We start from the raw sequence: 104,994 nt of genomic DNA, 5'->3' as shown, positions 1-104,994 counted from the left end.
ATAGTTCTCGTCTTTCTCTTTGGCTCAGCACGCCCCCACCATGAGGGCAGAGACAATTAATCAATGTCAAATCAAACAAGGAGGAGAGTCATGTGCCTGCTGACCTGCCTCAAGTCCCTTCCAGAGGCTCAGGCCACAGTGGTCAATCTGTCAAAGGTACAGGTGAATAGTTGCTTTTTTTCCCTGATGCTACAATGCTACTAAGTTTGTTCCCTCACAATTCATGGTCCTGATCAGCTTGCTTGTTTTTCAGGAGGAACAGTAATCTTACCTGATTCTGCTGCGTGCAGTGGTCCAGAAGAATGTTCTCCGTAAGGTGTCCTCCCTGCCGCAGCAGTGTCATGTATAGGAGAGAATTCAGGTGAGTTTGAATACATAGTACTCTCAGAGTGATATGCAAATCTTAACACTCCTGCCAATCCGTCACATGGTCCTTAACTCTGATATGGTATTCAGGGACTAGAAAGAGAGAGTGTCTGTGACAGCGAGAGCAAATGAGAGAGACCAACACCACTCCAACTCATCCCACAGGTACTGGATGGAGCTCCATCACTCCAGAGATCACCATTCCTATGCCCCACAGCCCAATGTTCCAATGTATAACCCTTAGCCAGTACTTCATTTACAATCTTTGGACAATGTGATATAAAAAGTTAAGTGAAGTAAAGGCCATGTTCATGATTGTAATAATAAAAACACTTTTCCTAAACTTCAGGAGGATGTTTCCTCACCACCAAGTTACACTTACACTTCAGCCACCAATGAGATACAGTCGCTTTTTACCCAACAACACTTTTCCACATTAAAAGTTGCAGTGCTTCTAAACGTAAACAAACCTCGCGGATGTTCCCTTTAAGAGTGATAGGCATAAAAACTTGCAAAACATATAGGTTTATTGATCGCCACTTATTATTTTTGGCCACATTGCATCTCGTTATATAATAACGGCTTGTGACCTTTGACTGAAATGACCATAATCTTCTCTACCACACAGTGACCAAAGCTGGACAGACTTGATTTTGAGGAACGTGGCCTGACATTCACCACAGAGCCCGTTGTTATGTGATGAAGAGAGTCTTCAAAGTGAATCTGTAGATCCATAATAAAGGAGTTACTTATATACTCTGAAGGCCAGGGTTAAATTAGAGGAAAGAAAATGTGTGACTGCCAGCCAAAATGTAGGGTTGATGCTTTTATCCCAATGTAGATCTACATTGGAGATTGTGTGCCTTGTGAAATCACAACTATGGACCATGCTAATATTATATGAATGTCATATATAGGATGATTAATGTCAGTTCTGTAGAAATAAGGCACAGTGATGAACAAATGACACAGTGGCACATCATTAGCGCTTGAGTGTGTTATTAATTTCCTGAAGCACAACAAAAGAAGCACAACTGCTTCTTTGACTTATTAATAAACATGTCTGAACCTTGAAACTTTAATTTTAGAAGCAGTGCAGCAAAGAAGTCTGTCTCTTGGAAGAGCAGTAGAAATGTGTGGTAAGACCGGAAGGAATGATTCATTATGCCGTTATATCTTGGAGCCTCAGTGGAATGCTTACATTGATGTGAATAAATTGAGATTCCAAGCAGCGCATACAGATGTAGATTTAGGCCTCAGGACAAACAGTGACTCTCGTTTCTGAGCTTAAATGGTCCCTTCTCCTCGTTCCTGGTGGGATCTTCAGTCACAACAATTTTCTTGAAGTTGTCAGACAACAAATTATGAGGGAAGTCTTGTTATGTCCTACTTATGTGGCTTTAAATTCAGCAGAGTGGCACTTCAGGGGGTGTTTTCTCTGAGTGCTGCCATTTCCACAGTCTAAAAAACCCATGTTGGTGAGTGGTTCAGCTATGCAGTAGTGTCAATAGGTGTGAGTGAATGAGTGAGTGTGTGAGAGACTGGGTGGAAATATGGATGAGACATTACGAACAGTCGGAATGGAGACATTTCCACCTTAAGTCATTCTAAACAGCAAATATAAGTCAACATTACCCACCTAGACCAGCCTACAGACTAAGCCAGTTTGTTTTTTCATTCTTTTAATAACATTAACAACAGCAAAATCCTCTTCACCGTGGTCGACAGACTTAATAACTCACCCACACAAACGGCCCCTGAATTATTAACCACTGAAAGATGTAATGAGTTTGCAGTATTTTTAACATTAAAATCAAGAATATCAGACGAGCGATTAGTACATCTATATCCAACAATGAGTCTGTACCCTCTCCATCACCTCATAAAAACTCCTTAGTTAAAATGTCAGAGTTCAGTACTGTTAATAATGAAATTTTAATTGACACAGTTAATCATCTCAAACCATCCACTTGCAGTCTCCACACGCTACCAACCACATTTTTAAAGAGTGTGTTTCACACTATAGCACCAGACATACTCCACATTGTAAACACCTCACTCATGTCGGGGGGTTTTGTCCGAGCTCCTCACTAAAAACTGCAGTTGTAAAGCCTCTTCTAAAAAAGAAAAATTTAGAATCATCTCAGATAAGTAACTACAGACCAATTTCTAATTTACCGTTCATTGCCAAATCATTGAGAAAATAGTTTCAGGCAAATCACTAATTTCTTGTCCATAAACAGTAGCCTAGACAAATTCCAGTCTGGGTTCCAGTCTAATCACAGCACCGAGACTGCCCTAATCAAGGTCATTATTAACATTCGCATAATTAAAAGGCTGGAAATGGCTTAAATATTTAATGGCTTAAATATGGAGGCTGTAAAGGTATCTCTTCTGTTCTGGATGGGACACAACTTTCTACAGCTAAATACGCTGAGATTATTATATTTGGGAACAGCAATGAGAGATAAAGAATGGCTGCGTATCTGGACTCGAGGGCCCTCAAATCTAAAGAACTGGCTCGCAGCCTTGGTGTATTAATGGACTCAGATCAGTTTTAGTCTCATATTAAAGTGGTTACTAGAGCATTTTACCATCTTAAGAACATCAGTAAGATCAGAGATTTTTAAACTAAACCAGACCTGGAGAATGCAGCTGCGAGAGTTCTCACTCACGGCAAAAGAAGAGATCACACCCGCCCCCCACCCTCATCCTCAGATCCTTCCCCTGGAGACCAGTCTGTTACAGAATAGACTTTAAGGTGTTATTACTGCTCTATAAATGTCTAAATGGGGTAGGACCAGTGTATTTATCAGATCTGCTACAGAGATATGAGCCGTGCAGAGCTCTCAGATCGTTAGGAACTGGTCAGTTAGTCCTGCCTCAGGTCAAAACTAAACATGGAGAGGCAGCGTTTAGCTCCAACTCCGCTCTTAAATGGAACCAGCCGAATGAGAATATTAGAAGATCCCAGACATTAGACACTTTTAAATCAAGGCTTAAAACATTCCTGTTTGAGCAGCTTACAGCTCAGTTTAAAATATTCTGCACTTTTATTCAGTAACAGCATTTTAGTTCTGTTCTTTTATTGTATCATTTTTAATAATTTAATCGTTTTACTCTTTTTATGTTATTTTTTATTGGAATTTTATTACTTTACTCTGGCTTTCAATTTTACTGTTTTTTTCTGTAAAGCACTTTGAATTGCTTCTGTATGAAAGGTGCTCTATAAATAAACTTGCCTTGCCTTGCCTTTCCTTTTACAGAAAATGGGGCTTTGGGAACACAGAGCACTTTAGAGCACAGACTGGAGAGTGAGGAATCGTGATTACAATCGTGAACTTTGCCATTAAATCCTTAATATATTGAATCAAATCAAATCTTATAATATCTGAGGAAGCTAAAAAAAAACACCAGAATTCATGTCTGTCACATTGCAATTGATTGGAAGTAACCTGGGATCCAAAAATAAGCCTGAACTGTACCAAAGACTGAGTTTTAAACAGAGGTGATTGCTCTAAGACTGCAAGGGAAGCTCAGCTTCCCCTAAAATGCCAAAAAATAAGTGATCAAATATATACTGTTGTGTGTACATGTCATTGAATAAATATGCACTACAACGCACTCAACTTTTGTTCAGAATCAGCTTCTTATCACTGGTCGCGGCTTTCCTCTCAATCATTCCTGCAGTTTCACGGTCCTTTAAACAGTGAGGACGCTGAGCATCCACAGAGTTCAATAGCGAAGCAGCGAAGTGCAGTGAAACGAGACGAGTCATTGGATAAATGCTGGGCTTTGTCCCGCCCATCGGACGCTCAGCGTCTCTGGGGGTCTATGGGGCAATGGGCTGGCCTCGGCTGGCCCGGACGCTCAGCTTCTGCATGATGATTGGATGATCTGTCTGAGGCTGAATCCCTTTTTGATTGACAGCGAAATGAGCGAATCAGCGATCTTTTGGTGTGAAGATCCGTGGGAGCATTACATTTTCATTCTGTTCTGAGTTGAACTGAAGACTTTGTTAAAAACGACTAGTGACAAATCGAGTTTCTATTTCTGGTGTGGTTTTTTGTAGCTGCTTGTGTTTGGAGACTGACTTCTATCACTCTTTCTGACTTCTATCGCAGTTTCTGTCCAGCGGGTGCTGCTGAGCCCCTCCACCATCACAAAGCACTCACAGGCGGACACACTTCACATGGGCCAAGGCCGTTTAAGCAGCCTAGCTCTGCTGGCCACTGAGAGGACACTAGTCAAGTCCCTGGAAAAGACGCCTTGTTGGTACGACAGGGTCACAGATCATTTTCTTGAAAAGGAACAGAGGGTAGAATTTACATATAAATAAACCAACACATTTTATGATGTAGGCCAAAATTGAGCTTCCCCTCCTTGAAAGACTAGCATCCGCCACTGGTTTTAAAGGGTTAAAGTGCACAGATACTGTGTACTACCAAACAAAAGAAACTGGATCACACACCTGAGGATGATCAAAAAATGCAGCTGCCTGGTAACTACTAGCAACACAGGAGGTGAGCTATCATGTGTGAATAGTAAAACTCCAGGACTTGAGCAAACAGAGATAAGAACATGGTGTAATTGCTTCGACAGTGCTACATCACTGTGGAGAACTCAGCTGCATTCATGGCGTGATGAAGCCGTGTTGGCTTCAAATGTTGTTTTTTGTTTTGGCCCCTAATCCCACTATCTTCAGGGGGGCTGCAAGGCTGCCGGATCATCTCAGTGGAAATCCATGTGAAGGTTTATTCTGGAATCAATGGCATTGGCTTAATTTGGAGCACATAAGCAACAACTTGGAGCATGTATGTAAATGCCATGCAGACAGATGTATCTACATTGCTGTGTTCAGAGACGTGCCAGTTTACTGGGCTTACCAGATCCACCACGAAGAGACCACTGTTCTGTTGGACAAAGACTTCATCAAGAACTTCTGGACTTGGTATATACCACCAAAGGTAAGGTCATCCAGTATTGTGAGGTGTTAACCTGTCAGGCTTTATTTTTGATTTTGTTAAGCTTGGCCCAATTTGAAATTGAGAACAAGGTGGAGTGTTTGATAAACCAACAAAACACACCTTAAATTTTTAACATCATGTCAAGTTACAATATGAATGAGGCAGATCCTAGTGGGTGGTAATTCTTCTCAAAGTTCAAAAGTGTTTGAATGCAAAGAAAGTAAGTTGATGCCATGAATAAGAATGTGTGCCTTTGTAAAATACTCACCTAAACGCTTGGCCAATTATTCTGCCTGACGTTCAGGACTAGCTGGAATAAAGCTCAAGCGTTGGTACCTGCTTTGAAATTCCCTTGATCTCCTGAAGGCACAGTGGGGCACAACCCAACCTCCAAAATCAAAGGATGTCTGTTTCTTAGAAACACAAACTTCAACTCAGCTTTCGTAAAGCAATGGAACTTGAGAGATAGTTTTAGTGTAGGTTGTCTGAGGTACTCACATGAAATTTTGGTCTCAACCCAAATACAGCCGACAGCTGTCCATCTAAGCCACAGCAGAGTGTTTAGAAACTGAACATGACCCAAGCCTAGCCCTGACACCACCTCATTATTCGGTACAGAGTTCAAACCAAAACCAAGCTGAACCAGATTTTGTCCGAATCAAACAACAACCAAGCCAACCCATATGCTACAGGTTTAAAGGGGAATTATTTTATGAGAAAATCCCTTATTCGATGGTCCTCAGAAGTGCACCTAAACCAAAACGATGACTTTCTTGAGCTGTTTGTTGCTAAATGACTTCATTATATTAATAAAATGACTGGTGACAAATATGGCTTTTGTGCAGTTTTATTAATCTCTGTCACACTTGGTTTGAAAATTACAATGTTGAGGTCTTGACACTCACAAAATAGTATTAATACAGCAGTGCAGCTGTTCAACACAAACTGCACAACAATCAACATAAACCGTCACTGTCATAAAGTCCAGAAATGTATTAAAGTTTTGTAGGGAGTCCTATACAGTCTTCGTCTTGTTTGTGTCAGGGAACAGATGGTGATGCCACTCAAGAATTTGCGGCAGGTATTGGCTTTGCTGTTCGTCCTTTGACAGGACTTGATTGTTCTTTGATTGTAGACAGTGGAGATTCCATGCAGGATTTGCTGTGATGACTGGAATAACAGGTTGTCCGCCCACTCACCAGGGTCATTTTTCTAGGATGTCAGTAGGGACTTTGAATGCAGATAAAATCTGTAGTGAGGCAGAAATAGAGAAATCTGCTACAGTCTGTTCAGTAGTGATAGGTTCTCCACCTGTGCCTCTGGTTGATGATTCTCTTCTATGTTTTATGTTAATAGATATTACTAATAATATAAAAATGTTGGTTGGTATTTACTAAACATCTAAAATGACCAAAAGGCAAGTAATTAAAACCCAAAATAAACTCGCTCATTATTCACATTATAGGTTTGGGTAACCTGAATCACCTAATGATGTAAACCTGAGTATTGCATCATGTAAAATGTATGGGTGGACTGAGTGGTGTATATTTTTACTTTGCAGAAATAAGGGCCACCACATTATGCAAGGGATTCCAGCAGAAACAGTGCTGTGTGACAGTGCTAAAATTTTTAAAAATTAATTTCAATATATTTTCACCAAAAGTGGAATAAAATAATTAAAATTCACTTTGAAGCCTTTTGGTCTTTGAAGGATGTAGTTTCCATTTGAGAATCACGCTAATACACATTCATGTGGTAATCTGGAGCCCACCAACTGACAAATCGGTGGACAAACACAAATAGTGCAGAGAAGTAAGAACGCTGAGTGAGTAAAAAACAAAAAAACAAAAAAAAAGATGCTGAAACCGGCTGTTCTGAACAGGGCTGTTTAGACAGGGGGATAACTAACTGTGGGAGTGGATCCTTGTGGTTTTTTGACGAAAGCAGGTCTCAGACCTTTCATTAATACTCAGAAAGGAATAGGCATAAAATATAGCCCCAGCCAAGCACTAACTTGAGCTCAAGGATATCATGTCCAAAATTCACCTTAACTGTCCTGTCATTACCCAAAGTGTTAAATAAAGACTGATAAGATGGTGTTCAACTGAAATGTAATTAATGCCTGCTGTAACTGTAGCTCTAATATGAGCATGGGTAAATAGTAGCTTAATTGTTCTCTTGATGTTTTTCTGCTCTCCACACAGGTTATTGGAAAAATTCTTCAGCAAAAAACATCTGGTTCTCAGGGAAACGTTGTGAGTTCATCCCTTTCCATTACACACATTGTGAGTGGTGTGATACCTTCTAAGAAGAAAAACAGAATCCATAACAACAACTGGCCCAAAGATGACAGCATCCACTGGATGGTCTATAACCACACAGGTGTTGTTGGTGTTAGCTTTGATGGAGCTGCTATACGAAACAAATATCAGTGGAAGCAAGTGTCTGGTGTTCAGGTTGCAAACATGCTCTCTAAGATTTACTCAGCTGCCAGACTTTTTAGAAGACTCCCTGGTTTCCAGAAACCTCCCAAGATTGGCTTGGAGATTGCCCCAAAAGAACCTACATTTATTGACCACAAAATGGCATCTGGAGGAAAAACCTTGCATGATCAAGAAGAGAAAATTGTCAAGGGGTCTACACATTCAAATTTGGAATTTGCTCTGGAAATATATGACAGAGAATTACAGCAATCAGATCAGGTACTTGTGGCACTTAAAGACACTCAGGTTGAGCAAGACAGTGTGGAAAGATCAGAACAGGGTTCAGACATTAAAGTTAAATTAATTGGAGATACGCTGGACATCTCACAGGATGCAGCATTCCCTGAAGAGTCTTGGATAGACATTAAAAAGTCACAGGACTCTTCAAAGCATGACAGAATTTATGGAAAGCATGATGTTCAAGCATCCATGACAGACTTTGAGAATGGTAGAGAACAAGGCCATCAGTTTCTGGAAATATCTGGGGAGAGCATACGTTTGGAGAAAATCAGGCCACAGATGAAACTTTTTCCAGCATCATTCACAGCAGTTCCAGAGGAAATGACCACAGAAGTGACCACAGTGGCTCCAGAAACTGAATACACTCAACATACTATTACTCATAATCCTACATCAGAATATCTGACCACAACAGAAATGCCATTCACAAAGAATCAAATGGTATCTCCACAAGAGTCCCCACAGGAACCTGGAACTACCTTTCCAACAACTGCTCCACACATAAAACATACTGAAGCAGTTTCAACAAGTTATATAACAAATGAAGCAACTAATCATAGTGAAACAACAAGAGACAATACCTTGATAACCACAACTGAGGTCCTAGAAACAGAGTGTACGTTGGAACCTAATATTCCAGGAACACAAAAAACTGCCACATCTGTTCAGGCAAGCACCAATCATGAAAGACCACTCACCTCAGTAATCTCAGAAGAAACTCTACCATTTACAGAAGGTACTAAAACCACCAAACAAGAGACTACTTTTACGACAATGGAGGAACAAAGGACCACTGAAGAATTACAGGTTACAGAGTACCTTAAAAAAGGTTTTAGTGAAGAAACAGAAACCACAACCATGACAAGTCAAGGTGCAACAAAAAAGGCCACATCTGTGGGCCTTGAGGCCAAATTTACAGAGGAAATGACACTTTCATCAACAACTGGTAAGACTGACAACCACAGAGAGACCACAGTAGGACCCAAGACAGCTTATGTTCTGGAGACAGACTGCACAGAAGAGACCATACCTATATCATCTTTAACACCAGAACCTACACAAATGTTTGACATGGTAGTCACAACTACAGGTATACCTGAGGTAACATCTACTGGAAGTTTAGATACAGAATGTACAGAAGAAACACAAACCCCACCAAAGGTCACAAGCAAGAAAGAAACCTACACTGAGCCTACATTGTTACCTGAACCAGAAAAAACAACTGGTGTTCTGGAGCAGAAGTGGGACAGCACTGGAAAGTCAACTACAGTTAGCCTTGAGACAGAATGCACAGAGGTACCTATGCCCTCAACAGTTAGAGAAACATCAGAGTACCCCACTAAGACCACAGCAGAAACCAAGATGGTGGACAACACTATGACTACAGAAGAACATGAGATGGTGGACCACAATGAAACAACAGTAGAGGCCAAGACAAAGGACCACAGTGACACCACAGTGGCACCACCAACAACAAAGACACCTGAGGTTCTGGAGTCAGAGTACACAGACGATACAGAACCAACACCATCCTTACCACTAGAACCTACACAAACATTTGATGTGGTAATCACAACTACTGGTGCACCTGAAGTAACATCTACTGAAAATATAGATACAGAATGTACAGAAGAATCACAAACACCATCAAAGTCCACAAGCAAGAAAGAAACTTACACTGAGCCTACAGTGTTACCTGAACCAGAAAAAACAGCTGGTGTTCTGGAGCAGAAGTGGAACAGCACTGGAAAGTCAACTACAGTTAGCCTTGAGACAGAATGCACAGAGGTACCTATGCCCTCAACAGTTAGAGAAACATCAGAGTACCCCACTAAGACCACAGCAGAAACCAAGATGGTGGACAACACTATGACCACAGAAGAACATGAGATGGTGGACCACAATGAAACAACAGTAGAGGCCAAGACAAAGGACCACAGTGACACCACAGTGGCACCACCAACAACAAAGACACCTGAGGTTCTGGAGTCAGAGTACACAGACGATACAGAACCAACACCATCCTTACCACTAGAACCTACACAAACATTTGATGTGGTAATCACAACTACTGGTGCACCTGAAGTAACATCTACTGAAAATATAGATACAGAATGTACAGAAGAATCACAAACACCATCAAAGTCCACAAGCAAGAAAGAAACTTACACTGAGCCTACAGTGTTACCTGAACCAGAAAAAACAGCTGGTGTTCTGGAGCAGAAGTGGAACAGCACTGGAAAGTCAACTACAGTTAGCCTTGAGACAGAATGCACAGAGGTACCTATGCCCTCAACAGTTAGAGAAACATCAGAGTACCCCACTAAGACCACAGCAGAAACCAAGATGGTGGACCACACTATGACCACAGAAGAACATGAGATGGTGGATCACAATGAAACAACAGTAGAGGCCAAGACAAAGGACCACAGTGACACTGAGTCTGCAGTCACTTCGACTGAGTCACTTCTACCAGAAAAGACTACTGTACTGCAGACAAGAGCTTCAGAAGAACCATCCCTGACAATACCTCCTACACAGGCAACAACAAATTTACCAGTTACAACCAAAGGTTTGGAAACAGAACATACAGAGATGAGCGAGAGGCAATCAAGCACAAGTAGAACATCTAAAGATCTGAGCAGATGCCTCTGCTATGGACTCATTCACCGCACAACTACTGCCTTCAAAAGATGTCTGGAGAAAAAATTAGCATTCCTGAAACTACAAAAAACCACTCCCTGGTCCTCTACACTCAACCCAGAACTTTCAACCACACGTTCAAACTTTAGGACCCAGAAACAACAATCGATTAATACTACAAAACGCAGAAAATACCTTTTAAAAAAGACCAGTCATCAAAGCAAGCAGAAAGATGAAGACAATAAACATTTCTACTATTTTGATGGCAAGATTAAGAGAAAAGCCTAAGCCTTAAGTTAAGTGTGTGATTTGAGAATTTGTTTTTATGAGAAAATGTAAAGGTTTAACTCACCCCCTTGTGGTTAAATGCAATTAGCTGACCTAACATTTGTGACCTATGTAATTATATATTTGCATATGTATTAAGAGTAGTTAACTTTGTAAGAAAGGGGGAAAGACTTTTGGGGCAAGACATCTTACCAAACAAGGGACAAAAGGCCCCTCTGGACAAACTGCACCCAACTATTTTTAGTTAGTTAGTTAGATTGCCATGACAAAGCCTTAAAATTCTTCACTGGATTATCACTGGTTATTTAGAGTTGCAGACACATGGTTCCAGGTGCCTGGGGTCCTGGGTTCAATCCACTCCTTGGATGCCTGTCCGTGAGGAATGAGGTGTGTTCTCCCTGTGTGTGCGTGGCTTTCCGATGGGTACTCCCAAAGTAGCAAACCTCCAAAAACACATTTTGGTAGACGTATTGGCTCTGTGAAATCATTTGCAGATGTGAGAGTGATAGGGAGAGTGTGTGAAGCTGTCTACAAGTGAGTGTGTCTGTGATGCTCTGTGATGCACCGCTTTGAGCCCAGTAATTCTGATCACAGAGACCCTGATCAGGCTCAAGCTGTTGTAGAAATGGATGGAGGAATAAACAACAAAAACATAGCCAATAAAATATTGCATTGTTTGGCAAATATTTGATGCATCATTTCTAATAGTTTTTTTAATGTATTATTAATTTGAATTAGGGATAATGAAGGGGGAAAATGAAAACTGTAAATAAATCTGAAAGCAGGGACTTGTTAAGTGCTACACTACAATACTTATTTAAACCTTTCTGTCTCAGCCTATTTATATATGATATGTAGACAATCACCCTGAATTTTTCTACATGAGATCTACATGTTCAGTGCTGACACAGGGATTGTAGCCATTATAGTACACATCAAACGAATGAATAAACAAATGAAGGAAGCTGATGTGGCATGAACAGTGCTCAAACAGCAGGTGCTGAAAAGAAACAGAGGGTGTGTAAAATGGCAGGAGGCTACAGCAGGGTGAGGTGCACATCACTAACATAGAGTGTAGTGCTCAGCACCAAAAGTTCAAACTCTGTTTTCCGAAACTTTCTAATAATACCATTTGGGTTTAATGCAATGGGATGAATTACCTCTATTGTATTATGCTCAGTAACACATAGAGATCAATTATATTATAAGCAGTGGTCTGCAATTATAGAAAGTGTTTAAGTATGGCCTCCTGAAGCTTCTCATTATGGAACACACATGTTGCCAGCAAAACTAAATAGCAAGGCCTGGTTATATATAAGGCCTCTTCCTTCACCCCAACCGCAATTCCGAGTTTTCCTTCCGGCCACAAGACCAGCTCTTTAAATTTTACACTACAGATGCCCCCTTAGACCACAGCTGCCCCACTGAATTCTGCTAGTATAAGGTGCATCAATCACTGACAAAATAACATGTGTAAGCTAAATGTATAATATGTATAAACCCGAGTGCATGGCTTTTAGGAGCAGAAGCTCTGGTTTAACCATTTTCACATGGATCTCTTTCTTCTCCGTTCTCATATTCTCCATTTTTACTCATGTTGTGTATGTTTTGCAGCATTTAACATCGTCGATGTGCTCTCACGTAAATGCAGGTCCAGCCCAGTGATTAAAGAGACACAGACAAGGGGGTGGGGTAATACTAAAGTCTCTGGCATCTATGTATGAAGCAGCAAAGGAGCAAGGTTTTATCATGTTTTGTGACTTAGGAACCCACGGAAAACTGACTGGGTTGGTAGGGGCCCTAGAAAAACACATTAATGTGCACACACACTGTAATGTCCCCTTTTAGTAGCTGAATGAAGTCGTAAGTGTGTATTCAAACCTTGCTCTCAGATCTAGAGAATCATGAATGTCATTGTATAAAAGGTGTTTTGACCATATAAAGGCAACCAGGTTCATTTGTGTCCAGGTTCTAGGAATTGCTTTTGACGAGCATCAACCTGGAAACATCTCCAGCTGTCAGTGAATGTATGAAGGAGCTTGGCCATTATAGTCAGGCACACCTGGAGGCTTCTTAATTAAGTGCAGTCTTTTCATCCTATTAACCACAAGCATGTGTACCAAGATCTATTAAAAACCCTGATGTTTTCAGAGAGCTCTCAATCCCCTCGCTGCTTGCTGTGCACTTTATTTTTTATTTCAGTGGTAATACCTTTCTGGTATCAGCTCCTAATCTCTTGGGTTAAACCTAATATAGTCTTAATCTTTATCTGTAGAGGTCCATTATATTTCATGTCATTTCACATTAAAGTTTAGACCATTAGTAATGTGTCTGTCTTTTTTCCAGCTAGGGGCTATTTTTAGGCCATGGTATCCTCCATCCATTCTCCAATAAATATACTGGCATGTCCAAAGGTTTCTAGACACCCCTTCATCCATGTTATACGCCCACTGTGCATGCAGATTTTTTATAGTCTTTATGGGAAATAGGCCTCACTAGAGCACTAGAAAAGCATAAATCCAATGAGCACTGGTCTGTGGGGCAGGTGACTTAAGGGAGCTATATCTGATAACTTTTCATTAAGTTGGACTGTTGATTATGATCAATCCATCACTAGTGACATCACTAATGTCCTTATAGCTGAATGCCTTTAACCTCACAACAAATGTTCCAACTATTGGGGCAAAGGTTTAGGTAAAGTCATGAATATGCAAGGAATTAAATTGTACACAGGAATTAAACACATGGTTTTGTTTTTGAGTACATGACAGCACCACTATTGGCACTTTTTCTTTACATGGTCCTTACTCTGCTCAACTCGATCCTGCTTTTCTGGATTTCCATCTGGTAAATTTGGACCTGGTTCGTGGAACCGATTTTTTTAAAGTTCCACTAAACCATGGTATGTAAACCTTGCAGAGCACTGATTGTCCAGAGAGAGACAACACTCTACACCACACCATGCAGACATCCAGCACTAACCCTAACCCAGCTACAGCAGACATCACCTTTGTTTTTATCCAACACACAATGTTCAATGCTCATAAAGATATGTTTTGAAGAGGTTCAAACGCTCCTTGGATCGGTGGCCAACGAAAGAATCCAGCGAGAGCTGGACGCTGCAACAAGGAAGGAACAAACTCTACTGATCTGTCTGAACTGATGACAGGGCTGTGTTCAGTCCCAAACAACATGCCAATACACGATGAGTAAACAACGCTTAACCTAACCGCTGCCTTTGTTTTGGTTTTCAAAGCCAGCTGTTCCCAACAGAGACAGGGCTTTAAGACGTCAAAAGCCTCATAGGGAGGGGGAGATGTGGTTGGAAAACCAACCCGGCACCTGGGACCAAACAGTATGTATAGTCCAGTAGAGTTGAGCAGAGTAGGTGCCATGTAGTTTCAAACCACCATGTTGTGTGTTCCTTACACTCCAGTGAGAAGGATGGATCACATTTGGAAACTACCTGTGTGTAACCCACAGTGATGTAACCCGGTGTGACAAGCACAACCAAGTGGTGCTTGTATATATGATGTGCCCTAATGAGCATTCATACACACCTTAATTTCCAGCATCTCCCTGAGTTTCCTTTTTGAAGAAGCTGTCAACCTCCATTTCTGTTCTGTTCTCCATTTCAAATTCGGCCTTGAACTCTGACCCATATTTCATTTAATAAATGTCAAAAGTTCAAAGGATTAAAGGTAGCACTTATAATGAATGATTTTAGTGACAAAGAAAGCACACAATCAAATGTGACAGTCTGGAGCAGCTGCACATGATCCCAATGTAACTATGTACACTAAGCTGATCAACAGAGGGCTATCAAGCTTCCCAGCACTGGGAAGAACTGTGTTCTTTGAAGACTTACAGCATTAGTACCTGACCTCACTATTGTTTATGTGACTCATTGTCACCAGATCCTTACAGTAATGTTACATTTTTTATGTAATTTCTTGTCATAAGAGGAGGAGCTGTTTAAGCAGAAAAATGTTGGACAAAGTATGTATAAAAACCCTTCATTTGTTTGATGTGAAGCTACGGAGTTTCATGACATTCATAAAATGGCTGTATTATACTTTCCTGTAGTTTCCTGTAACTCTTTTTAATGTTTGTAGTTCTGACGCTAAAGAACACAGTCACTGAGAAGTTCTTATTGCTCTGATGAACTGTGGGTAGTGTTCATGTGTGAATAGCAAAACTCCAGAGCTCTTAAGTAAACAGAGATAAGAGTCCACATGGAAGTGTCTTACTCTCATTGTACCTCACTTGTGCAGCTATGCGGCTGGTGTCTACTGTGTGATGAAGCTATGGTGGTTATTACTGCCTCTGTTTTCTACCGTACCTGTGACCACATGTCCGAGGAGGACGCTCCAGCTTCCAGAGAACCTCGAAGGTAATCCGTGTGAAGGAATCTTCTGGAAGGGATGGCCCCATCTGGGACTGTATTTGAGGAAACATTCTCTGGACCATGTATGTAGATGCCACCAAGACAAGTGCATCTACATAGCTGTATATCACAGACACCAACATGTACCAGTTTATTGGGCATATGGAGTCAATCACAAAGGTCCCCAAGTCCTGTCTCAGAGAGACCTCAGGAGCAATGCCAGCGCATGGTTCATACCCTCAAAGGTAAGAAGAAATGCACCTTGTTCCTATGAAAAAACAGAATTAACAATATATTAATTACATTCAATTATTAATTCTCTTCAGCTTTGAATGGTGTGTTCTCTCTGGGTCTGTGTGTGTTTACTCCCATGGTCCAAACACATATGTTGGTAGGTGGACTATACATAAATGTGTGAAATTATCCACAGGTGTGAGGGTGTGAGTGTGTGAAATTATCCACAGGTGTGAGTGTGTGAAATTATCCACAGGTTTGAGGGCGTGAGTGTGTGAAATTATCCACAGGTGTGAGGTCCGAATGTGTAAAATTATCCACAGGTGTGAGGTCTGAGTGTGTGAAATTATCCACAGGTGTGAGGTGTGAGTGTGTGAAATTATCCACAGGTGTGAGGTCCGAGTGACTGGGTGAGTGTGTCAATTAAAAAGTGAGGGTGTGATGTCCTGTGATGGATTGTTCCTGCCTTGTGCCCAATGATGCTGTGTGGGCTCTTGACACACCGCATCCTTGATCAGGATGAAGCAGCTACAGAAAATATTCATTATGAAATTTGTGTCCATATATTTTGAGACTTTTTCCAATTCAACAATTTATAAACTGTTAAATCAGAGGATCCCAAATTAGACCTCAATCTACGCTGGGCGTAAATTGTCATTGGTGGAAAATAGGAAAAATGTTATGTGGCCACTTGCGTGCATGAAATCAGGAATGATATATGAAAAACGTAAGGCCAAACTTATTTAAATGTTATTAAAAGGTGTATGGTAGAAAAACATTTGTGAAATCCACTTGGAACCATTAGGAAGAAAGCTACGCCACTCATATTTACCAGAATGTAATGCAATGACACCCGAGTGACCAAGGTCATGTAATAGACAAGTTCTATAAACTATAAAAGAAAACATATCATACATGGAATGATTGATTTTACAGTGGTTTCAGGAACTAAAAGAACTCATATAATACATTCACAGTACAACTGAGCTGAATGAATTGTAAATTAAGCTGAATAAGTGTATTGTCAGCAGTGTAACTAGATTTGTATATGCAAACTATATTCAAAATGGCTTGAATTACAACTTGCTTCACATCACACTTGCAGTAGCAGCAGATTCTGCTTGTCTAGCTGTACCAGAATATATAACCTATACAGTTTCTTCTATAGTATTTCCAGTCACACATATAAGAAGAACATGTAAGTATGAGTTCCCTACAACATGCTAATAGAAATACTGCTGCATACACAGTTTATATGTAAATGCTGGTTGTAAAAGAAGCAGCTGATATGAGGAGACGGCACTGCCAAACAATTTGACTATAGAATCACACATGGATTCTTTTTTTTTTGGCTTCTCTCTCTAAGATAAAACAACTTTATTGATCCCAAAGGAAACTGCAGCAATTTGTGAGCAATTTACAAAAGTGTAGAATATCATTGATGAAAGATACATTCTCACACATCATTCTAATATTTGAGCCACAGATTGTCCTTCAAACACTTGTGATATCCTGATGAGCTTATTTCAGTATCCAGAAAAGAGCTGCTGCTTGTTTATGTGCAATTTTATAGTCAAATATTGTTCCCCATTAACATTCATTGTTAGACTTTAAAGTAAATATTTTACAAAAGGATTTGTTGTAACACAATGTTTTGATACAGCTATTTTGGATAATTGTTAGCTTTATGCTAACAAATTACAGGATATCACACAGATGCAATTGTAATTGTGGTGGTAATTTGGTGAGCAATAAGGTATTAAATTCATATGTATGGATAAAGCTTTTCTAATGCTATATTATTATTTTAGCATAGTACTTTTTTTAAAACAACCATGAAACAACCTTTGGTATAATATGATTGTTAATTGAATGTCATTCAACAATCAGTGGTTGCATATTTTGATTGTGGTTATTAACAATTCAATTTTTTTGTGTAATTTTTTCATTACATTTATGTTGTTGCCATATGCATTTTACTCTTATTCTTATTCCTGACACTTACCCATATATCCCAGTAATGAGCAGATATATTCTTGACTTTCTAACAGGTTATTAGGAGAGTTCTCCAGGGAAAGATGCAATTTGCTTCTCCTGGGACCATTTCAAGGTCATCTCCTCCCCTCACTCTCATTGTCAGTGGTGAGGTTACAATGAAGAAGGAAAAAGTCACCAAAGCAGGAGCAAGACGGAAAAGAAGCCGAATTCGCTGGATGGCTTACCATCACACTAACATTACAGGAAGCAGTTTTAAAGGTGTTGTGCTCCAAAATGGTTGCAACAGATATCACTGGGAAAACATGTCAGCCAAGAAGTTAGCGAAGTTACTCTCCAAAAGTCACCTAGCAGCTCAGCAGGGGGTGGAGTTTCAAAAATATGAAAAATTATTAAATGATCCAGTAGTAGAAGGGAATTTTCAAGCAGGCAGAGATGCCAGCCATATAACATCACTTTCATCCACGTCTGGATTAGGCACACAAGAAGTATTTAACTCAACTGAGAAGTGGAAAGGCTCCAAGAGGATGCCAAACCAAGATGTACCAATGAGTGAACATCGGTTAGCAATTTTGCAGAAGGATCCCATTCCAAGAAGATTACAACAAACGCTTACTGTCACTGCTAAAACATTAGACAACCAATTTGCCCATCATGGCATGTGGAAAACAGATAAGGACTTGTCAAATAATAAATCTAAATCTTCACATAACAATTATTTCAAAAAAGAAAGTTTCCCAAAACCGAGGCACCGTCGTGAGGTTGAATCATCTGCTGAGATCCAAGAAGGAACAGCAATAACAAAACCCAACACAGAAACTGAGAATCCTATTACACCACAAGCAGAATTTACAACAGAAAATACAATCCCACAACCTACAGAGACCTGGGAAACGGTATGCACAGAAGAAACAACTTCAAAACACAAAGTGTCTTTAAATTCTGCACTGTTTACAACAACAGAAACAACAAAAGGAAGTTCAAAGAAATCAGAACTTAAAGGCGCTTCACCTTCCACTACTTTCACAAGACCAACAACAAGAGAAAAAAAAGGATCCTCAGAAATCAAATATGACAAGGTAACTCAGTTGAGCGAAAATACAGAACTACCACTATCCATTAGTAGTGAAAATTCTTCAACATTGGTTATGTCCACAGCACAACCATCAACAAGTAAAAATAAAGGAAAATCAGATTCTACGACAGCAGAGAGTATTATTTCACAAACTACTGGGACAGAGGAAACTGAATGCTCAGAAATAACAGAAACTTCTGCCAATACTTACCCTACAGTGTCTTCACCCTCCACCATTATAGCAACAAATCCAACAGACACACAAAACTCAGAAAAATCCTCAACAATCAAATATGAGACCTTAACACATATGACAGGAAACACTGTTGCAACAGAAAGAGGAAAAACAGACTTTGTTGCAACTACAGAAAGAAAAGATGAGACCACCACAGGAATATCACCAGTTTCTCTGATTAATAGTCAAAGTTCACCTTCTGTAATGTCCACATCTCAGCCATCAGCAACTACAAATAAAGAAGTAACAGTTAGTACAGCAACTGAAAATGCAGTTTCGCAAACTACTGAGAGCTGGGAAACTGAATGTACTGAAATAAAGGAAAGTATACCAACTTTAGAAAACATAGTTTCAGAAAAAACAAAAACAGAATTTACTGCAACTACAGAAATGAAAGAAAAGGCAGCCACGGAAGTGTCACCAATTACACCATTGATTAGTAGTAAACCTTCACCTGCTGTAATGTCAACTTCTCAGCCTTCAAAAACAAATAATTCGGAAGGCACTGTTAGTACAGCGACTGACAGTGTAGTTTCACAAACCCCTGAGATCTGGGAAACTGAATGCACTGAAGTCACAGAAATTTCACCCAATACATATCCTACAGTTTCTTCACCCCCCATCACTATCACAACACATTCAACAGACACAAGAAACACAGAGACATCCTCAACAACCAAATTTGTGACAGTAACACAAATGACAGGAAATATCATTGCAACAGGAACAGGAAAAACAGAATTTCCTTCAACTGCAGAAATGAAAGAAAGAATGACCAGAGAAGAGTCACCAGTTTCTCCATCGATTAGTAGTAAACCTTTCTCACTTTCGGTAATGTCCACATCTCAGCCATCAACTACAAAAAATAAGGAAGTAACAGTTAGTACAGCCACTGAAAATACTGTTGCACAAACTACTGAGAGCTGGGAAACTGAATGTACTGAAGTAACAGAAAGTATTTCAACTTTAGAAAACATAGTTTCTTCTCCTTCAGACATTTCCACTACAAGAGAACCAACAACAGAGAGTACAATGTCTGATTTTACAGAATCTTCACATTCAGCCATTTCCACAAGTTCAACAATAACAGTAAACACAGAGAAATCCTCAACAACAAAATTTAAGACGGTAACAGAAATGACAGGAAACACTGCTACAACAGAGAAAAGTAAATCAGACCTTATTTCAACTACACAAAAGAAAGAAAAGACGACCACAGAAGAGTCACCAGTTCCTCCATCGATTAGTATTGTTATATCTTCACCTTCTACATTTTCTCAAACACAACAATCAACAACTAAAAATAGAGGAGAATCAGTTTATACGACAACAGAGAGTATTATCTCACAAACTACGGAGTCTGAGGAAACAGAAGGTACTGAAGTCACAGAAATTTCAGCCAATACTTACCCTACAGTTTCTTCACACTCCATTATTATCACAACAAATCCAAGAAACACAGAGGAATCTTCAACAACCAAATTTGAGGCAGTAACACAAATGACAGGAAACACTGTTGCAACAGAAACAGGAAAAACAGAATTTACTTCAACTACTGAAATGAAAGAAAAGATTACCACTGAAGAGTCAGTAGTCCTTTCATCAGTTAGTAGTAAATATTCACCTTCTTTAATGACCACATCTGAGCCATTAACAACAAACAATAAAGAAGGAACAGTTAGTACAGCAACCAAAAATGCAGTTTCACAAACTACTGAGAGCTGGGAAACTGAATGCACTGAAGTTACAGAGAGTTTATTAACTTCAGTCAACACAGTCGTTTCACCTCCAGCCATTTCCACTACAACAGAACCAAAAACAGAAAGGCCAACCACATCTGAACATACAGTTTCTTTGTCTTCAAGTACATTCACAGCTCCAACAATAACAGAGAATACTGTGACAACAGAAAAAACAAAAACAGAATTTACTGCAACTACAGAAATGAAAGAAAAAACGACCACAGAAGTGTCACCGATTACACCATTGATTAGTAGTAAACCTTCCTCACCTGCTGTAATGTCCACTTCTCAGTCTTCAACAACAAAGAATTTGGAAAGAACTGTTAGTACAGCGACTGACAGTGTAGTTTCACAAACCCCTGAGACCTGGGAAACTGAATGCACTGAAGTCACAGAAATTGCACCAAATACATATCCTACAGTTTCTTCACCCTCCATCACTATCACAACACATCCAACAGACACAAGAAACACAGAGACATCCTCAACAACCAAATCTGAGACAGTAACACAAATGACAGGAAATATCATTGCAACAGAAACGGGAAAAACAGAACTTCCTTCAACTGCAGAAATGAAAGAAAAGACGACTAGAGAAGAGTCACCAATTTCTCCATCGATTAGTAGTAAACCTTTCTCACTTTCGGTAATGTCCACATCTCAGCTATCAACTACAAAAAATGAAGAAGGAACAGTTAGTACAATCACAGAAAATACAGTTTCACAAACTAATGAGAGCTGGGAAACTGAATGCACTGAAGAAACAGAAAGTTTGTCAACTTTAGAAACCATAGTTTCTTCTCCTTCAGCCATTTCCACTACGAGAGAACCAACAACAGAGAGTCAAATGTCTGATTTTACAGATTCTTCACCCTCTATCATTTCCACAAGTCCAACAATAACAGTAAACACAGAGAAATCTTCAACAACCAAATCTGAGACAGTAACTCAAATGACAGGAAACACTGTTTCAACAGAAACAGGAAAAACTGAATTATCTTCAACCGCAGAACCTAAAGGAAAGACGACCACAGAAATGTCACCAATTCCTCCATCGATTAGTATTGTTACATCTTCACCTTCTACTTTCTCCCAAACACAACAACCAACAACTAAAAATAAAGGAGAACCAGTTTCTACAACAGCAGAGAGTAATATCTCAGAAACTACTGAGACTGGGGAAACTGAATGCACTGACGTAACAGAAATATCAGCCAATACTTACCCTACAGTGTCTGCACCCTCCACCATTATAATAATAAATCCAACAGGCACAAGAAACACAGGGAAATCCTCAACAACCACATCTGAGAAGTTAACACAAATGACAGGAAACACGGTTGCAACAGAAACAGGAAAAACAGAATTTTCTTTAACTGCAAAAACGAAAGAAAAAACAACCAAGGAAATGTCACAAATTACTCCATTGATTAGTAGTAAATCTTCACCTTTTTTAATGACCACAACTGAGCCATTAACAGCAAAAAACGAAGAAGTAACAGTTAGTACAGCAACTCAAAATGCAGTTTCACAACCTACTGAGAGCTGGGAAACTGAATGCACTGAAGTTACAGAGAGTGTATTAACTTCAGTCAATACAGTCGTTTCACCTCCAGCCATTTCCACCACAGCAGAACCAAAAACAGAAAGGCCAACCATGTCTGAACATACAGTTTCTTCATCTTCAACTACATTTACATCTCCAACAATAACAGAGAATACTGTGGCAACAGAAAAAACAAATACAGAATTTACTGCAACTACAGAAATGAAAGAAAAAACGACCACAGAAGTATCACCAATTACACCATTGATTAGTAGTAAACATTCCTCACCTGCTGTAATGTCCACTTCTCAGCCTTCAACAACAAATAATTCGGAAGGCACTGTTAGTACAGCGACTGACAGTGTAGTTTCACAAACCCCTGAGACCTGGGAAACTGAATGCACTGAAGTCACAGAGATTTCACCCAGTACATATCCTACAGTTTCTTCACCCTCCATCACTATCACAACAAATCCAACAGACACAAGAAACACAGAGACATCCTCAACAACCAAATTTGAGACAGTAACACAAATGACAGGAAATATCATTGCAACAGGAACAGGAAAAACAGAATTTCCTTCAACTGCAGAAATGAAAGAAAGAACGACCACAGAAGAGTCACCAATTCTTCCATCAATTAGTAGTAAACCTTTCTCAGTTTCGGTAATGTCCACATCTCAGCCATCAACTACAAAAAATGAAGAAGGAACAGTTAGTACATTCACAGAAAATACAGTTTCACAAACTAATGAGAGCTGGGAAACTGAATGCACTGAAGAAACAGAAAGTTCAACAAATTTAGAAAATATAGTTTCTTCTCCTTCAGCTATTTCCACTACGAGAGAACCAACAACAGAGAGTCTAAGGTCTGATTTTACAGATTCTTCACATACAGCCATCTCTACAAGTCCAACAATAAAAGTAAACACAGATATATATTCAACAACTAAATATGAGACAGTAACACAAATGACAAGAAATACTTTTGCAACAGAAACAGAAAAAACAGAACTTTATTCAACTACAGAAATGAAAGAAAAGACAACCGCAAAAGAGTCACCAATTCCTCCATCAATTAGTACTGTTACATCTTCACCTTCTACTTTTTCCGAAACACAACAACGAACAACTAAAAATAAAGGAGAACCAGTTTCTACAACAACAGAAAGTAATATCTCAGAAACTACTGACACAGAAGAAACTGAATGCACTGAAGTCACAGAAATTTCAGCCAATACTTACCCTACAGTTTCCTTACTCTCAATCATTATCACAACAAATCTAACAAACACAAGAAACACAGAAAAATCTTCAACCAAATTTGAGACAGCAACAAAAATGACAGGGAGTACTGTTCCAACAGAAACTGGAAAAACTGAATTTTCTTCAACTGCAAACACGAAAGAAAAGACAACCAAGGAAATGTCACAAATTACTCTATTGATTAGTAGTAAATCTTCACCTTCTTTAATGACCACATCTGAGCCATTAACAACAAAATACAAAGAAGGAACAGTTAGTACAGCAACTGAAAATGCAGTTTCACAACCTACTGAGAGCTGGGAAACTGAATGCACTGAAGTTACAGAGAGTTTAATAACTTCAGTCAACACAGTCGTTTCACCTCCAGCCATTTCCACTACAACAGAACCAAAAACAGAAAGAACAACCACATCTGAACATACAGTTTCTTCATCTTCAACTACATTTACATCTCCAACAATAACAGAGAATACTGTGACAACAGAAAAAAGAAATACAGAATTTACTGCAACTACAGAAATGAAAGAAAAAACGACCACAGAAGTGTCAACAATTACACCATTGATTAGTAGTAAACTTTCCACACCTGCTGTAATGTCCACTTGTCAGCCTTCAACAACAAATAATTTGGAAGGAACAGTTAGTACAGCGACTGACAGTGTAGTTTCACAAACCCCTGAGACCTGGGAAACTGAATGCACTGAAGCCACAGAGATTTCACCCAATACATATCCTACAGTTTCTTCACCCTCCATCATTATCACAACACATTCAACAGACACAAGAAACACAGAGACATCCTCAACAACCAAATTTGAGACAGTAACACAAATGACAGGAAATATCATTGCAACAGAAACAGGAAAAACAGAACTTTCTTTAACTACAGAACTGAAAGGAAAGACAACCAGAGAAGAGTCACCAATTCCTCCATCAATTAGTACTGTTACATCTTCACCTTCTACTTTTTCCCAAATGACAACTAAAAATAGAGTAGAACCAGTTTCTACAACAGCAAGGAGAATTATCACACAAACTACTGAGTCAGAAGAAAGTGAATGCACTGAAGTCACAGAGATTTCTCCCAATTCATATCCTACAGTTTCTTCACCCTCCATCACTATCACAACACGTCCAACAGACACAAAAAAAGCAGAGACATCCTCAACAACCAAATTTGAGACAGTAACACAAATGACAGGAAATATCATTGCAACAGGAACAGGAAAAACAGAATTTGCTTCAACTGCAGAAATGAATGCTAAAACTACAACAGAAATTACTCCACTTATTAGTAGTCAGCCTTCACCTTCTGTATTGTCTGCATCTCAGTCATCTACAACAAAAAATAAGGAAGTAACAGTTAGTACAGCCACTGAAAATGCAGATGCACAAAGTATTGAGAGCTGGGAAACTGAATGCACTGAAGTGACAGAAAGTATATCAACTTCAGAAAACATAGTTTCTTCTCCTTCAGCCATTTCCACTACAAGAGAACCAACAACAGAGAGTCCAATGTCTGATTTTACAGAATCTTCACATTCAGCCATTTCCACAAGTTCAACAATAACAGTAAACACAGAGAAATCCTCAACAATGAAATTTAAGACGGTAACAGAAATGACAGGAAACACTGCTGCAACAGAAACAAGTAAATCAGACCTTATTTCAACTACACAAAAGAAAGAAAAGACGACCACAGAAGAGTCACCTGTTCCTCCATCGATTAGTATTGTTACATCTTCACCTACTACATTTTCTCAAACACAACAATCAACAACTAAAAATAAAGGAGAATCAGTTTATATGACAACAGAGAGTATTATCTCACAAACTACTGAGTCTGAGGAAACGGAATGCACTGAAGTCACAGAAATGTCAGCCAATACTTACCCTACAGTTTCTTCACACTCCATTATTATCACAACAAATCCAAGAAACACAGAGGAATCTTCAACAACCAAATTTGAGGCAGTAACCCAAATAACAGGAAATACTGTTGCAACAGAAAAAGGAGAAACAGAATTTATTCCAACTGCTGAAACAAAAGAAAAGACAACCACAGAAATGTCATCAATTACTCCATCAATTAGTAGTAAACCTTTCTTACTTTCGGTAATGTCCACATCTCAGGCTTCAACAACAAACAATAAAGAAGGAACAGTTAGTACAGCAACTGAAAATGCAATTTCACAAACTACTGAGAGCTGGGAAACTGAATGCACTGAAGTTACAGAGAGTTTATTAACTTCAGTCAACACAGTCGTTTCACCTCCAGCCATTTCCACTACAACAGAACCAAAAACAGAAAGAACAACCACATCTGAACATACAGTTTCTTCATCTTCAACTACATTTACATCTCCAACAATAACAGAGAATACTGTGGCGACGGAAAAAAGAAATACAGAATTTACTGCAACTACAGAAATGAAAGAAAAAACGACCACAGAAGTGTCAACAATTACACCATTGATTAGTAGTAAACCATCCTCACCTGCTGTAATGTCCACTTCTCAGCCTTCAACAACAAATAATTCGGAAGGAACAGTTAGTACAGCGACTGACAGTATAGTTTCACAAACCCCTGAGACCTGGGAAACTGAATGCACTGAAGTCACAGAGATTTCACCCAATACATATCCTACAGTTTCTTCACCCTCCATCACTATCACAACACATCCAACAGACACAAGAAACACAGAGACATCCTCAACAACCAAATTTGAGACAGTATCACAAATGACAGGAAATATCATTGCAACAGAAACAGGAAAAACAGAACTTTCTTCAACTACAGAACTGAAAGAAAAGACAACCACAGAAGAGTCACCAATTCTTCCATCAATTAGTACTGTTACATCTTCACCTTCTACTTTTTCTGAAACAGCAACAAAAAATAGAGTAGAACCAGTTTCTATGACAGCAGAGAGTATTATCTCACAAACTACTGACACAGAAGAAACTGAATGCACTGAAATCACAGAAATTCCAGGTAATTCTTACCCTACAGTTTCTTTACTCTCAATCATTATCACAACACATCCAACAGACACAAGAAACACAGAGAAATCTTCAACAACCAAATTTGAGACAGCAACAAAAAAGACAGGAAGCACTGTTCCAACAGAAACTGGAAAAGCTGAATTTTCTTCAAGTGCAAAAATTAAAGAAAAGACAAACACAGAAATGTCATCAATTACTCCATCAATTAGTAGTAAACCTTTCTCACTTTCGGTAATGTCCACATCTCAGCCTTCAACAACAAACAATAAAGTAGCAACAGCTAGTACAGCAACTGAAAATGCAGTTTCACAAACTACTGAGAGCTGGGAAACAGAATGCACTGAAGTTACAGAGAGTTTATTAACTTCAGTCAACACAGTCCTTTCACCTGCAGCCATTTCCACTACAACAGAACCAAAAACAGAAAGACCAACCACGTCTGAACATACAGTTTCTTTGTCTTCAAGTAGATTCACAGTTCCAACAATAACTGAGAATTCTGTGGCAACAGAAAAAACAAAAACAGAATTTACTGCAACTACAGAAATGAAAGAAAAAACAACCACAAAAGTGTCACCGATTACACCATTGATTAGTAGTAAACCTTCCTCACCTGCTGTAATGTCGACTTCTCAGCCTTCAACAACAAATACTTTAGAAGGAACAGTTAGTACAGCGACTGACAGTGTGGTTTCACAAACAAAAGAGACCAGGGAAACTGAATGTACTGAAGTGACAGAAAGTATATCAACTTTAGAAAACATAGTTTCTTCTCCTTCAGCCATTTCCACTACGAGAGAACCAACAACAGAGAGTCCAATGTCTGATTTTACAGATTCTTCACATTCAGCCATTTCCACAAGTTCAACAATAACAGTAAACACAGAGAAATCTTCAACAACAAAATTTAAGACAGTAACAGAAATGACAGGAAACACTGCTACAAGAGAAACAAGTAAATCAGACCTTATTTCAACTACACAAAAGAAAGAAAAGACGACCACAGAAGAGTCACCTGTTCCTCCATCGATTAGTATTGTTATATCTTCACCTTCTACTTTTTCTCAAACACAACAATCAACAACTAAATATAAAGGAGAATCAGTTTATACGACAACAGAGAGTATTATCTCACAAACTACTGAGTCTGAGGAAACGGAATGCACTGAAGTCACAGAAATTTCAGCCAATACTTACCCCACAGTTTCTTCACACTCCATTATTATCACAACAAATCCAAGAAGCACAGGGGAATCTTCAACAACCAAATATGAGGCAGTAACACGAATGACAAGAAACAATGTTGCAACAGAAACAGGAAAAACAGAATTTACTTCAACTACTGAAATGAAAGAAAAGATTACCACTGAAGAGTCAGCAATCCTTTCATCAGTTAGTAGTAAATCTTCACCTTCTTTAATGATCACATCTGAGCCATTAACAACAAACAATAAAGAAGCAACAGTTAGTACAGCAACTGAAAATGCAGTTTCACAAACTACTGAGAGCTCGGAAACTGAATGCACGGAAGTTACAAAGAGTTTATTAACTTCAGTCAACACAGTCATTTCACCTCCAGCCATTTCCACTACAACAGAACCAAAAACAGAAAGACCAACCACATCTGAACATACAGTTTCTTTGTCTTCAAGTACATTCACAGTTCCAACAATAACAGAGAATACTGTGGCAACAGAAAAAGCAAAAACAGAATTTACTGCAACTACAGAAATGAAAGAAAAAATGACCACAGAAGTGTCACCGATTACACCATTGATTAGTAGTCAACCTTCCTCACCTGCTGTAATGTCCACTTCTCAGCCTTCAACAAAAAATAATTCGGAAGGAACAGTTAGTACAGCGACTGACAGTGTAGTTTCACGAACCCCTGAGACCTGGGAAACTGAATGCACTGAAGTCACAGAGATTTCACCCAATACATATCCTACAGTTTCTTCACCCTCCATCATTATCACAACACATCCAACAGACACAGGAAACACAGAGCCATCCTCAACAACCAAATTTGAGACATTAACACAAATGACAGGAAATATCATTGCAACAGAAACAGGAAAAACAGAATTTCCTTCAACTGCAGAAATTAATGCTAAAACTACAACAGAAATTACTCCGCTTATTAGCAGTCAGTCTTCACCTTCTGTAATTTCTGCATCTCAGTCATCTACAACTAAAAATAAGGAAGTAACAGTTAGTACAGCCACTGAAAATACAGGTGCACAAATTACTGAGAGCTGGGAAACTGAATGTACTGAAGTGACAGAAAGTATATCAACTTTAGAAAACATAGTTTCTTCTCCCTCAGCCATTTCCACTACGAGAGAACCAACAACAGAGAGTCCAATGTCTGATTTTACAGATTCTTCACATTCAGCCATCTCTACAAGTCAAACAGAAACAGTAAACACAGATATATATTCAACAACTAAATATGAGACAGTAACACAAATGACAGGGAGCACTGTTGTAACAGAAACCGGAAAAACAGAATTTTCTTCAACTGCAAACATGAAAGAAAAAACAACCACAGAAATGTCTCCAATTACTCCATCGATTAGTAGTAAATCTTCACCTTCTTTAATGACCACAACTGAGCCATTAACAGCAAAATATAAAGAAGGAACAGTTAGTACAGCAACTGAAAATGTAGTTTCACAACCTACTGAGAGCTGGGAAACTGAATGCACTGAAGTTACAGAGAGTTTATTAACTTCAGTCAATACAGTCGTTTCCCCTTCAGCCATTTCCACTACAACAGAACCAAAAACAGAAAGAACAACCACATCTGAACATACAGTTTCTTCATCTTCAACTACATTTACATCTCCAACAATAACAGAGAATACTATGGCAACAGAAAAAACAAAAACAGAATTTACTGCAACTACAGAAATGAAAGAAAAAACGACCACAGAAGTGTCAACAATTACACCATTGATTAGTAGTAAACCTTCCTCACCTGCTGTAATGTCCACTTCTCAGTCTTCAACAACAAATAATTCAGAAGGAACAGTTAGTACAGCAACTGACAGTGTAGTTTCACAAACCCCTGAGACCTGGGAAACTGAATGCACTGAAGTCACAGAGATTTCACCCAATGCATATCCTACAGTTTATTCACCCTCCATCACTATCACAACACATCCAACAGACACAAGAAACACAGAGACATCCTCAACAACGAAATTTGAGACAGTAACACAAATGACAGGAAATATCATTGCAACAGGAACAGGAAAAACAGAATTTGCTTCAGCTGCAGAAAGGAATGCTAAAACTACAACAGAAATCACTCCACTTATTAGTAGTCAGCCTTCACCTTCTGTAATTTCTGCATCTCAGTCATCTACAACTAAAAGTAAGGAAGTAACAGTTAGTACAGCCACTGAAAATACAGGTGCACAAACTACTGAGAGCTGGGAAACTGAATGTACTGAAGTAACAGAAAGTATATCAACTTTAGAAAACATAGTTTCTTCTCCTTCAGCCATTTCCACTACAAGAGAACCAACAACAGAGAGTCCAATATCTGATTTTACAGAATCTTCACATTCAGCCATTTCCACAAGTTCAACAATAACAGTAAACACAGAGAAATCCTCAACAATGAAATTTAAGACGGTAACAGAAATGACAGGAAACACTGCTGCAACAGAAACAAGTAAATCAGACCTTATTTCAACTACACAAAAGAAAGAAAAGACGACCACAGAAGAGTCACCAGTTCCTCCATCGATTAGTATTGTTACATCTTCACCTTCTACGTTTTCTCAAACACAACAATCAACAACTAAAAATAGAGGCGAATCAGTTTATACGACAACAGAGAGTTTTATCTCACAAACTACTGAGTCTGAGGAAACGGAATGCACTGAAGTCACAGAAATTTCAGCCAACACTTACCCTACAGTTTCTTCACACTCCATTATTATCACAACAAATCCAAGAAACACAGAGAAATCTTCAACAACCAAATTTGAGGCAGTAACACGAATGACAAGAAACACTGTTGCAACAGAAACAGGAAAAACAGAATTTACTTCAACTACAGAAATGAAAGAAAAAACTACCACAGAAATGTCACCAATTACACCATTGATTAGTAGTAAACCTTCCTCACCTGCTGTAATGTCCACTTCTCAGCCTTCAACAACAAATAATTCAAAAGGAACAGTTAGTACAGCGACTGACAGTGTAGTTTCACAAACCAAAGAGACCTGGGAAACTGAATGCACTGAAGTCACAGAGATTTCACCCAATACATATCCTACAGTTTCTTCACCCTCCATCACTATCACAACACATCCAACAGACACAAGAAACACAGAGACATCCTCAACAACGAAATTTGAGACAGTAACACAAATGACAGGAAATATCATTGCAACAGAAACAGGAAAAACAGAATTTCCTTCAACTGCAGAAATGAATGCTAAAACTACAACAGAAATTATTCCACTTATTAGTAGTCAGTCTTCACCTTCTGTAATTTCTGCATCTCAGTCATCTACAACTAAAAATAAGGAAGTAACAGTTAGTACAGCCACTGAAAATACAGTTGCACAAACTACTGAGAGCTGGGAAACAGAATGCACTGAAGTAACAGAAATTTCAACAACTTTAGGAAACATAGTTTCTTCTCCTTCAGCCATTTCCACTCCGAGAGAACCAACAACAGAGAGTCTAAGGTCTGATTTTACAGATTCTTCACATTCAGCCATTTCTACAAGTCCAACAGTAACAGTAAACACAGATATATATTCAACAACTAAATATGAGACAGTAACACAAATGACAGAGAGCACTGTTGCAACAGAAACAAGGAAATCAGACCTTATTTCAACTACAGAAATGAAAGAAAAGACAACCACAGGACAGTCACCAATTCCTTTATTGATTAGTATTGTTACATCTTCACATTTAACTTTTTCCAAAACACAACCACAAACAACTAAAAATAAAGGGGAATCAGTTTCTATGACAACAGAGTGTATTATCTCACAAACTACTGGGACTGAGGAAACTGAATGCACTGAAGTCACAGAAATTTCAGCCAATACTTACCCTACAGTTTCTTTACCCTCCATCATTATCACAACAAATCCAACAAGCACAAGAAACACAGAGAAATACTCAACAGCCAAATATGAGACGGTGACAGAAATGTCACCTGCAAGACGTTGCTTTGGCCTTTTACATAGGACCAGTGAAGCCTTGAAGCGATGCCATCATAGACCAACTCCATCTCCCACTCAAACAACCAAGAGCCTGGATACTACACAGAATACAGAGAGCTTTGAGACAGAATGTACAGAGGTAACAGAGACTATAACACCTGATCAGTTCCAGGAACACAGCAAGACAACCAGGGAACCTTTGAAAGAAACAACACCTGAAAATCCATCAGATGAAACAACAAAATTACGTGAAGGTACTACGGAAAGCTGGGAAACAGAGTGCACTGAGGTAACAGAGGACATGCCACAACCTGAAAGACCCGCAAGACCTTGCTTTGGCCTGATACATAGAACTAGTGAGGGCTTGAAGCGATGCCTTGAAAAGATGAAGCCTATCGGTAACCCCAATGGCACTCACAGCACATCTCCATCTGCCAGTCCAGCAACCAGGAGCCAGGATACTACCCAGACTACAGAAAGCTTTGAAACAGAATGCACAGAGGTAACAGAGACTCTAACACCTGATCAGTTTGAGGAACCCAGCAAAACAACCAGGGAACCTTTGAAAGAAGCAACAACACCTGAAAATTCGTCACATGAAACTACAAAATTACTTGTAGGTACTACAGAAAGCTGGGAAACAGAGTGCACTGAGGTAACAGAGGACATCCCACAGCCTGAAAGCCCTGCAAGACCTTGCTTTGGCCTGGTACATAGGACCAGCGAGGGATTGAAGCGATGCCTTGAAAAGGTTAAACCTATCAGTGATCGAAATGGCACTCACAGCCCAACTCCACCTCCCAGTGGAACAACCAACAATCTGGACACTACCCAGACTACAGAGAGCTTTGAAACAGAATGCACAGAGGTAACAGAGACTCTAACACCAGACCAACATGAAGAGCCCAGCAAAACAACCAGGGAACCTTTGAAAGAAACAACAACACCTGAAAATCTGTCAGATGAAACAACAAAATTACTTGAAAGTACCACAGAAAGCTGGGAAACAGAGTGCACTGAGGTAACAGAAGACATGCCACGGCCTGAAAGCCCTGCAAGACCTTGCTTTGGCCTGGTACATAGGACCAGTGAGGGATTGAAGCGATGCCTTGAAAAGGTTAAACCTATCAGTGATCGAAATGGCACTCACAGCCCAACTCCACCTCCCAGTGGAACAACCAACAGTCTGGACACTACCCAGACTACAGAGAGCTTTGAAACAGAATGCACAGAGGTAACAGAGACTCTAACACCAGACCAACATGAGGAGCCCAGCAAAACAACCAGGGAACCTTTGAAAGAAACAAAAACACCTGAAAATCTGTCAGATGAAACAACAAAATTACTTGAAAGTACCACGGAAAGCTGGGAAACAGAGTGCACTGAGGTAACAGAAGACATGCCACAGCCTGAAAGCCCTGCAAGACCTTGCTTTGGCCTGGTACATAGGACCAGCGAGGGATTGAAACGATGCCTTGAAAAGGTTAAACCTATCAGTGATCGAAATGGCACTCACAGCCCAACTCCACCTCCCACTGGAACAACCAACAGTCTGGACACTACCCAGACTACAGATAGCTTTGAAACAGAATGCACAGAGGTAACAGAGACTCTAACACCAGACCAACATGAGGAGCCCAGAAAAACAACCAGGGAACCTTTGAAAGAAACAAAAACACCTGAAAATCTGTCAGATGAAACAACAAAATTACTTGAAAGTACCACGGAAAGCTGGGAAACAGAGTGCACTGAGGTAACAGAAGACATGCCACAGCCTGAAAGCCCTGCAAGACCTTGCTTTGGCCTGGTACATAGGACCAGTGAGGGATTGAAGCGATGCCTTGAAAAGATGAAGCATAACAGTGCACAGAACATTACTCCAGGACCAACTTCAACCCATACTGTAAATAAGAAGAATCCACATACAATAACTCCTCCTAAACCCATAACAAATGCTATACCACATAGAGTAAGCACATCTGTTGGCAAAACCATCAACCTGGATATATTCCAGACAACAGGAGATTTTGAAACAGAATGTACAGAGGTGACAGTGACTCAAACTCCTGATCAGAATAAGGAACACAGCAGGACAACTATGTCGGGACCAAAAACACAGTCACCTGAAGCTAAGGCTCCAACAGCTGATCAGAAACCAGAACACAGCAAAACAACTGAAAGTTTACAAACAGTGCATACAACAACCAGTGAAGCAAATTCCAGACCTAAAAGACCTTGTTTTGGACTGCTGCATCGGACCAGTGCTACCTTGAAAAAATGTACTGATAAGATGAATGATATCACTGACCACACTCCCAGTCCACCTTTATCTCCCTTTCAATCAACAGAGTCCCCTACTAAGGAAATATCACTAGTTACACCACATAGAGCAAGTGGACCAACCAAGAACTTGGACATATCACAGGCTACAGAGAGCTTTGAAACAGAATGCACAGAGGTAACAGAGACTGCTGCACCTGATCAGAAAGTAGAACATAGTCAGACTGCAACAGCAGTTTCTAATGTGAAGACAACATCTGGCATTCCAGATAAAACCACAAATCATAGCTGGGAAACAAAAAATACAAAAGACACTGAGAAATCTGTTCCAGGAAAGAACAAGTATTTAGATATTACGACAGCTGTACCTACAGATCTTCCAGAAGATACAACTGAGAATTTGGAAACTGAATGTACAAAAGTAACAGACATCACAGAAGTATCTCAGAGTCCAACAACACCTGGAATGGAAAAGGAAAGTCAGACCTTTGAATATTTGATATCAAAGAAAACCAACAAAGTCCAATCAGAAGCAACTACATTGTTGTCTGTTAAAACTGAGAGTTTAGCAACAAGACTTACAGAAGAAACAAAGATTACAGAAGCACTGAGTTTTACAAGACGTTGCTTTGGGCTGGTACATCGGACCAGTGCAGCCTTAAAAAGTTGCCTTAAGAAAATACACAGTTTTAACATACAAAAGGCAACTGACAGAATGCTTTCATTCTCCAGTGAGAAGAGCATGACACCCCAGGACTTTTCTCAGCCAACCACATTGTTTCAATACACAATGGAAAGGAAAAAAACAACAGATAAGGCAGGTAATAAATATAAAGGTCACTTTTATTACTTTAACGGCAAAGTGAAAAAAGTAATTAATTATGAATTGCAATCTGAGACCAAACTTTCAGTTACAGCTATGGAGAAGATGTATCCCAATTCTAAGTCACAGAACATATTTAAACCAACTCAGCCTATGAATATCCGGAAAAAAACTCCAAACAAAACAGTCATTGGGGAAGACCAACATTTTTACTTATTCAATGGCAGGCTGAAGGATGTCAGCAACTATGGACGCAAATCTGAGAGTGAACCTACAGTCAAAGTTGCAAACCTAAGGACTAATAAAAGACATAAACCTGAGAAAACCCCAAGACCAACAATTATGGATAATCCAAATCGTTCAAAAGCTGACAAATTGCCAAAATTGGAACCACAATATATGAAAGACACTGGGACAACATCCATACCTGCAAAATCAGCTGACTATAATGACCACTTTTACTATTTCAACGGCAAGTTACAGAAAATAAATAACTATGCATCAGGCTGAGACTATTTGAAAAACCTTAAGACCCTATGTAATCTTTTCTAACTTATAAATATTATTCTTCACCATTAATGTGAAGCTCCTTCATGTTACTTTTCCAATATCTGTTCATCATTTTAAAACAGAATTTACTCAGAACCAAGCTTACATTCTCCTACCTCTGAGAGTTATAATTTCTCCTCTCCAAGTTGTTTTAAACATAATGCAAACTACAAATATATCTTATGTAACGATAATCTTAACAAGCTGTTTGTAAAGAGGAAATCTTTGCAGAAATCCTCTAGTATGTTAACTGAATAAAAAGTCAATCAAATCTGCAAATTTGGCAGTTTGAAAATGTAGCAAGTTAGCATACAAATGATTGATCAGAATATCAACAAATACACAATGCTGCTTTGGACACATCTGGTTAATTAAATCTGTAAAATAAAAATTGAAATGTATGTTTGGATAACTATTAGTGAATGTTGGTTATCTATAAGAATTATGCTTAAGTCAAGCATTTTTGTTTATACAAAAATTGGTTGTAAATAAATAATTTACTTTTTTTTCAGAAGGTGATATCATGACTTAAACCTCCATCCATATGTCACATGTCTGTAATAAACAATCCTAATAAATATGTCCGATATATTTATCTGATGTTTCCTCTGTGTTGTTTTCTCACATGTGGAGCTGTGTTTATTTCAGCCCTGTCATTTACAAGCCATGGTGTTACTAGTATTTCCTTTTAGGGTCAGTGATCTGGTTAAAGGTTGATTAGGCTAGATTGGGAGCACTATATATAAAAATAGCTCAGTAAATTATAGCTAAATCATTGGGAATATTTTATTAAAAAGATTGCCCAGATAACATTGGGAATGTGGCACATGTGCAGTTCTCTTATGGCTTATCATTTGACCTGAAATGATGCCATTGACTTAGGGTGAGTCTGGCTGCCTCGACTCATCTACAGCTGCACCTTGTATGTGCCAGATGTTGAAGTTAGGTGATATTTGCCCCATGTTTACCTCACCCAACTATCACTAGAGCCAAACCAGAGCTGCAAGTGCCCAAAGTACACAAATTATGATTAGAATGACTTTATTGGCCTCTGTGCTTGCACACAGAGTATGTATTCTCCGCAATTAACCCAATCCGTGCAGTGAAACACATCTAGAAACACTGAGGGAACACAGCCATATTAAGACTGAAACACTGGGCTTTTAAGCCCATTAACTGGGTCCATTAACTGAATCAGAAACAATTATGAGGTCTGTCACGTGACTGCTGATACATTCCTTATGGGTCTGAGTGTTATTCTAGCAGGATACACAAGGAGCAGAGGGGAGGAGAAAAAGACCAAAATAAACATATAAACTAAACAAGTAAAATAAGCAAAACCTCCAAATTCAGTGGTGCCATCCAATCACAAAGCAGCACAGTAAGTAAACACAATCAGTATAAACACAGAAAGAGAACCAGATGTCAAATATAAACACATGAAATGTTGATTTAATAGTTATTCGGTTACTTTTTACTCTACAAAGAAGAAACGTACACGTGATGAACATACGTTTTGTTGATGTTCACTGTGCCAATAAGCTCACACCAATGAATGTAAATTGAAGTAATTTGCATATGTCCTGAATAGTTGCATCTTATCATATGTGTTTGGGTTATGCAGTTACGTCAGACTATTATTGCTCCTCACAATCTTAGCACATTCTTTCAAGCCCATGACACGTCACCAGCTTTTCAGGCATCTGCGGGTTAATACTACGGCAGAATAAGGCATTTTATGCCCTTTTTACAGATGCATCAGTGACCAAAACGATGTGACAGGCTGCAGACTAATCTGAAGGTTTCACACTCCCAGACTGAAGGTTAATTCTCATGAGAAGGAGACAGATTTGTCAAAAATCTAATGAGATCTGCTCCTAGTTGTTTTCTGCACACTACAGCTACTCTGAGCTGTCAATGATTATTAAAGTAATTATGAAGATGATCAAAACTGACTTGATTTTATAGAATCAAAAGGCTATTTAAATATGATTATTTATTTATTATTTATCACATCAACAGTTTGCTGCTTTTGGGACAAATATATATTGAGAATATATAATAATATATTGTCATTTTATTTTTTAGCTTTTCATGAAATTGCCATGGTAACACAGTCTAAAAATTACTAGTAATGTAATAGTATGTGAATCAGAACGATAGATGTTTTTGGTGTAGATCATAAACCTGAAATCCTTGTGATCCTCATACGCCAGAAAATGATGATGTGCCTTGCATTCAGTACAACTCTATAAAGGACAACACAGCCTTTTAACGAGCTCTTCTCTCTCTGTATGATGATGTAACATGTCCTTTCCTCTCCTGCCTGACGCCACATGTTGACTGTCTACAACCTTTTCACTAGAACTTTTAAGAATCTAGTCTGTGCTAACACAGGAACACAGGGGTTCCCAATATCTGGCTCAGATTTGCTCTTCTTCACGGGTCCAGGCATATAATTTTTGAGGTACACTGCTAAGCAATACTGTAATGTTTTATTTTTCATATCTATTTGTTTATGAATCATTTGCATGTCCTTTCTGTTGTTGCACTACCTTCATTTCTATTGTTTTAAATTCCTGTTTACTGTTCCTTCTGTATATGGAAATCATTTTAAAGTGACATTGACATTGTGTATTAAAGGTGATCTATAAATGAACTGTTCTTGCCTTGCCTATACATCATCCCCAAACAAATACATACACATATGAGGCTTAGCGTTGATGTTAATGAATGTTGTTCCCCTATCATCCTTACATTAGTCAGACATATATATATATATATATATATATATATATATACCAGGCATTATTTCCTGTCCCTCTCATTCACCACTCACCACCATCCAATTTCCCCTGCATCTGTAACACCAGCTCTTGGAAAGTCTCTTTTAAACCAGTCCCCCACCTCTCCACATCCGTATCCCACACTTAGCTGCTCTCTGAGCCACAAAGTTAGCTCAGATCTCTATGCTAATGCCATTACTAACATTTTAGTGGCTCCCAGTGGATCATTAATGTCTGCGCCCTCACTAGTGTTGCAGTTTTCTGGGCCCGAGAAGTTAAAGCTGACCTGGTAATTCAACATGTTTTTTTAGGGAAGCACAGTGACGCATCCACCTACCTCTGTCAGCTAGCTTCCAATTTGAAATGTCGTTACTCATTTCAGAGTCTATTTTTTTTGGCACTGTGTTTGCTGTCAGTATTTGACAGGTTTGTTGCTTATTTTTTTATTTATTTCGAATACTTTCTTTGTTGCTGTCAATTTGAAAACCCACTTTTTATTTACTGGTTATTTTTTAAATTATTTACTTATTTTATTTATTTAATATTTTTACAGGTTTACTGTAAAAATACTGGCATATATATGTGGGAATGTTTCAATCAATCAATGTCAAACTTGTTTAAAATAAACAAACATAAATAAATAGGGAATGAGTAAATTACAATTACAAATATTTAATACTTTTACATAAAGCAGTATTAAATACGCAAATGTTATATGAGCAATGTATATATAGAAGACATCCTCCAGGGAAAATCACGTGTGTCACCTTGTTAGCATGTGTGCAGTAGAAATATCCTGAGTGAAAGTGTCATGGCTGAGCCGTGCAGTGTTTATCAAACCTGATCCTGTCCTGTACAATTTGTTTAGTGCTCTCCCAGCTTTAACACATCCACTGCCACTCTGACAGGACCTGTTCATTAACTGACTAGTGAATCAAGTACTGAAAGAAGGAAAGGTAATAAATGTGCTGGGACGGGTGCCTCCAGGACCAGGACTGAGAAACACTGCTGTGTTCCAACAACAGATTTACACAGCCAGGGTTTCTTATGTCATAAATGTAAGGAAGCATTGCTGCCAGTTTGCACGGTGGGTCTTTAAGCTACAGACGGGGAAGGGGCAGGAAGAGACAGTGCATTATAATAGGTCTGGGTGTACTGAGTTAATGTAATATACTTTGAAGGTATTTGAGGGACTTACATTCACAAAATCAACTCTCAAAATAACCTCATGAGTTTTATCAATGTCACGTAATTAAATTGACTGAAAATAACAGTAACAGCAAGTAACAGATTGATGAACACAGGTCTACAACAACTAAATAAAGTCATAGTCCTTATATAACTGGAGCGCAATTAAGGCATAAACCCGCCCATTATTGATTGTCTTCGTCATGGTTACAGCTGGCTCCTCCCCCCCCACCCCGTGTGTGTGCTGCTCTAAAGGCAGATTTCTCTCGCGCAGCAGTGAGTTCTCCTCAGAGAAGAGGGAGAGCAGAGCAGAGCTTTAGAAATCGTGAGGATTTTGTGTTTTTAATCTCTTCAAAAAGGAATTATTGTGTACTATTTGTTTTTTTTTTCTCCGAGAGTGAATGGAAAGGAAGTCGTTTTCTAACAGTTACTAAAAGTAAGCTTCTTTTTTTTTGTACATTTCATTAGTATCCGAGTCATTTGTCTCTTAATTACTCGAGTGTAAAATGAAATTGAAATGTCTGAACAACTTCCGGGTTAAAGGTAGTTAGTTCTTCGTCCTTCAACAACGCTTCAGTTCAGTTAAATATCACATAGTGATACCTCCATTTGTGATAAACTCACCAAATAAACAAATAACGGCAGCAGAATAACTGGAAATAGTGTAAGTTTATGAGTGTGTTTGTTTATGTGTGTGTACATATATATATAACTATTTTTCCAACAAAATCTACATTCCATCCATCCATCCATTATCTGTAACCGCTTATCCAATTTAGGGTCGCGGGGGGTCCAGAGCCTACCTGGAATCATCGGGTGCAAGGCGGGAATACACCCTGGAGGGGACGCCAGTCCTTCACAGGGCAACACACACTCACACATTCACTCACACCTATGGACACTTTCGAGTCGCCAATCCACCTGCAACGTGTGTTTTTGGACTGTGGGAGGAAACCGGAGCACCCGGAGGAAACCCACGCGGACACGGGGAGAACACACCAACTCCTCACAGACAGTCACCCGGAGCGGGACTCGAACCCACAACCTCCAGGCCCCTGGAGCTGTGTACATTCTATCCTATTATTTAAATGCATTAACTAAATATAATACACGAAATAGCCTTTTATTAATGATACTTATTAACATTAAACTCTGCAAATAAATTAACTGTGCTTTAATTTTACTTTAATTAAATTTAAACTTACACGTTGGACTTTAAATAGTGGACGACACCTTAAAACCACTGTGACACACTTGTACCAGCACAGCACTATAATAACACACCAGTGTCATGTCAGTGTCTCCACAGGGCTAAGGGTGATCCAGCGTCCAAACAATGCCTGCTCAGTGGAGCTTATTTAGGGGACATGGCTGTAACTAGGGGCTAAAGAAGCAGATGGACAAGGCTCTGTACCTGCAGAGCTACAAAATGCATGGCTATTGTAAGTGGAGCTGGTCAAATCAACAGTGAGTGGAAAGGCTGTGTTCATTTATTGTTATATAAAAAACGTAGGGAGCCCCTGCTTAAAGAGAAATGTTACTGATGTTTTTACAAAGAAAATGATCAAAAATTAACACATCCCTTACAGAGAAAAGACTTTTGCCCACTTTAAAAAATGATGTGTTCTGTTTTCATTGAAGTCAGATGCAGTGTATAAAACTTAATAGTGATGGAATATGTAAGAATCTATTATTTAAACAAAATAAAAAGGTGGAGTTATTACATTTGATTGGCATTATGCCTCTCGTTCGTTTACCTTGCTGCCCTCTCCCTAAGGAGCATGCCCCAAACTTTGAGAACCACTTGATTAAACTAAGAATATATGTGAAAAATAATTCTAAATCCCTTTCAAATATTGTAATGTGGTGCGATACCGAAGTGTTTAAATACTTTTCAGAGTTCCCCCCCCCCCCCCCCTTCAATATATAAACAATAATACTGATTGCAATATTGGAATGGAGTAATGACACTTAAAAGGGAAGCCAGTTCATTTGGTTGGATCAATATCTACGCCTGACTTCTCAGCACACAAACTCCCACCACCCCTTAACACTTAACTCAAATTGTCTACACACATTCTCTGCCTCGCCACTGTGTTTCCTAAACAGCAGTCTGAAATTATAGGCATCACGGAGCGAGTCCGTCAGCGCTGTTTTCATTAGGGAAGGAACATTCAATCAACCAACACAGGAAGTGGGTGAGTTTCAGCCACAATATAAGCTACTGTTTATTAACGTCAGTCAAACAGTGACCAGAATGTGATTTTTACATTTTTTTTACTGACAGGAAACGTAAACCAAGACGCAGCAAAGTTCAGAAATAATGCTGTGAGGGAAGCTGTAGCCAACACTGACCTGACCAAGAGTTCATCCTCCGGAGTGCAGAGAGGATCAGAAGCAAACAGAGCTGGCAAAGATGGTTATTCTGTGGTGTGAGATCAAATTATTATACACGATCTAAACCTCATCATGATTGCGCTGGGGTGAGATGATCGGAAATGTAACCAAGTGCATGTTTCAAGGAAAATATTTGGATACACGTGGACCCACCCAATTCACAGTCCATAAGAAGTCATTATTTTCTAAATAAAGGCCTTCTTACTAATCCAACCGTGACCAAATGAGGTGCTAGAAAGAGCCAGAATCTTTCAGCAGGTTGGTTTTGTCTAGGGCTTCTATTGTATTATTGTATACGGTAGGTATTATTAAATAAGTCAGTGTTGAGGTTGATGTGCAACAGCCCAGGAAAGCTCCAGAGAATTCAGCTCCCTGTGCCTCACACAGAGCACATGGCATGAGTCACGAATCAATGCAGACATGTAGAACCTCTGGCTCCATAATGAGTCCAAAGGAGCCAGTAGGGTATCGCCGTAAGACCTTTAAGCCATTTTGTTATATCCACAGGTGCCTGAAAGCCACTGGCTTTTATGTGAGCTTCTTAGTTAGCATGGGAGAGGGGTGCAGACTCATTAAAGCAAACAGAGGGATTTGTTTCTCCAAGTTTGCCTTCAGTTTCCATGTGGTTGGTCTGCTTTTGGAGATGAGCTCGTTCTCGCTTGTCGCTGCTTACGGTCACAGCTCTGGGAGGTGTTTTCAGGCGAGCTTAGTCACATCTGTGGGTTTTGCAAATTCATGCAAATGGGAATATAATGGCCATTAAGCAAATGTCTATATACAAGGACATAATTATTTAGCTTTTCTAACAGACTGTCGGGTGAAATTTGGAGCCAATTTGCTTTCAGTCCACAAATGTGGACCTTTTCTGACGCACCTAGTTTTATCTAATGGCAGCATTATTTAGTAAATAATCATAATGTAAATTTGGCATCATTACACTAATGAGCTCTGTACTGACCTGGAACAAGTGACGGCTGTATCCAGAGCTCAAACCAATTTGTAATTAATTAATTTGTATAAATAATAATGTGGGCGGCACAGTGGTGCAGCAGGTAGTGTCGCAGTCACACAGCTCCAGGGACCTTTGGTGTGTTCTCCCTGTGTCTGCGTGGGTTTCCTTCGGGTGACTGTCTGTGGGGAGTGTGGTGTGTTCTCCCAATGTTTGCGTGGTTTCCTCTGGGTGACTGTCTGTGGGGAGTGTGGTGTGTTCTCCCTGTGTCTGTGTGGGTTTCCTTCGGGTGACTGTCTGTGGGGAGTGTGGTGTGTTCTCTCTGTATCTGTGTGGGTTTCCTTCGGGTGACTGTCTGTGAGGAGTGTGGTGTGTTCTCCCTGTGTCCGCGTGGGTTTCCTCCAGGTGACTGTCTGTGAGGAGTGTGGTGTGTTCTCCCTGTGTTTGCGTGGTTTCCTCCGGGTGACTGTCCTCACACAGTCCAAAAACACACGTTGGTAGGTGGATTGGCGACTCAAAAAAAAAAAGTGTCCGTAGGTGTGAATGTGTGTGTGTGTTGCCCTGTGAAGGACTAGCGCCCCCTCCAGGGTGTATTCCTGCCTTGTGCCCAATGATTCCAGGTAGGCTCTGGGCCCACCGTGACCCTGAACTGGATAAGGGTTACAGATAATGAATGAATGAATGAATGAAAATAATAATGTTCTTGAAGGTTTTTCTTTCAGACAGTAATGGCAATACACGACAAGAGCAGCAAATTCAGTTAATATGGTATACCTACTCTTAGCTGAGCCCGTCTAACTGATTGTTACCTTTCTGTGACCAGTTCAGTTCACTGGAATAGTCATTCTCAATCCTGGTCCGGGAGTACCATACCTCCGCATATTTTAGTGAATACCTTGCTTCAAACCCAGCTGAGGCAAGTCATGAACTAATTATAAAACCCTTCCGGAGTTTTAGAGCAGGGAGAAAACTACAACATTCAGGTCAGTGGTACTTCAGAACTATGACTGACAAACACTGCACTAGAGAAAGCAAGAGGGATGTGAGAGCGAGCGGAGTGTGTCCTACTCCAGAATACAGAGAAGCTGAAGGAGAACAGCTGGCTGTGATCATTCTGCCTGAGGCCGGTTCTGATCCAGTGGGTCTTGGAGGGTCAGAAAGAGCTGTTAATTAAGAGCAGCAATGCAAACCCAGACTTTTGATGTAGACCTTTATTAGGAGAAGGTTTTAGCAACTGGAATTTTATTTAAGTTTTAGCAACTGGAATTTTATTTAAGTTTAATTGACTATTGGATCATGATGTGCTTCAAGACTTGTGTGTTTACTTGTTTCCTTCATTTTGTATTCTGTCTCCATGTAAGAAAAACATGTTTCTCCATGTTTGAACACCTTATCTGAACACCACAGCTGTCCTTCACACTGTGTGAAAAGTTAATGATGAATGGACTAATTAAAATGCTCCAAAATCACTTGGAATACATTTTTTATATTGACTTGCAGGTGTTCTTTATTGAAGATGAACACCCCCAAGCTCTTCAACATCACTGCTTTCCAAATTCACCTGGACTTGGAATAAATAAGGGTCCCCTATACCTCTTCTCCTAGAGTGCTGTGAGCCCCTGCCATGATGAACCTCTCCTCTCACCTGCTGGACCTGATGCTGGAGGCTTCTAACCTCTCTCGGTGGCAATTTATACAAGAGTACTCAATTCCTCCTCTGGTGGCAGTTCCCAGGCTGCCAGGACCCATGCTGCCAGTATTTGGCCTGCTCTACGTGCTCATCTTCGTCCTCGCTGTGGTGGGAAATGGGGCCGTGCTAGTTCTGTTGTGCCGTAAGAAGGCTTTTCAATCACCCAGCACGTTCTTCATCTGCTCCCTGGCACTGAGCGACCTCCTCATTGGCATCGTGTGTGTTCCTGCTTCTCTGCTTCAGCACTTCTTCACCAACTGGCTGGCAGGTGAGCTGAGCGTCCGTCACGTAGGCCTGAATCACATGGGGGATTATATGTACAGTATTGTGATTGCAATTTTATTTAACGTAAACTGATACAGTGCATCATCCATCCATCCATCCATTATCTGTAACCGCTTATCCAATTCAGTGTCATGGTGGGTCTAGAGCCTACCTGGAATCATTGGGCGCAAGGCGGGAATACACCCTGGAGGGGGCGCCAGTCCTTCCCAGGGCAAAACACACACTCACACATTCTACATTCATTCATTCATTCATTATCTGTAACTGCTTATCCAGTTCAGGGTCGCGGTGGGTCCAGATCCTACCTGGAATCATTGGGCGCAAGGGGAGAATACACCCTGGAGGGGGCGCCAGTCCTTCCCAGGGCAACACACACTCTCACATTCTACAGTGCATCAAATATCTGAATTTTCATATGAAGATATGTGAAATTTGGCTTTTTTCTTTCCCTGTTATATAGCATGTGCATTTTGTAAATTAAGAATGATTCAATTCAACTGATTCAACTGAACTGATTCAACTGACAACAGTCATTATTAATTATAATAGATTTTATGGTAATAATATATCTGAAGAACACACAAAAACAACAACAGTATGATAACAAAGCAGTGCAGAAAAAAATCTAAGAGTTACATTAAAAATGGCATAACTCTGATAAAGCAGTGAGGCTGTAAGACTACAGATAAGGAAAAGCAGAGATGAAAGGGGATTGAGTTCCACAACTGTGTCCACAGAGGAGTAATCACAAGACAGACCATCTAAAGATGTAAAAACCATGAGTAAGGTTTTATGTCATATGTGATAATGTACTGGGAGTTTGTGTAGGTTGTTTAACAAGTTTCTGTAACTGTATTTCTGGATGCTGCTATTGGATTCTTGAGCTATTTCCACAAATGCAGTCCTGGAGAGTTTCCAAGTCAGACACTTATTCACAGCTGGAGATGTTCTGCATGCTTTAGGCATGGGGCTTTGCCTGTGCAGCATGAACATTAGCAGCTCTAATTACACATGCACTTACTCTGGGGGCCAACAGGATATAGTCCGGGACAAATGTTACGAACATATGCATTCACACATAGAACTCCTCCAGGTAAAAGTCCAGAAAAGTTCTGGCTTACTGTGAATGTGTGAAAGGCCTCTGGAGTGGCTCTTTGAGAAGTCTCCGCACATCTAAATTGGGATTGAAAAACACAGATAATGGACAGGACAAAGAAAATTACTCATTGCTGTAATCGCCCATCAGAGTCTCATTGTGCTGCTTACTCACGTTTTGTGTCTTTGTCAATGTGCTGCCGTGTTTCCTTCATCTGTAATACAACCTATTTTCCAACATTATGTTGTTGCTCTTTTGGTGTCATCATCCATAATGATGCTAGATTCGCAACCTTTCTTGTTTACATTCCTTCAAACTGGAATTACCTCTTTTCAAATGTATGAGGGCGAAGGTGACAATTGTTTAAAGATGTAAAAAAGGTTCTTCCATGTACAAGATGAATATGAAATAAACACAAAATAAAGGACCCTGCGTTATTCAATAAGGTTCAAACTGAATAAGTGCAGAAAGATGTATGGCAGCACTGTTCTGAAAGGCATTGGTCATGTTGCACACTCATTAGTTTCTGGCTGCTGCATACTTCTCCAACTGAAGTTTTGTTTTTTGAGCACACAACTGGGTGTGTATGTTTGTGTTATTGGTTTGGTTGCTTTGATTTAGCGTTTTTCACTTACACATTTTCCCATAATTACACGGGGTATACAAGTAAGTAAAATCTATTTATTAATTGCTTAAAACATGCAATTTTTCTTATAATTTCATTTTAAATGAAGGAATTGGAGAGTAGGAAAACATTAAATCATACTTGACATCTGTACTGAAGAAGTTATAATCTCAGTCTTCTTGTTACAAGCAGTTGACAGATCACATGATACTCTCTTACGGTTATTTTCAAGTTGAAGTTCACCCTAATGGCTTTGTAGTGGACAACCATTGTAGCATACGTACCCGTGACCAAACTGTGTGTAGAATAGAGAGCAGAATGGAGTAGAGTAGATACCATGCAGTAGAAAAGCTAGATCCTTTTTGGTTTCAGTGCTTAAAAGTGCACTATGCAATTTCACTGGATTGTCTCTCTAGGTTCTTTAATATGCACCTACCTGCTAGACCTCTATCCTTACCAACAGACTTAATAGTCAAAGCAACCTCCAGAGGTCAAGCAGGTGAACCACAACAACCAAACACAGCCGTTCTGTCCTGGAGTGCAGTTTGTGTTTTTCTCAGTTGCAGAATTAACTGCTGATGCCATTGCTTTTTCACATGCTGCAGTTTTTTTTCCTTGTCTGTGAAGTCGCAGCACGGGCCTGCTTTGTGAATTCATATATAATTTCACTTCGTCAAATAAATGAGTCTCCTAACACTCCTGTGTGCTCAGACACTACCTCAGTGAGACATGGTACTGATAAATCAAGCTGTGTCCCAATTACACCATTAGCACTATTATCAGGATGACAAAGCTTTCTAGAGGCAGCCAGCAGGAATCGCAGAGTGAATGGTATTTCAAAATTCATTCATTCATTTGATTTGACATTTGAAAGGTCATCTGACCTTTCCCTGTTATGACCCAGTGTGAATCAGACACACAATTATTGCTTCATTTACATCAGGAAGAGAAGTCTGCCCTCCCTGAAAAGCACTAAAGCACTGTAGTGTCCATGAGTGATGGATGTTATGAATCACTGGGCTGGAAATGAGAGATTATGTATGTATAAGATAGTTCAGAGTATGCCTGTGTGTGTGTCTGTTATTGTTATAAAATCTTCATTTCTTTCATTCATTCATTATCTGTAACCGGTTATCCAATTAAGGGTCGCGGTGGGTCCAGAGCCTACCTGGAATCATTGGGTGCAAGGCGGGAACACACCCTGGAGGGGGCCAAGTCCTTCACAGGGTAGTGTAGATAGCTGCTGACAATCCAGAGCCGGGACCAGGCCGCAGACAGACAGGCTAAACCGACCGTCTGCGAACTGTCTTGAGACGTCACCCAGGTTCAACTGTATTGAGACTGTGTCTTTCCCCCGAACTAAATGTAAAAGTAGAAAAACAAAATCAGCCTGTTTCAGCAACCTAATCAATATTAAATCATACACAACACCTAGCAGCAACACCTCAGAACTAAAATTTGGGTTACTCAACATAAGATCACTAAACTCAAAAGCACTCATCGTAAATGATATTATAAGTGATCATAAATTCAATGTTTTCTGTCTCACGGAAACGTGGGTTAAACCAAATGAATATTTAGCACTAAATGAAGCCACCCCCCTAGGCTATAATTATGCACATAGCCCAAGAATATCAGGCAAAGGAGGTGGAGTATGTGTAATTTACCAAAATACCCTAGAAATTAGTCTTAAACAATGTGACACCTTCTCTTCTTTTGAGGTTCTCTCCACTATTATTACAAATCCGGTCACAAAAAAGGACGCATTTTTATTATGCAACATTTACAGACCACCAGGGCCTTACTTAGAATTTCTGAAAGAATTCAGCGATTTTGCTACAAACCTAGCGGTGTGCAATCATAAAGTTATAATTGTAGGAGATTTCAATATCCATTTTGAGAAGGAAAGTGACCCACTAAAAAAGGCATTTACCTCAATCTTAGACTCTATTGGTATTACTCAAAATGTAACAGGGCCTACACACTACTGCAGCCACACTTTAGACTTAGTTCTGACACTAGGTCTTAACATTGACAAAATTAATATCTTACCGCAATCCTCAGCAATCTCCGATCATTACTTAATTTCATATGAGCTACGTTTTATCCATAATATATGTAAGAACCCTCGCTATTCTACAAGGCGTATAATAAAACCATCTACCGCCCTACAATTTATAGAAAACCTACCAGAACTATCGACCCCAGTTCCAACTCCATCAGACCAAATGGACCTAGATGTACTAACTGATTACCTAGAAAATACCTGTCGATCTACTTTAGAAAAGGTAGCACCACTTAAACATAAAAGTATAAGACAGAAAAAGCTCGCACCATGGTATAACGATAAGACCCGTACTTTAAAACAAACATTACGAAAACTAGAGCGGAAATGGCGATCAACCAAGCTTGAAGTGTTCCATTCTGCCTGGAAGGACAGCCTTATAGAGTATAGAAATGCCCTCACTAAAGCTCGCTCAGCATATCTGGCCTCGCTGATCTCCCATAATAAAAATAATCCGAGAGCACTGTTTAGTGTGTTTTCTAGAATTACAAAAAATCAAGCAGGTTCTGAACAACTAATTCCAGCAACTCTCACCAGTAAAGATTTTATGGACTTTTTTAATAATAAAATTGAGAATATTAGACAACAAACTCTAGCCACAGGATCAAATCCATCCTGGCTGCCACCTGATGTGAATGAAATAAAACATAATATAACTGTAAAAGAAAGACTTGAAACCTTTTGCCCACTCCCACAATTAGAACTAGAGAAGATTATCACCTCCGCAAACTGTACAACTTGCACACTTGATGCAATTCCCACAAAGTTGCTCAAAGAAGTACTACCAGCTATTATTGATCCTCTTTTAACTATAGTAAACTCATCGCTTAGTCTGGGCCATGTACCCAAAGCTTTTAAACTAGCAGTTATTAAACCTATGATCAAGAAACCAAATCTTGATGCTAGTACACTGTCTAATTACAGGCCTATTTCTAATTTGCCATTTCTGTCTAAGATCTTAGAAAAAGCTGTGGCCCAACAACTTAGTTCATATCTACATAAGAATCATATATATGAAAAATTCCAATCTGGATTCAGGCAACATCATAGTACAGAGACAGCTCTAGTCAAGATAACAAATGATCTTCTTCTTGCCTCTGATCAAGGCCACGTATCCCTGTTGGTGCTTCTTGACCTAAGCGCAGCCTTCGATACAATAGACCACAATATTCTCATAGAAAGGTTAGAAAACATGGTTGGAATCACAGGGACAGCCCTATTATGGTTTAAATCTTACTTAACGGAACGTTATCAATTCGTAAAAGTAAACAATCTAAATTCAAATTATTCTAAAGTAAGATTTGGAATTCCACAAGGCTCTATTTTAGGACCATTATTATTTACATTATACATGTTACCGCTAGGCACAGTTATAAGAAACCATGACATTAACTTTCACTGTTACGCAGACGACACACAATTGTATATTTCAGCCAAGCCCGATGACAAACACAGATTAAAGAAAATAGAGGACTGTGTAAAAGACGTGAAAGGCTGGATGTTGCGTAATTTCCTCCTCCTAAACAGCAACAAAACAGAGGTCCTGCTTTTGGGTCCAAAAGTGACAAGAAATAAATTATCAGACTTAATTTTAAATCTAGCTAACTTTCCAGTTAAACCTGGTTCAGCAGCAAAAAATCTTGGTGTCATAATTGACCCGGATTTATCATTTGATCAACACATAGGTAGTATCACTAGGACAGCTTTTTTACATCTTCGCAATATTGCTAAGATTAGAAATGCCTTATCCCTCCAGGACGCAGAAACATTAGTACATGCCTTTATTACTTCAAGGCTTGACTACTGTAACGCACTACTGTCAGGATGCACCAGCAGCAATTTAAGAAAACTTCAACTAGTTCAAAATGCTGCAGCTAGGGTCCTCACTAAAACTAGAAAATTTGAACATATCAGCCCAGTTTTATCATCACTTCATTGGCTGCCTGTTAAATTCCGCATTGACTACAAAATTTTGTTATTAACATATAAAGCCCTACATGGGCTTGCTCCTGAATATCTTCAAGATACAATTTCCTATTATGAGCCCCCACGTTCACTCAGATCACAGAATACTGGATTTTTAAATGTTCCCAGAATTCAGAAGGCCTCAGCTGGGGGAAGAGCCTTTTCTTATAAAGCCCCCCAACTCTGGAATGATCTTCCAGAAAATGTTCGGGACTCAGACACAGTCGCAATCTTCAAATGTAGGCTAAAAACTCATTTGTTTAGTTTATCATTTGGTAGCTAATGCTCCCCCATAGATAAAGGCGGCAGATCCGGGGGGTCCATGGACACAGGGAATTATAGTAAACTGAGATGCTGGTGCTGTCGTCCCGCCGTTTCTCGCGATCACTCAGGTTTGTTGACGGTGGAGCGGAGGGATGCCAGTGTTTCAGGATGCTCCCGTGTCTGTGTGTCCTCCTGGTTCTCTCCTTTTAGTTAATGCTGTCATAGTCAGATCTGCCGGAGTCATTAGCCACACTCTGGAAATTTTCATATTTTCTACTTTACAAACACAAAACAGTTCAAAACTAATTCCATCCCTTTACATCTTTCCGAGTAAACGACTGCCCACCTGTCTGTCTGGACACTGATGGATGACTGTCGAGATCCTCCTCCACGCTTCAGACCAGCTGCCCACGCTCCAGCAACCACCAAGTGCCTCGAAGCTGTCCCTACACTGAAGTTCTCATGGACTACTAACTATCATCACCAGTAGATTGACCAGAGGAGGATGGGTCACCCCTTGTGAGCCTTGGTTCCTCCCAAGGTTTCTTCCTCAGCTGGGGGAGTTTTTCCTTGCCACTGTCGCCCCTGGCTTGCTCACTTGAGGGTTTTACATTTGTCTTTACATTTCATGTCAAATCTTGTCTTACTGGAATTCTGTGAAGCTGCTTTGTGACAACATCAGTTGTGAAAAGCGCTATATAAATAAATTTGATTTGAAATTTGATTTGAACACACACACACTCACACACATGGACACACAGACGGCAATACTTTAAAAAAAATTTTTTTTTTTTTTTTTTATTTTAAAAAATGTGCTTGAATCATGATTTAATCATTTCAGAATTCCAGGCTTACTTTGAAAAGCTCCTTCTTTTTCTATAAATAAAATTCAAACTGCTTTGAGAAAAGACTTACGATTGATGCGCTTCGATATCAAAGCTCACAATTATTGTTTTAAAAAGATGATTACAGGGTTGTGCTTTAATTAAACGATTAAAAGGATGTCGGGAATACCACGGAGAACCGTCCATATTATTCATACAGCTAATTAATTTTCACAAGCAGTGTTCTCACCCAACTCTTTAGAATAGTTTTTACACTGTTTTAATGAGAAGGAATTGAAGTTAAGTCAAGTACAATTGTGGAGGCTTGGCTAATCGTGACACACTTTCTCTTCTGCAGGAGACTTTCTGTGCAAACTGGTGCCTTTCCTCCAAGTGACTGCCATAGCAACCAGCATCCTCACCATGACTTGCATCGCCGTGGAGCGTTTCCAGGGCATCCTGTATCCCCTGCATGTGCGCAACAAATACGTCCTCCACAGCTCCATCAGGATGCTCGGTGAGAGAGTGGGGAAAAAAAGCAGCACTCCTAACTCTGTGCCATGCTTCAACACAAGTGAGCAGCAATGAGTGTCCTGTAGATCTCTGTGTGTGAGGTAGCAGTGTTGGGCCAAAGCTCAGACAAGTAGTGCAGTCCACAGATCAGCAACCAGGAGTGGTCTAGAGAACTTGCAAGGCCATTAAAGGAATACTATTATCCCCTACATGCAAGTTAGCATTGTTGCATGCTTGACTGATTAGTCTTTGGCAGTTTGGCCTACAGTTTAAGGGACTGGTGTTGATTTATGGTGATGCTCTAGTTTAAGAGTAGATTTACAATGATGTGACATCATTTCAGAGGGTGTTAGTTTTCCTGTAGCATGGATGCAGAATGTAGTTTACCAGGAACCAATGGCTTTGCTCATATGGGCATGACTCCATCTACAGAACAACTAGTACTCATCTAATGTTTGTCGTTGTGAGGAGATTTGTTGTCATTTAGCCTCAAGAACATTAGTGAGCTCAGGTACAGGTGTTGGATGACTAGCTTTAAGTCTAGAAAGTAAAAAAATCCTTCCCAGAATTTAGGTCCAAACTGACTTGGTGCACACCAACAACCAAATAAAACCACAAGTTAGCTTTCTGTGCACTCTCCGAGTCAAGAACATCGAGTACAGAGACTTCAAAATTGCCCTGCCCCCTTGTCTGAGTCTGTCCAATCACAGCGCGGGACCTGAGTGCATGTGAAAGATAAGAGCACTGAGTAAAAACAGAGAAAATGAGAACGGAGAATAAAGAGAACAGAGCAAAAACGCCTAAAAACCTCACTCCTCACTGCTGTGCACTCGAGGTAGGGGTGAACCACGAGTGGCTCATTACCATTTAAAGGAACAGGCACTGAAAGGCATTCTGAACAGAGCTGTTTAGACAAAGGAAGAACTCTGCTGCGTGGCTTGACTGACTACACTGTAAAAAATGTGACCCATTAGTTACTTAAAAAAATTATGGCAACAAAGTGACACGTAATATTATTGAGTAGATTCTAATTTTCCAACTTTTAAGTAACATTTATTGAGTAAATTAACTAAATTTAAGCAAGAAAATTGTGTAAATGTTAATAAAATGTGTTGGATTTAGTAATAACATGCCTAAATATGAATTAATATAGCTCAAAAATATTGAGTAAGTACAACTTAATTTCACAAGGAAAGGACTATTTATCTGAGTAAACTTAATTAATATTTACTAAATATCTTGCAAGTATTGATTTACATTTACTAAATATCTGGCAAAAATTGAGTATCATGTACTAGGTTTCTGGAGAAAGCTTGTTTCTATTTACTAATTATAGTAACTTTACATCTATTCAATAATATCACGTGTCACTTTGTTGCCATATTTTTTCATGTTAAATCTACTTAATATGTCCTTTTTGTGCCATGTTCGAGTCAACAGGTCAATATGCATAAAAATAAATACCAGGTAAACATTTATTCAACTCTCGCAACATTTATTCACACACAAATTGAAAATTGATACAACTACATCAAGGATCACAGGTAGAATATTTTTTGGGGATGTGATGCAAGATCAAAACTTGTTGGTGCACTTAAATCACAACAATGTTTTCAGACTGCACTCATCTTACACCAGATCAATTTAATTAGGATTCAGCAGGCACCTGCAAATAGATGAATATTAGTTTTAACTTCATAAGCAAGTGTAATGTTTTAGTGTTGGTCTTTTCTATTCATCTATTTTCAGGTGCATCCTGAGTTCTAATTAGATTGACTGGGTATAATTGTTTACAAAATATGATCTCTTGTATTTGAAATACACTATGTACATGAAATATAAACAGACATAACCTTGCTGTACAGTCAAATCATTTAAACCAGAGACTCAGCGTCCTGTCATGGCTTCATTACACCGTCAACAGACACATGAAACGACATGCAAACTACAGAAAGCACAACAGCTTCTTAAAACCGTAATTCAGGATTGTAATCACAAAAACACTTTGTTTTTTAATCAAACGTTGTTCCTCACCCTCAGCTAATTCTCCAGTCTGTGCTCGAAACCGGTCTTTACGAAGCACCGGTGTTTGTAAATAAACCGCCTCAGTTACCTGCTAGGTCTCTCTCTCTCCCTGCTCATAGCAGAGGCGTCTGGTGTTGTTTTAGACAGAGAAAAGAACGTTGAAAACAACGAACAGAAATGAGGATTACTCTAGTTCTGCTCCATGGTTTTGCGGTTTCGGATCTCTTAAGGTGGAAATGCCTCCAAACTCCGGAGACGGCTGACTGCATTAGCGACAGTGCTACAAACTAAACACCTCGAGTTACACATGAGTGTCTCTGGGAATTCAATCAGTGAATTAAAAACTTACAGACGAGTTAAACTTCATCCACATACAAACAACTGTCGTTTTTCCCCCTCAAACACACCGATCCACCTTAAAAATGCGGAGCTTAGAACTGCGTGTCCCCACATTTAAGAGCGCCTCAAACAAAATACACAGTTTTAGATAAAAATTGTTCTTTTGCTGTTAATAATTTAAAAGCTGTTCACTTTGGGAAGTCCGAGGACGTTCAGAACCCAGTAATGCTGGTGTCCACGAGTTTCAGAATGCGTTGGGCGGAAGTGTACGATGATTACAATTAAAGACCTCCCAATGAGTAAAATCTATTACATTTTCTGGATCTTTGGTGTTACTCATAAAATATGAATAAATTCTATTCAACATATCCCAGCTAATTTTATTCAGCCAAAATTGTGTAAATTGCAATTAATACTTTGTTCAAATTTGTTGAATTTACTTCAATTTGATTTCAATCTACATGAAGTCTTTTTATTAAGTGCAAGTTACTATTAGTTAACTATTAGTAACTAAATATTAATTGACCCCAGTCCCACTTTTTACAGTGTAAAACTCCAGAACCCTTTTGGAAAAGTGGGAAATATGTCCCCTTCAAAGCAGCTGAATTCACTGATGAATAAAAGTGTGATATAATCACTACATCACCAAATATAGGCCAGCCTTAAATTTGTTGGTAAATGTTTACCACCTCCTGTGTGGAGTAAATTGACTAGTCAATATTTGTTCCTGCCTCCTACACAAATTCTTGCTCACCCAAAGGAATCAGCTGAAAGGCATCCAGCTGTGCTGAAAACACTGGAGTGAAAAAGCATAGCTGAACGGTTAAAACTAAATTTGGTCTTTTTGTAATGGTCAGTTTTTTGAAGCCTGCCACCAGCATTTACTCTGATGTTTTTATTCTCTGATGTTTTTGCCCCGTATTCATCTGATTTTCGACAGCTGAAACTTTTCTATTAAACCGAGCCGGAGCTTAGTTTATGAGTTTGCGAGCTTGCCGCATAGCGTCCGCAGTGAACCCTGAAGCCCAGTAATGATCTGTGTCTGTCTTCTTCGTCTTTCAGTGGCAGTGTGGCTGGTGGCATTGGGGATAGCAGCACCCATGTGGTTCGTCCAGAAAGTAGAGGTAAGTGCAGAAGTGTGTAGCTTAAAGCCATCCTCTGGTAAAAGCACCTTCTCTGAAAAAATGAGAAAATTACTTGATTGGAAGTACAAATGGAGGTAGTACTTTATATAGAATTCTAATAGATAGAAATTGTCTTGTGGTAAGTGGAATAGCAGCAGAGGAAGAGAAGCATGTACCGGTCTGTTGTCATCTTTTTGGACCAAAATAAAAAGCTAAAACTGCAAAATCAGTGGTTGTGTTAGTGAGTGGGTTTGACCCAATCACAAAGCAGCACAGCAACAAAACAGCATCACATTCAACACAGAAAAACAACAAAGAACTAACTAGAAACTATGATAATAACATTATAATAATTATATTGCGCCCAGTGATTGCGGGTAGGCTCTGGACCCACCGCGACCCTGAACTGGATAAGGGGTTACAGACAATGAATAAATGAATAATTACATTGTGTATGAGGAGAAAGTAATTATATATGTTTGAGTAAAGTAGTTATTTAAATCTGTTTACGTGAACATTACCTTTTATTATTTAGTCATTATAAGACACGATGTTCATCTCCTATCATCCGATTCATCATTGAGTTCTGCTGTCGTTCAAGGCCATTATCTGTCTTCCGTTGATGACCTGTGTTCCTGTAAACGTGTGGCATTTTCAATGTGAACTGTATGCATGTGACAACTGGTGAAAGGCAGGCTTTGAAATTTAATGCATCTATAAATAGCCCATTTTAAGGGTCCTTAAAAAACCAGCAGGAAGGCTGACTGAAGTAATGAGCTAAGATTTGAATAACGGCTTTGCTGCTTGGTGTTTTGTATTCTGTTGATGGGTTTTTACCCTTTTGAAGGATGTAGATGTTCATTTTTCACCTGTAAATGCTGGATCCAGCTCAAAACTATGGCACTTAAGATCTCTATTCATGGTGAAGTAGGTCTTGGCTAAAAAAAACCTTACTCTGAGTGTTTAATTAGATCCTTTTCACAAAGGGCACATATAGATGCGATGCCAGTGATGATGATAAGTGATGATAGAACATATTGAGAACATATTGTCCGTCTGTTCCATGAATAAACACAATTCTGGTTCTTAATAAAACATCTGTGAGAAGCTTCCCCTGTCTAAACAGACCTGCTTTCAGTGCCTGTTCCTTTAAACGATAATGAGCCACTCGCTGTTCACCCAGAGCCCGAGTGCACAGCAGTGAGGAGCAGAAGCTCTGTTTTTTTTTTTTTTTTTTTTTTGCTGTTTTCTTTCTTCTTCGTTCTTGTTTTCTCAGTTTTTTCTGCATTTTAATCTTACCTTTGCGCTCTCTCATAAATGCAAGTCCAGCGCTGTGATTGGACAGACTCAGACGAGGGGGCGGTGCAATTCTAAAGTCTCTGCACTTGATGTCAGAAGCGGAACAGACTCAGAGCGGCTTGTTTTATCCCAAGTTTTCTGACTTAGAACTCACCGCTGTAACAGGCCTGCAACACTTCATCACTTTCTTCACACCCTTCCTTGGCGGTTATCTCCAGACGCCTCCAGTTATCTCCAGAGGATCACAGACCTGGAAAGCTGTGTGACGGGAGAGAACAATTCAGAATGTTTAGTTCTGTGAGAGAGCTCCATTTACATGTTTAATGAGTATGAATTTTTACCCTTTTAGGTGAAATATGACTTCTTGTTTGACATTCACCACACCTGTTGCCTGGAGGTGTGGCCAAACCTGTGGCAGAGGCGGGGCTACACCACCTGCCTGTCAGTGCTGGTCTTCCTGGCTCCCATGCTGACGATGGGGTTTCTGTATGGGAAGATAATGAGAGAGCTGTGGGGAAAGCACAGGGTGCACGAAGCCATGTTCCAGACTCTACCAGGCTCCGAAATCAACAAGATCACCAGGTCAGAGTCTTTGTGGCTACTGCTCTGTCTCAAAGCCAAAATCAGGAGTTTCAAGAGTAGGACAGGGCTTTTGTAGGCATGGTGATGCTCCATTCTTACTTCATATTAGTCTTGAGTGTCATAATGGCCCACGGGAAGAAACTGCTTCTACATTCTGTTAAATAAAAGAAAATAATAATAAATAAAAGTCCTGGAGATGAAATGTGAAATCAACAAAAGTCTACAATTATAATAGAATAAGATACAGTTGTATGTTACTTATTTAAAGGAACCCTTGAGGGTAACCCCACAGTGACATTTTGGGACAGTGACCCAGATTACTACAAGGAAATGGGGTGCAAAGCGTTTACACAAATCAAACTCCATATCGTCACATATTCCTGATTGTGGCCTCCTTGTTCCATTCTCCACTGCCAGTTTTCTGCAGCTTAAACCACGCTGCTCCTCTTAAAGTAGCTTGTTACCTGTTTGTATCTGTTGTGAAAGTAACTACAAATTAATTAAATTGGTCTGGACAAACATTGCTCATGTAGTAAATATGCTTTTAAGCTCCACATGCAAATGTTTACCTGATAATTGGTTAAAATGCTCTTTTGACAAACTGAAAAGGTCAAAATGCTTTTTATTTATTTATTTATTTTATTATTTTATTTTAAAGGCCGGATCTTGTTCTTTTTAATTGTGTGTATTTCCTTTTCTCCACATCCCTTTAAACAAGTAGCATTCCTCTCACAGTGGAGGGGGATGCCCACAGACGGCTGTGAATGTGAATCTCTTAAAGCAAGGGACTTAATGCAGTGCCGTATCCGGATGGCAATGGAAAACTTGAGAAAAACTAGTTCCCGATTTATATTGAGTTGTCGCATGCTCACGAGCGAGGTTCTAGTTCTCAGATTATATTTCTTTCTTAGAGTTAGAGTTATTCCTGATGGACAATAATCTTTTTGAGCCTTTTCAGTCTGGCTTCCGCACAAAGCACAGTACTGAAACAGCCCTTTTGCGGGTTTTAAACGATATCCTACTCGCTACTGATTCTGGTGCACTCAGTATCCTTCTTCTCTTAGATTTGAGTGCAGCATTCGACACTGTTAATCACAGCATACTCATCTCTCGTCTCTCAGCAATTGGCATAACTGACACAGCACTTTCTTGGTTCATCTCTTACTTTACCAATAGATCTCACTTTGTTGCTCTTGGTACACACAGATCTTCCCCTAGTACTGTTACACAAGGTGTTCCCCAAGGTTCAGTCCTAGGCCCTATACTATTCATCCTCTACATACTTCCACCTGGACAGATCATCCACAGCCATGGTCTTAAATATCATTGTTATGCAGACGACACTCAAATATACGTGAGCACCAAAAATACCTCCACTCTGCCCCCCTCTGCCCTTATTTCCTGCGTTCAGGATCTGAGACACTGGTTGCACGCCAACTTTTTGAAACTCAACACAGAAAAAACTGAAATCTTGCTCAGTGGCCCCGAGTCCACTCTTTCAAAAATCTCTGATATCACACTTAACTTTGATGGTGTGGCTGTAAAAACCTCTCCAGTTGTTTGTAGTTTAGGTGTACTTCTTGACTCCTCCCTGTCCTTCAAACCTCATATTAAGGCCCTAACCAAAACATCCTTCTTCCATCTGTGAAATATTGCTCGCCTTCGTCCCCTGCTTTCTGTTAAGGACGCTGAAATTCTGGTCCATGCTTTCATTTCCTCCCGTTTATCCATCCATCCATTATCTGTAACCGCTTATCCTTATCCAACCGCTTACCCTTCACAGGGCAACACAGACACACACACATTCACTCACACCTACGGACACTTTCGAGTCGCCAATCCACCTGCAACGTGTGTTTTTGGACTGTGGGAGGAAACCGGAGCACCCAGAGGAAACCCACGCGGACACGGGGAGAACACACCAACTCCTCACAGACAGTCACCCGGAGCTGGAATCGAACCCACAACCTCCAGGCCCCTGGAGCTGTGTGACTGCGACACTACCTGCTGCGCCACCATGCCGCTCCTCCCGTTTAGACTATTGTAATTCTCTCTTCATTGGCCTTCCTTCTACGACCATACACTCCCTTCAGTGTGTTCAGAACTCTGCTGCTCGGGTCCTCTCTTATTCTAAAAAATCAGCTCATATCACCCCTGTTCTTCATCAGCTCCACTGGTTACCTGTCTCAATAATTATTATTATCATTTTTTTCCCCTCCCCCTTCTCTCCCCCTCCTCTTTGTGTAAAGCGACCTTGGGTATTAGAAAGGCACTATATAAATATAACATTATTATTAATATTATTATTATTATTCTTGATCAGCCTGTATCACCTCCTTTTTGCGTCCGGAAAGGGTTAAAATGATCAGATGAATACTGGGTTTAGTTAAAAATAGTAGATACTTCATTATACAAGTTTGTGTGAGGACCTCAGGGAAAAGCACAGCGATAGGCATGGTTCCTTCCACCAGAAATAAAACTGCAGATGACACACATTTAAAAGGAGGATTACCTCAGGACCCCATTGAAATTTAATCTTATACGATATCATCTAAAATATCCTTCATTTTTCACTCTTCCTTATGAGTGGATTACTTTTAAATCTAATCTCCTCAGAAATATACCCAGGAAAAGAAATGACTAAGTGTTTTCGAGTGGAAAGGAATTAGATGTTGGGTGGTTTCTGACTGTTGCCCACCTCTGTATGTGATTAACATAGCCGTTGTTGTTGGATGGGGTTGTGTACAGGAGGAAGAAGAGAGCAGTGAGGATGATGGCGACGGTGGTGCTACTGTTTGGTGCTTGCTGGACTCCATTTCATCTTGTCTCACTTCTCCTGGATTACGGTAACATCCCCACACACTTATGCCAACACCATCTTCCACTGTCAGACTGTTATAACACAAGCACAAGTAACGCTTCCAAACGTAATCACACTTCTGCTTACAACTCGCCTCTTCATTCTTCGTTGGCGCTCTGTCCTGGGTGAAACCCTAGTGCCCGATGCAGCCCTCCAGTTGGACGATCGTTCCTGGTTGAGAGTACGTTGTGCGCGTTTGGCTGCCGCTCATCGCCTGTGTGTGTGTGTGGATTGAATGTTAAATGGAATGCTTCAACATGTTTGTGATTGTGTTGATTGTATAAAGCATACTTGGGATTTCTCGAAAGGCGCTGTACTAGTGTAACTATAAATACATGAATATGACTTCAACAAACTTGAATTAGCTCATACAGGGATTGGTAATGAACTGATTAACTGAATCAAGCTCAATAGAGCAGGGGACGTAGACACACTTCCCAGGAAAAGATGTGGCCAAAAAAATGGGATTGAAAAGCACTAGTCTAAACGTTTTCCCCTATAATCATCCCAGACAACCCACCCTTTAAATAGGATGAAGATTGTAAGGACTCTGCTCAAACAGAAGAGAAGATCGAAGGCAATTTTGCAACGATCGCCACTAAAGGCCTAGTTTTATTTGGTGTGCGGTGATTTTAAGTGTATATTGACGTCTCTTTTTTGTCCCACTTTCATTTACACCAGAGACGAACAGGATTTCTTGTGAGGGACAGTTGTTTATGACAAACTGGCTTCTTGTTTTTGCTTGGAGCACATATTTTGCACTTGCATTATACTGGTTGGTGTACATCTACGTACCCTAGCAGCTCCAACGCCCCCTCAGTGTTGGTCATTTTTTGACCACAGAGCTAATGAGGTCCTGATATTCCTCTGGTGGTGGACAAATTCTTAGCACAGCACTGACACAGGAAAGTATGTGTATGGTGTCATACCCAATGGTGTTGCTGGGGGTTTTACATGTGTCTGGGTCATTGCTAGATTGATAGTTATTAGCTAACAACAAGAGCATATTGATTAAGGGCTGAAGGAAGGAGAACACAAACTGCATCTACAGACAATCTGCAGTTTCTTAGTGAACACCAGTAAGGTGGGGTTTGAAGTGATGAAGTAGATGGTGGGTGTAGATACTGTAGATAAGGTCAGATCTCTATAAATAACAGCATGCCTTCGCACATAGCACACATATATACCACAGCTCGTTATAGAGTTGTTAAGGTTCAAAATCTGCATAAATCGTGTTGTGATAGATGATCTTTCTTTGTTATACCATCATGGAAGCGTTACTGCAAAATGAGGGACATATTGAAGTTACAGAACACTAAAGCTAAGGAAGCAAGAAAACAAACTACTTGAAGCTTTTCCACTGCATGGTACGTATTCTACTCAACTGTACTTGCTTTTTAGTCCCTGGTTGGCTTTCCACTAACGTAGTCCACCCCCTGAAATGTAGCCAGTGACGCTTTCTAAAGGAAAGTGCGAGCTTTGGAAACCACAACAGCGGTAATGTTAAGCGTTGTGTACTCATTGTGTGGTGTTGTTGTTTTTTGGGACTGAACACAGGCTCCTGTTGGAACTTGATGGAAAGCAAAAAAGCAGAGTAGAGTCGATTACAGCAGGTACCATGCAGTGGATAGGTGCCATAAAGGAATAGTACATTCCTAAATGGCCATTCTTCATTGTTGTGTAGGGAAACTGCTCTATATCAGGTTGAGAATGACGTTGCTCAAACTCTGACAATAAGAAATCCATTCAGATGGAAGCTCATTTCATTCTGTTTTTCACTATGCAGGTAAGCTGGACCTGGACCTGGACTCTGAGTTTTTGCTGCTGAGCTTGGTACAGATTCTGGGCTTCAGTAACTCTGTGTGCAACCCGCTGGTCTATGCCGCTCTCAACACCAACTTTAAGAAGGACCTCCTGGCCCTGCTGATCCAGGGACGGAGACCTGGGGATGGATGTTGCTGTAGCTTTGGCCCCACCCTCCTGTGGAGAGGTCGGTCACGGGTGGGAATCTCATCTTCAGAACCAAGGACTAACACAGAGAGGACAGAGAGGCAAGTTGGGATGAGGCCATGGAGCAAAGTGGCCTGGGAAGCCGAACCCAACACCACCCCAGAGCCGGAAAGGCCCACATCTCAGTACTTTCCAAACATGACCCTGTTTAGCGCCATTCGGCCCAACAGGAGCTTTGCCACTGTGATTCTGAGTGTTACTGACCCTCCTCACTCGGTCAGTACGCTTGATTCAGAACAGCCAGAGCCACACTCGGGCATTCCCAGTGGATAAATTGGGAGAGGCAGCCCACCTACAATGGCTAGGAGAATGTCTCACAAAAGTGTTCCCAACAGATAAAAACAGTGGCTTTCAAATGCTTGTACAAGGTCAGCACTAAAGAGGGACGAAAAGGACAGCCACAGGATCAAAGATCTAATGTCTTATGCAAAAAGACATGGAAGGCATGGGGAATTCTTGAAGTGGACAGACCCATGTCCCATGCCCTGTGATTTCCAGTGTTTAGCCCTCCACACGTGAACCTGTTTAATGTCATGAACTGGGAGCTTGACATTGATCTTCCTGAGTGTTACAAACCCACCACTGGCCGGCACTTCCGGAAGATTAAAAGAAGCAAGGAGAAGCCCATCATCGGCTATCAATCAACTACTTTACTCAACTCTACTCTGCTTTACCATCAAGTAGATTTGGTCCTAGCCCTTCAACTGGGTTTTTATTTAGTGGCTGTTCTCTCGTGGTTCAGAGCGAGTCGAGTAGGGACTAAACCGTGGCGTGTAAACCTTGCAGAGCGCTGATCATCCAGAGAGAGTCGTCACTCTACGCCACGCAACGCAGACGACCAGCACCAACTCTCCATCTGTAAAATCTCCAGCTGCAGCAGAGATCACGTTTGTTTTTATCCGACGGAAACTCATAAAATTTCGCTGTGTTCTTTTGAAGAATGTTAGATCGGAAGCCAATGAAAGAACGCTGCAACAAGGAAGGAATAAACGGATCTGTTTGAACTGATGACGGAGATGTGTTTAGTGCCAAACAACAACAAGACGCCAATACACTGAGTAAACAATGCTTAACGTTAACGCCACTGTTGTTGTGGTTTCCAAAGCCTGCTGTTCCCCGTTAGAGACGAGATTTTGGGACGTCACCAAATAAATGTGGGGCCAATCAGAGCAGAGTCCAGCAGAGTAAGTACCATGCAGTGGAAAAGTGGAAGAGATACGAACCAAAAAAAGGCTGCTTTTATCAGGTAGCAAACTGATTTACAGTCAGTTACAAAAGTTGATGTACAATATGTGGCCAAAAGTTTGTGGACACCAGCTGATCCCAAATTTCTTCTTAAATAAAGCTTTTAATTGGGAACTCTACTCCTCTGCAAAGGGTATAAACTAGCTGTTGGAACATTGCTTTGAGGATTTAATGGCAGCCACATTAGAACATCACTGATGTCCGGTGCCGATGTTGGATGATCACAAACCCTTCTTTGGCTTTTCCCAAAAACGCTGGATAGAGCTCCATGTAAATGAGCACAATGTAACATAGCTGAGCTCGCCGATTTATCAGAGCAGTGTCCACAAACTTTAGGACAAGTAGTGTATGTGAGAATACAGTCAGGATTGTTCTGTGAAATCAGGTTTCTACCTCATGCTTTGTATTTGTTATTTTACAATGTGCATTGAAATTCTGCCTCTGCATTTAACCGATCCATGGCGGTGAACACAAACACTGCACTATTGGAGCAGTGAGTACCCACAAACACTGTGGCCTGTGAGACAGTGCCTAACTGTCACTGTGCATATGAAGCTAAAAGCTTGTTCACTTGCTCCCAGAGCTACAGGAGAAGAGATGGAAGCTGGTTAGCACTGTGATAATAACGTACTTACCAGGGGTCCCACCTCCACCACCACAAAGCTTCAATCCTGATTTACAGATTTTTGACTCAAGGACGGTGCGGAAATTAACCAGTGACGTAAAGAACCAGACACATGCTGCTCGAATAAAGCCTCTTTAACAGAAATAGCAGTGTTGATGCAGTTTGTGTTCTCCATTCTTTAGCCCAGAGCTATTCCAACTGTGGAGGGGGTGGAATCTGAGAATGCACAAACATATTCCAATGACTCTGTCAACTGTTTATTTTCACATTCTTGACATTTGGGGGCACCAGTCCTCCACACCGCACTCCTCACAGACAGTCACCCGGCGGAAACCCACACAGACACAGAGAGAACACACCACACTCCTGACAGACAGTCACCCGGAGGAAACCCACGCAGACACAGGGAGAACACACCGCACTCCTCACAGACAGTCACCCGGAGGAAACCCACACAGACACAGGGAGAACACACCACACTCCTCACAGACAGTCACCCGGAGGAAACCCACACAGACACAGAGAGAACACACCACACTCCTCACAGACAGTCACCCGGAGGAAACCCACACAGACACAGGGAGAACACACCACACTCCTCACAGACAGTCACCCGGAGGAAACCCACACAGACACAGAGAGAACACACCACACTCCTTACAGACAGTCACTCGGAGGAAACCCACACAGACACAGGGAGAACACACCACACTCCTCACAGACAGTCACTCGGAGGAAACCCACGCAGACACAGGGAGAACACACCACACTCCTCACAGACAGTCACCTGGAGGAAACCCACGCACTAGTTATGGATCTGCAGCCAGTTCAAATCTTGATGAGTTGAGCTCCAGAGAAAAGATCTTACTCTGCTTACCTCTGCTCTCTGGAAGGGTTTTTCTTGTGACAATATTATATAATTAAATGAATAAACAAATAATAAATTTAAAGAGAATTAATTAATTCAATGTTTTATTTAATTATTACATTTTGAAACAAAGCTTGAATAATTTTGTGGGTTATTTCATAATTATTTAAATGTGCATTTTATTTTCTTAATTGTATTATTTAAATCGTTCAATTAAATTATTGAACCATTTATATATTTATTTCATGCGCCTTGCAGCCTTGCACTGTGAAATAATTAAACCTGTAAACATCATCTGTCAGTGGGCGGGACTAACTGGTTTATTTATTAAATTAATTAATGAATTCTCTTTTTAATGAGTTATTCCATTTTTTAAATTTAGTTATATAATATTGTCACAAAAAACCCTCCATACTGCTCTAGTCCCTCAGCTGTGATTGTTTTCTGACCTCAGGAACACTGTTGTGTTGATATTTTGAGTCGTTGGCCATTGTTTCTGTAACGTATCCCATGTCTGACACTCATCCCCCACACAACTATAACACCGTGAGTTTTAAACAATAAGGAAATTATATAATTATGAAACTACACCAGAGGTCATCAATTCTGGATCTTTGATCCATGTTCCAGGCCTGCGATGGTCAGTATGACACAGCTGCAACTGCTAATGCACCTGGCCGGTCGTAATGAAATCCTGGCCTGGGACCTGGCTCAAAGGTCTGTGTTATAACAAACTCAACAACAACAACAGGACAATCATTTGCAGGCATTCAGCTTTATTTTTAACCACTGCTTTGCTGGATCTGTCGTTTTAAACTTAACCGACATTGCATTTGTTCCCAGAACCCTCAGTGTCCTCCCGGTGTCCTGTTCCTTGCCTCCTGTCTCTGGAAGCTATCCTCGCGTCATCCGCTCGCCTCTCAAGGTGGATCCTCTCAAGAAGTCGGTTATTTCTCTCCTCCCAACTTTGTGGCTGAGGCTGCGTGTGCTGCCGGTGTCTCCGGCAGATTCTACAGTGCATATCACTGACCCCGTCGGTCACACCACCAGCAGGATAGGGCTCCGGTGAGGGACGATGCCTTGAACCAGCAACAGGAGGGTCCCAAAGAGGTTCTCGCTGTTGTGGTTGGAGAAGACGACTAGGACCAGGCACTGGAAGATCCTGAAGAGATTCCCAGTTTAGTTTTTTGATCTGGAGTGGAGCAAAAGCAAGTGCTTGATCATCTCGCAGTGCGCTCAGGTCATGAGGGTCGTCTTGAGAGGTTTCCTCCTTCATCGAGGGACTCTGTTTGACAGAGACAGGATGAGGATCCTGCTTGGACGTGGGGTCTGCATCACTGCTTGTACTTGTCCCTTGCTCTGGAAGCAACTTCTGTTGTGAAGCTTTGATCTGGATGACTATTACAGGACAACACACAGGGTCTAGAGTCCTCAAACGGCTCGAGTCCCTGCTGGTCTGCTCTTCTGGCTCTCTCTGAGCATCCTCATGGTTTCTCAGGCTTGATTGTGGCTCTTCAGCTTCTCGTTGGGTGTTTGTAACCTGTTGTGAATCAGCACTGGAGCTTCCCATCTCTGCAGCCTCCATCTGGATCTCGTTCTGGATCTCGGCGGTGGGGCTGCGTCTCCTCCTTACACCCCTCCTGGGCTTTGCCTCCTTGCAGATCTCATTTCTGAGATTTCGCATCCTTTGTAACCTGGCCTGCCGCTGCTCTTCCAGCTTCATTGCATTGTGCCTTTGTCTCTCCCGGAAGCGCACGAGTTTGCGGGCGTTGTCCAGTGTGATCCCAGAGAGCTGGACGAGCTGCCTCGTCGTGCAGCGATTTAGGTCAAAAGCCCCACTCTGCCGAACCATAGCGAAGGCTCTCGAACAGCGAGGGAGGCAGGAGGACAGAGGGGACACTCAGACAACCTTAATGTGGAGTGGGTGGCTTCTGCAGAGAACACGGTGACTTAAAGCTGACGGACTGCATTGTGACACGCCTTAGAACGCCACCTCACACAGAAGGTGCTTATGTCACACTGAGCCATCAAACCCTAACTCACCGACCAATCATCTTTGTCAGCGTTGGCGTAGCAACCACCAGCCAGTCAGTTTATCTTATGCGTCTCAACATCTGAACACATCTGACTGCAATGTGCCCTAAAGGCTGTGGACACCCTCTTAGAACTGATTCAGAATGAGGACTCCCTCGTGCGGCAGAATAAAAGCGTCACCTTTTAAAAAGGTATTTATCTGAACACGGTGGTGCAGCAGGTAGTGTCTCAGTTACACAGCTCAAGGATCCCGGGGTTCTGGGTTCTAGGTGAAGTCCAAAAACACACATTAGTAGATGGATTGGTGACTGTGTGTTTGTGTGTGTCACCATGTGAAGGACTGGCGCCCCCTTCAGGATCTGTTCCCACCTTGCGCCCAGTGATTCCAGGCAGGCTCCAGACCCACCGTGGCCCTGAACTGTGTAAGTGCTTACAAACAATGAATGAATGAATGAGAATGTCATGGTTTAACCCTTTCCAAACCCCTCCTTGTGACAGTAATTCCAGTAATAGAATTAAAAGATGTAAACACACACTTTTAAAACATTTAGAAATAACAAACATTCACAATCTTAGTATGAAACTTTATTTATTTTTTTAAAAATCTACAAAGGCATTTGCAACAGCAAACAACTCCATCATCACACAAACAACCGTCTAAAGGGGAAGTGGATTAATGTCTAAACTCTGACCTAATGGTGGATGAGTGAATGTAGAGGAAAATGCACAGAGGTGTGTTAAAGAGATCAGGCTGGAGTTAATCTACAGGGCACGACGCTAACTCTCCCTTCAGCTGCACGGGGCAGAGGCGCTGGGGAAAACACACTGTGCAAAAGAGAGAAAACTGGGGAGGAAGGAGAGGACAGGAAAGAAAGAAAGGAACAAAGACACAGGTCCCTTGAAACTGACGAGGGTATTTCATCTCCTATCATTTCTTTCTTGGTCGCTAGGTGGCAGTGCCTGCACTGTTTTGAAACGGCTCTGAGAGCCCTTTTTTTCAGTATTTAGATTCGTGCACTGGTTTGGTTTCTCGCGTTTTCCCAAACCCGTGCAATTCACACAACGCTAGAGCTGATCCAGGATCAGCCGAGAACACGGCAACAACTGCAATAAAGGCACAGCTGAGTCAAAGACTAAACTCTGTTTACAGTAGCAGCCAAACCTTTGGGCCCACTCTAAGAGGTGGACATTTTGAGGCTTGGGTTTCGAGGTCCATTTCAGAGGTCACTACTGCGAGGCCGAAGCTGATTTCTAAGTAGGAGTGTTAGGTTTGGAAAAATGGAAAGTGGAATACGGAATATGTCAAATATAAATATTAGGCCAAATACAGCAGCCCTATTTCATAGCCTTCACTGCTCCTCTAAAATGCCCAAAGTATAAACGTAGAGCTCTTCACAGAGTAGGAACTCGTGGCCGATACTGTATCACTACTGAAAGAGCCAATAAGGGCTTAATCTATTCAGAAACAAATTCATAAATTAGTCCTTGATGCATTTGTTCCTTCAGTTCGCAGACTTTCACTATACTTCATACTGTTCGATAAGGGATTTCTTTTTTAAAAATATAAATTAAATCTATATCTTCGGATATAACAGGGCTTCACTGGGACTATGACTATATACAACTCAGACTGAGACCTACGGTGATCTAAATTGAGATGAACGGAGCCCTCCTTCATCTTTCCATTAGAACCAGAGAAAATATATATAACCAGGAACGTACCTGTGCACGGCAGCGTGGCCGTCTTTTAATCAGGAGACGGGAATGCCTCCTGAGGTCTGTTCCAAAGCTGGAGTTGCGGGAGAAACTGGACACAGCATTATTTCTCTAAGTAATGCTGGCATTGGCAGTGACTAGTGTGTGTGTGTGTGTGAGAGAGAGCACATTCTAGAGGTGGGCAGCATCTAGTTCCTTTACTCAAGTTGGACTTGGACTTTTCCTGAGCTATTAGAGCCACCACAACCCTGACCAGGATGAAGCAGTTACAGAAAACGAATGAATGAATGATTAAAATGCTTTCAGTGTTGATTTTTTCTTGAGCTTGCATTTGTGTACGTGTTTTTTTCCAAGTTGCGATACTAGTGTGCTGCACTGAGTATGGACTAAAGCTACTCAACACACCTCCGATGCGTCCTGTGCTCGAGATAAGAGAACACAAAGATGGGCTTTATGTTCCGGACGTATCCAGAGAAACAGCGTGCTGAGCTGCATGAGGAGGCTCTGGCACATCGTAAACGAGCGAGAAGCCTGGTTAAGCCCCGCCCACTCTCGGTTACGGTGCGTCCAAGGCTGCAAGGCAGGCTTAAAAAAATAAACACTCCGATACTGTTCAAGGGTATAAATAATTATATGGTGTTATGTTATGGCAATAAATACGTCACGTGTCTCTACATAAATAAGGAAATGGAAGAGGCTGAGGGCCAGGGAAGACTGAGAGGTGACTGAGTAACTTCACCTCCGGAGTGGCCCCGCCAAACAAACCAAAACTGCACCGACTGAGAAAACACTCGCCTTTCACAACACCGGTGTTCGGAAAGGCTCCCTTCAGCGCAGCCGCGAAAGCTGCTGAACTATGAGCTCGACATTTCTTTACTCAGAGTTCGTCTCTGAGTGAAAATCTTGCTTTAAAGCGGTTTCTTTCATTTCTCGGAAACTTGTTCGCTGCTTAAGTAAAAGCCGACGGTCTGAAGGCTTTAAGGCCAACGACCCGTGCTGGTTTTCACGTGATTTTTTTCTGTTTTTTTGTTTTGTTTCGTCCCCCACTTCTCCAAAGTCATCATCAACTGCTGCGAGAAAAAAAACGTGACTGTAGTGTAGTTTCGGGGATGAACTACATGTAGTTTTCACTATAAATGTGCACAGAACTACTCAAAACAAAATCAAAATGCCTAGGCCGCTGGCCTAAACTCTTAGAACTACGTAACCAAAGGCATACTGAAATCTCCATGCAGGCTTCGGACCAACCTGTAGTTTAAAAAGCCTGAGGCCAGTGCATTGCTTGAGGCAAAGCCAGTCCGGTTTCAGGGGTGACTTGAACAATACGAAGAAGCCGACCCCGTTAAAACCGGCGCTGGTCTCCGCCAAGTCCAGTGTTGGCGTTTAAGCCACGTGCGGTTGCTACACGGAGTTGAACACAATGTTCAGCTACGGAACGTCAGTCCACGTCTGGGAGAAGGAGCTAAGCTAAATCTGTGTCCTCTCACGCTTTTTAGTTCATATCCATTCTCTCGTCCTCGATACAGTTTTATAAGTTCGTAAGAATGCCACTGGGTCTGAAAAGTGTCACTCGTATTTGTAATATCCCCGCTCCACGGCCCTGGAGGCGATCTGCTCGGCTGTGTAGCGCTGATCCAGCTCCAGCAGGGCTTGCAGCAGGTCGTTGATGTTGGCCCGGAGTCCTTCCCGCTGCATCCAGATCTTCAGCAGGTCGTAGACTTTGTCTGCGGCGTTGTGAGACTCGGCCAGCTTGATGGCGTTGTCGCTCAGACCGATGCTGCGGAAGAACTTGTTGTGCATGCGCATGTCCAACACATCGAACAAATCAAAGCTCTTGCTAAGGGACGTCTCTTCACCTGGAAGGAAGAAAGAGGGGATGTCAGGACTCTCGTCTGTGACTTTGAGATCACACTAAATATTAAATAATCGTCTGAAGACTTGAACTTGGATGAAATGTTTTGCACTTTGTCCGTGAATAAAAATTAAACCAAAATATGAAACACTGATAAACGGCCTGTTATTTCTGATTTAAAAACAGAAAACCACAAGGAAATAAAAACAAGGAAATGCTCCAGGCGACAAGAGCATCTGTGCAGAATCGTTAAGAGGAGTCGATTCACAATGAATCAATTCTTTGAACGTCTGGGAGTCGCTTGTATGAACTGTGGGCCAATGATTCAATGAGTTGAATGTTTTAGAGTCGACTCAGTCTTGGTTTGCAACAGGAACTTCAAATGTTAATTTTAAATAGATGCCAAGTGCATTTGAAGAGAACAATTGGCCAAATTCCTATTTCATAATTCAATATTTTAGATGTTAACGTTTTTTTTAATTGTAATAAATTTGTAAGCTGTTGTTTATGAAGGTTCATTCTATGCATCAGTCTTTCCCCTAACTCCAACTGTCCCCTAATTCCGGCCACTGCCGTATATGGTGCAATTCCACTCTCTCTCTCTTCGCCAATGGCATTGGGTAAAACAATAAAACGTAAGTTCAAGCCTTAGTAGGGCATTTAAACATTGGTCATGCAAGAAATCACACATCTAAACAATATTTAAGTATCTCTAACAGTTTTGTAATTCTTTGTGTGCAAAACTGCATGTGGAACACAACACATTTCCATTTTGCGACAGATATTTCCCTCAGTGTAAAAGTTAGCTTCCTTTTCTCTGAAGGGGAAAATCTACCGCCATTTTAATCCTTACATGTAGAGTACGGATACCAACACAGGACAAACGTAATCTCATTGTGAACCTCTCAAAACCACTGAATGTGGTAGCAACTGTCACAAGCAGGGGAGGTGGCCGAAGTTAGGGGGCGCTAGTAATCTTAGCAGTACTGGCACCTACTTAAACAAAAGCGTTTTTATCTAAAAACATATTTTCTTTCAGAGTCAAGCAAGTCTTGGACATTAATCTACACACATATGACTCCTGAAAAATGTTGATTTGAGTGAGTAAAGTCCTTTACTATTTATTTACAGTTAACTAAGATTTCCAATTTTGTAATTAAATTGGCCGGAAATTGGGCTAACTACGCTAATCCCTCTAATATAGTAAATCTTTTAAAATACATGACCAAAAATGTGGTTATTTTTTATTTAATGAACTAAAACTAGTCTAAAACTAACAGTAAATAAATAACTAAAGTGAGACTAAAACTAATACACATTAGGCGATTGACCAAGACTCCAACTACATCAGAATCTGCTGCAAAAAGCATCCGTAGGAGATGGTTCTTACCAAGTAATGGGACTAGTTTCCTGGACAGACCATCATCCTGCGACAGAAGGACAGCGCTAGTGTTCTCCTCCTGGAACGATCACAGAAAAGGCACAGCAAGTTTACAATACCGTGTCTCATGATTAACATTTGCTCTGAATTCCTACCACAGTATTGATCAAGTTCGGACACGTAACCTTCATATCTTTACCCAGTTATTTAAAGCATGGCCCTGCTGCTGTAAAACCCCTGTCTGAAGGTTCCGCTCCACCCTTATCTAACACGCCTAATCCAGATAATCAAGGTCTAAAGGAGTGTCTGTAAAATGTCTTGAGGCATTTATGAGCTCAGCTCAACAGATTTCCTCCAGGACAAGTTCAGACACAGCTATAACATTTAGTCATCTATAACAACACAATGCAATCCATTGTAATTACTGCTTGCTCCTTAATACCAGTACATTTCTAATGATATTACCGTATAACACGGAAAAGAAGTGCCTCAGGTTTATGAGTGGAAGGTCAAATGTTTAGTAGGGACTCTATACTAACCCGTCCCCATGGCTCTGCTTCTTTTTCCTCGTTGCAGGTGGGTCTGTGTGTAGGGGGGCTATGGCGGGGGGACTCCCCCATAGGGGGTGCCATGATGGGCAGTGCAGACAGACTGGTCTGGGAGGAGCTGGTGGTGTTGGGGAGGCTGTCCCCAAGTCCCCGGTCCTCATCCTCCACGGGGATGCTTTTACTGCTGAGACCCTGAGTCTCCTGCAGCAGGGGGCGGGACTCGGGGCGGGGCTCCTCCGCTTCCTCGAGGCCGGCGTTGTGGTTGTTCTCTTTCTCCTCCACAGAAGGAGCGCACACTCCATCCTGACAGACGAGAGACCAAAAGACAGATGTGAAAAATGACGGCAAAATGTCCCACCGTTCCAAAAATATGCTGAAAAAAATGGTTCCTCATACGTTTAAATTTCTATTAATAGTTTGAATTAATTTTATTTCTTTCTTTTATATTTCCATCAATCCAAATTGTAAAATCACCCCCCCCCCCCACAACTTCTGTTTTGATTGACATTCTGTTTCCGTTTCCATATCTCAGTGTTTAACGATCCCAGGTCTTTTTTCCCACAAATACATTTTATGTATTAGCATGTTAGCCTTAACTGTGAGGCACAGCGCTGAATTTACGTATGAATTAGCAGTCATTTTGGCCTGATCAGTCCTGCTGTGTGCTGATGTTACCGAAACGAGGAGAGTGAACTTACTATGGGAATCTTGACCTCATGGATTTGAGCAGCGGTGCTCTCTGAAACAGAAGATAAAATGAAGAAACACTGAATTAATCCAAAACGAACACTATTAAAAGCATTGCTTTTTAAAATCTCATGTCTAACAAGTAACTACCCCATCTACTGTCTATAATTCAGTAAATACTGTACATTATTCGGTAATGGCTAGGAATAATCTGGAATCTATCTGTTGTCAACATTTATATCTATGTAGGATTTGTAATTTTCTATCATAGAAGTACAGAAGAAATTCTCTAGTCATGAAATGTGTGTTGAGAACTCAGTGCCATCAGATAAAGTGTATTTAAAAAAAAAGCTTCTCAAACGTGTAGACACCCATCAGCCCCTCAGAAAGGTTTAACACACCTTGTTTTCCACAGGGACGTTTCTTACGGCAACGCCATGCGACTAGCCCCACCACAATAAAAACAATGATGAGAAGAAATACTGTCAATATCCCTGTCAAGACAGAAACAGAAAATATATTTTAAGTTCACAACAACACACCTGTACACAGCACCTTAGTTAGATCAGTGTAACTCAGACATATTCCTGAAGAGAACAGACACAGGATAATGTACTTGAATAAGTTTAGGGATTAGTTTAGGAAAGAATAATATTTTTCGACACAGTGGTGTCTTAGTGGTGAGCACGTTTGCCTCCCAGCGCTGGGATCTTGGGTTCAAGTCCCATCTGGGTGGAGTTTCCATGTTCTCCCTGTGTCTGCGTGGGTTTCCTCCGGGTGACTGTCTGTGAGGAGTGTGGTGTGTTCTCCCTGTGTCTGCGTGGGTTTCCTCCGGGTGACTGTCTGTGAGGAGTGTGGTGTGTTCCTCCTGTGTCTGTGTGGGTTTCCTCCGGGTGACTGTCTGTGAGGAGAGTGGTGTGTTCTCCCTGTGTCTGCGTGGGTTTCCTCCAGGTGACTGTCAGTGAGGAGTTGGTGTGTTCTCCCCATGTCTGCATGGGTTTCCTCCGGGGGCCCCGGTTTCCTCCCACAGTCCAAAAACATGGAGGGTAGGTGAATAACTGTCTAATAACTGTCCTGGTGTGTGAGTGAATGTGTGTGTGCCCAGATTTGGATTGGCGCTGTGTCCTGGGTGAAATCCTAGTGCCCGATGCAGTCCTCCAAGTGGACGGAGGTGCGTGTGTGGATTGAGTGTTCTGAGCAGTGTGGATTGCAAAGCGTCCTTGGGTGTCTAGAAAGGCGCTATATAAGTGTAAAGATAGATAGAATATTTTTAAAAAGTGTTGGAGAGACTCCTAACAGCCACTCGGGAGACCCGTGTTTTTTTTTGTTTTTTTTTTAAAGAGACGTAAAACATGGAGATGCCTGTTTTTCTTTGGACAGCAACAATTTACTACTTCATAAATCCTAAGTAATCCCAGAGCCCAACATCACTCAAAGTGTTTGGGATTACTCTTATTGTGTGAAGCAGAAAACACGACAGAGTTCTAGCACTAAACTTTAGGGAAGACTGAAGGATGGCCCTGACATTATATTTAGTTGTTGAGGCTTCTTTGTGATTCCTTCCGACACTAAACTAGACACAATGTTTTGTTTGCGATTTCCATGAATAAAGGGCGGCCTCGGACGCTTCCACGCTGCCGTATTGTGTGTCTATGAGAATCCGACCCTACCTGCAGTAACAGTATGCCTGGTTTGTGTAGGTGGGACTGTGGGTTTCTCGGTGGGGTCGTTGGGCGACGGAGGGCGTTTCCTGCACTTGGCATTGGAAGTGGGCGTGCACTTGCGCTCCTCGATTTCGTCCGCTTTACACCTGCGAAACAAGGAACCAAAAACCAGACAATAGTCAGGCCTTTAAAAACAGAAAGAAGTTACAAAAGCAGCGCAGCCTTATTGTTAGGGCGGACAATGGAGATGTTCCACAGCAGCTCTCTGGGGTCAGGAGGGTGGGATTAGATGGAGATCTTGACTAATGAATCTGACTCAGACAGAAGGATTTGGAAGATGGGAAGACTAAATAGCAGTGAGGATTTCCAAGTCTCCAAGAAGACAGTATCGCAGTCATAAATCTTTAGGTTAAATCCCCATTGAGGAAAAAGAGGGATGTGTGGATCTAAAAGGTCTAAATGGGTTCATGGGAATCAGAAAATATGGATTCAGCTTAATTTGGCTTGATAATAGTATTAGTTTTGGCCAATTTCTACTTTTCAAAAGATGACTGAAATTAAAAAACTGTTTCTAAAGCAGGGCACATTAAAGAAACACTAAGTAAGATTCTGTTTTTTCTCCTTCTTGGGCCCCCCCTAGTGTCATTCATTTTTAAAAAACTGTACCGAAATCAACAGGAACGGGGAGGGTGATGGTTTCCTACCCTCCTCCAAAAGTTACATAGTGCTGTTTCAGCAGTACAGAGCCCGGAGTAGCACGGATAGAGGCTCTGTTCTCTCTGATACCGCTCAGTGGAGCATCACAATGATTTTGAAGCTGTAATTTTAAGGTAAAAATCTTACGTAGCGTTCTTTTAAGCACAATAGTACAGGGAGGTGGTGTGAGTGCAGTAAAAACGTTAGGGACTCAAACTCACTTGGTGCATTTCTTACACACTTCACAGGGCTCGTCAGGCAGGCAGAAAAAACCAGTCCTACACTCGCACTGAGTGTTTGTGCTGCTCGTACATTCCTGTGTCACTTTCTGGTCTGAGAGAGAGAGAGAGAGAGAGAGAGAGAAATGTCATTCTACCATTTAAAAGCTAATTTAGATCAATGGCTACAACCTGGAAAGTTCATGAGAATCAATGCAACATGTATGTTTTGTTAACAGTCAAAATCCAAAAGTCAGATTTTTCATTTACTTTGAAGGGTTTCACTCTCTAATATCCTTCCAATTATATCAATTAGCATTGGGAGTCATCTCTAATGTAGAGCGGTGGTGGGTTTTATGAGGGAATCAATCCCCAAGTCGCTCAGTTAAAAAAAACAACTACACTTTTAATAAAAATAAAATGAAGCAAACCTAGAAAGGGGTTGAAAGATGATTGTAAATGTAAATAATTATTGTATCTATGCAGTAAACAGAGGAAAGCATTTATTTTACTAAAAAAAACTGTTTGTTTTACTACATTAAACCACAAGCTGTGTGTATTGTATGAAAACTTTATTTATAATATTTAGTGTCCAAGAGCTTTATGTCCAAACCGAACAGCCCTAATTCACACACCTCAGTGAATCAGCAAGAACTTCACCACACACACACACACACAGGGAAAATAATCCTGCACAACACACCCAGCAACTCTCTCATACACACACACACAAAAGGGCAGAAAAAGAGCACAGGAGATAGCCACACCCTGAGTGTGTAACACTAGGAGATCAGATTCCCATGAGCCAGGCCTCTCTAAACTCGGCTCTATTCAGCATCTCTCTCCTGTCCTCTCGCTCCATGGGAATCCTATGGCGCTCCTATGGGAGAAGCGCTTGTCTGTGGAGTGTTTATAAGAGTGTGCACTGTTTACAGCAAAATCTGGCCCTGAACACAAAGTCCGGAGGGAAAAGGACAGAGATTCACTCACACAGACAACCAGCACAGCGCTCTCACAATAAACACGACCTGAACGGACATCCTCGGCTTCATAACAATCACATACACACACAGAGAGAGAGAGAGAGAGAGACACACACACAAAGAGAGAGAGAGTGACAGAGACAGCGAGACACACACAGAGAGAGAGAGAGAGAGACACACACAAAGAGAGAGAGAGACAGAGACACACAGAGAGAGAGAGAGACAGAGACACACAGAGAGAGAGAGAGACAGAGACACACACACAGAGAGAGAGAGAGACACACAGAGAGAGAGAGAGACACACACAGAGAGAGAGAGACACACACAGAGAGAGAGAGAGAGAGAGAGACACAGACACAGAGAGAGAGACACACAAAGAGAGAGAGAGACAGAGACACACAGAGAGAGAGAGAGACAGAGACACACAGAGAGAGAGAGAGACAGAGACACACACACAGAGAGAGAGAGAGACACACAGAGAGAGAGAGAGACACACACAGAGAGAGAGAGAGAGAGAGACACAGACACAGAGAGAGAGACACACAAAGAGAGAGAAAGACAGAGAGAGAGAGAGAGAGAGACAGACACAGAGAGAGAAAGAGAGAGACAGAGAGAGAGACACACACAGACAGGGAGAGAGAGAGCGAGAGAGAGAGGGTGGGAAGCTCTGGACATCTCACAATAGGATAGATTTCAATTATAAAACATTTCTCCATTTTTGTTAATTAATTTCAGCTTAATCAGATCTAAACTGTAGCCTTAAAAGTGTATTCTTCCACTAACTTTAAAACTGAGTGAAAAGAAAACACAAAACCCTGACGTCAGTGCTGTAAATAAAGTAAACTCAAATATAAAAAATCTGATTTAAAACCAGATCATTGTTATTGAAGAGTATTGTGATATTTATTGATACAGAAGTTTTGTCCAGCCCTAGTATGATCTTTCATTTGGACACAGTAGCATTATTCAGGAATAGTTCAGGAATCAATGGGAGGAGTACGTTTATTAAAGTGTATAATTGTAAAAGTGTTAAGTAGCTCTCTAAACTCCTGTAAACAAAGACTGCATTGGTAATTCAGACATGTACAACTAACTTAGCCAGTAGCTCCTCTGATTGTTACATCATCGCTAACACAATAAGATTTAAGACATTCCACACACAGAGAGAGAGAGAGAGAGAGAGATGAATACAGCTGCTGGAAAAATAATCTCTTGTGAAATACTCGTTCTTTGTTTGTTTAACTCTCGTAAACCCCATCCACATCCAGAGCAATAAGTCAGAATGTCTCACTACCTGCTTCCGTCTTTTACAACAAAAACGACACTTCAGACAACCAAAGAAAGAGCTACATTACCCCAAAGCCCCATCTGTGATATCTGACTGATTCGGAACCCATGAAATACGGCACCTCTGTGGCTCCAGCTGCGATTTCTGAAACACTACTGGAGCAAATCCGCACACGCTGTGGTCCCTGGTGCCTGATGATACTGCGATTATATTGGTATCGACAGATAATAGCATTTTTAAAGTTTATCAGCGTGAGGCTGATTTAGATTTTGCTGGTATTTTATACCAACAGTTGCCGACTCTTTTTCCCCTTACCCTTTTGTTACTCATTAACCCTTTAGACACTTGATTTAGACAACCTTATACACTATGACACTTGGACCCGTGAATAACTCCATTACCAATGTGGCACATGCTGCACTGCAGACACTGCTCCATGCCGGTGGGATGTTCTGCGTAGGTTCCAGCCTCACATGGAGCGCAAAGTCCCTTCGTCTGATCCGCACTGCACTTCTCCTTCACGTAGGTTCCTGTTAAAGGAAGAAGGTTCCTTATATGATTATGGACACCTCTGGGATAATGCAGACATTATTAAAAAAAAGAGGAGAAACAAAAGAGGTTGGGGCTTCATTTTTATAAAAACGCTGAGGTCCACATTTGTTCTACTGATGGCATTTCTTTCTGAACCCCTGAACAAAGAGCCGTGGCTTAATGTGACCCTCCGTGCTCAAAAAGCACCGACCGCAGGTGTCCAGTTACCTCTGCTTTGTCTCTCTTCATTCTGGCTCCGTCTCTATTCATGCCCTAAATAACATTTAAAGATCTCGCTACGATACAAGGGTTAAGGAGCTCCGCAAAACCCCAAACGGTAACGACTGTCTCTTTAAGCACACGGAGTGACACGGTTACGCTCGATTTAGTCTTTCAAAGCCCAACCACTGAGCAACCGCAACATACAGCATTCCGTCAGTACTCACCCGCCTCACAGTTCTTACAGCAGAAGTTCAGGTGTGGGTACTCCTGGTTCTCCTGGCATGATCGCTGCTGGGCTGTCCGGTTCTGTAAGGCTTCTCCAGTCCCCCTGCTGACCACAATCAGCACAAGTATGAGGAGAAGAACCTGTAGACGAAGGAAGAGGAGGTTCAGTTAAGATCAATAATAATAATACGTTCAGTACATTTAATACTGAGGGGCTATAAAAATAATAACAAGAGAGTAATAAACAGAGAGAGGGGGGGAGAAAGGCAAATCCATTCACTTCAATTCAAATGTACTTATTCCCAAGCTTTAGGAAGGTTCGGTACACATTTTAACACCTGAAATCTGTGACCCTTATCCAGTTCAGGGTCGCGGTGGGTCCAGAGCCTACCTGGAATCATTGGGCGCAAGGCGGGAATACACCCTGGAGGGGGCGCCAGTACTTAACAGGGCAACACAGACACACACACACACACACACACACTTACGGACACTTTTGAGTCGCCAATCCACCTACCAACGTGTGTTTTTGGACTGTGGGAGGAGACCGGAGCACCCAGAGGAAACCCACGCGGACACAGGGAGAACACAGTCACCCGGAGCCGGAATCAAACCCACAACCTCCAGGTCCCTGGAGCTGTGTGACTGCGACACCACTGTGCTGCCCACCTGAAATCATGCCTGTTTATTTTGCCTATAAATCCTACTACTCTCCATTTCCTGATTTGTATTTTCTGCTCCTGTGTTCCTGATTTTATTCCTCAGCTGTACTTGATCGAGTGTGTGCTTTATAAAGTAAGTGTACTATTATTATCATCACCACAGTCTAATAAATGTGTTTTTCTCTAGTCCTAGTAATTGAAAATATTGACAGAACTGTACATGAAGTATTAAAAAAAGTAGAAAAGAGGAGGAGAAAAAAAAGAGAGTGAACTGCACTGATTAAAAGCTGGTGCGATCAAACAGCTCCTGTCCACACAGCTCTTTCTGGGATGCTGGGATATTCAGGTACTTTCACAGGCTCCAGAAAACAGTTTAATTACAACAAGAGAAAGTGTCTCGACATGTCAAACCCAACAGGTTGAAAACTCAAGAGTTCTCTCTTGCTTCTATTAGAAATACACCTCTCTTTAATAGTTAGACACATCAGATTTCTTACTTATTTTCACTTAATTCCATTACAACACCTGATTTTCACCAGCTCCCCCCCCCCCCTCACTCCTCTTCCTCTGTTACAGCTCTCTTTCACACACACGGTTCATTACGCAGTTTTCAGCCGCGAGGAGGCCCGAGGGGAGAGCAGAGGAGCGGTCAGCTATTCTGCTGCTGGACGTTGCGTGAGCAATCTGCCCTTTAATTCCAAATGTCTGATCACGGCAGCTGCAGCATTTAAAAAAATAATAAAACTAAAAAATAAATGAGGAGAGACACTTCACAGCCAGGCAAAACAGAGTCCGAACTCATATGAGGCCCTGGATTACCATGGAGAGAAAAACATACATACACACAGACACACTGATACGGAGTGGGGTCATTGGCAGCTCTATCAGAAGCATTTCTGAGGAGTTCAAAGACACCAGTGAAATGCTGGCCTTTGAAACATTGCACATGGACTTTGTAGTTATGTTCCAATGGACAAAAATGGTCTATTGTCGGCCGCTGTGACAAGAGGGGATTGATGGATTGAGTTTAGGTCACAGACAACGTTTGGCAATAACTGATCAGAAGGTGAATAACGCACCGAAATAAACTGTATCCAGTGTGAGAAAGAACAGCAGGCTTACAGTGTGTGTGTGTGTGTGTGTGAGAGAGAGGATGATGGCAAGTGTGTATAAAGCTGTAGCTGTAGTTGAGCGCTTTGCTCGCTCCCTCAGGCGCTTCTCTTTATTCTCCGTTCCTTTCAGCTGTGCACAATGAGACGGCCTCATTTACGGCTAAACAACACGCCTCAGAGCCGCCACTTCAAATGACCCACATTCTCCCGGCCACCGGACACCTGGGCCGAAACGCTACACCGCTGCTAACGCTAACGGCCTACATTCCCCATTATCCTCCGGCACAAAGCCGCGCAGGCAGGGGGACTGACCGTCCACCAGAACAACAGCCCACTTCATCGGCCCTGTTACTAAACCCCTGCCCTCCGCAGACGCTTACAAACTTACATCGGTTTCATACGATTAAAGGGTCGCGTCTTTCATTTCTGATTAAATTAAAGTGACAGTCTGGGAGAAAATAAAACAACCCTTATTAACAGGTCAGCGACGTGCCTAATTGTGATAAATGTTATGTTCTTTATTATACCGTTCAAATCAGTGTATAACCAATGACAAATCTGACAATTAAAGTAACAATGCGTAATATTATAACCTTTAAATAACAGCTTCAAATTCGTTGTGATGCTCCACTGAGCTATAACGAGGTGAACAGAACTTCTGTTGTGGCTACTCTGGGCTCAGCACTGTGGAAACTGCACTATGTACCTTTGGGACAAGGGTATGAAACCACCCACTCCGTCCCCTACTGAATTTAGTATAGTGCTCTAAATATGAATTACACTAGAGGGAGCCCCAGGAGCAAAACACCAAATCTTACCTAGTGTTCCTTTAACCACAATGACTTCCACTAACTTACATTGAAAGTTAAGATATGTTTTGCCCTTCTCCTGTAGAGATAGGTTCTGTTGGTACTGACAACATACACAAATATGCTCAGATTCTCATACAAGTGCATCATACAGTGTCAGAAACCATACTGTGCTGCTGTGTTTAATGTATGTGATATCATCAACCCTGTCAGAGAGAACTTTTCATAGCGTCCCGTCCCCTGGAAACAACGTTACTAAAAGAGGCCGGGATTTAGCAGAAACAGCTGCAGAGTGCTGGGAGCATTAGCGAGCATGAAACGATGTAATGGAGCCAGTAACGCTGCTCCCATCATGGATCAGAGCTTCCCACAGTGCCACAGGCTCTTATACTGCCCTGCAACATAATAAACAAACACCACACTGCACATTATAAACAAATAAACACATTCTAAGAGAGAGTGGGTTTACAAACAGAGAGAGAGAGAGTGAGAGAGAGAGAGAGGACGGACAGCTACGTTCCACACTTTCCCACATTTCTGTGTAAACACATTTGATTAATAAATTAAAACTGACATAATATTCGCCTGAGGCTAGAAATGATGGCACAATCCACTAGGGTTCATTTTAAAATCAGCCTAACAAGATCAACACTGACAAATTCTGCTCTCACTGCTCTATTCATACTAGAGCTGGACGATACGGACAAAATTGATATCACAATATATTTCTTAATTTCGGTCGATACGATATAATTCCGATATTTCTTTAACAATAAAAAAAATGACAACGGCACCCTGTAATGTCCGCCAGTTAGTGACAGATGCTATAAATAATGTATACAGGAGGTCCTCGGGTTATGTCAGTCCTGAGTTACGATGTTTCGTGGTTACGACACATCTCCCATTTACTGTATAAAGCCTTGTTTCGACTTAAGTGGTTTTGCGTCGTAAATGTCGTAACGTGAACTTCGTGTGTGGTGTGTGCGGCGCGGCAGAAGAATACACGGTTACGTGGCTCGGGACCAAGGAGGATAGGTGTTAGGAGGAGGATAAGTGCTTACAGTATGTTATTTACGTACGGTATGTACGTATGTTCCGACTTACACCGAAAATCAGTTTACGACGCGACGTAGGAACGGATCAACGTCGTAAGTCAAGGACCCCCTGTATTGAAATGTTGTAAATTTATTCAACAATCATATCATTGTTATTGAAACATCTTATATTGTGACATACACTGATATTGAATAATTGCCCAGCCCTAGTTTATACATGCAGCAAGTGTTCTTTAAAGGGGACATATTATAATAATAGCCTGAGTCTCTCTAATCAAAGTACTGGACCTGTGTTTACGTGACAGTACAAAGACGAGTTTAAATGGACAAAACAAAACACAGTGAGTGTGGACAACAAAAACGGCTAAAACTCACTGCTGTGCGCTCAGGGTCGGGGTGAACAGTGATCAGCTCGTTATCATTTAAAGGAACAGGCGCTGTTTAAACAGGGGGAGAACGCTGCTGTAGGGTTTGATCCTTGTGGTATTTGGACGAAAGCAGGTCGCAGATATTTAAGACACAGGAATGTGTTCACTATTGGAAAAGGGACGTGTATATGTCTCCCTTAATGACAGAAAATATTCATGATGTGCTGAAAAATATAGCACAGTTCATCATGACTTTTATGTCTCCTCTAGAATTAGAAGTGAGCAGGGCTTACATTCTCATTAGTGCACGAACCGAATGTAAGACAGCAGTGTTGAGAGTGTGAGGAGGGCAGAGAGGATGCATATGCAAGAAATTATAACATTAAGAGAGGGTGGGTGGGTGTGCGTGCGCGCGCGCGCGCGCATGTGGTGTGAAGACGGAGCCATTCCTCAGCTCCAAAAGAAACTCTCTGGAAACCATCCATGCCTTGTTGTTCTGAGGGAGTTTCCTGGACTCGGCAGCGCTGTCGAGACACTTTCTCCTCGCTCACGTCAGAGTTTCCACACACACTCACATACACAACTGTCTCAAACACACACCACTGCTCTCACATAGGTCAATTTCTCTGCACTTCTGAGGACTTTCACTGACTGCTTTATTCCTGTAGACTTTATATATATATAAAACAGCTGACTTAATTTTGGGTGAAAACAACACATTTCTTCCTCACAGAGGAAGCATGACAAGTACACACACACACACAAACACACACACACACACACTTACAATTGCACCATTAAGAAGCGGCTACTGCAGGGCGTCAATGAGCGAAACAAGACGGAGGAAAGAGGAATACAAAAGACTGTGTGTGAGAGAAGCTCAAAGTGTGAGAAAGGGCACGAGGCGGGGAGAGAGCGAGCGAGAGAGAGAGAGAGAGAGAGAGAGAGAGAGAGTGGGGAGTAAAGAAAGGAAGAAACAGAATGAGTGACGAGGACAGAGAGAGAGCGAAAGGGGGAGTAAAGAAAGTATGAAAGACAGAATGAGTGATGAGGACACAGAGAGAGAGAGAGAGAGAGAGAGAGAGAGAGAGAGAAAGGGGAAGTAAAGAAAGGAAGAGGGAGCAAGAGAAATGTGGAGAGAGAGAGAGAGAGAGAGATTTCTCCCTTTTCACCAGCACACTATAACCATTCAGCAGAAACTGTAAAATTCGTCTAAATGAGCCTCACTGAAACACTCCTCACCCCCCCCCCTAAGTGTTTCTCCAGACAGTCAAAGCTTAGCTCTCCTCGTACAGTACAGTGAAGTGAGTGTGTGAGTGTGTGTGTGTGTGTGTTGCGGCTGTGAGCTGCCGTGGAGTCTGAGGAATTAACTGCGTTAATGTCTGGCACCTGTTGCGCCACATATGGGCCACAGTCCTTACAGAGTCATCTGGGTCAGAGGTCAGTTCTCTTTATGCACTGATGCCATCGCTCTCAGCGTATAATGCAGCGTATATAAGACACACATAGATACAGACTCCCAGAGGCTTGTGCACATGTACAGTGCTGTGAAAACGTTTCATGCACCTTAGAATATGACGTTTAAAAAGCTGTTTATCTGAGCAGTAACACTTTATTATGCTCAGATTAACCCTAAATTAACAAAACCCCATTATTGAAGTGAATGTGATACTGCGTGTGTGTGAATGTTTAACCCTTTCCACATCTCTTTACAACTGTGTTTACAACACAGTGAATACTTTATTTCTTTATATTTTTTTAGAGAAGATTAATTAACTAACTAAGCTTACTGAGAAGATTAATTATGTTAAATAATAATAATAATAATAATAATCTTAGGTGCCTGTAGGTTTTCCTAAATCCACACAGAGACTTCTCTCTGGGTTCAAACCCAGTGGAAAACTGTGGTCTCAGTGAATGGGGACAGGTGGCATCTCATCTCCTGAGAGAGAGAGAAAGAGAGAGAGAGCACACGAGAGATGAATGACAGGAGACAGTGGAGGAAATGACGTCACTTCCTGTGCCTGGCTGGCGCATTCCAGGGTGGGTGAATCAGTGGATTCCACTCGGACGGTTTAACAAACGCAGAAGCCCTGCACCGCGGCACTCTGCTGCCTAAAACAACAGCTCACAGCAGGAGAAGCATTAGGAAACTCAACTTTAGGCAAAGGGTTGTGGAAAAGAGAGACGGCTCTGTGAAAACACCATTGTTTGAGTTTAAAACAGATCAAATAATACGTTTCTCGTGAGGGCAGTAACAACAAACACAAACATGCCTTTTGCTTCCAGACTCTGGTGGAACTCACTTTACACTTTTGTAATTCATATAAAACTGCTTCTTCTTATTAAACAAAATTAAATAGTGACAAATCATTTCTACACTGGAATTATTACAAGTGACATGCATTGTATCTCCCCTCCACATTGCAACAGCTCCACACCTCCACTAGAGGGCCCATCCCCCAGTTTGAGAACTACTGCCCTAAACCATTCCCCTCTACCTTTCCTCTGGATTTGGATACTCCTTTATAACGTTTCCTATTAGACACTATACTCCTACCATAATCTATCAGAGGAAACAGAGCAGTAGAAATGTGTTTGTGTGTTTGCTAACAGCTAATGGCAGTGGTTTTGCTGTCAGACCGATTTCATAACCCTGGCTCGGATGTAAATGATGAGTTCAATATCACAAGCAAACCTCAAAACAATGAAACTCCCAAGCTTAAATGAGCAGCATACCATTTCATCATCGCTAAAATGTTGAGCAGACTCGCAGTCGTCCCAGGCAACACTGATACTTGTCGAAATCTCGTAAGGTTTATTAAAAGAATGCCTGAGATTCCAAAAGACCATCTGCAACTGTCTCTGTAAATTTCACTGGGATGACTAATATATTTAGACTGAGAGAGAGAGAGAGAGAGAGAGAGAGAGAGAGAGAGAGAGAGAGAGAGAGAGAGAGAGAGAGACACAGACAGAGAGAGAGAGAGAGAGAGAGAGAGAGAGAGAGAGAGAGAGAGTGTAAGGGTAGGTTGCTGTGGTCAGGGTAAATCTTTTTGAGAGACTCCATGTGTTTAGCGGCTGATTTTCCCACAGATCAGCACCAGTTTGAAAGTCCTCAAGTTGATACTTTGTAGACTCCACACAAGGTCTGCATTAATGTGCACAGCTTCCCTAAATGTAAAAACTCCCTGTCTGTACACTGTCGGTGAACAGACAAAACCATCATAATTGACGTTGGCAAATTTGCCAGACAAGGGCAAAACATCTGAAGGGCCCATATTCTCCCCCTCTCCTCCACAGTTCTGTTCTTAATGACAGAGTCTGTGACCTGGTTTGGCGAAAACACCACAAGCTCCACAGCAGCGTTCACCCACTGTGTAAACAGCCCAATTCAGAACGCCCGCTGTCAGCGGCTGTCCCTTTAAATGACAATGAGCCGCTCGCTGTTGACCCCGACCCTCAGCACACAGCAGTGAGGAGCGAAGAGCAGAAGCTCTGGATTTTATCCGTTGTGACTCACTTCTCCGTTCTTGTTTGTACTCATCGTGGGCCCAGTGCTCTGATTGGCCAGACTCACACGAGGAGGCGGTGCAATTCTAAAGTCTATGCACTCCACATCAGAAGCAGAGCCGAATCAGAACTCGTTTCATCACCATATTTTTAGAATTAGGCAGAGTACCGGGTGGTCTTGTTTCACAGTTTGTGGGTTGGTGGGCTCCAGGTCCGCAAACGAAACATGTCTCAAAACATGTTGTCAATGAAATTTAAAGTAAGATCTTATTACAAGACGTGTTTAGAGCATTTCTGTCGACTCATACCTCATGTGTCACTCAATGTAAAATACAACTGTCCAAAAATAACAATGAAATACAAAAGCGATACAAGGTTTTGTTCCATTAGCATCATTGTGTGTGTGATGCATAGAGCAAATGCCAGAAAACCAGGCAGAGGACAAAGGAATGTTTCTGTCTGGTATTTTCTGCAGGTGTCTCACTGAAAAATACATCAATGTCTTTTCCTTAAGGAGCGCAGAAAAAACAATGAAAGTCAAATCTGATTTAAGGTCAAAACCAGTGATTTGCGGCAGCGTCATGTCTGAGGATCAATGCCGTTCGAAGCAGCAGGGGTCTGAATCGATCTGCAATTTCATTTCGAGCACTGGGTATGGTTTAAATTATGTTAAAATGATAAAACCAGTCGGTATTACAGCCCTTTCCCAAATACTCCCTGAGAACTCTGGAGTGGGTTTAAAGCTCACCCGACAAATCAAGGCCTAAATCATTGCATATTTGCTTCCAGCCCGTTCTGGAGCTCTTAAGAAACCATTGCCAGACTTGTTTATGTGTTTTCTGACCCTGAATAAGATAAAGTCATGTACAAAACTGGACAAAATTAAAGACTTTCGGCCATGGTGTAGTTTGCAGAAACTTGGAGTATTCCTTAAAAAATAAATAAATACCAGCAACACACTGCTATTAAATTTTCTTTATCTGATATTAGTTTTTCTCTAGAAAGCGAGCTGTTATTCTGCCATAAAAAGCTCATTTATAAAAACACTCGTCTGAAATATGAATGTTCTCGTGCAGTTTGTGTGTGAAGCACGAGGAAGGCCTCTTCTTGGATGAAGGATGTAGTTCAGCCAGCAGGCACGACTGGGAGCTAAGCAGATAAGACAGGACTGGACTACACACACACACACACACACACACACACACACACACACACACACACACACACACACACACACACACACACACACACACACACACACAGAGAGAGAGAGAGAGCGCTTCCTGCTTTCCCATGCAGCCAAGTAACTCTGGCGGCCTTCCACATGCAGAAATAGTCTATATATTTGTGTGAATCTGTCTGTACATAGCTTTACATCTATGTGTTTTTAAAGGGTATCCTTCATCCATTTTCTTTTATTTAAATTTAAAATGAGGGGACAGTTTGTTCTCTTTTTTTTCCTCTCTCTCTCTCTATTGGAGTAAAATAAAACCAAAACATCTGTGATATCCCTTTTACGATGGTTTTATATATTTAATGTTAAGTAAATGCCTTTGGGGAGCGGCACAGTGGCACAGCAGGTAGTGTCACAGTCACACAGCTCCAGAGGCCTGGAGGTTATGGGTTCGATTCCCACTCCGGGTGACTGTCTGTGAGTGTGGTGTGTTCTCCCCGTGTCTGCGTGGGTTTCCTCCGGGTGACTGTCTGTGAGGAGTGTGGTGTGTTCTCCCTGTGTCTGCATGGGTTTCCTCCGGGTGACTGTCTGTGAGGAGTGTGGTGTGTTCTCTCTGTGTCTGTGTGGGTTTCCTCCGGGTGACTGTCTGTGAGGAGTGTGGTGTGTTCTCTCTGTGTCTGCGTGGGTTTCCTCCGGGTGACTGTCTGTGAGGAGTGTGGTGTGTTCTCCCCGTGTCTGCGTGGGTTTCCTCCGGGTGACTGTCTGTGAGGAGTGTGGTGTGTTCTCTCTGTGTCTGCGTGGGTTTCCTCCTGGTGCTCCGGTTTCCTCCCACCGTACAAAAACACACGTTGGTAGGTGGATTGGGGACTCAAAAGTGTCCGTGAATGTGTGTGTCTGTGTTGCTCCCTCCAGGGTCTATTCCTGCCTTGCGCCCAATTATTCCAGGTGAGCTCTGGACTGAATTAATGAATGAATAAATAAATGCCTTTGTTTTTGTCCCTCCTCCTCAACACAACTGAATAAACCACTGTTCTCCTTTCCCAAAAATCTGAGTATCGAAGTCTGCGGGTTATGTGCCGGGGCGAGTCCTGTCTGTGCTCACCACAAATCAATATCATGATTTTACTTCGATGACGATTAATGAAGGATTGTTGTGTTTTGGTTCATTGGCTCCAATAGCTCACTCCCTAATGCCTTGGTTCTTCTCCATGTTGCTTCCATGTGTCAGATTGGACGGGGCAGAATCATGGAACTACTGCATGGTAGTATGGTTTAAAGGGACTGTACATGAACACGCAGCGGGGAAAATCATAACAGATTTATAAAAATTGATTCATTTTGTATTAATCGCCCAGCCCTAGACTGTATTACTGTATCCCCTTTGCTTTTGTAGGAGCGTATACTCTTCTGGGAGAGTGGGGAACATTGCTGTGAGGATCTGATGGAAGCCACATAAACATTAACAAGCTTAGGAACTGATGTTGGTGAATCAGAATTGAGTTCAGGATCACAAACACCACTCCAACTCATAAAGCTGGAGCTCATGCTGCTCGGTAGCGCCCCACTATTCTCGGTAAAGATATGAAGACATGCAGTAATTATAAGTCTAAAAAGCTGTATGAACTAAGAGACAGATGTGAAAGGAAATTAAAATACACACACACACGCTCTGGTCAGACTGTGGTGCAGAGAGGCTGTAATAGGTGGTCAGCAGTGCGGAAACCTTAACCTCACTGACAGGGCTCTCCAAAGCCACAATCACTTCACTCACTCTGGCGTACTACAGCCTACACACACAAACACACTCCTCCAACGCATCATACAAAACCAGTGAACCTGACCACAGAGCACATCACACACTCCAACACTTCATACCATGGCCTACTACTGACTAATACACTCTCGCACTTCATTATAGACTAAACAGTATTTTTAAACCCTGCGTCCACTCTCTGTGAGACACTCCTCCCTCGTTGGTCCACCTTGTAGATGTAAAGTCAGAGACAGTAGCTCATCTGTCGCTGCACAGTGTGTGTCACTCGTCCTCTAGTCCTTCATCAGTGACACAGGACGCTGTCGGCTAGATATTTTTAGTTGGTGGACTATTCTCAGTCCAGACACTGAGGGGTTTAAAAACTCCAGCGGCACTGCTGTGTCTGATCCACTCGTACCGGCACAACGTATGCAACAGGCGCCCTGCACTCTGTAATTGCAGATCTACTAAGTTTTACTCTACGGTCGGTGAAGGTGTTAAAGTGGACTGCGAGCGCAGAAACAATGAGGTGGCTTTAATGTTAGAGACATTAAATTTAATGAGAGGACATTCCTGGCTACATTCGCCTGGGTTTCCCAAAGAAATGAATGCGTGAGAGTCACACTAACGCAGTCCAGAGTCCCTGCCATCGCGAAGGACGGCACGCCATCCTCCAATCCGTCTTTGATTAAACCCGGTTTGACTCAAGAGTCCCTGCGCCTGAAGCTGTGGTCCCTCTTGTGGTGTTTAGACGGAGGTAATGACAGACCAGAGAGAAAGGCACAAAAGCCCACCCCCCAGGACCCTCGCGCTTTATCTGTTCATCTGAGCGCTGACGGACATGCCGCTGTGAATAAGAAAACTGTCACATCTATCTCTCTCTCACTCCCTTTGTGTCTTCCTCTCCATCAGACTCTCTGCATCACTATATCATACAGACTGAAAGAAAAGTAGAGACAGAGAGAGAGAGGGGGAGAAAATGTGGGACAGACAAAGAAAGAGGACGCATGGCAGAGAAAAAAAAGTATACAGACAGAATGCAAAAGAGCAAGAAGAGAGGGGGGAGAGAGAGGAGAAAGAGGGGGGAGAGAGAAGAGAAAGACAGAAGAGAAAGAGACAGAGAGAAGAGAAAGAGAGAGGAGAGAGAGAGAGAAGAGAGAAGAGAAAGAGAGAGAGAGAAGAGAAAGAGAGAGGAGAGAGAGAGAAGAGAGAAGAGAAAGACAGAAGAGAAAGAGAGAGAGAGAAGAGAAAGAGAAAGACAGAAGAGAAAGAAAGAGAGAGAGAAAGAGAGAGAAAAACAGAAAAGGAATCAATCAAGTGGCTGGTAAACACAATCCTAAACCGCTTTTGTAAAACAAACACTAGTTTGCCAAACAAACAAGTGAAAACACACAACAGGATCTGCAGAATTACTCAAAACTGGAACAAATCCTGCCTTCCTACGTTTTAACCACATGACCATACCACTCTTTCCCATTCAGATACCACTACTAATACCCTGCTGATGTTAAGCACTGACACTCACCTCAGTAGCTGCTCAATTCATATCTCCTCATTGTTTCACATATAATATACACTGAGTCTGAATCAGTGGCATTCCCCCTGAAATAACTCCCCGTCTGACTGCTTTATTACGGATACTGCAGTGTGCATTCACACTACTGACATGTTGCTTCCTTCGGTTAATGAATGACACTGAGACTGTATTTAGAGCCGACGCTGAAGCGAATACAGCGTCACACAACACGAACAGCATGAAACAACCTGGCAAAGGTCTTCAGACACAGCGCAGGTCCAGGTCCAGAACGCTGACCCTGAGCACGACTGAGGGTACGGCTCCCAGTCAGTCTCTGCGCTTCCTGTGCTGTTTTCAGCCTCAGAGCAGGAAGCCTGAGCTCTGCAGGAACTGTGCGCGCACACACACACACACACACACAGACGGCAGTGGAAATGAAGATTGTTTGCAAATGCTCCACTTCCACATTACAGTTGTGGCATAAACGGTCTGTGCCCCTTCTGTCTCCCCAAACACACACACACACACAGGTTTTGCTACACTTGTGAAGACCTCACCTGAAATATTGATTACTATATCTATTGAACTCTACACCTCCGCATCACAGTAACCCCACCCTTAACCTCAGTAAGAAAAAGACAGAAAGAAAGAAGGAATCGAAATTAAGAAAGAAAGAATGAACTTTAAAACTGCATTGACTACTAAAATGTCCTGTCCTCACTATAAAAATAAATGTGAGATAATCCTGTCCTTGCGAGGATATCTGGTCCTCACAAACGTATTAAAACACGCCCACAGGAATGTTCACACTAGGGGCTGCACAAACATTTAAAGAATACATTTAGTAAACTGTCTTTTTACATGTTTCCAAATTACTTCATTTGTTTTTATAAAATGACGTATTTGTGACTTTGACATTTAAAAAGATGAATAAAAGAATATGAATATTTCAGTGCACACATATTTAATATGAAATACAGGAAACATACTGAAATGTTTGGCCCAGAGCCCAAATGCTTCATCTCCGCCTTAAAATGCTCAATTCAACAAACAAAGAGGAACTGTGCGTTAAATGATGCGAAATAATTTTGTCCAAATAAAATCCACAAGTCTGGTCATTTGACCACGGATGCCAAAAACGTTTGTGCATGGCCCGCAGGTTTTACAGCCAACTGATTAATAAAAACGTTAACTTGGCACATCCCTATTACGCTGCAGTGCCGCTCTCATTACAGCGATATGAAGCAGTGATTAGTGGTTACTGTACTGAATTGAATCGGGGCAGAACGGTTAACTACTCATTTCCCCGGCGTACAGTAGCCGCGTGTCCATCAATTACGATCAGATCCGTCTCACAGTCGGCAGCGTACAGTGAGCGTTATTGTGAGTGACAGAGACGTATTGGAGCAGAGGAAGGATGTATGATTTAGAGCAGCTGGTTTCTATCTGAGCTCAGAGATAAACAGAGGCACACTGCGCTTCATTATTGACCAATGGAACCGGAACATCCCTCTCTCAATCATGTGCCTTCAGTTACCCGTGCCATCACTCTCCTACAATCTATTCACACACAGGACACAGGACGGAGACGGGGAAACATGGACACACACACACACACCTGGAAATGACAGACCATTTCTTATGAAGCAGCTACACATGAGCCTAAGCTCACCAAGGATCAAGGGTGGAACTGTATTGTCTGTGATGGTGGCTACATGTGATGTCTTTTAGCGGTGCTTGGGATCCAAAACGAACCTGAGCAGTTTAACGCTCTTCCATCAAATCCTCACAGCTGTGTTCCAGCTTCTGTTGCCATTTTAATTTTAAAAGTTGTAGCCGCACAACGAGGGTCAAACTCCTGATTAAAACCCTTCATTTCTGAAGAAACATCGTAACTGACTTGATCTCATTATTATTCAGCTTTTGTAAACGGCCCCAGCGTTTTTGGAACTCGGGTTTGTGTCATTTCTGTCTTGAGAACGTACGAAAAAAACCAAACACGTGCGCTCAAATGTCACAGAAAATGGCAAGCCGCTTTGCTAGAAGTTTTGTTTTTAGTAAGAGACGTAGTTTGGGATGCTGTGCCCTTTCGAGCAACTCGAAACACACACAGAAAAAGAGAGAGAGAAAAAACACATGACCTCAGCCTGACCGCAGATCATGTGCATTGCGTATACAAAACCACACACACACACACACACACACACAAAAACACAAGTAGAGATACATACATGTAGTGTCCCCAACACACACACACACACACCGCCCCCCTTCCCTTTTCTCTCCGGAGGAGCGTGTGAAAACTTTTGAATGTGTCCTCTCGGGGAACACAGGAAACTCTGAGACAATGAAGACTTCGCACAGGGGCCAAGCAGCCGGTCACCAAACAAGCTCCAAGATAGGAACCAGAACACGGAGCACACACACACACACACACACACACACCTACTTAGTCATGTTTTAACTGTCAGGACTATACCCAATTGAACTGGGTACAGCTGAAGATCCTGGTGGTTACGGCTCCGAGTGTCGTTCTGAACAGATAAAGATTCAAAACCAAGTCTGACTCCATACAGTCGACTGGATAAAAGCTGCACAGTGGGGAACAACATCTGCGGCTGAGTCAACACATCCTGCTGGGATTTCAAGTCAAGGACAAGACTCGTAAACAAAGCAAAAAAAGAGAGAAAAGCTGAGGCTACCAGGCTGGAGCCGCTTACAAGGAAAGAAGCATATACTCGCCTTTTTATTGAGCACCAGATACGGCCCTCCTTTGAAAAGTGTTCAATTATAAATGAGGAAGCTTTAAATGAAGCACTAAATTCTTCGATGGTTCTGATTATTACCAGAAAGTGCATAAACACATTAACGAATGAATGCTATTTTAGGAAAGGCTGGTTATAGGATTGGACTGGACACTTTCTACATCCCCCCTTTAATGTCCAACCCAGTTTGTCCCCTCAAATCCATCCAGTACCATTCATTTATTCGTTCACTCGTTGTTAGGGTCGCGGTGGGTCCGGAGCCTACCCGGAATCACTGGGCGCAAGGCAGGAACACACCCTGGAGTCCAGTCCAAGGACTAATGTTTTTACCCAAATTATTCCTTTAAATCACCCACCCACAATGCCGAAGGGTGCACAGAAACATAAAATGTTAAGCTTAGGAACTTAACATTTACTGAACATACTACACAAAGGCTAATTGCTGCATCTGAGAGCAGTTTCAGGAATTTAAAGCCAGCTGCAGAATCTAATTACTCTGAGGCCTGGGCCTCCTCGGTGAGCTGCGTGCTAGGGCCCATGGTGCGTTTCTTCCACTCTGTGCGTGTGTGTGTGTGTGTGGAATGTGTCAAGAGTGTGAGGGTGCGGGCAGGCGGTCTGCTGTCCTCCAGCACGCGTGGGAGGATATTAATAGCACAAGAAAACGTCCCGGTTTCACAGGCCTTCCAAATTTCAGACCTCCTGATCCCTCCCTCTCGCCCATTCTCCGTTTTAGACGACTGGCGTCTGACTGCTGCCCATCGAGATAAGCCCAACTGTCACAAGAGGAGTGCAGTGGAGAATAAAGAGAGAGAGAGAGAGAGAGAAATAATAAAAAAGAGACTAAATGAAAGCGTCTGCGGCAGAGAGACAGAGAGAAACTCAGACCCAGATGATTTACAGTGCGCTTCCTGTGCAAAACCACATTTGCGGCACACAATGTGTAAGTGGGTAGGGAAGGAAAAAAGGAAAGAGTGAGAGAGAGAGACAGACAGAGAGAGAGAGAGAGAAATAACCCATACTACAGTGCTGACAGAAAGAGCTTGTTGATAGAATGATTGTGTCCAATCTTCCTTCAGCTCCTGGCCTGAGATCAGACAGAGACTTTATACTAATACCCTTTAACATCAGTCAGTGACAAGGAAATATACAGGAACTATTTTACCATTAGCTACTGGGTCCAGACATCTAAAGACTATACGTTAATACCTTTAGCATTGGCTTCTGGCCTGCAATTAGACATCAGCTGCTTCTCCATCCACCTACGGTTTGTGAATTATAAAAATACGAATAAAAAACAGAACGGAAAAGGCGTAAAAATTCATGAAAGTGTGATGGAAAAGTGTTTAATGAATAGTTGATAACGTTTCGGCTGGTTTGTACGTACTGCACGTGGCCCAGTGCCGGACCCTGTGACCTCAGGCTTTTACCGCACCCACCCCCTCCGTTGTTTTCTTATTTTAGGGCACGTGTAGACAATTGTAGGCCACACTTTCAAAATATTAATAAAAGTGTCACTGATGACACATCAAATAAACGTCACACCAAACTTTTTAAAAAGCGGTAAAACTGATTCTGATTAAAACAAAAACACACTCAGTGGGGGATAGAAACGTGAATCTTTTCGCAGTCAATATTTATTTATTGCGCATCACTTTGGTCAATTTTTTGGACGGAAACCCAGACATTAGTTACTCAACGTTTGCAGCAACCGTCTATTTCCAAGAGGCCTGACACCTTCAACCTTTCCCACATTGGGCAGGTAATGTCACGTCTTCATTTCAAATTACATTACTTTGTTTATTTTTATTTGTATTTTTTTCCAGTTTCAACACTTGCTTTGAGGACTGGAGATGGCTTGCACCATGTGGCTTATTAAAGCTGGTTTAGATGTAAACTGCGCCAAAATTAAACAAACTCACTTAACGGAAGAACATCTAATTTGCTGAAGCTGAAGTGAGACTCTTGCTGAGGTTTTCTGGAAAGAATTGGGATCTTCATTAGGGGAAGACAAAAAACATGTTAGTCTGATGAGATCACACACCGGGAGAGACCGGGGAGAGGTGGAAAGAAAAAGGGTCATTGTGCTGGAAACCTTGACTTTTAGGGAACAGCCACCAGCTGAATTTCTAGCCAGAAGAGAAAAGAAAAAGAAAAAACTTGGCCTCTCCAAACGTCGGAGTGTTTTTGAGTGTCTCCATAGAGGCGCGAGGGGGTAAATATTCCCAGGATGAGTCAGTGATCAAAGTGCTCCCATGTCAGCTTCTTCAGCGGGGTTAATGAAACGGCACCATACAAAAGACTCGCGTTTTCAATGGCATTCAGAAAGGCTTTACAGAAACAACCCGCTGGACCCGCTCTGCGTACTAATCAGACCCACGCCACCCGAAGAAAAACACTAACTCGTCCCATTTCAGTCCTCTCTGCTCCACACTCCTTCAGCACTTTAACACCTTGGCAACACGAACACAAACAACTTGCTCAAGACATTTGTTAAACTGGCAGAGCAGCTCAAACCCTGTCTCGTCACATCTCTCACTGGCGTCTGATCTAAGAGCTCTGTGCTGCGTAGCCTCGCCATCAGTTACTCATTTAGATCACACGCTTAAGGACACGGGTGCTACATACCTTTCACATTAGCCACTGACAGTGGACTCAGAAGCCAAAGACTTTATCCTAATACCTTTAACAGTAACGGCAGGCCTGGAATTAGTATCTACTCTTTCCATAGAAACACTGGTCTGAGATCAGACCAACTACGACTTCAGTATTTGCCACTGATTCCAGACCAGATTCCCAATACATTTGCATCTACTTTTCTCAGTAGACACTGATTTGGAATCAGAATATTAAGCCATGCATTAAAGCTGTAAAATACATTTTCTTAACCCTTCAGATGCCTCAAAGTGCTTTGTGACATCATCATTTGTAATAAACAAACAAACAAAAACAAAAAACTACTCTCTCATTATATATATATATGAACCCAATTAAACAATCCTTCCACACGCCATTTACCACTGACTCCAGATCAGACAGCCTTGACCTTTGTGCTACATACCATTCCCATCTCTCACACAAGGTGGAATCTCAGGGCTGAATAGAGGGAATGTGCTCCACAACACACAAATCTCATTGGAACGAGGTTGAGTAGTCGTTAATATATGGAGATAACAGAACCCATACTGGCTGGATTAGTCCAATTAACCCCTGATTTTGGCCGTGGAAATGTACAATCAATGAAAAGATTTGTTCAAAGAGAAAACGGTGTGAGGAAGAGCGACCCACAATGAGGCAAACATATCTGATGTGAACTCTGGTCTCAGGCCATAAAAACCCCACTGCCCTGATGAACCCTTTGAGGTTAGGTATTGGTTACACTTGGACTAATATTTGACAAACAGATTTAAACATTAAACAGATATCTCCTGACACTCAGATATTAACACCATCTCAATGAAGCTTGAAGAAGCCAGTTTAGCTTTGATGAAGTCTGTTAACAACAGATATTAACTCTGAGAAGGTAAAACATCTACTTATGGGGCAATAATCTGATTCTAACGTGTCCTAAACTATATATTACCACCTTAAAAAAAACAAAAAGCATATAATTTTCCTTTATAAATTAATTTATTTGAATGAAAATGTAAAATTAAGGGCCTTTCATTTATGAGCAATATCAGTAAAAGCCGAATTAACACATGTTTACGTGTCAATGTCATGTTTTCACAAGCAGCGCCAACATTTTTTCTTCTAAATATCAATTTAAGGTGTGTCTACACGATTAAAACCTGACACACCTGTAACTCATGACTCGTCTTGAACACGCACCCTCCTCACTCCAGCTTTACAGCGGAGGAATGTTACCTGCCCAATCCAGAGCGCACCTCAACAACAGGAAATGAGTGGGAGTGAAGAGAAAGGCTTTATATTTTTGGGCTTTGAAGAAATGGAGGAAATGATTAATCACAAAGGAATGTTTTTTTCAGATTCTCTCCCTCTCTGTCCGATAAAAACAGGCATATCTTACATACAGTATCCCAACACCTGAACAACAGGTGCACTGTCTATAGATGTAATACTCTCTCTCTCTCTCTCTCTCTCTCTCTCTCTCTCTCTCTCTCTCTCTCTCTCTCTCTCTCTCTCTCTCTCTCTCTCTCTCTCTCTCTCTCTCTCTCTCTCTCTCTCTCTCTCTCTCTCTCTCTCTCTCTCTCTCTCTCTCTCTCTCTCTCCACCCCCCCCCCCCTCATAGTCGACACCATATAAAGCTGTGTGAAGGGTGTGGTCCCTTTTCTTTATGACAAACATCGACAGGCAATCCCTCCTCCACCAGATGCTTTGAACAGGACAAAAGCCCGAATGTTAAGGGTCCAGCTCTAGAGTTACAGCCATTTCAAAGCTGAGCTCTTCTCACTGCGCCTATGACCACAAAACGTTTCCGAATGGAAAACCTTGTTCGGAGCGGCAATATATCATCGCACTGATAATATCAGCTGATATTACATATCGCCTCTGTGCAATGAAGAACTTTTATCTCCAAATTAGCAACTTGCTACTTCAAAGTAGAAAGACTGTATTCTATTGGTCCATTCATCAGCGACAGCGGCGGTGTTCGAATGATGTAATAAACAAAAATAAAAAGAGATTCGTGGTTTTCATTGGACAGAGATAATGCAACACACAACATCACGGTCAAACAAACCTCTTGGCTTTGTCCATATTAATATTTTAAAACTGAGTTGTGGGTTCGAGTCCCGCTCCGGGTGACTGTCTGTGAGGAGTGTGGCTTGTTCTCCCTGTGTCTGCGTGGGTTTCCTCCGGGTGACTGTCTGTGAGGAGTGTGGTGTGTTCTCCCTGTGTCTGCGTGGGTTTCCTCCGGGTGACTGTCTGTGAGGAGTGTGGTGTGTTCTCCCTGTGTCTGCGTGGGTTTCCTCCGGGTGACTGTCTGTGAGGAGTGTGGTGTGTTCTCCCTGTGTCTGCGTGGGTTTCCTCCGGGTGACTGTCTGTGAGGAGTGTGGTGTGTTCTCCCTGTGTCTGCGTGGGTTTCCTCCGGGTGACTGTCTGTGAGGAGTGTGGTGTGTTCTCCCTGTGTCCGCGTGGGTTTCCTCCGGGTGCTCCGGTTTCCTCCCACAGTCCAAAAACACACGTTGGTAGGTGGATAGGCGACTCAAATGTCCATAGGTGTGTGTGTGTGAGTGTGTGTGTTGCCCTGTAAAGGACTAGCGCCCCCTCCAGGGTGTATTCCCGCCTTGTGCCAAATGATCCCAGGTAGGCTCTGGACCCACTGCGACCCTGAACTGGATAAGGGTTACAGATAATGAATAAATGAATGAATGAGTGCAATGAACTGACGGCAGCACCCTTTAATGAATATCAGTGTTGAAAATGTGTTTAAAAAAAAAATCAGCATTTTTGAATCATAATGATATATATATATATATATATATATATATAGGGATGGCAGTATCCACATTTTTCATACCGACATGCGGTCTCAAAATTTTAAATTTTATCGCAGTATACGGTATTACCGTGGGGAGGGGTAAGATGCCTGTGCACAGGACACTACTAATGTGTTTAATTCCCACCGGTGGAGAAAATGAGGGGGTAAATATTATCTAGTAAGATAAGGGCTTCTAAAGGCGGAGCATGGGTGAGGCATCCCCTCTCTGTAAACACTCCTAATGGCCGAAAATGACTTTGTAATCCACAGTGGGTCACGTACAAGGCACTATCGTTATGAACTATGATACGGCAGCAAACTCGCTCTTTAATCCCCACACACACACACAAACACCTGGCCACTCTGATAATGAATGTTTCACTAGATTGCATCATGCATATGAACTCCCTCCTTTCCCACACTCTGGGCTAAACACTTGCACGGTAGGAATAAGGGCTGAACGTTTGTTAACGAGTGGGGGGCTGGCAAGGTGGGATTTCTTGTGGAATCCTAAGCAGCGAAACGCCTGCTCTGTTTGGATTCGAGAGATAGAGAACACACTTCCTGTCCATGCCCACACCCTGGAGAGAGTCTGCGATAACATCGACCGAGAGCTGAGAACCAAACTGAGGAGAGGAGAAAAAAAATTAAAAAGAGACAGAGAGAAAGAACAGCTGTGTGTGGAGAGAGAGAGAGAGAGAGAGAGAGAGAGAGAGAGAGAGAGAGAGAGAGAGAGAGAGAGAGAGAGAGAGAAGAATGTGATAGGGGTGAGAAAGAGACAAATACAAGGAATTAGACACAAACACAAGGGAGTACAGTAGAGAGCGGAAAAAAAGAGACAACCAAAGTAGTGGGTTAGAATGAGGGGGAAAAAAAAGAAAGTGTGTGAGAGAGGGAGAGAGAGACAGACAGACTCTTTCTGCCAATTCCACTGTGCCTGTGTGAAGAGGGGAGAAAGAGAGAGGGGAAACAAGCGACAGAACGCTGAGAAAGAGTGGAACATGTGAGCTTTTGAAGACTTTGTTCTTGATTGCATGAACAGGGAGAGTGTGTGTGGGTGGGAATTGTGTACAGAGCTCTGATTCCTGTCACTAACATCTGCGCTGACAGGAAGTTTACAATAGGAGCGGCACAGTGCTGCAGCCCCCCCCCCTCCTCCTCCTCCTCCCCCCGCTCTATCCCCCTCTTCCCTTGCTCCCTCCTTTCCCATCCGCTCGGGAATGTGTGAGCGATGCTGCCTGGCCGGGATGGGCCTTCCATCACAGCGAGCGGCCGACGCGAAGCCTAGCACAGTTTACACGTAGCATAAACACCCGCGTGGCAAACAATCCCAGCTATTCCATTTCAATAAACAACGTGGGATGAGCGGCGGTGCGCAAATTGGGCCGTGTCTGAAACTTTAAACTTAGCGAAAAATCGTCTAACCAACACTGGAGCCACATCAGAGGAAGGAAAACTCAATTAAAGTGACCATTAGCCTGAAAAAACACAGTCAGATAAGGAACAGTTTGACAAAAACCTGCATTCAGCCTATTTCTCATTACCTTAAATGCAGGGATCGCCTTACATTTCTGTATAACTCAATTAGAGAGTCGTAAACCAAGTCGATCTGTGTGGTATGATGTGAAACGCTTCGTTGTAGAGAAACGCATCCACTCAGGTTTAGTTGCGTCTTCTGTTTTTAATCAGAAATATAAAATAGATTAAGTCTTTATTATATTTGGGTGGTCTTTGGGGACTATTTTGCCATGTGTATGTTTCTCAGAACCCTCTTAATAACTTTGTTTACAACTATAAAACATATGCATGTCAAAAACTGAAAAATCAGTCCCTTTCAAGTCATCGGAGACAGATGTTGTTACACAGCGTCACACAGCTTTCCAAAAAAACAAGCCGACAAAAGTACAGCAAACTGCAGCAGACACCATCCTGAAGACTGAACTGTTTCAAAGTCTGTCCTGACTTTTCACCCAGCTATTCCTTTAAGGTGGCATGTGCGGAAAGCAGATGATGACAGCTCCGGCCAGAGGGAGCTCTTTTTTTTTTTTTTTTTTTTTTTGAAGGTGCACGGCAGGATACTGTGTGTTTTTTTATTTATGGCGGCGGCTTTTGGCAGAGCGTGGCTGGAAAAACCAACAGTGGAGCTGTGAATGGCTCTTTCAGCCATGAATAAAGCTCACACTGGCATCCTTTCTCCTTACGAAGAAAAAAAAAAGGTTTTTAAATAAAAAGAAAAAAAAAAAACTGAAAAACACAACACCCCCTTCTTTCCACCTGAGGTGTGTGAAAAGAGCAGGCTTTAATAGAAAAAGACCACAGCGCTGTGTGGTCATCAAAACTGTCCTAGAAATAGGTGTGAATATATATATATATACACATACACACACACACACACACACACACACCAAACAAATCACCACGGCTGAAAATAAATCCAACACATCAGTGGAAAAATCTGAAAAAGGGACCGACCGATTCAAGTCAGGGCCGAACAATACAAGACACTAGCTGTATTACTATTTTAAAAAAACTTTTTTTATAAACGTATTAATAACTTTGAAGAAGTCTGAGCCAAAAGGGCAGCTCAGTAATATCTACTTAACAATATGTAGAATAACATTGAGTGAACTGGTGAATATATCTGCAAACCAACCCTGATAAACACAGGCGAGCGATAACTCAAAAATAAAATAAACAATATGCTTAACTGTGGATAGAGTTCAGGCTCAAAAACACCAACCACCCGCAGGTTTCCATAGAAACCGGCAAAACCGTAGCATAGTGCAGCACGGCGTGTAAATATTGTGATATTTAAATATATTTTCTAAATCACCCACCTCTAAAATGTAGGCTAAACGTTTCAAAATGTATTAATGAGTTTTAAGGACAAATACGTGGCTCTATCTCATCAACCATATTCAATAACAAATAAAGACAGATTTTATAAATCAAAGGCAAAGAATCAGATAATTGTGTTTAACGCTGGCTGCACAATTCCCAATGTAGTCTAACATTTACAGCACTCCTGAGGTGGGAAGACGTATGCAGAAGCAGCGAGCAACATAATATCGTATCATATGATAATTGTTTGGTATTGCAACTAAAGTATGCTCTTCTGGGTGCGTTGTGAACATAGTCCTGCCTTTAAGAACACATCTAAGCCGTGTTTAATGGGATTGAGAGTAGCACAAGGTTTCACTGCATTGTGTTTAAGTGTCAGAATACTGTGAATATCTTTGGGTGTTGTGATACCATATCACTGCCACAGTGCACTGCAGAAGAAGGCGAAAGGTAGTAGAGGTTCAGGCTTTAGAAGTGTACTCAGGCAAGTAATCTGTCAAAAGTCACCCAGCTGTGATTTCACCCGCTCACATTTCCCTCAGACGGCATTCCCAGGCCTTAGACTGGGCTGAGAAATGGATACAAAGTCAGGATTTTAGCCATTTGACTGTTTGAGAGCCTCCAATCCACCTCACACTGAGCCTCTGTTATTAAGTTTTTTTTTAATTTGTGAAAATAATAAAGGAAAGGCGCTTTAAGACCTTTCTTCCGAGGAGATAATGTGTAGCCACCAGTTTTTACAAAGTTAATTGAGTACTGGGGGAGAAAGTAAATACATGAAACAGTTTAATTCAGTTTAATTCAATAAAGTGAAGGTGAGGGAAATTAAAGCCCTGTCATTTTTCCACAGGAGTCCAGGGAAAAGAGTAAAAAAAGCTGAGACTGAAATAAAACACGGGCAGCGTCGAAGAAAGTGTTAAGAAGTGAATATTCAAGAAAACAATTCTTAAAAATATAGCTTTATAGAGGCCGAAAGAAGAGTTAAAAGCGTTAAAATGAGGTAAAGCTCTAACCCTAAGCCTCAGACAGTTTACCTCAGACACACACTGTCAAAACACAGCTGAACTGAGCAAAAGGAATGAAAATGTTGGTAACTTTGTTGCTCCTCTCTCTCTCCTTGTCGCTCTCTATGTGGAGGAGCTCTTAAAAGGTCGGTTAAAATGTTTGAAATGTGTCTATAGTGTTTTTACCGTCAGCCTCATGATGATGAAGGACCGTCTTCAGCGGCACGGGCGCGCGCGCGGACTGTTTTTTCCCCCAAAGACTTTTCCAAAACTTTAAAGCTGTTTCAGCGCCAACAGACACGCGGAATGAGCACCGTTTCTCTCAGAAACACATCCACAGCTGCTTGGGGACGTCTTGGCTATCCCGTCTTCCTCATTTCAGCGACTCCAGAGAGTTTTAAAATGACTAAAAACCGTAAGAAACTTGAACTGGTCCCTTCGTCAACTCGCCGACACTCACAGTAACAACTTCAAGCTCGAGCTCAACTTTTTTTTTTGGCGGAGGAGGAGGGGGGAGGGGGCGTGGCTTCAGACAATTGCGTCATTTGACGTCAAAGGCAATCTGTGCAGTGATAGTGCTGTGATTTTACACGGGAGTCCTTTGACCATTAGAAACTGTATACACTACACTCCGATCGCCCAAAACATTAATACCACAAGCCAATTGTTGTGCAAGAACTAGGGTGACAGCTGCCGTTGTATTCTTAGCTGAACCTGTGTGTGCTTTTAGGTCTTTTACACCTTTATTTGCTACACAAAACATGGGAATTTCTCTTTTAATTCTTCCGAGAACTTACATTTACGTTTCGGCATAGCTGCTCGAGATGAGGGTAGGTACATGAGCTTTGTCTGACGTAAACAAGGACGACTGACGTGCAGACTGACCAATTAAATGTTTACAGAGAAGGTTATCGACCAATAACGGTAGCTCTACAGTCAGACCGTCCAATCAGAAGATTTTAGGCTACTTCACCACGCCCCCTTCACTCAAGCGAACCAATCGGAGTAGGGGAGGGCGGGACTAGTTTGTGAACGAAACGCTTCTCGAAGTTCTATGTAAGCTCTAGAAAAACAAAATACCGGACTTTTGTGAAATTCCGCTCGGACATTTTTTTTTAAGTCTGAAAAACAGGACGCCTGGTCACCCTAGCAAAAACAGCTCTGACGTGTTGAAGCATGGACTCCATAAAACCTCTGAAAGTGTCCTGTTATCTTAGCAGCAGTCATTTGAATTCAAGTTTTTATAGTGCTTTTTACAACCTGACAGAGTCACAGCTCTTTTCCCAACACAGAACTGGTTTAGTTCCCATTCATGAACCAAATTTCGAACCTTCCGGTGTGTTTTCGCCAACATAAAATAGTTTCATAAACAGAAAAGCTCTTTCCCAAAAAAAAACCCCCAAAGAATAGTGAGTCCAGCCCAGTCCAGAAAGAGCACAGAGCCTCAAATAAAGCTTTATGGTGCAGTTGATCGTGGACTTACAGTGTTTGATATTGTCCTTGGTAGTTTTCTGGGTGAAAGACCAGTAAACCAGATGGGTCTGTGGACTCTTTTGTTTTAAAAAAGCAGAAAACAACCCATTATTTCAATCCTGATTTGGAAAGAAAATGGGGAATGAATGGAAATGGAAAACGGAGCATTGGCTGTGTTTATACAGTTCTGCTACAGTTCGTAAGCCTTCAGGACAGTTCAGAAATTGGCATCATTTCCACCCGTGTATCATATCTCAGTCTGATCTGATCGTGCAGTAAACAGTGGATAAACCATGACTCTATCCTGGTTAGCACCAAGCTTCACAGAATCCTTCCAAGAGCTCTTTTGGAGGAAAAGGGCTTTACAGATATCCAAAACGGGATCGTGGTGAGGACTGGGGATCAAGTGGTATGAGTAAACATGCACTGAGAAATCAGATTACTGGGGTTAATCCAGCTCATTTAAACAGATTCTTAATCTGATTTCTAGGTCTCACCAATGAACCCAGAAATCAGAGTA

At 41.5% G+C, this 104,994-nt stretch overlaps 2 protein-coding genes across 2 annotated transcripts; one reads left to right on the top strand and one right to left on the bottom strand.

The window, feature by feature from the left end:
- Positions 1-39,594: 39,594 nt before the first annotated feature.
- LOC136668947 (pyroglutamylated RF-amide peptide receptor) lies at positions 39,595-64,198 on the top strand. The gene is made up of 9 exons (XM_066646719.1): positions 39,595-39,733; positions 41,423-41,495; positions 41,585-41,727; positions 44,144-44,601; positions 51,816-51,974; positions 55,397-55,458; positions 57,107-57,339; positions 60,088-60,185; positions 61,986-64,198. Exons 4-9 carry the CDS (start codon positions 44,268-44,270, stop codon positions 62,480-62,482), a joined length of 1,383 nt encoding a protein of 460 aa, XP_066502816.1. The 5' UTR covers positions 39,595-39,733; positions 41,423-41,495; positions 41,585-41,727; positions 44,144-44,267; the 3' UTR covers positions 62,483-64,198.
- Positions 64,199-67,559: 3,361 nt separating this feature from the next.
- Positions 67,560-103,452, bottom strand: tnfrsfa (tumor necrosis factor receptor superfamily, member a). The gene is made up of 10 exons (XM_066646133.1): positions 103,188-103,452; positions 78,992-79,133; positions 78,416-78,544; positions 75,747-75,858; positions 74,836-74,975; positions 73,567-73,659; positions 73,177-73,217; positions 72,470-72,781; positions 71,940-72,009; positions 67,560-70,553 (listed from the first exon to the last, which is right to left on the bottom strand). Exons 1-10 carry the CDS (start codon positions 103,197-103,199, stop codon positions 70,264-70,266), a joined length of 1,341 nt encoding a protein of 446 aa, XP_066502230.1. The 5' UTR covers positions 103,200-103,452; the 3' UTR covers positions 67,560-70,263.
- Positions 103,453-104,994: the final 1,542 nt, after the last annotated feature.

This window comes from Hoplias malabaricus, chromosome 15 (assembly GCF_029633855.1).
Source record: "Hoplias malabaricus isolate fHopMal1 chromosome 15, fHopMal1.hap1, whole genome shotgun sequence".
Taxonomy (NCBI): domain Eukaryota; kingdom Metazoa; phylum Chordata; class Actinopteri; order Characiformes; family Erythrinidae; genus Hoplias; species Hoplias malabaricus.
Note: the sequence above shows the minus strand (reverse complement) of the source record. Positions and strands in the feature narration are given on the sequence as shown.

Coding starts and splice junctions, on each gene's coding strand:
- LOC136668947 (XM_066646719.1), top strand. CDS start 44,268: ATGATGAACCTCTCCTCTCACCTGCTGGACCTGATGCTGGAGGCTTCT. Junction 44,602..51,815: donor CTTCACCAACTGGCTGGCAG/GTGAGCTGAGCG, acceptor TCTCTTCTGCAG/GAGACTTTCTGTGCAAACTG. Junction 55,459..57,106: donor GGTTCGTCCAGAAAGTAGAG/GTAAGTGCAGAA, acceptor TTACCCTTTTAG/GTGAAATATGACTTCTTGTT.
- tnfrsfa (XM_066646133.1), bottom strand. Junction 74,976..75,746: donor GTGTGTAAGAAATGCACCAA/GTGAGTTTGAGT, acceptor CTTGTTTCGCAG/GTGTAAAGCGGACGAAATCG. Junction 73,660..74,835: donor CAGGCATACTGTTACTGCAG/GTAGGGTCGGAT, acceptor CTGTCTTGACAG/GGATATTGACAGTATTTCTT.